The sequence below is a fragment of the Macaca nemestrina genome, chromosome 9 (genome assembly GCF_043159975.1).
Source record: "Macaca nemestrina isolate mMacNem1 chromosome 9, mMacNem.hap1, whole genome shotgun sequence".
Classification (NCBI taxonomy): Eukaryota; Metazoa; Chordata; class Mammalia; order Primates; family Cercopithecidae; genus Macaca; species Macaca nemestrina.
In genome coordinates, this window is record NC_092133.1 from 75691023 (window position 1) to 75835201 (window position 144179).

At 49.2% G+C, this 144179-nt stretch overlaps 2 protein-coding genes across 2 annotated transcripts; one reads left to right on the plus strand and one right to left on the minus strand.

The window, feature by feature from the left end:
• Window positions 1-1003: 1003 nt before the first annotated feature.
• On the plus strand, window positions 1004-8646 carry LOC105465954 (peptidylprolyl isomerase F). Its single transcript, XM_011714617.3, has 6 exons — window positions 1004-1281; window positions 2725-2755; window positions 3306-3394; window positions 5124-5220; window positions 6251-6326; window positions 7639-8646. Exons 1-6 carry the CDS (start codon window positions 1087-1089, stop codon window positions 7772-7774), a joined length of 624 nt encoding a protein of 207 aa, XP_011712919.1. The 5' UTR covers window positions 1004-1086; the 3' UTR covers window positions 7775-8646.
• A 30520-nt stretch (window positions 8647-39166) lies between these two features.
• LOC105465952 (zinc finger CCHC-type containing 24) lies at window positions 39167-103111 on the minus strand. Its single transcript, XM_011714616.2, has 4 exons — window positions 102682-103111; window positions 88943-89143; window positions 49780-49944; window positions 39167-43338 (listed from the first exon to the last, which is right to left on the minus strand). The coding sequence occupies exons 1-4, from the start codon at window positions 102925-102927 to the stop codon at window positions 43225-43227; spliced, it is 726 nt and encodes a 241-aa protein (XP_011712918.1). The 5' UTR covers window positions 102928-103111; the 3' UTR covers window positions 39167-43224.
• Window positions 103112-144179: the final 41068 nt, after the last annotated feature.

Consider the following 144179-nt stretch of genomic DNA (forward strand, 5'->3'; position numbering starts at 1 on the left):
CTGGAGCACTGGCGCAAGCTGGCAGCAGGACTCTAGGGCTCCCCAGCCCTAGCCAGTGCCTTCCTGTGTCCAGGCCTCAGCTTCCCCTGGGGACAGTACTAGTGTTGGGCCAGATGCCCTCTCAAGTCCCTGCTTGGCATCCATTTATTGCAGGCCTCCCACCACCTTGCAGTGAGGGTGGCTCTTGCTGCTGGGAAGCCCACTCTCAGCACATGGGGCTTAAATGCTCCTGCTGTGGGTCTCCCCACTAAGTCCCCTCCCGGGGTGCATGCTGATGGGAGGGGGCAGGTGGCTGCCCTGGCTGGCCGGGTACGGGGGCTGTCAGTGTGGGTCCTAGGAGGAGGGATCAGAACCAGTCCTGGGGAGGGCTGGGGGCCTGGAAGGAGCATGATGAGCCCAGGCTGCGTTTTCAGTCTTGCTGGAAGCAGGTCTGGTCCCTAGAAATAACTAGAGACAGGCCCAGGCCGGGACAAGCAGGCTAGGGGGCATCATGGGAGGTGTCTCAGCTTATCTCCTCCCTCTTGCGCCTCTGGCTCACTAATCCCGCCTCTCATCTCACCTTTCTCTAACCCTCTCGGACTGCAGGACCTAGGGCAGCAGGGAAGCTTATTTGGCCTGAGCCTTACCTATAAAGGGCCCTGAGCCTTACCTATAAAGGGCTCAAAGGTAGACTTTTGTTATTATATTCAAATTGCAACGTGTAGATGCTCATATTTTTGAGTTAATTACGTTTTAGCAGTTTTTCCTTTTTAAGAAAAGTCTGCTGGTACCTTAATAAACATGGAATCAGCATCCTTTTGCCGGGTGGTGTCTGTTCTCCGGGTCTCTGGGCCTGGAGGCGGGAGTGTTCCAAAGCATTTCACGCCCGGCGGCCCCACCGGCTGGCTGCGCTGCGCGCTGCGGCCGGCAGGGGTCGCCCACGGACAGGCCCGGAGGAGGCGGGACAAGGGCGGGGCCGCAAACCTGGCCAGGCCAATAAAGGCTGCGGCGCGCGGCTGCGCGGGACTCGGCCTTCTGGGCGCGCGCGACCTGTTTTTCAGAGTTGTGTGTTCTCCCTGCCCGTTTCCCGCCCGACCCTCGCCCGCGATGCTGGCGCTGCGCTGCGGCCCCCGGTGGCTCGGCCTGCTCTCCGTGCCGCGCTCCGTGCCGCTGCGACTCCCCGCGGCCCGCGCCTGCAGCAAGGGGGCCGGCGACCCGTCTTCTTCCTCCTCCTCCGGGAACCCGCTCGTGTACCTGGACGTGGGCGCCGACGGGCAGCCGCTCGGCCGCGTGGTGCTGGAGGTGAGACCGCTCGCAGGGCCGGCCTGGGCGCGAGACACGGGCCCGGGGAGAGCCCTGGGCCTTGGGCGGCGCGGTGCCGGGCGCGCTGGGTGACCTTGGGCCTCCCCCTGCCGGGCTCTGGGCCTCAGTTTCCCCATTTTGAGAATGGGCGTCAGAATGGCTTCTTCCGGCCTCCCTCGGAGCACTGGAGCCGGGGAGACGGGAGGGAGGGCACGTGTGGAGGAGAAAGCTCAAGGTCAGATCGCAGAGAGGGAGGGCCCAGCACCCCTGGGCCGGCCCCGGGACGAGAGAGGGGCTCCAGGAGTTTTCTGGGGCTGAGCCTAGATCCGGAGCTCTGAGATGGGTGTCGGGGGGCTTGGGGTGAGCGTTGTGGCCCGGCGGGTGCTCACGTGGCGGCCCTTGCACAACGCGGAGCGCGCCCTGGCCCCGACCCCGCCCCCGCGGTCGGGCTCACACTCGGGGTGCTGGGAAATGGAGCGAGAAGTGGTTTCCAGCAGCAGTGCGGGCCCAGTAGGCCTCGGGCCCGGCCACCTGGTGGACCCCAGAATGCCCCTCCTGCGAGTTGGGACACATTCAGAGGCAGTGTGCCCGGAACCTTGCCCTGCCACCGTCCTTGGGAGTCACACTCAGCACCTGCCCAAACTCTTTGGGTCTTTTATAAAGCAAAGTAAGAAACAGTCATCAGGGTAACTTTAGAGGGAAAGCCCTAGTGGAGCCTTCAGCCCGGCCTCACATTGACAGCAGAGGTCAGTTCGTGTTGACTGGCCCTTTTCTCAGGGAGCCCTTGGTATTTCTTTTTCAGTCTCAGTTTCTTCTGGAAAATAGGGACACCCTTCCTGCTTCCATTTGGTTCAAGGGTGGGTCTTGCAGCTTCGAGGCTAGAGGCTGGCTGGGATGGGGCTTCAGCCTTCCCTCCCCACACCCTCATGCCTCTCCCTGGGCCTCAGTTTCCCAACCCCGAATGGAGGAGCCTTAGACCCACTCTCTTGTCCCTGAATTTCTGATGCTTTGGGCCCAGCTGTAGGAGCACTGCCCCTCCCTGGGAGCATGCCTTTCCCTGGGCCTCAGTTTACCATCCCCAAATCGAAGAGCTGGTCTGGCTCCTACCTTAGACCCACTTTCTTGCCCGAGTTTCTGATGCTTTGGGCCCAGCTGTGGGAGCAGTGCCAGCTGTGTCCACAGAAGTAGGCCAAGATAGCATTGTCATCTCTTCTGACAGATTAGGAAACCAAGGCCACCTCCTCCAGCCTTGGGTTCAGGAAATGGCTCCCAGAAATGATAGAGCTGCCACCTACGCGGGTTGGCAATAATGGGAATGGAATGTCCACGTGCTTCTTCCTTAGCCTCCTTGGCCGCTGTGGGGGTGGGTGGGTGCTGAGAGACATCCACCTTCACCTGTCTCTCCAATGACCACCCACTTTTGTCCCTCTTCTCCCCCAACAGCTGAAGGCAGATGTCGTCCCAAAGACAGCTGGTAAGACAGGGCGTGGGGCCTTGTGAGATGGGAAGGGGGCCAGGCAGGGCAAGGTGGGTGGCGTAGTGAGAAGAATCGGGGCTCAGAGACCCCTGACGAATGGGAGCTCCATGTGTGGCTCAGCCACTGGGTGCCCTGGGGCAGCTCTTCCCATCCCTCTCTGGGCCTCAACGTTGGCTCTGCCCTCCTCTCTCATAGTAGCTGGGAGCCTCAGAGCCGGTGGAAGGCACACGTAAATTTCCCAGAGACTTCCCCACTCCTGGTCCCCAATGAGGCAGGGTGGTGCGCACATAGCCCTTGAGTCGCTGCCCTGCTGGTGCCAGCACAGCCATGAGCCTGTACTCTTGTCACAGTGCTCAGGTACTGAGGTCAGGGAAGGGGAGTGACTTGTCCAGTTACATAGCGAGTTGGGCAGAGCAGACCCAAGAGGTGCCAAGGTCTTTATCCCCCTGTTCACTGCTGGGGATGTAGCAGGGATTTTGGCTGGAATGGGTATGACCCGGGAATTGGGGCCTGGCCGTGTTAACCTGTGTCTCCCTTCGACCCTCAGAGAACTTCAGAGCCCTGTGCACTGGTGAGAAGGGCTTTGGCTACAAAGGCTCCACCTTCCACAGGGTGATCCCTTCCTTCATGTGCCAGGTAACGTGGTTTCCTTTTCTGTAAGGGGGGATGAGAGCAGGAGCTGCCTTGTGGGTGTGTGAAGATGCCTGGCATGAGGAAGGTGTTGAGCAGGGCAGCTGCAGTTGCTCTGTTGGTCAGGCTGCCCCCCCGCATTAGCCCTGTATCCAGGCTTCACTGCACATGGAAGTCCAGCCCCAACCCATTGCCACTCCAGGCCAGTGGCAGGCCCTGCCCAGGGGACTGGGAGGTGGAGTCTATCAAGGCAGAGCTGGGTTGGGGGATGGATGTGCTGGGGGTGGCCCTGAAGGCTTTGAAGAACCAGCATATTCCAGTGGTCTCTGACCTTGTACCCTGCATGCCCCTGAGCACTGGTGTGGGAGATAAGAGGGGGAGAGGGAGAAGCGGCGGAGGTGGAGGAGGAAGACGGGTCCAGGGCAGGAACACACATGCCAGGACTTGGAGCTTCCCTTCCCAGAGAAAGGCATTATTCTCGGTGAAATGAATGTTTTTCAGTCATGTGCCACGCTCGGTTTTCGCAAGCATTGGTATTGCTGTGTCAGAGGTTTGGGGGTAGGTGTTGCAGCAGGAGCTTCCCGGGGGTCAGGACCCAGGTGGTATTGGGGCTGGTCCTCTATTAGCACAGATCTTCAAGATCAGGGATTGGGTATCCTAGGCAGGCAGAGCCTGGAGGCAGCGACATGGCTGTCATGACCTCTTTTGAGACCTTTCTGCCTGAAATTCTCTCCCCATTCCCTCTACCCTGACCCAGTGACTGTCATCGTATCATGCTAAGGGGCAGTGGGTTGGGGCTGGACGTCTGTGTGCGGTGAGGCCTGGATATGGGGTGAACACAGGGACGGCAGGCCTGGCCCAGCCCTGAGGCTGATGGTAAAGCAGGAGCTGAGGTGGAAGTCCTGAGCCAGGCTGGGGACTCCAGAGCTGGAGGGCTCCCTGGCACAAGGCAGTGGCACTGGGAGTCCAGGCCAGGGTCCTGAGTTATCCGTTGGGAGGGATATCAATTAGCGAGCACCTAATTAACACCTGCGGATGCTTCAGCTGGTCAGTTCCCTCTCTCACCCAAGGATCCCATCTCAGGAAAACAGCAGCCAGCCATGGCCTGGGCTGGGCAGCACTAGGCATAGGGGCTGCTACCGGGCTCTTCTGGCCATGGGTGCCCCATGCAGGTTTGGCCAGGGCTGCCCGGGCCTTAGCTGAGGCCTAAGGAAGGATGCCAGCCCTGGGCAGACTCTGTCCTGGGTCTGCAAGGGTTGGGGAAGCTGCTGGGCTGGGTAAGGGGCAGTGCGGGGACAGTGAGGGGACCTGGCATGGGGAGCTGGTCTGGACCAGCTGCTGGTGCTCCCACAGACTAGACACGGGAACTGCGGGGCCTCTGGCCTCTTCCTTGTTGCCCTCCAGGAGGAGTGGGTTAAATTCTGGGTCACTAAGTATCATCTCTGAATGGCCATTAGGTCCTTTGAAGATTACCTAAAAATTTGCTCAGACAAAAAGTAAGTCATTTGGAAACAAAGGTAGTTACTGTGACAAAAGATATTTAAGTTTAGTCTTTTTTTTTCTTTTTTTGCTTATTTTTCTTATTATTAGTTCTAATTTTATTGGATGTTTATTGACCGCTTTACCTGAGGGGCACCAACTGGGTGCTTGGGTGGGCTGAGGCCGCTGCCAGTGTCGGGGCCGTGGCCCCCGTCTGCTCCATGGCAGCCACTCAGAAGGTGCTGTGTGCTCACAGGCGGGAGACTTCACCAACCACAATGGCACAGGCGGGAAATCCATCTACGGAAGCCGCTTTCCTGACGAGAACTTCACACTGAAGCACGTGGGGCCGGGTGAGTGGGGGCCGCCTCTAGGGTGAGTGTCCCCACAGCTCTGACCTGGCCTGGAAGCCCCAGCAGGCCCTGAGAGGCCACATGCGGTCACCGCCCAGTATCTGATGAGGCCCTTCCTCCCTGCGGCACTGCAGGCCGTCTCAGCATTTCTGGCTTGTTGAGTTTCCCTAGAGTTTTCTCGTCTCTCAGATTAAAAAGCAGGGTTTCCTTTGGGAACTTTGCGGAAGAACCTTTAAGCAGAATGGAGGCCTTGGCCACCTCCCTGTCTGTCCTCTTGAGTTTCGGGTTGGAAATTCTAGGACACTTAGAATTGTTGCAGAATGGTCCGGGCACGGTGGCTCACGCCTATAATCTCAGCACTTTGGGAGGCTGAGGCGGGTGGATCACGAGGTCAGGAGATCAAGACCATCCTGGCTAACATGGTGAAACTCCGTCTCTACCAAAAACACAAAAATGAGCTGGGTGTGGTGGCGGGTGCCTGTAGTCCCAGCTACTCGGGAGGCTGAGACAGGAGATTGGCGTGAATCTGGGAGGCAGAGCTTGCAGTGAGCCGAGATCACGCCACTGCACTCCAGCTTGGGCGACAGAGTGAGACTCCATCTCAAAAAAAACATTGTTGCAGAAAAAAAGAATTGTTGCAAGATTTAAAATCTTGCTTAGACAAAAAGCAAATTGTTTGGAAGCCAGGGTGATTATTGTGGCAGCATCTTGTCACCTATAAGACCCAAAGTGGTAGGTGGAGAAGTCTGGAGGTCAGGGCCTGGGGTCCTGTCCCGGGTCCCGCCCCAGCCCTACCACTGAGAGCTTCCACAAGGCCCTGTCCTCTCAGGCCACCCCACTGAGAACTAGCGGACAGCAAAGGCAGACACACCCTGGGGGGCTGGTATTGGGCCCTGGTTCTCCTCTTCTGGGTCCCAGGATCTGCAGACTCGAATGTCCCTGGTGTGGTTTGCACCGTCTGCCCTTTCTAATGTCCTCCCCGGCAGGTGCCTCCAGGGGCAGCGTGGCTCAGCTCTGCTGGTTTTTGCAGGTGTCCTGTCCATGGCTAATGCTGGTCCTAACACCAATGGCTCCCAGTTCTTCATCTGCACCATAAAGACAGACTGGTGAGTTCCCTGCCCCAGGCCCTCTGGGAATGTGGGCAGCCTTGCAGCTGGAGGAGGATTTGTGCACTTTTAGGGGCAGGCAGTTTACAGCCAGGCCATCTGCTCTGGAACAGTGGCCCTCTCCCAGGCTGTGTGTTTGTATGAGAAAGAGAAAGTTAGTGGAAGGATCAAAGGAGAATCGCAGTTGTTCCTGCAATTCTGTCATGGTTTGGGTTCCCATTGTTGCTGTCATCTGGAATTTTCTCCGTGTATTCTGCTCACACACACACACGAAAGGGTTTCTCTACCAGATACATCTGGGAAATGTTGCAAAACATTATGAGGCCTCAGGAGGGACTGAGTAGAAGCCCACTTGTGTGGTTTTAACCTGGAGTTTCCCAGGCTTGTCTTGACCATGGGCTGAACCTTGGCAATGCTGCAGCAGACATTTGGATATCAGCAGATTTCCAAATGAAGCCCCTGTATTATCATAAGCCTGCAGATAGCCACAGGCCTGTAAGGGCCCTGTTTTCAATGCCCATGGATTTTAGGGATGTCTCTTTCCTGGTACATTTTCCTCTAAGGGATAAATTTCTCTGGCCAGAGTCCCAAATGTCATAGCCCTGGGGCACCTGCTGATGAGCTGGCTGGGAGCTGACTTGGTAAAGCCCATTTCCAAGAATTTTAGGGAGACCTAGGTGGGGCGGACACTAGAAGTATCCAGCCTCCAAGCCTAAGAGATGTGGCCGGCAGGGCTGGGCAGGTCCTTGCTGGCTCAGCCTGCTCTTTGCTCCTTCATGGGACCCCAGTGGATCCTGCAGTTCTGCTCTTGGCTGAAACCATGCCAGCTTCGCCGGAGCTGAACTGAGCCGCCTTTTACATTATTGGACTCTCTTGAGTTGAGAGCTGCCCAGGACTCTGCAGTTTCACCACCCTTGTTCCTTTGGCTCTTGACTCATCATTCATGACCGTTAACGTGGTTCCATTTGTCTGGACTTCTTCTTTCTTCAGAGCATTTCATTATCCTGTTACCTCCCTGTGCAGAACAAAGAATAAATCCACTTTTAATAGATGGAGTTACCAGGATTCAGGCTACGTGACCTGAGGCAAGGTCACAACATGAGTGGCAGAATGTGTCCTGGAAGCCAGGCATTCTCTGGGGTGTATCTGGGGCGCTCAACAAGGCTTGATTGAGCTTTGGTGGTAGATCCAGGTATTACGTGGGGATTCCTTGCAGAATTGCTGTTTTCGGTAACTAATTCCATGACCGGGGCCATGGCATTGGATGACATTGCACTACACTGTTGCTCACCCGGGTCACCCGTCCTCACAGGTTGGATGGCAAGCATGTTGTGTTCGGTCACGTCAAAGAGGGCATGGATGTCGTGAAGAAAATAGAATCTTTCGGCTCTAAGAGTGGGAAGACATCCAAGAAGATTGTCATCACAGACTGTGGCCAGTTGAGCTAATCTGTGGCCATGGTGCTGGGATGGTGGCAGCTGCAAATGTCCATGCACCCAGATGGCTGCCTTGGCTCTCAGCCAAGGTGCCCAAAATGATATCTGTGCCCACTCCACCATCATGGTGTGCCTGAGGAAGGCTGCTCAGGGATGTCGGACCTCGGCCAGGACCCACCACACTGCTTCCTAATACCCACCCTTCCTCACGACCTCATTTCTAGGCATCTTTGTGGACATGATGTCACCCCTCATCAAGCATTGCCTGTGATTGCCCAACCCAGATTCATCTGTGCCTTGGACATGGTGGTGGTGATGGGTTAGCATCCAAGTGAAGGTCTTTTCCTTGACCAAGGGGGACAGTCAGTTTTGCAAAAGGACTCTAATACCTGTTTAATGTTGTCTTCCTAATTGGGATAATTTAGTTAACAAGATTGACTAGAAGTGAAGCTGCAACACTAACTTCCCCATGCTGTGGTGTGACCTGAGTTGGTGACACAGACCACAGACCCCAGAGCTTGGCTTTTGAAACACAACTCAGGGCTTTTGTGAAGGTTCCCTCGGCTGAGATCTTTCCTCCTGGTTACTGTGAAGCCCGCTGGTTTGCTGCTGTCATTTCTGAGGAGGGCCTATGGGGGTAGGAGCAGTTGAACCTGGGAACAAACCTCACTTGAGCTGTGCCTAGACAATGTGAATTCCTGTGTTGCTAACAGAAGTGGCCTGTAAGCTCCTGTGCTCTGGAGGGAAGCATTTCCTGGTAGGCTTTGATTTTTCTGTGTGTTAAAGGAATTCAATCTACTGATGATGTATTATACATAAAACATTTCTGGAACATGTATTTGTGTTCACCTTAAATGTGAAAATAAATCCTATTTTCTATGAAAGACTGGTACCTGGTTTCTGGAAGAGGGATCTGTAACTTGGAGCTGATCTTTACTGAGCTTGCCGTGGCGGGTGCCATGCTCAGGACGTTCATGTGGACGGTTTCATGTCATCATGCTGGCAACTTGTCCTCCCTGCCTTAGAAATGAGGCTCATACAAGCGACCTTAGCACCCACAGCCTGTGCCATGAGCACTGGCTTCACCCTGAATCCCAGCTCCTCCCCTTAGTGACCCCGAGTCTCAGTTTCCCTCAGCTGCATAAGGAGGCAATATAGTTTGAATAGTTGTCCCCAGCCAAATCTCATGTTGAACTGTAATCCCCGGTGCTGGAGGTGGGACATAGTGCGAGGTGTTTGGATCATGGGGACGGGTCTCTCATGGCTTGGTGCTGTTTTCTTGATAGTGAGTTATTTCAAGATCTGGTCATTTAAAGTGTGTGGCACCTCCCCCTGCCCCCCTCTTGCTCCTGCTTTCCCTATGTGACATGCCTAATCCCCCTTCACCTTGTGCCATGGTCATAAGCTTCCTGAGGCCTCCCTGGAAGCCAAGCAGGTGCCAACACCATGCTTCCTGTACATCCTGCAGAACCATAAGCCAATTAAACCTTTTCAATAATAAATTACTCAGTCTTAAGATTTCTTTATAGCAATACAAGAATCCTAACACAGGGTAACAATAAGGCCCACCTCGTAGGGTGGTGATCCACATGAAGTGCATAACACAGTGCGTGGTGCATCTTCCTAAGCAGAGTGACAAGGATGATGACCTTTCCCCTGTCAGGGTCTTAGGAAAGAGGAGGGATGCCAGAGCAAAGGAGCCTCCATCATCTGAGGTTAGGAGTGGACTTCCTAGGATAAGCCAGTTCCATTTGGAGTTGACTTCTAGGTGTTTCTGAATTCACAGGGAAGGCAGGATTGGAGGTAAGAGCTTCCCTAGGTAGACAGGGCCGTGGCGTGGTCAGGCAGTTGAGTGGTTGGTCAGGCAGGCATTCTCAGAGGAAATTTGGGCTCTTTTGGGAGCATCTAACAGAATTATTTCTCACTGGGGTTCCCTGAGTGAGGTTATGTGCAGTCTCAGGTTGATGGAGTTACTCTGAGGTCATGGTGGCTGGGTTCGGGTCATTTGGAGTCGTGGAGAGTTTCGTGAAGTCAGTTTCAGTAGGACTAGTAGTCTTCAAACAATTATCAAGAGCCTTAGGGGTCCTGAAAGCAGACAAGGAGGACACAAGGAGCATGGGCCCCTGAACCCCATTTGCAGTCATAGATGCCCTCCATTTATGTTGGGGTTCTACAAAGGATTTCATTTGAAGAATGGGATCTTGAGCCAAATCATAATTAGTAATTTCTCACCCAGTCCAATACTTTACAGATGGGTAAACTGAGACCCTAAGAGGGATTATGATTGCCCCATGTGACCCTGTGAGTCAACTGGCAAAACAGGGGCTAGAATCCAGCGTTTCTGGCAGTCTGCAGGGATTTCTGTTGGGGGCCTTCGAGAATGCACAGGTGCCTTCGGGAACATATTGCCAAAGGTCCTCAGGCCACACATTCAGAGCACAATTGATACCTGAGGTTAAAGCCCACAGCTTCACTCCCTCTGGAGTTTCCTCTTTGGGGTCTTATGTTTAGTCACTGTGTGTGTCCTTCTTGCTGAGGAGTGTGTGTTTGTGTGTATCTGTGTGTGTGTGTCTGTGTGTGTGTATCTCCACCCAGAGGAGTCTAAGGTGAGGTGAGGGTGCAGCAAACATGCAGGAATCTCCTAAAAACCAAGTTCCCTGAAAGCAGGGCCATTCCCTGTGCTTCTCATTCCCTGAGCTCCCTGCACAAAGGCCTGAGCCTAGTCATATTTCTTGCATAAAGCAAGAACATAAGTAACATACAAATAAAATACTGGCTTGTTTATGGCCAGTGAGCACTCAATACCTCATGCATAAATGAGGCAGTGAATCTTACACGTGCACTCATAGATGTAATCATAAGTGGTGCCATGTACACGATTTTTAAAAAAAATCTGAAACATCAATTTTATTTTCTGGTATGTGATAGCTTTTCAAAATGATTTCATTGAGGTATAATTTACATAGAATAAAACTTCAAGTGTACACATCAATGACTTTTGACAAAAGTATATACTAGTAATAACTATCACCAAATTAAGATACTATCACCAAATTAAGAATGTTTCCATCTTTCCAGAAAGTTCTCTCCGTGCCCCTTCCCAGGCAGCCACTGGATTTTATCCCTGTAATTTTGCCCGTTCTAGAACTTTGTAGAAATGGTATCGAGCAGGGTTCACTTTTATGTCTGGCTTCTCCAGCGTGGCACGTGTGAGAATGTGTGAGACTCCAATATGCTTCTGGGTTCTAAAGGATCTTGCTCCATGAAAAGGAATTTCTTAAAGTTTTCCTAGGTCTGGGAAGGCCTAAAGCAATGCTTCTAGGGATCACAGAGTGCCAGTAAATCATGCAGATTTCTGGCCATACCTGACACACCTTTTGAATATTTGCATCTAGGAATCTGAATTTTATTTTATTTTATTTTATTTTTTTGAGACGGAGTCTCGCTCTGTCGCCCAGGCTGGAGTGCAGTGGCGCGATCTCGGCTCACTGCAAGCTCCGCCTCCCGGGTTCACGCCATTCTCCTGCCTCAGCCTCCCGAGTAGCTGGGACTACAGGCGCCCACAACCGCGCCCGGCTAATTTTTTGTATTTTTAGTAGAGACGGGGTTTCACCGTGGTCTCGATCTCCTGACCTTGTGATCCGCCCGCCTCGGCCTCCCAAAGCGCTGGGATTACAGGCGTGAGCCACCGCGCCCGGCCAGAATCTGAATTTTAAAATAATAATTCTGAGAGGTGAAGCCAGCTGAACTTCCTGGGTCGAGTGGGGACTTGGGAAACTTTCCTGTCTTACAAGAGGATTGTAAAACACACCAATCAGCACTCTGTAAAACATACCAGTCAGTACTCCGTAAAATACACCAATCAGCGCTCTGTGAAACAGACCAATCAGCAGGATTCTAAAAGTAGCCAATCGTGGGGAGGATTGAAAAAAGGGCACTCTGATAGGACAGAAATGGAACATGGGCAGGGGCAAAAAAAGGGAATAAAAGCTGGCCGTCCCAGCCAGCAGCAGGGAAGCAGGTTGGGTCTCCTTTCACGTTGTGGAAACTTTGTCCTTTTCCTCTTCACTGTAAACCTTGCTACTGGTCACGTGTGCCGTCTTTGAGAGTTTTAACCGTCACCGCGAAGGTCCGTGGCTCCATTCTTGAAGTCAGCGAGACCATGAACCCACCGGCAGGAGCCAATTCCGGACACATTTCTACTAAAGCTTAAGAATTTGAGTGTAGCCACAGTGGCTAAGAGTGAAAGGGAAAGTCATGGCTCAACATTGGAATCATCATTTACTTCTGGAAACATTTTTTACTGGACTTTCTGGGACTCAGAAGTGACACTCTCCACTTCTAAAAGAAGCCTCAGTTAAGGAGTCTGACCGACAAGTCTCGGATGACTGGGTGGGGCACATCCTATTCTACTCAAGCTCTGTGGGGGCCAGTGGGCAGGGAGGCTCCTCGATAGCGCTGGTGAAAGTGGCCAGTCAGGCATGGTGGCTCATGCCTGTAATCCCAGCCGCTTTGGGAAGCAGAGGTGAGTTGACTGCTTGAGCCCAGGGGTTCGAGACCAGCTTGGTCAACACAGTGAGACCTCATCTCTACAGAATTTTTTTTTTTTTTAATTTAGCTGGGCTCAGTGACATGTGCCTGTGGTCCCAGCTACTCGGAAGGCTGAGGTAAGAGGATCACCTGAGCCCAGTAGGTCGAGGCTGCAGTGAGCCATGATTATGCCACTGGACTGCAGTCTGGGGGACAGAGCAACACACTGTCTCAAAAAAAGAAAAGAAAAAGTGGCTCCCCCTGCCTTGGCCTATGCAGGAGCCTATGAGGGAAGAAGCTCCTTGAGGGGTGGAGGCCCCAGCTCTTGTTTTGCCATCTAGGATGAGAGGCTGCCTTGGGTGGGCCTCAGATGGAGAGCATTTCTCAGTGAGTGGATTGTGGAGGCCAGAAGTCAGCTCTGTGTCCAAGATTCCCCAGAACATGGCAGGTAGAGAAAGTCTTGGGTCCACTCTGCCTCCCAGATCACTCAGCCTGTAGAGGCTGTCCAGAATTATGCTGATAACATTACTGCTATTGTATCATATTGTGATAGTTAATTTTATGGCAGGTTTTTTTTTTTTTTTTGAGACGGGGTCTCACTCTGTCATCCATGTTGGAGTGCAGTGGCACAATCATAGCTCGCTGTAACCTTGAACTCCTAGGCTCAAGCAATCCTCCCACCTCAGCACCCTGAGTAACTGGGAACTACAGGCACATGCCACCATGCTTGGCTATTTTTATTTTTTATTTTTTAAGATATGCAGGTCTTGCTATATATCCCAGGCCATTCTCAAACTCCTGGCCCCAAGTGGTCCTCCCACTTCGGATTCTCAAAATGTTGGGATTATAGGTGTGAGCCACCACACCCAGCCTTATGTGTCAACCTAACTGGGTCACAGAGTGCTTACACATTGGGTCAGACACTATGCTGGGTGTGTCTGTGAGGGCGTTTCTGTCTGAGATTAATATTTGCATAGCTAGACCTAGTAAAGCAGGTGGTTCTCCCTAGTGTGGGTGGACCTCATCTAGTCAACTGAAGACCTGAATAGAACAAAAGGCTAAGAGGGAACGCCTCCTGCCTGACGGCCCTGAACTGGAACATTGGTATTTTCTGCCTTTGGACTCAAACTGAAATGTTGGCTGTCTCAGGGTCTTGAGCCTGCCAGCCTTCAGACTGAAACCTACATTGGCTCTTCTGGTTCTCAGGCCTTCAGACTCGGACTGGACCTAAACCATTGACTCTCCTGGGTCTCCAGCCCGCCAACTGCAGATTGTGGGTCTTCTCAGCCCCATGACCACTTAAGCCAATTCCTTATATTTTTATATCATATATATCCTGTGTATATGGTATAAATATATACACACACGCACACACATGTGTATTCTATTGATTCTGTTTCTCTTACTTACACATATTGTCTTCTTTCTATTTATAAAACCAAAATGCACATATGAAAATTCAAATGTTACATAATTATATAGAGAATTAGCATTGCCTACAATCCTATTACAGTAATAGTTAGTATAGGTTTCTGCATTTGCGTAGCTGCAAAGACCACCACTCCTTTCCTAACAATGAGAAGAAGCTGAATAAACTACAAAATCGTAACTTTTCTTGAGCTCACCAGAAAGGCAAACAACCTGTTTCAAAGAGGAACAAAGCAACCGGTCGCGGTGGCTCACGCCTGTAATCCCAGCACTTTGGGAGGCCAAGATGGGCGGATCACCTGAGGTCAGGAGTTGGAGACTAGCCTGGCCAACGTGGTGAAACCCCGTCTCTACTAAAAATAAATTAAAAAAACAGCCGGGCATGGTGGTGCATGCCTGTAATCCCAGCTACTTGGGAGGCTGAGGCAGGAGAATCACTTGAACCCGGGAGGTGGAGGTTGCAATGAGCCAAGATTGCACCACTGCACTGCAGCCTGGGCAACAGAGTGAGACTCCATGTCAAAAAAAAAAAAAAAAAAAAAAAGGGCGGAACGAGGCCCTGCAAGGTAAGACAGGACACACAGACCGTTTCACCTGTGGCAGAGCACTGTAGTAAGATATGACCACGAAACAACTGTGTAAAATAAAATTAGGTAACCTCTTAATGAATTGCTAAAGGCCAGGAGGGGGCTAATGTGTCTGTCTGGAGTAGCTGGAGACCCCAGATACAAAGGGAGTTCAACATCTTTCTCCAGGCTCCCACCAGATGCACAGAAGACCTAAGAGGGAGCCCGACTTGGTGGTTTAGGTCTGTAGGAGGGGACCTTCAGCTGCTGGAGAAAGGCATGGAGCATTGTCCACTTCCTCAGATTCTTCTCTCCTATGAAGTAAATTTGAGAATCCACTGGGAGGTTGGGCATTACACCGTCCACCCCCAGGAACATGTAAAAGTGCACTGTGGCTGGGAGAAGTAAAACACACATCCTTATATCCCTGAGGGAGGGGCAAGAAGCCATCCAGGGCACAGGATCCTTTAGCGATACCAACCAGAAATTGACTACCTCTGGTGGGAGAGGGGGCAAGAAACAGCCAAGACATGCCTAAGACTAAGGCGGGATCAGGAGAGCAGAAAAGCCTGCTGTCTTACTATGAGCCTGGTCTACCAGTGGGGGAGGGTGGGGCATGGAGAGAGACACCTTCCGTATTGCAGAAAGCTGAGTGTGGAATCTAAACAATCCTTTGGCACCCCAGCTCCACTGTAAGCACAAGTCAACAGTAATCCACCACTTAAGGAATTTGAAGTCTATGGAGCTCTGAAAGCAAGAATAGCAACACAAACCCCAAATCCAGCTCAACCCTTGAGGCAACTAACTCAATTTCCCACAATAATGGTCTGAAATAATCAGTGGCATGCCTGTCTCCAGTGTACATACTGTATTAATCAGGGTTCTTCAGAGAGCTAGAACCAATTGGATGTGTGTATACATATAGGCAGAGGGAGAGAGAGAGAGATTGAGAGATTTTAATTAATTGGCTCATGCAGTTGTGGGACCTGGGCAAGTCCAAATTCTGCAGGGCAGGCCAGCAGCCTGGTGACCCAGGGAAGAGTTGATTTTGGAGCTTGGGTTCTAGAAGCAAAATGCCACCTTCTTTGGTGGACCTTAGTCTTTTTCTCTTAAAATCTTCAACTGATTGGATGAGGCCCACCACATTATGGGGGGGCAATATGCTTTACTCAAAGTCATTGATTTAAATGTTAATCTCATCTCAAAAATACCTTCACAGCAGCATCTAGACTGGTGTGTGACCAAACATCTGAGTACCCTGGCCTAGCCAAGTTGACACATAAAATTAACAATGATACATACTGTTCACCACTGTCTCTTCTATTGTTGAAATTCTATTGAATTTCAACAAAAAATTTAAAAACACACAAAATGCAAAGAAGAAAAACATTGTCAAGAAATAAAACAATCATACTCAGATATAACATTGTCAAATATGAATATTAAAATAACTGATTAATATATTGGAAGATCTAGTGGGAAAGGATGCATTTCAGTAGAGAAAAACTACAAGAAAGAGTCTAATGGAGATGCTAGAAGTGAAAAAACATATTAAAATGAAGAATTCCTTTGACAAGCTTATCAGTAAACTTAGCACAGCTGAGGAATATATCAGTGAACTTAAAGAGGTCAAAAGAGATTAATCCAGATGGAAACACAAAGAGAAATCAGAGTGAAAGAGACAGAACAGAGCATCAAAGAACTATGGGATAATATCAAAATGCCTAGCAGAGGTGTCATTTTAACCCCAGAATGAGAAAAGAAGTGAGTGCACAAGAATAAGTATTTAAAGAAATAAGTGGTAACATTTTTCCAGAATTATTGAGACATATCAAACCACTGATATAAGAAATTCTGAGAACCTCAAGCAGGAAAGATCACACACACACACACACCATAGTAGCTTAGCATCAAACTATGAAAACCAAAGATAAAATCTCTAAGGCAATCCCCCACAACACACACACAAACCATGAATTACTTACACAGGAACAAAGATAAAAATGATAGCAGACTTCTCATCAGAAATTATGCAAGTTAAAAACAATGAATTGACAAGTTAATTTTTATTTTTAATTTTTGTGGGTACATAGTAGGTGTATACTTTTGAGATACATAAGTTGTTTCGATACAGGCATGCCACGTGAAAGGGAAATAAACACATCATGGATTGAGACTTTAAAGTACTGGGCAGGAGAAAAAATAACCCATCTATTCACAATTCTATGGCCAGGGAAAATACCCTTCAAAAATAAAAGCAAAAAACAAAACAAAACCAAAAATCCTTTCCGACAAACAAAAGCAGAACAAATTCACTGTCAGCAGACCCATGATACAAGCAAGGTCAGAAGAAGTTCTTCAGAAAGAAGTATGATACCAAACAGAAACTTGTATCTACACAAAGAAATGAAGAATTCTGGAAATGGTAAAAAATAAAGTATATAAAAGCACTTTCTTTCATTATTTTAAATGCAATTTGACTTAAAAAGATAATCTTAAAAAATATTCCTGCTTTAATTAGGACACATGCCTAATGCAAGTGGGGCTTAAAACCTAGGTGATGGGTTGATGGGTGCAGCAAACCACCATGGCATATATATACCTATGTAACAAACCTGCAAATTCTGCACATGTATCCCAGAACTTAGAGTAAAATTTAAAAAAAAAAAATCCTGCTTTAACATTTGTTTCAAAGTCTATTTTAGTATGTGTAAAAGTAAAATGCACGCTAAAACTGCACAAGGAATGAGAGGAAGAAATCGGAAGTAAACTGTTGTAAGATTCTTACACTATAGTTGAAGTTGTATAGTATTTGAATGTAGACTGTGATAAATTAATGACATATGTTGTAAACATGAAAACAACCACTCACTTTTTAAAAGAGATCTAACTAATACATCAGTTTCCCATGGCTGCTGTCACAAATTACCATAAACATACTTGCTTAAAACAACACAAATTGGCTGGGCATGGTGACTCACTTCTGTTATCCCAGCACTTTGGGAGGCTGAGGCCGGTGGATCACGAGGTCAGGAGTTCAAGACCTGCCTGGCCAAGATGGTGAAACACCGTCTCTACTAAAAATATAAAAATTAGCCGGGAGTAGTGGTGGGTGCCTGTAATCCCAGCTGCTTGAGAAGCTGAGGCAGAGAATTGCTTGAACCCAGGAAGTGGAGGTTGCAGTGAGCTGAGATTGCACCACTGCACTCCAGCCTGGGTGACAGAGTGAGACTCCGTCTCACAAACAAACAAACAATAGCAACAAAAAACTCCCACAAATTTAAGTCTGAAATGGGTTTCACTGGGCTAAAGTCAAGATGCTGGTAGGTTGCATTGTTTTGGAGGCTCTAGGGGAGAGACCATTCCTTGCCTCTTCTAACTTCTCTAGAAGTTGCCTGTGTTCCTCGGCTTGTGGCCTCTTCCTCCATCTTCAAAGCCAACATAGCATTATCACCTGAATCTCTGCTTCCATATTATATTTTCTTCTCTGACTCTCACTCTCCTGCATTCCTCCTTCACTTTTCAGGACTCTTGTGATTACATTGGACCCATTGGGTAATCCAGATAATCTTCCCATATTAAAATCCTTAACTTAATTACATCTGCAAAGTTCCTTTTGCTATGTAAGTTAACACATTCATCGGTAGAAAGAAAGATGAAAGGAACAAAACACAAATGGATAGTATTTGGATGACAGTTTTAAATTCAAACATATTATAATAACATTACATGTAAATAGCCTAAATATTGCAATTAAAGCTTATTCTGTTAAGTTAAGACCTATATGGTAAACCCTAGAGAAACTACTAAAAAACCCTCAAAAAAAAAATGAAAAAAATCACGTTTAATTAATGAAAATTAAAATACTATATTGGAAAATATTCAGTTGATGCAAAAGACAACAATAAAGAAGAAACAGAGGAACAAAAATGACATGAGACGCATGAAAAACAAAAGGTAAGTTCGCAGATGCAAATCCAAACATGCTAATGACAACATGAAATCTAAATTGATTAAGCAATCTGATCAAAAGATTGAGCTAGACCATATTAAAAAAAAACCAGATCCAACTATATGGTGTCTATAGGAGATATGCTTTTAAATACATACATAAACAGACTGAAAGTGAAAGGATGGAAAAAGACACATTATGCTTATATAACAGCAACCACATGAAAGCTAAAGTGGCTACAATAATATCAAACAAAATATAATTTAAAACAACAAATGTTACTGGAGGCATGGTGGCTCACACTTGTAATCCCAGCACTTTGGGAGACTGAGGTGGGAGGATCACTTGAAACCAGGAGTTTAAGACCAGCCTAGACAACATAGTGAGAGCTTGTCTCTATTTAAAAACAAAACAAACAAATGTTACTGGAGATAAAGAGGGACATTTTATAATGGTGAATTCATTGGAGAGATATAACAATTATATACATATATGTACCCAATAAAAGAATGCCAAAATACCCGAAGCACAACCTGACAGAAATAAAGGGAGAAATAACAATTTAACAATAGTTAGAGACTTCAATAATGAATAGAACAACCAGACAGAAGATTAACAGGGAAAGAGGACTAAAACAAAACTGCACGTGAACCAGACCTAACAGACATCAATAGAACCCTCCGCCTAACAACAACAAAGGGTACCTTCTTCTCAAGCACACGTAGAACCTTCTCTAGGGCAGGCCATCTGGCTAGACTATAAACAAACCTCTATACATTTAAAGGATAGGAATAATGTGAAGCATGTTTTCCAAGCACAATGGAATGAAATTAAAAGTCAATTGCAGGGAAAATTTGAGGGAACTCATAAATAAGTAGACAATAACAATTAAACAACACAGACCTTCTGGGATGCAGCTAAAGCAGTGATTAGAGGAAAACTTTTAACTGTAAATGCCTACATTAATGAAGAAGAAAGGTTTCAAATGAGTAACTTAATCTTTCATCTTGAAACACTGGGAAAAAAAAGACAGAATAAACCCAGAGCAAGAAAAAGGAAGGAAATAAAGATTAAGGCAGAAATTAATAAAATAGAGATGAGAAAAGCTATAGAGAAAAATCAATGACCCAAAAGCCAGCTTTTCATAGAAAGATCAACAAAATTGACAAAGCTTTAGTCAATTTGATGAAGAAAAAAGAGAGAAGACTTAGTTGAATTATAAATTAAAGAGGGAATATTATTACCAGCCTTTCAGAAAGAAAAAGGATTAAAGAGAAATAGTATGAGCAATTGTATTGCAATAAATTAGGTAACTTACATAAAATACACTAATTCCTAGAAAGACACAGACTTCAAAAATAAAGAAATAAGCCGAATAGACCTGTAGTAAGTGAAGAGACTAAAGCAGTAATCACAATCTACCTGCAAAGAAAAGCCTAGGTCCAGATGGTCTCCGGGCTGGATTCTACCCAACACTCAAAGGAGAATTAATACCAATTTTTTACAAAATCTTCCAAAAAATAGAAGAGAAGGGAACAGTTTCCCTGTTATTCTATGAGGCCAGTATTATCTTGATGTCAAAACCAAAGACATCACAAGAGAAGAAAACTATGGACCAATATCTCTTATGAATATGGCCATAAAAATCCCCAACAAAATACTAGCAAATGAATACAGCAACATATGAAAAGAATTATACATCTTGACCAAGTGTGATTTATCCCAAGGATGTAAGGTTGGTTTAACATCTGAAAATCTATTAATATAATATATATTATAAATGCATAATATATAATAGCATATAACAAAATTTCAATAGAATAAAAACAAAAATTACACGATTATCTTAATAGATGCAGAAGAAATATTCAACAAAATCCAAAACCCTTTCATTATTTAAAAAAACCACTGAATGAGCTAGTAAGAGAAAGGATCTTTCTCAATATGTAAAGGGCATCCATGACAAACCTAGAGCTAACATCATATTTAATGGTGAGAGACTGAATGCTTTCCCCTTAAGAACAGAAATAAGACATGATATTTGCTTTTGCTTTCGGAACTTTTTTTTTTCTTTTTTTTTTTTTTTTTGGCACAAGGTCTTACTGTGTTGCTCAGGCTGGAGTGAGTGCAGTGGTGCAATCACAGCTCACTGAAACCTTAACCTTCCAGGCTTAGGTGATCATCTCACCTCAGCCTCCTGAGTAGCTGGGACCACAAACACACACCACCACGCCTGGCTAATTTTTTGTTTTTGTTTTTGGTAGAGATGGGGTTTTGCCATGTTGCCCAGGCTGGTCTGAAACTCCTGGACTCAAGTGATCTATCCCCTTGGCTTCTCAGAGTGTTGGGATTATAGGTGTGAGCCACCGCACCCAGCTTGCTTTTGGAACTTCTATTCAAAATTGACTGGAGTCTGCAGTTGGGGCAATTAGGAAAAACAAAGAGGCATCTAGTTTGTAAAGGAAGAAATAAAACTGTCTCTACTGTCAGATTACATAATATTTTATATAGAAAAGCTTAAGGAATCCACTACAAATTATTACAATTCATAAAAAAGTTTATCACAATTGCAGGATATAAGCTCAACATACAAAAAAATCAGTTGTATTTTAATACACTTGCAATGATAAATCCAAAAATGGAATTAAGATAGTTCTATCCATAATAGAATACTTAGGAATAAATTTAACAACAAAAGTGCAAAACATATTCTGAAAACTACAAAACATGGTTGAAAAAAAGAACTAGACAAATGAAAAAACATTCCATATTCATGGATTGGAAAACTTAATATAGTTGAGATGGCAATACTCCTCAAATTTATCTACAGATTCAATGCAACCCTTATCAGAGTCTCAGATGGCTTCCTTGTACAAATTGACAAGCTGATTCTAAAATTCATACAAAATTAGAGGGACCCAGACTGACTAAAACAATCCCAAAAAAACAAGAATAAAATAGGAGTACTCACACTTCCTGATTTCAAAACTTATGAAAGCAATGATAATAAAGACAGTGTGGTATTGGCAGGATATATATATAGCTCAATAGAGTAGAATTGAGATTACAGAAATAAACTCATACATCTATGGTCAACTGATTTTCAACAAAGATGCCAAGAGCATTCAGTGAGAAAAGAATAATCTTGGTGCTGGGACACTGGGTAATCACATAGAAAAGTATAAATCTCAACCCTTACTTCACGTCATAAACAAAAATTAACTCAAAATGATCAAAGAAGCCTAAACCCCCAAAACAAAGCAAGACCCCATCTCTACAAAAAAAATGTAAGCAGTTGTAGTGGCACAGCTATGGTACCAGCTACTCAGGAGACTGAGGCAGGAGGATCACTTGAGCCCAGCAATTTGAGGCTGTACTGAGCCATGATGGCACCACTGCACTCAGCTTGGGCCACAGAGGGAGACCCTGTCTAAAATAACAAAAACAACAACAAAAATGGGTGAAAGACCTAAGCATAAGGGCATAACTAGATAACTTTTTATTTTATTTATTTTTTGAGAAGGAGTCTCGCTGTATTGCCCAGGCTGGAGTGCAGTGGTGCGATCTTGGCTCACTGCAAGCTGTGCCTCCCGGGTTCACGCCATTCTCCTGCCTCAGCCTCACAAGTAGCTGGGACTACAGGCGCCCGCCACCACGCCCTGCTAATTTTTTTTGTATTTTTAGTAGAGACTTGGTTTCACCGTGTTAGGCAGGATGGTCTCGAACTCCTGACCTCGTGATCTGCCCGCCTCGGCCTCCCAAAGTGCTGGGATTACAGGCATGAGCCACCGTACCCAGCCTAGATAACTTTTTAAAGAAAATGTAGCGATAAATTTTTGTGACATGTGCAAACATCAAATCTTATTCCTGATCTTAAGAGGAAAGCATCCAGTCTTTCAGATTTGCCAGATGATTCATAGATACGACACCAAAGCATGAGCAACAAAAGGGAACAAAAATAGAAAAAGATAGATTAAGACTTTATCAAAATTTTAAACTTTTGTGGTTTTCCCACACAATGGGAGAAAATATTTGTAAATCATATATCAGATAAGGGACTTGTATTTAGAATATATGAAGAGCTCTGACAACTCAATGATAAAAAGACAAATATCCCAATTTTAAAACATGCAAAAGATTTGAACAGACATTTCTCCAAAGAAGATATATGATTGGCCAATAAGCACATGAGAAGATGCTCAACCTCATTAGTCACCAGGGAAATGCAAAAAACCCACAAAGAGATATCACTTTATACCCACTAGGGTGGTTAGATTAAGAAGTCAGATAATAACAAATGTTTGCAAAGATGTGGAGAATTTGAAACTCTCAAACATTGCTGTGGGATACAAAATGGTCCAACTGCTTTGGAAAACTGCCTGGCAGTTTCTCAGATGATTAAAGATAGAGATAGAGTTATCCTATGACCCAGCAATACCATTCCTAGGTATGTACCCAAGAGAAATGAAAACATGTCCACACAAAAACCTGTACACAAATGTTTATAGCAGCATTATTCATAAGGGTCAAAAGGTAGAAACAACCCAAATGTCCATCAATGGGCAAGTGGATAAAGAAAATGTGGCATAGCCATACAATGAAATAGTATTTGGTTATAAAAAGAAAAGAAGTACTGATACCTGCTACAACCTGGATGAACCTTGAAAACATTATACTATGTGAAAGAAGTCAGTCACAAAAGACAAAATAGTTTATGATTCCATTCATATGACATGTCCAGAATAGATAAATCCATAGAGATGGCAAATAGATTAGTGGTTGTTTAGGGCTGAAGGGAGTAGATAGGGGCAGGGTATCAGTGCGTGATGGCTGAAGTTACAAGGGTTCTTTATGGGATGATAAAAATGTTCTAAAATTGACTTTTGTGATTGTTGCGTATATCTGTGAATATACTATCAACATTTTCATGGGTAAATTGTATAGTGTGTGAACTATATCTCAGTAAATCTGTTTAAAAATATGTATAGACGGTCCCTGACTTATGATGGTTCAACTTACAGTTTTTTCAGCTTTACAATACGCATTCAGTAGAAACTGTACTTTGAGTACCCATATGACTATTCTGTTTTTACTTTCGGTAGAGTATTCCACAAATCACATGAAATATGCAGCACTTTCTTATAAGATAGGCTTTGTGTTAGATGATTTTGCCCAACGGTGGGCTAATGTAAATGTTCTGAGCACATTTAAGGTAGGCCGGGCTAAACTCTGATGTTTGGTAAGTTAGGGGTATTAAGTGCATTCTCAACTTGTGATATTTTCAGTTTACAATAGGCTTATCAGGATGTAACCCCATCACAAGTTGAGGAGCATCTATATTAGCCAAGTCTCATGATTCTTTGGGTGTGTAAGCTGTTTCCTCTGGAGTACTGCTGTTCCTCTGGAAAATGCTGAGATTCGACACCTATTATGGGGCTGGGGAGTGATCATAGCAGGTCTTGAGCATCCCCTTTCAAACCTTACGAGGTTATCACAGTGTTTTTAAGCAAAGAAGCCTCTTTTCCTCAGACACAGGAGAGCAAGCTAATTCCATTGGTAAGGAAGAAACAGAGTGGCTTGAGGGTTCAAGCTGTTGGTTTCATTTTGATCCACTCAGGTGACTCCATTCCAAATTTCAGGATCTCATTTGAGATGAGGTCTCACTCTCTTGCTCAGGCTGGAGGGTAGTGGCACAATCAAGTCAAGTCACTGCAGCCTTGACTTCCTGGGCTCAAGTGATCCTCCTGCCTCAGCCTCTCGAGTACCTGGGACTACAGGCATGCACCACCATGCCTGGCTAAATAAATTTGTTTGTTTATCATTTATAATTTTTATTATTTATTTATTTTTTAGTAGAGAAGAGGTCTCATTATGTTGTCCAGTCTGGGATCTCATTCTTTTTGTATTTTTTTGTTTGTTTGTTTGTTTTTTTAGAGGGAGTTTCATTCTTTTTGCTCAGGCTGGAGTGCAATGGTGTGATCTCAGCTCACTGCAACCTCTGCCTCCCAGCCTCAAGTAATTCTCCTGCCTCAGCCTCCTGAGTAGTTGGGATTACAGGCACACATCAGCATGCCTGACTAATTTTGTATTTATAGTAGAGACAGGAGTTTCACCATGTTGGCCAGGCTGGTGTCGAACTCCTGACCTCAGGTGATCCTCCCACCTCGGCTTCCCAAAGTGCTGGGATTACAGGTGTGAACCACCACACCCAGCCTGGGATATCATTCTTTTTCATCAATGCCCTTTCACATGAAAAACTTTGTGAAAAACTTGATGAAACTGTGAATTGAAATGATGTTGTAATTCAGCAACTTACATGGTAAAATTTTTGTTTGATTTTAAGTGCTGTTAACCTAGTGCCTACTGTTAGAGTTATCATGGAAGCTTTCTGGTTCTCAGGCTGTAATATAACCAGAAGCTTTCTGGTTCTCTGGTTTATGCCAAGAATTAAAGAACACAAGTTCTAAATTTTCTTTTGGTAAGCAATCAAGCATCCTCAAAAGAATTTTCCCCACATCCCAGTCTTTATGGTTATGATTACTACTGCAATGGTCAAGTGCTGCTGTCACCTGGTCTCCCAAGGCACGTGCTTCTCTTGTCACTTAATTACAGGTGACAGCTTAATTAATTGTGATGTCATTGCATGCCATGGATTACTAACATACCATTTCCCACTGGTAGATATGTTGGAGTCCAAAAGCACAGCAAAATACATCTCCAAATCTCATCTTGGTGGGGTTATCTTCTGGGACCACTTCTGGTATCAATTCCATATAGTCAGAGTCCAAACAGGAGACAGAAACAACACAGCAGTTTTAACAGGGAAAATGTAAAAAAATTATTAATTATAACAGGAGTTTACCAACTAAAGGAAAAAGAGAATACTGAAGACTAAAGTATTTCTCCAGTGCCTTGTACTGATAAAGCTTCATATAATTCCAGATGGCAAGGGAGAACAGTTACACTATTACAAACAGGACAATGTAGGGAGGACTTAGAACTAAGAGACAATGGACTGATAATGGTGCACTGAGCATTGCTTTCTTATCAAATCTGACAATCTCTGCCATTCAATTAAATGTTTATCATTTATATTTAATGTAATTCTCAATATGGTTAAATTTAAACCATCCATCTTGCTATTTATTTTGTTTGTCCCATCTGTCTTTTGTTCTCTTCTTGCCTTCTTTTGGATTGAGATTTTTCTCCCAAATGATTTCATTTTTATCACCATTATTGGCTATTTGTTTATATATATGTATAAAATGACAAGTGTTGATGAGGATGTGGAGAAACTGGAACCCTCATACATTGTTGGTGGAAATGTAAAATGCCACAGCTATATATACACACATATATGTATATATGTGTATGTATACATATATGTATGTATACATATACATGTATATATACATACATATCTGTGTATATAATGTATACATACATATCTGTGTATATATGTATGCATACATGCATGTATGTATATATACATGTGCATGCATACATGCATGTATGTATATATACATGTGCATGCATACATGCATGTATGTATATATACATGTGTATGCATACATGCATGTATGTATATATACATGTGTATGCATACATGCATGTATGTATATATACATGTGTATGCATACATGCATATATGTATATATACATGTGCTTATGTATATATACATGTGCATGCATACATGCATATATGTATATGTACATGTGCATGCATGCATATATGTATATGTACATGTGCATGCATGCATGCATATATGTGTATGTACATGTGCATGCATGCATGCATGCATATATGTGTATGTACATGTACATGCATGCATACATGCATATATGTGTACATGTATATGCATGCATACATGCATATATGTATACATGCATACATGTATACATGCATATGTATATGTATGCATGCATGTACATGTACGCATGCATACATGTATATGCATGCATGTACATGTACGCATGCATACATGTATATGCATGCATGTACATGTACGCATGCATACATGTATATGTAAACATGCATGTACATGTACGCATGCATACATGTATATGTATCCATGCATACATGTATATGTATGCATACATGTATATGTATCCATGCATATGTATCCATGCATACATGTATATGTATACATACATGTATATGTATACATGCATACATGTATATGTATACATACATGTATATATGTATGCATGCATACATGTATATATGTATACACGCATGTATATGTATGCATGCATACATGTATATATGTATACACGCATGTATATGTATGCATGCATACATGTATATATGTATACACGCATGTATATGTATGCATGCATACATGTATATGTACACGCATGTATATGTATGCATGCATACATGTATATGTATACACGCATGTATATGTATGCATGCATACATGTATATATGTATACACGCATGTATATGTATGCATGCATACATGTATATATGTATATATACATGTATATGTATACATGCATACATGTATATATGTATATATACATGTATATGTATACATGCATACATGTATATATGTATATATACATGTATATGTATACATGCATACATGTATATATGTATATACAGGTATATACGTATATACATACATGTATATCCCACACATATATGTATATATACATGTATACATACATGTGTATATGCATACATACATACATGTGTGTATGCGTTTATACATGCATGTGTATATGCATGCATACATACATGTGTATATACATGTATATATCATATATATGTGTGTGTGTGTGTGTGTATATATTTTTAAGAGCTGGGGTCCCACTCTGTAACCCAGGCAGTGGCACAGTCATAGTTCTCTGCTACCTTGAACTTCTAGCCTGAAGAAATCCTCTTGCCTTATCCTCTCAAATTGTTGGAATTACAAATGTCAGCCACCATTCTCAGCCTAATTATTCAGTCTATATTTTTAGTGGTTTCCCTAGGATTTACTATATATTGCTTAACTTATCACAGACTAACTGCAAATAGTATTATACCACCTTACATATTGTGTATATATTGCTGAATCAAATGATTATGTTTAACTTTTTTAGGAATTGCCAAACTGTTTTCCAAAATGACTGTGACATTTTACATTTCCACCAACAATGTATGAGGGTTCCAGTTTCTCCACATCCTCATCAACACTTGATATTATCTATCTGTTTTCATTCTAGCCATCCTAGTGAGTGTGAAGTGCTACTTCATTTATTTCTGACTTGCATTTCTCTGATGACTAATGAGGTTGAGCATCTTCTCATGTACTTATCAGTCAGTTGTATGTCCTTGGAGCTGAGTCTGTTCAGATTCTTTGACTTTTTTTTTTTTTTTTTGAGATGGAGTCTCGCTCTGTAGCCCAGGCTGGAGTGCAGTGGCCGGAACTCAGCTCACTGCAAGCTCCGCCCCCCGGGTTTACGCCATTCTCCTGTCTCGGCCTCCTGAGTAGCTGGGACTACAGGCGCCCGCCACCTCACCCGGCTAGTTTTTTGTATTTTTTAGTAGAGACGAGGTTTCACCATGTTAGCCAGGATGGTCTCGATCTCCTGACCTAGTGATCCGCCCGTCTCGGCCTCCCAAAGTGCTGGGATTACAGGCTTGAGCCACCGCGCCTGGCCTCTTTGACTTTTTAAATTGGGCTATTTGCGTTTGTACTTTTGAGTTGTCAGAGCTCTTTATATGTTCTAAATACAAGTTCCTTATCAGATACATGATTTTCATATACATTCTCTCATTATGTAGGGTGTTTCTTCACTGTCTTGATGGTGTCCCTTGAAGCACAAAAATTTTAAATTGGGATGAAGTCCAATTTATTTTTGTTTTCAAAAGCACTTCAGGCTTCCACATGCTATTTCAAAAATAAAATAAAATAAAAGTTCCTTTGTGGAGAGATTTGGATATCTTTCTCTTATGGATTGTTTCTCTTTCTGATAAGCCAGTACTCTGGGGGCTGGGCAGGGTGGTAGCCTCTGATATTCTTGGCTTTCCTCTCCTAGCATAGAACCTGTGCTCTATGAGTGAGCTGGAGCAAGACTTGGGGTCCCAAAGTTTTTGGCCTTCTGCATCTGGGGTGGAGCCACTATTCTATGGGTTAGGGCTGGGTGTAGAAAGAAACCCCCCACTTCTCAGCTGCACTCATTCGGAATTTAGCTTCTTTAACTTGGAGTTGGCAGAGATGGGCAAAATGTTATTAGTCTGCCTCTCCCACTAATATGTGAAAATACTTGATTGGGAAGTGAGGGCAGAGGGGCCTTGTCTTTTTGGCCACCCTCACCTTACAGAAGATTCCATTAAGCTGAGCTGAAGGTGAAGGAGAAGGGAATAGTTATGTGTCAAATGCCATAGACCAGCTGTTCTTACTGAGTTAGTTTTAGTGACTTCCCCACATACTCTCTTTATGGTCATGATTACTGTCATGGTCAAGTGCTGTTTTTGCTCTTGGCCGGGAGATGAGCTCAAAGGTGAGCCAGGTGGAGGAGATGCCCCAAGGCAGAGTGGGAGCCTTTCTTCATTTGCTCTATATCCTTAGGATGACTTCCAGAGACTTTAAAGGTTGATTTTTAAAAAGCAGTTTTCACCAACATTGCTTGTTTCACAGGGAAGTGGGCTCATGGAACTCTTCACACTGCCTCCAAGAAGTAGAACTCTTCACCTTTTTACTTTTAAGTTATTTGTATCTTTATGTTTCAAGATGAATCTATTAAAAGGAATAACCTTAGACAAGTTAAATTTAACAGTTTAATTGAGCAAAGAGTGATTCATGGATCAGACAGCTTTTGGAACCAGAACAGGCTCTAAGAACTCCAGCCCTGAAGTGTGGTGGGATACCCACATTCCCCTCCCAAGAGAAAGCAGCCAGGCCAGGTGTCCTCAGAGAGCACCAGAGGAGGAAGGCGGGTCTGGCCTCAGCCTTCTCAGCTTCAGTCTTCCCCGACCAGGCCCTCCCACGTCTAAGCAGGAGAATCTCAGACTTTTCCTCCCCACAATTGTGCAAGTGCTTACTGGACCTCATGCCCCAGAGAGCTGTGTGGTCCCTCATGCCCCTTTCTAGCACTGCCTAATAAATTTTATTGATGACCCCAGGGCAGCCTGTAGGCTCTATCAACTCAACATGGAATAATCGACTTGGGAGCTTGTCAGAGCGATGGATTCGAGATGGAGCCCAATGCCTGAGTTTGATACATTGGGACTGAGGCCTGGAAGATCACAAGGATGTGATCAAAGATAACAGGAATAAGAAGACAAATAGAAAAAATAGAAAGACAAATACCACATCTCACTCATTTGCGGACTTTAAAAAGCTGATGTCATAGAAGTAGAGAGTATAATAATGGTTACTATGTGCTGGAGAAGGAAGGCAGGATGGGGGAGATTGGCCAACAGGTACCAAATTGCAGTTAGATAGGAGGAATTAGTCTGGTCTTGCACAGTAGCATTACTGTAGCTAAGAACATTGTATTGTATATTTCAAAATAACCAGAAGAGAGGGTTTTCAATGTTCTCACTACAAAGAAATGATAAATGTTTGAGGTAATGAATAAGCTTGTCACCCTGATTTGATCATTACACAATGTACGCATGTATCAAAACACCATACTGTGTCCCATAAATATGTATCATCATTATGTGTCATTTAAAAATAAAAAAAATTTAAAACCCAGTGGCCTGAGATCTGAGTCAAACCGTGGTTCTCCTGACTCCAGATCTTCCCACTGTACCAAACAGAAAGGTGGTTAAGAAAAAAGATTGGCCAAGCGCAGTGGCTCATGCCTGTAATCCCAGCACTTCGGGAGGCCCAGGCAAGAGGATCACTTAATTCTAGGAGTTCAGGACTAGTCTGGGCAACACAGTGAAACCCTGCCTGTACAAACAACAACAATGACAACAAAAACAGAAATTAGCCCACAATAGTAGTGTGTGCCTGTAGTCCCAGCTATTCTGGAGGCTGAGGAGGGAGGATTGCTGGAGCTCAGGAGGTTGAGGCTGCTGTGAGCTGTGATAAAGGTTGTGCCACGTGTGCACCCCAGCCTAGGCAACAGAGTAAGACTCTGTCTCATAAAGAAGAAAAGAAAAGAAAAAAGATTGACTTGTAAAAGCAAGAATGCTTCAAACCCTTCAATAGGGAATTGATAAGTATGTTAATCATTAACCAACAAAGAAATACAGCTATTAGACAAATGAGAAAGGTCTCTATGTTAACAGGGAAAGATGATGATGATGAGTCAAAGCAAGATATGGATGTCTATCAGGTATAATCCATTAACATACGTGTGTACACACACACACACACACACGTGCGCACACGCACACACACACAGATTTCTATAAGCAAAAGACTATGGAAGGATATGGCCAAACTCTGGACAGTGCTGCTCTGGGGGAGGTTGGGCTACTGGGAACGCTCACACCCTGCTTACTGTCTTTGTTTCCATTTCACATTGTGAAGGCATTGTTTTTATAACCAAGGGCGAAAAACACGATCTTACCACTTGACAGGTGCATGAGGCCCAGGTATCCCTGTATTGGGAGGTCAGGGTTTGGGAGAAAAAAAAAATCTCTTTTTGTTCCCTGCACTGGGTCCTTGCCAGCAGAAAGTTGCAGTTTTCAGTTTTGGCCACCAGGGGGCAGCAGGGAACCAGCTGATTGCTGCAAGATCCTGGAACGCTGGAGAATTCTGAGCTGGCACATTTGTTGGGGTGGGGCAGGGAGACCCAGTTTGAAGCAGCCTCCACCATTGTGCGGGACTGTGGTCAGGTTCCCAGGGAGAGGATGACAAATTACATGCTGGGCAAGGGTCCTTTGCCTCAGCACAATGGGGAAACTGAGGCAGAAGCCCAGCTGGAACTGGACTAACAGGGTGTGGCTGCCTGGGGAGGGGAGGTGAATGTCCCACAGGCCAGAGAGAGCCAACACACCCAAGTCCCTTCCTGGGGCTTCTCTTTGCCATCCTGTCAGGGTGAAGGTTCCAGAAAGCATGGCTCAAAGGCTGACAAGTGGAGGCAGAGACAGAGGGGATCATGGGGCCCGTTTAGAGGCAGCACAGGCCGAAGTGGCCATTCCACTCCATGACCAGAGCAGTAGCTAACAATTCCTGAGCATACCCCATGTGCCAAGGGCTTAGCCACTGTATCTCAACTAATCTCAATGGTGACCTTGGGTAGGTAGAAGGGTATTAGTGTCTCCATTTTACAAGGGAGGAAACTGAGGCTCAGAGAGGCGAGGTGACTTGCTTAAGATGGTGGCTGATAAGTAGTGATGTTGTCACTCAGGGTCCAGCCCTTCTGCCCCCAGAATTCCTGCCCAGGATAAGAGTGCGGAGGGAGATGGAGTTCCAGGCAAGTGCCATGGTCCTGGACTTACAAGGCAGGATTTGGACCCCGGGTTGCCCCACAATTTGCAGGAGCCGCGTGTGGAGGGTTGTGGGCCCCCCACTAGGGACCAGGGAGAGGGTGGGGGTTGTTGAGAAGATGGTGGAGGGGAATCTCAGCTCCCAGCTTTGAGTGCTTCTGGGATGGGGCATGGAGAGGGTAACTGGCCTCAGTACAGGGCTCCAGGAGGCTGTGGGGCCAGGCATGAAAGAGAAGGAGGAGCAAGTGTCCAGGGAGAGAGTGCACAGGGGCCTGGCCTGGCTCAATCATGCTGGACACAGTGGGAACAGGAGCAGAGCTGCCCCTACCCCCAGGAGCTCCTGAGAACTTAGCAAGGAAGGAGGTGGAGGGAGGCCTGGAGGCTCCCTTGGGTTCTGGCTTCCACGTAGGCCTCTAACAACCATGGGGCCGGCCTTACATGGTTCATGACTCTGAGCTACTTCGGGGAGGTTGCAGGCCAGGTTGGGCAGTGGGGAGAGGCCCAGGACAGAAAGAGGGAGCTAAGAGAAGGCAGGTGGCTGCCTGGCTGTCTGGGAGGGCAGTATAACAGCAGGAAGCAGCAGGAGGTAGGGGTTAGACCTGGGCCTGAAATGCCCCTGGAGTTAGGGGGTGGAGGGGGAGAGGTTCTAGGAGGGGGCAGTGGGGGGCTTTGCTACTTACTACCTCTATTATCTTGGACAAGTCAGTTGACCTCTCTGAACCTCGGCTTCCCCATCTGTAAAATGGGAATCCTTGTAGTACCCACCTCCCAGGGCTGTTGCAAGGATGAAAACTGATGTGTGTGAATCACTAGCACCATGGCTGCCACACCAGCTCCTGGCTGGATGTTGGCAGCGACTCTTATGCACTCATTTACTCCACATTTAACCTGACTGAGTGCCAGGCCACAGTGAGCACTGGAGGTCGGCAATGAAGCAAGCCCAAGTAGCCCCTCTAGAGGAGGTGGTCAGGACTGTGGAGCGCACGGCACAGGGTGAGGATGTGGAGGGACCCGGCTCCCACTCTGCCTTGGGGCATCTCCTCGGCCTGGCTCACCTTTGAGCTCATCTCCTGGTCAGGAGCAAAAACAGACACAAAGCAGAGAGAGCAGTACAGCAGATCCCAGGTCCCCCTCCAGACCCTATTCCAGATTGTTTGAGAGCAAAGCCCAGACACTGCCTCATTTCACCCGTAAATTCTCCAAAATGCAACAGACGGAACATTTTTTACATGATCCCAATGCCATTATGACACTGAACAAAATGTGAATTCTCTCAACTGCGTCAACTGTGAGAATGGACTTTTGTTCACTGTGTGCAAGGCCTGGGTGTGACATCACCTGCCTACCTGGGGTCCTCAGCCCATGGGAAGGCCTCAGAGCCTGTGGGGAAGGAGATAGGCAGATTCACATGACATTTGTTACCCTGCTGGGCAGGAGGATCCCCACCCTACTGCAGTGCCCTTCCAGCTGGAGAGGGGCCCCAGGCCCGCTGCCCCCATGGGACTCCTGATGGTCTGTGGCCATGTGTGTTTGTGGGCTGTGCATGTGTGAATATGTGCAGGCTTGAGTGTGAAAATGGGTGTGTATGTGAGGGTGTGAACAGAGTGTGAGATGTGTGTGAGTGCACCTGTGAGTTGCATGAGTGCATGTGTGAGATGTGAGAATGTGCGTGTGAGATGTGTGAGTGCACATGTGAGATACGTGAATGCACTTGAGATGTGTGTGTGTGCATGCATGTGAGATGAGTGCACGTGTGAGATGTGTGAGTGCACGTGCGAGATGTGAGAGTGTGTAAAATGTGTGAGTGCACGTGTGAGACTGTGCATGTGAGATGTATCAGTGCACATGTGAGATGTGTGAGTGCACGTGTGACATGTGTGAGTGCTGGTGTGACGTGTGAGTGTATGTGTGAGATGTGTGTGTGCATGTGTGAGATGTGTGAGTGCACGTGTGAGGTGCATGTGTGTGAGATGTGTGTGCATGTGTGAGATGTGAGAGTGTGCATGTGAGATGCATGTGAGTGCACGTGTGAGATGTGTGTGTGCACGTGTGAGATGTATGAGTGCACATGTGAGATGTGTGTGTGTGAGATGTGTGTGTGCACGTGTGAAATGTGTGTGCGCGTGTGATATGTGTGAGTGCACATGTGATATGTGTGAGGGTGCATGTTTGAGATGTGTGAGTGTGCGTGTAAGATGTGTGGCTGTGCATGTGAGATGTGTGAGTGCACGTGTGAGATGGGTGTGGGTGTGCGTGTGAGATGTGTGAGTGCATGTGTGAGATGTGTGAGGGTGTGTGTGTGAGATGTGTGGGTGCATCTGTGAGATGTGTGAGGGTGTATGTTTGAGATGTGTGAGTGCACGTGTAAGATGTGTGGGTGTGTGAGATGTGTGAGTGCATGTGTGAGATGTTTGTTGGTGCACGTGTGAGATGTGTGTGGGTGTGCATGTGAGATGTGTGAGTGCATGTGTGAGATGTGTGTGGGTGTCCGTGTGAGATGTGAGTGCACGTATGAGATGTGTGTGGGTGTGCATGTGAGATGTGTGAGTGCATGTGTGAGATGTGTGTGGGTGTCTGTGTGAGATGTGAGTGCACATGTAAGATGTGTGTGGGTGTGCATGTGAGATGTGTGAGTGCATGTGTGAGATGTGTGTTGGTGCACTTGTGAGATGTATGTGGGTGCGCATGTGAGATGTGTGAGTGCGTGTGTGAGATGTGTGTGGGTGTGCGAGATGTGAGTGCACGTGTGAGATGTGTGGGTGTGCATGTGAGATGTGTGGGTGTGTGAAATTATGGGTGTGTGTGAGATGTGAGTGAGCGTGTGAGATGTGAGTGCACGTGTGAGATGTGTGGGTGTGCATGTGAGATGTGTGAGAGTGCGTGTGTGGTGTGGGTGCATGTGTGATGTGTGTGAGATGTGTGTGAATGCACGTGTGGATTTGTGAGTGTGCACATGAAGTGTGTGGGTGCGTGTGAGATATGTGTGTGTGTGAGAAATGTGTGTGGGTGCCCGTGTGTGTGAGTGTGTGAGATGTGTGAGGGTGCACGTGTGAGATGTGTGTGGGTATGCGTTTGAGATGTGGTGTGAGTGCACCTGTGATATGTGTGAGTGCACATGTGAGATGTGTGGGTGCGTGTGTGAGATGTGTGGGTGCATGTGTGAGATGAGTGTGGGTGCGTGTGAGATGTGTGTGTGTGAGATGTGAGTGCATGTGTGAGATGTGTGTGAGTGTGCATGTGAGGTGTGTGGGTGCACGTGTGAGATGTGTGAGTACATGTGTGAGATGTGTGAGTACACGTGTGAGATGTGTGAGGGTGCATGTGTGGTGTGGGTGCATGTGATGTGTGTGTGAGATGTGTGTGAATGCACGTGTGGATTTGTGTGTGCATGAAGTGTGTGGGTGCGTGAGATGTGTGTGTGTGAAATGTGTGTGGGTGCCCGTGTGTGAGATGTGTGTGAATGCACGTGTGGATTTGTGAGTGTGCATATGAAGTGTGTGGGTGCATATGAGATGTGTGTGAGTGTGCGTGTGAAATGTGTGTGGGTGCCCGTGTGAGTGTGTGAGATGTGTGAGGGTGCACGTGTGAGATGTGTGTGGGTATGCATTTGAGATGTGGTGTGAGTGCACCTGTGAGATGTGTGAGTGCGCATGTGAGATGTGTGGGTGCACATGTGAGATATGTGGGTGCATGTGTGAGATGTGTGGGTGCATGTGTGAGATGTGTGTGGGTGCGTGTGAGATGTGTGTGTGTGAGATGTGAGTGCACGTGTGAGGTGTGTGGGTGTGCATGTGAGGTGTGTGGGTGCACGTGTGAGATGTGTGAGAGTGCATGTGTGGTGTGGGTGCATGTGTGATGTGTGTGTGAGATGTGTGTGAATGCACATGTGGATGTGTGTGTGCATGAACTGTGTGGGCACGTGAGATGTGTGTGTGTGAAATGTGTGTGGGTGCCCGTGTGAGTGTGTATGTGTGTGTGAGATGTGTGAGGATGCACGTGTGAGATGTGTGTGAGTGCATGTGAAATGTGTGTGGGTGCCCATGTGTGAGTGTGCGTGTGTGTGAGATGTGTGAGTGCATGTGAAATGTGTGTGGGTGCCCATGTGTGAGTGTGCATGTGTGTGAGATGTGTGAGGGTGCACGTGTGAGATGTGTGTGAGTGCATGTGCGTGTGGGCAGGGGGAACAAGTGTCCCCAACATCTCAGTTGGGATCCAGCTCAGGACAAACGGCAGTGGAGTTGTCGAGAGAGGCCTGCTTTGCACCCAAGTGCAGCCGGTTCTTGGCTCCCACCAGTGCTCTGGGGGACTAGCAAGGACACCTGACTCTGGAGAGATGGCAAGCCCACTTCGGCCCTCATTCCCTTCATCTGGGGTATTCCCTGCCCCTTCTCCCCAATTCCAAACACGTGGGCAGGAGCCTGGCACAGGCCGCACAGGAGGCAGCCACTGGAAGGGTGGCATTCGGATGCCTAGCCCTGGGTTTACCAGGCTGTGGGGAGGAGCACCAGAGTGTCTGAGGAGGGCAGGTGGGGGCTTGAATCCCCAGCGCATTGTGGATCCCAGGCCTAGCTCAGAGCTCCCGGCCGGGCCCCAGGACACACTGACAGACAGCTGTTTGCTGAAGGACTAGACAGGCTGGTGGGAATCCACTCGGTGGCCCTGGTCAGGATCAGAAACAGTGAAGGTTGTCAGAACAGTGGAGATGGTGGAGGTTGAAGGGTGCAGCAGAGGTCCCTGCTTGTCAATCTGGGGCAGCAGGGCTTCCCCAGGCCTCAGTTTCTCCACCTGGCATACTGACATGTTGTTCCCTGTCCTGGTTCCTGCCAGGACTGTTAGGAGGATGCATGAGGCCAGAAAACCGGGAGGAATTCCAGCCTATGGCCGGAGTCCAGTGCAGAAGCCGGCTGGTGGCCTGGGCCTGGGAGCTTCAGCACCACAGTGGGGGTTGGTGGGAGAGAAGTGGCCACCCTAGAGCTGTGCGCAGGAGCTGCCCAGGTGTCCCCTACACTCAGTGTGTCCTGATTGCCCCTCACTTACAGATAAGGACCTGAGGCTCTGTGTCACACATGCCAAGAAGCAGAGCTTTGTCAGGGTCCTACCAGAGGGCCCTGGGCTCCTGACGGGCTCTGGTGCTCAGGTGGTTGAGCTCCCGCTGTCTCTCCCCAGGCCAGGTCTCCCCTCTCTGTGTCTGGAGCAGATGCCAAGGGGGCTCCTCACAACCTGGCAACCATCACCACTTGGCACCAACCTGCCCCACCTCCCTTCCTCCTGCCTGGTCTCTTGCCCTTTGAGACACCCAGCCTCGGACCCTCACTCCTGGTCTGACCTTTGCAACTCTGTCTCTGTCCCAGCTCTGCCCTGATACACTGCACTGGGAGGTGAGAACTCCAAGTTCAATCAAATCCTGGCTCTGCCACCTGCCTGCTGGGTGAGTGTGCCAGGTGAGACCTTTCCCTGTGGGGCCTCAGCTTTAGCTCAGGGCAGGGCCACCGTCTCTGGATCCCTTGCCAGCCCTTTCTTTGGTGGACTCTGCTCTCTCCTGGGTCCTCAGCAGCCAGCTGCCTCTGGACACGGGCACTGAGTCCAACCGGAAATCCTTCCTGTCCAGGGAGTTAGTGGTTTCCACGGCTCCAGGAGATGTTGAAATGCAGGCTGTGTTTGCCTTGGGTTTGTTTCCTTTCCACAGAAAACAAAACAAAACAAACACACAGGCGCATGCACACTGCCACACACTCAAAGACAAGGGCATGTCATCAAACAACAGCCCCGAAGCCCCAGCCTCAGCATGCATGGGTGCCCAGTCAATGCTTACTGGATGTGCAAAAGCACCTGGGGCCCTGGGTTCGAGGCCTGGCTCCCTGTGGAATCCCTGGTGTGATCACTGGTCGGATGCTTCTGCCTGAGCCACAGACAATGGGAACAGGAGACCCACACTCCCCGGGCCTCTCCCGGGTGCAAGCAGTGCTCTTTGTCTTGTGTTCAGTGGGTTGTCTCATCCACACAATACCCCCGGGAGAGCTGGGGCTCGGAGAGGGGCAAAGCCACCCAGTGTCACACAGCTGGGGTCGCAGGGCTGGCCTGGTGGCAGTGCTGAAGGAGACAGGAGGGCCCTGAGACAGACACCGGCTCTGTGTCCTCAGATCTGCCCAGGGAGAGCAACAGCCCCACCTGGGCTGCTGGAGGACTTGGGCTGGCAGAGGGCACAGTGTGGAGGAGGGAGTCCTTCCTTCTCCTCTCACCCTGGTGGAGGTGGGTGCCCTCTCCACTCCCTTGCTGGGCCTGGCTGGCAGCCACCTGTGTTCAGGCTGACTCTAGCCTGGCTGCCATTCGACACACTGAGGGCAGGCACCCTGCGGGGAATTCTCTAGATGCCAATCAGCAGGAAGGGGCTTTGTTCTGGGATTTGCTCTGTACCCCAAATAAGACAGGAGGTCTGGCCTTGGTGGTCTCTGTTCCTGCCTGTCCCTCCCCCCTCACATCCATGGTCCCTGACCCCGAGGACTGGCATTTTGTTTTCTTTGCTCCATCTCAGAGTCTGCAGTCAGGGGGCATGGACTGGCCTGTACAGATGTGCTTTGACTTCTACACTATTCAAAAATCCCGTTAACTCGTTGCCAAAATTTAAAACATGGACAATTCCATGTAACAACTGGGATTTCCAGTCTTTCTCCTGCTGCCCCTTCCTCCCTCCCCGGGCAACATCATTCACAGATAGCAACAGTTGGCTGGAGCTGAGGACCAGGCGCCCCTTGACAGGACTCTCTGCCCCCCGCCTCCTCCCCATCACTGTGGGCCCCACGGGAACACTAGGGACCATCTGAAGCCCAGTGCTGCTCAACTCTGGATGCACAATGGACTGAGCTGGGGGGCTTTACAAACTCAAGGACACCCTGAACCACTTCCTCGGCCTCCCTGGGGTGGGACCAATGATGTTCTTAAAGCCCCACAGGTGACTCAGGTGAGCAGCAAGGTTGAGAACAGCAAGAGCTGATGCTGGGCTTTGCAGGCGGGTGGCTGCTGACAGTCTTGCTTCGTTGTGATTCCCCATGGTCCTCAGCAGGAGCCCCACCTCATGACAGCCCAGGCCAGCCCAGGCTTTGGTCAGAAGAGGGGTCCCTGCGCCGTCTCCCCTGGACTCCTCTGTTTGCTCACTGTGTGATGCTCCGTGTCTGGGCCCAAATCCTGATCTTGGCCCAGTGTGCCAAGTGGGAGCGGCCCAGGGCTGCCGGCTCCGAGGCAGATTCACTCCTATATATGGTCACCCGGGAGTCCCCCCACTGAGTGAATGCGTGACCTCATCTGCCGACAATCTCACCCAGTCTGGGGCCAACTTGGGGAGGGCCGTCGCCCTGCAGAGTGTTCAGTTGGGGGCAGAGAGACTGGGAGGAGGCAAATCAATGGCATGGAGGCAGGACAATGACAAGATGACCCAGACCCAGGGGAGCTGAGGCCAGCCCCAAGTCTCTCTGACGCCTGCCCCGTCTCCTGCCTCTGAAAGAGTCCAGCCTCCCCACACGCTTGCGTGAACAAGGAAACCTGTGAGCCTCTTTTGCTTTTAAAAGTCCTTTTAATACAGCATGAAGAGGCTATATTTCTATAGGCGAGCCGTATACAGATTCTCCAGGAATAAGGCACACAACGGAATGCCATCCCAAGGGCTGCACTTCGGAGATGTCGGAGCCTTCTCCACGCACCCTCCGAGCTGGGCCCCCGGGTTCTGTTTTGTCTTTTTAGCTGGACTCACACGTATGGACAGACACAGACACAGATGGGGTCACCGCATGGGGGTGGAGGAGGTCCGTCGGCAAGGTTGGCAACAGAGAAGGGGATAAGCCCGCTGCCACAGCCCCCAGGGGACTGCTTGGCCATCTCGCTGAAGGCTGGAATACTCCCATTTCAGGGTTAGTCGTTGGACTGAGCTACAATGTAGTGAGGTTGGATTAAATATTCATTTAGAGTAGATTCAAGTCTATTAGATGCTGGAGGGCTGGTGTAAGGGCTCCGGTTGACATTTCCAAGTTCAAGGAGCATGGCCTGGAGGAGGCGTGGCTCAGATGGCAAAGCTCCGGAGCGGCAAGGCCAGGCTTTGCCCCACTTCTTCTTCCCTCCTGGGGCCCTGCTGATCGAGAGCCCTCCCACCAAGCCAAGACGCTGGTGGACCACAGAGGGGCTGGTTAGTCAAATAAGCTGCTTCTTCCCCTCGCCCACCCCCTGCCCCTCTACAAAATGAATAAAACCGTAATAACAAGATAAGAAGAAGGTGCCAGAGAATGGATTACAATGCTGTTTGTTATCCTCAGTGGAAGAGGCACAAAGGGGTCACCATTCCCTTTTTCACTGTGTATCAAATTATAGCTTCCCTTAAAAAAGGCAATACTTTTCAAAATACACATATGTATAAATACAGGACGAGAACATATTAATAAGCCTAAACACTTGAATAATATGCTGGCTACTTAATACTGATATTTTCATCCAGGGAAAACAACACAGAAAAACAATATGGCTTAAAGAATTGCAGAGATTTTTTTTCCTCATCAGAATTATGTACCAACTTCATATAATATTCTATGTAGACAATATTTCCTTCTGAATGTAGTTCAGTTGCATATTTTTACAGACCAAAGCAGAGTAAAAAACAAACAAAAACCAACCAAAAACCCAATAACGGGAAACAGAAAAGTTCTCACCATAAATATTTTCTTGCAGTTCAACCAGAAGGTTGGCAAAATACTTCCAGAAATCTTTGTTTGATATTCTCTTGCCCTCCTGAAAGTTCTGAAGTTTTGAAAATGCCTCTCTTTTTGTTTGTTTGTTTGTTTATTCTCAAAAATCAAACAATTATATTTTTCTTTTCTTTTTCTTTTTTTTTAAAAAAAGGCCTTCAAATATATACAGACAAAAAATCACTGTGAAGATTTTTTCGGGAAAAGCTACCAAATTCAGTGTTGTGAGAAAAACTGGTAACCATGCAGAAATTTTAACATCTATGAATATTTTTTTTTCCAAAATACACACATAGTATTTTTTTTAAAAAAGGAATTCTGTGTCAAGTATAACTCAAAATAAATACAAATTCACAAGTAGAACTATTGAATACTTCATACGGGGTAAACACCATTATCTCCCAACTAGATCGCTAGATCTACCAACTGCAAGCGATTGTCCCTTTTGAACTTACTAAAACCACACACTTTCCTGTCCCCTGGGCTCCTGGCCCTCTGAGCACTTAATTCTCACGGCACCCAGCCTACATGGCAGTGGCTTTGCTGACCACAGAGAGTTCCCCAGTTCAGCCAGAGCCCAGTCAAGGGGAGCATAGGGGGTGGGCCTCAAAGCGGGAACCTCAGCCCCCAAGGTGGCTGGCTCTGCACAGATGGCAGGGCACTGGCTACCTGCTGAACAGCTCACTGGCCAGGTCACTTTGGGGTGATATCCCAACTCCCCTTAGCCCGTGCAGGGAAGCCCTGGCCTCCAGTGGTCAGGGACCTGGGTTCTTTTTAGGGTGTGGGCTCCCCCTGGGGCCTGCAGCACAGCTGGCAGACCCCAGGCATCCTTGGGCCAAGGTCCCACATGGGGCCGGGTCCCTGGAAGGGTTGGCACAGGCACACTGCCCACCACTGTGAACATTCTCTTTAGTGATGCAGTAGGATGACTGTCAGTGGCAGCTTCTCCTTGAGGACAGAAGCCTGGGCCGGGGCCAACCCCAGCTCACCTCAACACCTTGGGCCGGGGAAGACGGCCCAAGACGGGGAACAACGCGCTTGGGGAGTCCTTAGTAGCAGTCCCCAGTGGTGACAAGAGTGTCCACAGCCTGCTGCCTGGAGCAAATGTACCTTTTTTAAGTGCTCAGAGGGTATGGCCCCTCAAATCCACCCTGCAGCTCCCTGGCTGCAAATACACTCACTCCATCTTTTCAACTCGCTCCCTGGACCCCTGGTTAACACTTCACTGTAACTCCTCAGTTGTACAAAGCATTTTCATTTGAATACAAAAGGCAACTGGACACCAGGTGGGCATCCTTGAGGCCGTGGTAAACACTGAATTTCAGGCCCATTTCGTGGTCTGATTTTTTTTTTTTTTTTTTTTCCCACAGAGGCATCATGTAGGGGCAAAATCAAGAAACCCAGTTCTGACAGCCGGGAGAAAGGAAGGGTCATGACTATGGAAACGGGGCTTCTCATCCGGGAGACAGAGGAGCGCACGATCCCGCTGCCAGTCAGGACAGTGGGCTCCCTGGCCAGGGACGTGCCACGAGGCCTCTCTGCTCCCTTGGGAGGTAGGAAATTATTGTCCCCATTTTAGAAAAGAGGGGTTCTGTGGCTTGTCTCAGGGTTCCCCACGTGAGGGGCTAGGAGACCGAGGTGAGAAGGAGGAGGCTCCTCCATGTTTGCAGGGGTTGGGGATGAAAAGCAAGGCTGGGGCCGTCGGGGCCAGCAGGGGAGGACTCAGCATCCCTCAGCCTGACTTCCTAAGACACCAAGTGAAGGGTCACGGTGCGGGGTACCTGGCACCTGGGAGGCTTCTCCCACCATTCTGGGTGAAACTCCCCAAATAAAGCTCCAGGACACAGCACCGGCCAGCATGAATCCCAGAACAACAGAGCTGAAATGGGCCCTCTGCTCTCTGGTGTTATGCTGTCATTTAACTAATGGAGAAACTGAGGCCCGGAGATGTGAACTCCTTGCCCAAGGTGACAGAATGCGTCAGCAGCAGGGCAAGGACTTGAGCCCAGGTCTCCAGAACGCCAGGCTTGCGTCCTTTTTGCTAGAACAGACACGCTGGGCTTCCACGCTGGGCCAAACTACCTTGATGTGGACCCCCAGCGTGGGTGGGAGGCACAGGGGAAGGAAGGGGAGTGGGACTGACAAAACCTAAGGCAGTCTGGTGGGGGTCGTGGGAGGGGCTGCTCACGTTCCCCAGGACAGATCCGTCCAGCGTTTCGTGCCTCCCCTGTGCCTAACCCCTCCTATCTGGGTCCATAGGGTAGGGAGGGGGGCACACCCAGGTGCAATGCCAGTGATGTCAGAGGGGGTCAGGATTTGGGGCTTAAAGTGGGCAAGGGACAGAGAGGTCCACTCCCCAGCAGCTGCTAGAACACATGTCCCCTTGCCAAGATTGCTGACTCAGGAAAGAAACAGGGATTTCCGAGAGTGGCTTTCCATACCGGGCAAACCGGAAGGTTGTGGGTGGGGGCAGGCGGCCTGGCTGGTCTGGGGGAAGTTTGGGATTCACAGTAAATTTAGTGCACCTGTGGCCAATACAAGGCTGCTCACCCCAAAGAGGCTCTCAGAGGAGAGTCTGTGGGGATACCCGGGGCTCCTGGACATGGGCTTTTGCTTGCTTTTGTCCCCTCCACAGAGACCTCAGGCCCGCCTAAAGAGCCCCAGACTCCCTGCTTTCCCTGGCCTGTGGGGGCAGCGATGTCAGTAACACTGTTTGTCAACACACACAAGACAAGGACGCTAAGAGCCCCCGGCCCAGCCCCGCAGGCCTGCGAGGACACCCCACGCACAGGGCGACACGCAGCCCCTTGGAGCAGCACAGGGAAGCAGCGTCTCCTTGGGCTGGTCGGGGGCGGCTCTGGGTGCGAGGGGGCAGCTGGTCACTGCACGCGACGGCAGTAGTAGCCCAGGACCTTGCACTTCTCGCAGAGGTGCTGCGGGTGCTCCTTGCTCTGGTCGGACACGTCCAGGCCATCGGGCTTCTCGAGGGGTCTCTGCAGAGAGAAGAAGGAAGGGGCCCAGGGGAGTGAGGGGAGAGAAAGACAGAAACACAGAAACAGACAGGGAGAGACACACGGAGACAGACAGGTGAGACAGGTACACAAGGAGGGGACCAGACAGACAGAGATGCACATCTCTACAGAGACAGAGACTGACAGACACAGAGAGGGAGAGACACACACCCGATGCGGGGTGGGGAGGGGGCACCTGTGGTCACAGGTCATTTCAACCACAGTGCTGGGGCCCTTCTGCTGAGGGAGGCTCCCTGCGATCACCCAGTGAGTGGGCTCGAATGCCGGTTCTTCTACCTAACAGCTGTCTGACCTTGGGCAGGCCACCTGCCCCCTCTGGCCTCCATGCTCCCATCTGTGAACAGGGATGCTGATAACAGCTTTTTCATGGGCTTGTTCTCACCAGACAACTCAATGGAGATAATGAATACAAAGAGCCCGGCATGCAGACGCTGTCTGTGGTTTGTCTTATCGGTGGGAGGGGGACACCAGCTGGTGCAGGGCCATCAAAATTGAGCCAAGATCTCAAGGTGAAAGGACCTAGGAAGGGTAAGTTCCCTGCTCTCCTGGACGTCCCAGGGAGACCTCCAACAGCTCCTCCATCTAGGGCTTGGGTGTCCCCAGTTTACTGCCTGGACGGTAAGAAGGCTTTCCACCTTGAGTTAGAGTCTGGGTCCCTGTCGCCTCATCCTGGAGATCCAGCCACAGACTCTGTTCGGCTCCCAAAGGACCGTCCGATCAGTATAGTTGTGAAGTGTCACCTCCAGCACCCCAAACCCAAGCTGGTTTGCAGCCCTCACCCCCTAGGCTGGCCAGGGCCTCTTCCTGCACCCAGTCTTCCAGGACAGGCCAGAAAGGCCAGACTCAGCAGGGCCCACACAGCCCTCACTCCCCATGGCTTACACGTTATGTGGCAAAGTACTGCCACCTAAGTCAGGCCACTCTGGAACACACCCTAATGTCACCACTTCCCTGTGAGTGGCACAGGGAGGAAACAGGCCACAGATGTATGAGGAAGGGAGTTTCCACAGATGAGGCAACTGAGGCTCCAAGACATTAGGGACATCCCTGGGGCCTGCAATGAGGAGGTGGTAGTGTGTGGCCTTCCAGCCACACATGCTGTTTCCACGCCCTGTGCTGCAGGGACATGCTGCCTACTGCCTGCAGTCGGCCCCACTGGCTGCACTGTACTGGGGCTCAGGGCCAGCTTATGACCGGTGCCCACCCCAGACTGCCGCACTCCCTCCCAGCCTGGCTGAGTCCCTGGCTTTCTGTCCCCAGGACAGCACCTCCTGTGTTTGGTGGAGGGAAGGCCATCTTCACCGGCACAGCGCTCTCCCCTGGGAATTCACGGGCACCTGCCAGCTGCACCCACCCTGACTGGCATCTGCCTTCTGAGTCTTTATCTCTGGGGCTGACAGAGGTTTGGCAGGCCCAGGACTGAGGGCAGCACCTCCATGGAGACTGAAGGGGTCATCGCCAGTTTGTTTTGAAGACTGTTCTGGAACACCCTGTGTCTGGTGTCTTCTGCAGTGTCTCCATATGACACGGTATTCCCAAAGTCCGACAGACAGAGCTTTGCATGCCAGCTCTGCCACCTATCAGCCAACGGCTGTTGGGAAGGAGCTTTCTCCTCCACAACCTCGACTTGTCCTTTTGGGACCTGGGTGGGAGGTTAATAACATTCATTGCCTTTTTCCTAGTTTTGTGTGTGTGTGTGTGTGAGAGATAGAGAAGTAAATAAGATGACTGTCTTCTTTTTACTTTTTATTTATTTTTATTTTTTCAGACAGAATCTTAGTCTATCACCTAGGCTGGAGTGCAGTAGTGTTATCTCGGCTCAGTGCAACCTCGGTCTCCTGGGTTCAAGCGATTCTCCTGCCTCAGCCTCCCAAGTAGCTGGGATTACAGGTGCACACAACCACCCAGCTAATTTTTGTATTTTGAGTAGAGACGGGTTTCGCTATGTTGGTCAGGCTGGTCTTGAACTCCTGACCTCAAGTGATCCACCCATCTTGGCCTCCCAAAGTGTTGGGATTACAGGTGTGAGCCACCACACCTGGCAGACTGTCTTTTTTAGAGACAAGGTTACCGTCACATAGGCTGGAGTGCAGTGAATCCTCCCACCTCAGCCTTCCAAGTAGCTGGGACCACAGGCATGCACCACTACGCCTGGCTAATTGTTTAAAAAAATCTTTATAGCGATGAGGTCTCATTATATTGACCAGGCTCGTCTTGAACTCCTGGGCTCAAGCAATCCTCTCACCTTGGCCTCCCAAAGTGCTGGGACTAACAGGTGTGAGCCACTGCGCCCAACAGAGATGACTGTCTTAAAGTATTTTATAACCATAAAAAGCTCTGGAAGACTTAGTGATCACAGTGTGACCTGTAGCAAATCACTTAGCTTCTCTGGGACTCAATTTTCTCCTCCATAAACTGGGGGCTAAGTCTGTAACTCTACATGATAGGGTTGCTGTGAAGAGTAAGTTAGTCTATGCAAAGGGATTAGAACAGTGCCTGGCACATAGAGAGCACTCAAAATGTTGGCCAGTATTGGTATCATGTGTTATATAGCGTTAGGGGCAGCATGGCGGCAGGGGAAGCCGCGAAGTCCCGGGTGAAATGCTCTGGAAACATCCTTGCCAGCGCCCTCCTGGGCTCATCTGAGCTGCGCCCCCTCCTTGGCCGTGACCCCATGGTGCAGGTTCCCTCTGTGGGCCCTGGTCTGACTGCTCAGCCCCGCTTGGCCTGCCACTGGGCGAGGAGCTTGGGGAAGCTGTCAAGACACTCTCCTCTGTGGACGGAAAACACTGCGCAGCTGGGGCTGACCGTGGTGGAGGGCCTCCCCCACTCCCTGCAGCAAGGCAAGGCCCAGTGGCGTTTTCTTTTTGGGGGGACCAGAGCCGGCAGGGGGAGCTGCAGCTGGAGGCTGACAGGAAGCAGATGTGGCGGCCAGGAGAGTGGGGAGGTGGAGGGTTCTCCGGAGACGGAGGCCACACAGGTCAGGGCTCTGCGGGGCAGGAGAAATAAACCGGCCCTCTCCACCGCGGGGCGCCATGGGGAGCACCATCGCTGGGCTCTTCAAAGGCTCTGGACAGCTGGGGGATAGAGAGGCACCACCCTCCCACCCCCACCCAGCTTGGGAGCTCAGGAGAGATCGAGCCCTGGGTGGTGGGAGACCTGGATTCCAAGGCCCCTTGATACCAGCTGACTGGTCACCCTGCTCATGTCCTGTCTCCTCTTGGGGCCTCGGTGTCCCCAGTGCACACAGTAGGTGCTAAACAGTAGCCTAACGACTGGGAGAGGGGAAGGGCCCAGACACACGCTCTTGAGGCATCCTTTAGATTGGGTCCTGGGAGAGCTGATCCTGAATGTGGAGATGGGGGACAGGTGGTCAGGGAGGCTGCGCTGGGACTGAGCTTGGCAGGATGGAGATGGCGAGGCAGGTGAGGCCGTTGCCAGCTTGGGGATGGTGACATAAGCCAGGAATGGGCCTGGCATTATGGAAGGGGCATGGTGAGGAGCCCTGCCCAGCCAGATGCTAGGGCGATATCGGGGCAGGGGCCGAGGGCTGGAGCCACTGCAGAGACTCGGTTCCTGTGGGGCTTGGGTGCATGGGCTGGGCGCTGCCTCTCCGCTTAAGTCACAGAAGGGGTCGTAAGGACCCAGCCCCCAGGACGGTCATCACAGACCCCAGCAGCTCCCATACATCTGAGGCCCTGCAGAAACTGGACTGTTCCTGACTCCTGCCCCCAGCCAGCCACCATTATCTGCCTTCCCTCCTCCCCTCCTCCCTCCCAGGCCACTTATCTGCCCTTCCAGGCTCCAAGCTATCCTCCAGGTCCCCAGTCTACTGACCTTCTACCCCATCAGAGCTCTGCCCCACATCTCTCCCTCAGGGGAGCCTTCCCCCAATAGCTCCCAGAGCTCTCTCCCCTCCTGCCTCCTCTGTCTGCTTGTCTTTTGTGGTGACTCAGCACACATGGAAGGCCCACCCCACCCCTGGCTCCTCCATCCCCCGCTACCTCATCGACAGTGACCTTTCCCTCCCACCACCCCTCAGCCACACCCTAGACTTGGGCTTCTTCAGAAACCACCCGTCTCTGCCCCCTCCTTTTCTCCTTCCATTCCACTGGCTCCCAGACTCCCCCCAGTCCACAGGCCCACCAGGCCTCCCTCTCCACCGGGCCTCTCTAGCTTCCCCTTCCTGCTGATGCCCCATGATGAAGCACGGTCGTCATGCTTTTACAAATATGCCCACCCCCCAGCCATCTGCCCTCTGGAGTGCTTGCCCAGCCAACCTCTGTCCTGTGGACCCTTTGTACACCAGGCCTGGCCTGCACCTGCCAGGCGAGCTGTGCTGGAGCAAGTCACGGAACTAGGCTGACACCTGCCACTGCATTAGGATCACGTACCTCCCCCGGGCCTGGGATGCGGCTGGGTGGTCCAGCCAGCTTTCCCTAGCAGGCTGCTTCCTCGCTCGTCCTTCCTCAAGCCCGCCCCAGCCCGCCTCACTCCTACCTGAGAACTTTGTCTTCCATTTGCTGAGAAAACAGAAGCGTTGGATGTGAGGTTCTTCTTGCATCATCCAACCCATGGACCTTCCTAATTACCCCCTCTTCTCCCTCCCTCCTGTGCCGATGGGTGAAGCATCTCCCGTTTTTCCCCTGAATCATCAGCCTTTTGCTGTCTTCTAGATCATTCTCACCAGACTGCACTGGGCTCCAGGCTCTACCATCTCCACAACACCTAGCTCCAGGGCTCCTTCCTGGTTGTGGCTACTGCTGTGATTCTCTCCACAATCAAACTCTCCTCAAGAGACTGGACAATGAGGCATTCCCTCTGCAGCCAGATCCACACCAGCCTCCCCTGACACTGCTCCATGGACACTGCCCCGACCTCCAGGCCAGCTACACATCAGCACCTCCACTCTCGCCCTCACGCCTGACTGGCCGGGCTTCTGTGCTTCTCAAACCTTGGTTGTAGTTCAAGTTCCCCAGGTAAAAGTGATACTTTTGTTTTGCTTTGTAAAACTTTGAGGACCGTCTCCTTATTGCCAAATTTCCAAGGCACTCCTCTGTGGTCTCTATACCTGACATTTGAGCACCAAGCACCAGTCAAGCCTCCAACAGCACTTCCCAAACCCCACCCCCGGCTTCCAGGACTCCACGCTCCCTGGTTCTCTTTCTCCTTACTGGGTCTTCCTCCTCTATCTGACCATCAAACACTGGGATTCAGCAACACTTGGTCTAGGGAATCCCTTCTCTACTCCGTCCACATTCTTTCTACAGGAACTCAAATCCATTCCCTACCATGTTTAGGTTGATGACACCCACTTATGTATGGGCCATCTTGACTTCTCACATGAGCTTCAGAATTACAAATCTAACTGCCTTCTTGACGTCTCTAATTGGATTACTGCGAACATCTCAAATGTAATCTGTATCAGAGGAGCCCTGCTTTCATTTCCAACACCTGTGTCCCAGCCAGGCTGCCCAGTTCAGGAACAAGCTCCTCCATCCACTCAGGTGCTCCAGCCTGCCTGGGGTGGGACTGTTCTCCGGGGCTCCTGTTCTTCCCCCACATTCCACCACCAATCTGATGATGCTTGGTGTCGCATCCAGCTCCAGAGCCTCCTCCAGAGTTCAGCCCCCTCCCAGCTTGTATGAGGGCTACGGTGTTGTCTTTCTCACTGGTCTCCCCACTCAATCTCTGCACACAACCAGAGTAACTGACTTAAAATGAATCTGAAAGCCCTGCTGCTCTTGGGTTCCTCAAGTGCCCCCAGGGCTCTGTGACCGCCCCGTCTAGCCCTCTGCCCCAAGCCTCTCACTGCCCTCTCCTGCGCCTTCACTGAACTGTGGGCCTGGAGCGCCCCAAGTCCTTATGGCCTCAGGGCATTTGTACCTGCTGTGCCCTCTTCCTAGGATGGCCAGCCCCCAACTTGTGATAGGCCTAGCTTCCCCCTGTCCTCCAGGTCCCCGAGTCAGCAGCACCTCGTCTGAGTGACTTTCCCTGTGCAGCTGCCTGAGGTAAGACCTTCCTAGGAGGAGCTGGCCCCATCCCTCCCACATGCCTGGGCCTGGTGCACACAGCCTCCCTGTTGACACTGGCCGACTGGATGGATCAAGGAAGGAAATTGGAGTTTCCTGCTGTTTCCTGCTGTCCTCACATCTCTGTCTCACAACAGCAAGCCCTGTTCACTAGTTTTATAATTTGCTGGGATTCTCTGGTCTCAAGATCTTGGTACAGTTGCCCCACCATTCTCCTTCCCTTCCCTTCCCTCCCATTTCAGATGAGACAAGGAAAGAAAGAGTCAACTTAGAGACATATCCCTCGTAGGAGGGAGTAAACTGAGGCCCGGTAAGGGAAAAGTCACCCTCCCGTGGTCCTTCCGAGAAGGCCCCAGCCCGCCCGGCTCACCTGCTTGTGCGGGTACACGTTGATGTGGCACTTGATGCACTCCTGCCCCATGTTGGCCCAGGAGTTCCCGCTCATCCATTTTCTCTTGCACTTGGGACACTTGTACTCGCCGAAGCAGCGCTTTTTGCCCTGGTATGGAGTCAGGCCCTCGCCTTTGGGGCGTGCCTACAGGGCAGGAAGCAAACACAGGGGATTGGGGTCCAAAGGCCAAGATGATGCCCCATGGGGTTCCCCTGGCCTCTGCCTCAGTCTTCATGTCCTGTGTCCATGTGTACAGGCCCCTTTTGCCCCCAGTCTAGATAATATCAGGGATGTCCCCAGAGCACAGACAGGATCCAAAGGCTGGGAGACACATGGGGAACAGAAAACAGAGGAGATGGTGAAAAAACAGAGGAGCACGTCTCTTCTAGATTTAAGGAGTAAAGTATTCAGTGGTGGCTGGAAATTACTTCCTTAACTCACACGTCATCAAGGGCAGCTGGTCTCATGGGCCTGCACACAGGCACTCTTTGGCCTACCCAGCAGTGTGCTTTAAAGGGTCATTGAAGAGGCAGTACAAGCGCGGAAACTGGTGGCAGTGCCAATGAGTCTTCCTCCTCCCTGCACCCAGTCAGCTCCTCTACTAGGAGGCAATCCAATGTCCCTCATACCACTCCAAAGGCGGGCCCTGCATTTACAGATGCATATGACATACCAATTTGTACGTACATTCTTTTCCATCATGAAAATGGAAACAGATTATCCATCTGGTTCTGCATCTTCCATTTTAAAACTTTATCTTATTTTGTTTTTTCGAGACAGGGTCTCGATATATTGGCCAGGCTGGACTCAAACTCCTGGGCTCAAGGGATCCTCCTGCCTCAGCCACCTGAGTAGTTGGGACTACAGGTGCATACAGCTGTGCCTGGCTACTGTTTTCTTACTGAATAATACATGTTAGAGTTTTCCCTACATCACTACAAATAGAGCTACTGCATTCGGTTTAACAGCTGCACACAGTATGAGTCCATGCAAGCTCCATAGTGCATGGACCAGTTACTATTTTAGAACATCAAGCTTGTTTCTGTTCTTCCATCATTACAAACAATGCTCTAATGAACAACTTCATATGTGTATCATTTTGCACATGTGTGAGTGTATTTGTGAATATAGAAGTAAAATTGTTGGGTCAATGGGTATGAGCACCACTAATTTTTAAAGAGCAAATTCCCACTGCCCCTCCCCACATACTGCAGGTATCCCAACTTAACATTCCACAACAGCATCAACAGAGTTTTCATTATCACCAATCTAAGAGGTAGAAAATCTTCTCAGAGGAGCTTTGACTTTCATGTCTTTTATTATGAGCAAGAGTGAATTTGCCATGCATTTAAGAATCACTTGTGTTTCATTTGTGAACTATTTGTTCATACTCTTTGTGATTCTTTTTTCCTGCAAGAGTAGCCTAATATTTTTCTTGTTGATTTGTAATTGCATTTTATATATGAAAGAAACAAGCTGTCTCCCACACAGTGTTATTTTAACAGCTTTACTGAGATATAATTCATGTATCTTACATTTTACCCATTTAAAGTGGACAAATCAATTGGTTTTAAGTATATTCACAGAGTTCTACAGTCATCACCACAATCTAATTTTAGAATATCTTTATTGCCCCCCAAAAGTAGCCCTATACCCAGTAATAGTCCTTCCCCATCCTACTCCCACTTCCTTACCCCACACAGCCCTAGGCAGTCACTAATGTACTTTCTGTCTGTCTGGATTTCCCCATTCTAGGTATTTAATATAAGTAGAAACATACAACATTTGTCCTTTTGTGTCTGGTTTCACTTAGCATCATGTTTTCAAGGTTTATTCATGCTACAGCATATGTCAACACTTCAGTCCTTTTTGTTGCCAAATAATATTCCATGGTATGGATATGCCATGTTTTATTAGCCCATTTATCAGATGATAGACATTGGCGCTTTCTCTAATGTTTGGCTATTATGAATAATGCTATTATGAACATTCACATGCAAGCTGCAAGTGTTTTTAAAAGTTGAATGAGTTACCCTAATATTTGCAAATGGGAGATTTCACACAAATACGACCACTCTGATCTAGAATCCCTGCCGGCTGAGGTTAAGGAGTGGCTACCCCATCAGCTTCCTCCACATCACCTCTGCTCCCACCAGCTGCAGCTGAATTTATGTTCTCTACTAGGTCTTCGCAGGCTTTGAGTTGGAGAGGCTTAAACGCAGGCTCTCCACGGTGGCTATTCAAAGTGTGGTCCCCAGACCAACAGCGACAGCGCCACCAGCTTGTTAGAAATGTAGAGTCTCAAGCTCCACCTTGGATCTGCAGAATCAGAGCTACATTTTAACAAGAGCCCCAGGGAATTAATATGCCATTACATTAAAGAAGCGCTGGGCTATGAGATGATGTTGCCATAGTAACTTTCCTTGGGGAACTGCCCATTTATGAAGTGGTGCGTAATGGTTAAGGGCACACACTCTGGATCCAGATCCTAGCTCTGGGATCTTGGGTAAGTTACTTTACAAGGATAAGGACAGTAACTACCATATAAGACTGTTCTGAGGATTAAATGAGCTGAGGATTAAATGCAAAACATTTAGAACAGTGCCTCGCACACAAGGCAAAACAGGAATATTAGTGCTATTATTATTTATTAATGTAGAACAAAAAGTGGTATATAAAATGGGTACATAGTTTCTTCCTTTAGTAATCATGCCTCTTTGTCCCAGGCGCCATTACTACCACTTGGTGATAGCCTGCTAGAATTTCAGGCAAAACACTAAGGGGGGACATGCGTGCTGAGTGCGCAAACCTAAAGTTAGAAAGTGACACCAACACCACCCTGATCTCCTGGGCCCACTGCCTAAAGTCTTTGGATCCTCAGTGGCCTTCCTGGCAGCTGTAACATTCTTGGGAGAAGTTTCAGCCTGAGTTCCAGGGCAGGGCTGCCCTCAGCACTGGTCAGATCTGAGAGAGGGGTCAGCCACACCCGAGGGAGTGCTCAGTGGGCAGCCAGGGCCCAGGGGCCAGTCAGTTTGTAATAGAGGGGTCAACGTGTGCCTCTGAAGGCACACTGAGCTCTGTTGATCTCAAGTTAGTGGGTGTCCCTCTGACCATTTCTGGTGCCCGCTTCTCCTTCACCTGGGGTCTGGAACCTGTGACTTCTAAGCCATCCCCTCTATCACAACCCCTCATCTTCCATCATCTGAAATAAAGCACTGGATGAACTCACTCCCCCATGTCTCCCCAGAAGCATCTATGTCTTCAGAAGGGATAAGGGGGCAGGCGTGGGTGCCTCCCTGATGCTGAGGTCTGAGATTCCTTGATTGAAGGTGGGAACTTGGGGACTCTCACCAGCCAGGCCCACTCTGGAGCTGGTTCTGCAGGCCTCTTAGCTTAGGGAGCTCACAGGACCAGGTGCCTGGCCTCACACAGTTGGGGCAAAGGGCAGGGGTCAAGGTACCAGAAGGAGGGGTCAAGTCATTCCAGGACACTGGGCAGAGTGAAGCATGGGGACTGAAGCCACACTGGAGGTGGACTCTGGGAATTTGTTCCCCGAGCCCCTGCTTCAGAAATGAACAGGAAGGAAACCCACACAGATAAAGGAGACACTGAGTGCGAACTGAAGGAAACAGGAAAATGAAAGAGAAGAGCGAGGGGTGAGCCAGGAAGCATGGACGCACCATGTAATTAGAAAAGCAGCCGTCTGGAGCCATCCATCAGGGCGTGTGGGCTGCTTGGCAGGCAAGGGATGGGGCCCCAGCCTCCTGCAGGACCAGACGTCCTCAGTGCACCATTCCCATGGCTGCTGTCAGGCCAGGCACTGGGAGGGCCTGGCTCCAACATGCCATTGCATGGGATGTGGCTCAAATTGTGGTCTCCAGGACCAGATGCCTGCAATGACATCTGGCTCTGCCTGTGACTATCTGGGGGGTTCCTTGTCAAGTTATTCAAACTCTCCGTGCCTTGGTTTCCTCATCTGGAAACCAGGATGATGACAAAGGACCTGCCTCCCAGGGCTGTTGGGATTTGACACATTCATGCGTGTAAAGGTCTCAGCTCAGTTGCTGGCACACTGCAAGTGCTCGGTCACCATTAGCTATTTCGGGGTGATTCTCTTCTTCCTTGCCTGCACTAGGAGAGGGAGCAGAGGTGTCTGAGGTATTGCAGAGGCTAGGGCTGAGGTCCGCAGGCATTAGTCCCAGGAGGATGGTTCCAGAGATGGGAGGGAAACCTGGGAGGGACATCTGGGTCACTCTCTATCCCTGGGTAGGAACGGATTGGCAAGCAAAAGAAGAAACAGCATTAGGCGTCTTCACTTTCTAGAATTCTCATGGAAGGACCATGCTGCAGAAGCTCTGGGGACACTGGTGGCAGAGGTTGAGGAAAGAGGAAAGAGAACTGGCATTAGTGTGGCACCGCCTGTGTGCTGGGCTTTATGCTCAGGACTCCACAGCCCACTAGGCCCCCAACGAACTCTCCTAGAATCCTGTGGGGCAGGGGACATTATCAACCCATTTAACAGATGGTGAAACTGAGGCACAGGGAATGGGTGGGACTTGCCAAAGTGCTTCCAGTGCGTGAAGGGCAGCAGGCTAGGCCCAGCAGGCTCTTCCACAAGGCCACACTTGATTCACCTCTTGTCTGCCATCCCCAAAATTGTCCCCACCATGATGGAGGCTTGTGCTGTTGGGGAGAGACCCCCTAGCAGGAATTTTATAAGAAAATTCCTAGAGCTTCCCCTCAGCCCAGTCCAGTGTCAGGCCTTGGCTGTGACCTCTGTAGAGGTGGCCTGTAGGGCAGGGGTAAAGGCAGTGGATGGAGGAGAAGACAGGACTGTGGGCAGCTCTTAGCAGCGAGGAGCCACTTCCTGGAAGGGTTCAGTCCCGACATTGTTTATGCTTACAAATGAGGGCAGGGCCAAGGGGAGAAGGAATTTCTAACAGAACAAAGGCTTCTCTACTCACCACCCCCCCACCCCCCACCATCCCCCAGCCCCGCCTCCTCCCAGAAAGGCACAGCCTCTTCTCATAAACTTCAGCATGAAACAGACGGTAACTGCTGACAGCACTGCAGGGGCCACCACCCGCCTGGTTGGGAAGGATGCCAGGCCTGACCAGGCTCTCCTGACCCAGGCCCCTGCCATGTACCCCTCTGGGGAATGACATCTGCCAGGAGGCTGGGCAAAGCTCACTGGAGCTCAGAAACCACCCCTTGTAGCACAGACAGGCCCTTTGGGGACCCGAGAGGCAAGAGGACTCACTCAAGGACACACTCAGTAAATCTGACTGAGCTCGGGGGAGGGAGGGATCCTCTGACTTCCAGACTGGGGCTTGGATCGTCACAGGAGGGCAGCCTGGGAAGTGGGAAACTGTGGCCAGAGTGGGGGTGGGAAGGAGGAGCCAAGCCAAGGAGCAAAGAAGGCAGCACTGCAGGGCGGGGAAGTGGGAGGGGCCCCCCAGGCAAGCCAGTGGCTGGGGAAGAGATGTGGAGGAGGCTCACACTGGCTGGGCACTTCTTCAGAACGGTTCAGTGTTTTCTTCCCATCCCTGCGTGAAATCTCTTGTGGTTGGCTGGGAGGTGGTGAGCTCCCTTTTACTGGGGGTATGCAAGCAGAGGCTGAGTTAACAAGTATCAGGGAGGCTGCTGAGGGGGCCTTTGCCCTGGTCAGGCAGGTGGATCTGGTGACTCTGGAGGCACTTCCACCTCTACAGTCCTTCCAACCCCCGCATCTGGTAAAGGCCAACCAGGCAGGTGTGCAGACAGGCACTCTGAGATGCTGCTGGGTGGGGACTGAACAGGTATATTTTCCTACTGTATTTCTATATGACAACTTCAAACTTCTGTAAGCCTTCAAACTTTAAACAAATGTGCATTCCTTATTCTAAGCAAATCCATCTCTGGGCGACTATCCCAAGGAAATTATCAGACATGTGGACAAAAGAGATGTTCAGAAATGTCCATTACAGCATGAGTTAGGACAATGTAAATCTGGAATGAGCAAAATATTCAAATACAATGCCTGGGTTCCCTAAATTACGTTGTACCCTTTGGATGAATGACAACAAAGCCATTAAAATAGTTATGGTGATTTTTTTTAGGGGTTTGGGAAAATACTTGTAAAGAGAGCAGGATAAGCAACCGAAGACAACCGCTGCACAAGAACAGGACTGGCAGGAAAGCAGCCACAAAGGCTGAGAGACAGGACTGTTGATGATCTTACTTCTGCAGCTTACTCTCTTTCTTAACGAATGAATTGCCTTTAATGAGTGGGTTACTGTCTTGGAAGAAGATGATAACCAGCCCACTCCCTGCCCCCCAGGGCCCTCCTGCCCCCTAGGGGGCGCACTGTGCTTTCACAAGGTGACAGAAACCCCAGAGATGGTGGCTCTGGCCACACTCCTGCCCCTGCAGGTGCGGACCCTGGGGCCTGAGCACTGGCTGGCCTCAGGCTGCTGGTTCTGTTGGATCATGCTCATGTCCATAGAGCTAGCCGCCCAACCATGGAATGCACTCCCCACCCCTGGGTCCCTTCTGCTCCTTCCATTTTAAGGGAAGTCAGACATGTCCACACACTGTCACGTAACACCAGAGCCTGACTGGTCACTCCTCTCCAGCTGCTTGAAGTCCCATCACGAGTGAGTGATCCTTTAGGGTGAAGCTTGATCTCCTCACCCCTTTGAGACAGTGAATCCCTTTTGCACAGAGGTGACATTGTGGCCTTTGGTTGTTGAGGCATAGAATCACAGGGACTGGGAGGGGAGCAGGGTGGGCACTGGGAGCCTGAGGCTGTGCCCTGCACACCATGATTCCAGGCTTCACTGTGCCCCAGGATGCATGGCCTCTGCTCTCTGGATATGGGTTCCAGCCAGGCCTCGATACCTCCCAGCCTGAGGTAAGCGCCTCACCCCCAGACCTGGCCTTGCCACTCCCATCTGCACAGGGGCGCAGGCCTGTGCCCTGCCAAGCCCTGGGATGGAGAAATCACTGTTGCTCCATCATTGGGTATTTTTGGTCAGGGCAAGGCCCTCTTTATGCCCTGACAACCACCCATGAGCTAAGTACTGTTAGTCCCAGGTTTCAGATGGGAACGCTGACGCATGAAGAGGTTACATGGCTTGCCAAAGCTACACTGTCAGGAAATGGGGCAGTCCAGATCCGAGCCCAAGCCCCTTAACGTGGGCTCACTTTCTAAACTGCTATGCAACATGCCAGGATTGCACAAAGAAGAGACCCACCAAGCCGGGATGGTGAGAAACAGGAAGGGGCCGCTGTTCTCATGGGTCCTGGCACGCTGGGGGCATCCCTTCCCATCTCTGGGCCTCAGTTTTCCCATCTCCAGAATGAGAGGTTGGACTGACTGCTGGGCAGGGTCACTGGCCTCCCAGGAGGCCCATAACTCAGCATGTGCCTGGCAGCCCACTCACGCTCCGCCCTCCCATGGAGCACAAGGCCGGCCCCACCGTGCGTCCAGCTGAGAGGTTCTGGCTGGAGCCAAGAGGAGCAGGGGGAGGAAATAAAGAACAGATGGGCTGCCCGCCGGCCCCTGTCCCGCCTGGTCTGCCCAGTCTGCGTGCTTTCCTGCAGCCCTGCCGCTGAGGTGGCCCTGGGCTCCAGTCTACCTTCCCAGAGAGGAAGATCCCCAGTCTCAGGAGTTTGAGAAAGACTTTCCACTGATGCAGAAACAGAGGTCACAGGGGTGGGGCAACTAGTCCACAGAGGGGGTGCAGGGCTGGCCATGGGCTCACGACCCCAGCCCAGGACCCTCTGTGTGGCCTTGCTGGCCCTTGCCAGAGGAGGCAGAAGGTCCCTGGTCATTCTCCCTAGTGTCTCTCTTTGAGCCTGGGGCAGTGTGGAGTAAACAGGGGATAGAGGTCAGAGGTCCAGGTTGGGCCCTGGCTCTCCCACGCCTGTCTTAGAGCCTCGGTTTTTCTTTTTCTTTCTTTCTTTTTTTTTTTTTTTTTGAGACAGAGTCTTGCTCTGTCACCCAGGCTGGAGTGCAGTGGTGTGATCTCGGCTCACTGCAAGCTCCGCCACCCAGGTTCACGCCATTCTTCTGCCTCAGCCTCCTGAGTAGCTGGGCCTACAGGCACCTGCCACCATGCCCGGCTAATTTTTTGTATTTTTAGTAGAGACGGGGTTTCACCGTGTTAGTCAGGATGGTCTCGATCTCCTGACCTCGTGATCCGGCCACCTTGGCCTCCCAAAGTGCTGGGATTACAGGCGTGAGCCACGGCGCCTGGCCAGAGCTTCGGTTTTTCTATCTTCCATGTGAGGGGGCTGTTCTGGTGGAGCTGGAGACACTAACATTCAATGAGCACCTACAATGTGCCACACGCTTTCTGACCTGACTCTCAAGAGCCCTTTCATTTGACAGGAGAGCAAACTGAGGCACAGAGAGGCCAACCAACCTGCTCAAGGCCACACAGCTGTGGAGCCGAAACTTAAACCCAATCTGCTGACTACAAAACGACACTTTCCACTGAATGCGCAGCCTCTCCGAGAGACGGTTGAGAGAAAATTAAAGAGAAAGCCTGCTCCTAGGAACACAGCCCCACCTCTGACCTCTGACCATGGCCACCACCTCAATATTCATTTGTTCACCTACTTTACATTGAGCACCCACTCTGCACCAGGCTCTGTGGAAAATTCCAGAAATATGGAAACAAGACAGATGAAGAATATTTTGTCTTCATGGAGCTCTCAGTCCAAGGCCTTCCAAAGAGGTCAGCCCGGTGACCCTTTCCCCAACCATGGCCCACACCAGTCACGAACTTCCCCAGCCACATACTCCCAGGCTCAAGCCCAAGTCGGACTGACACCTGTGAAAACATGCTTGGACTCATGCCCTCAGGCAGAGGCCACACAGACCTCCCAAGTGACAGGCATGGGACCTATGCATGGCACATGAAATTGTCTCTGATCACTGCCACGGCCTCATGAAGTCAGTACTCTTAACCCTAATGACAGATGAGGAAACTGAGGCTCAAGACAGGGGGAGCAAGTCTGCCAAGTGCTGAGCCCCTGGCTTTTCCTTCCCTTCTGTGCTCTGTGGTACTGCTTTAGGGACCAACCAAAGACCTCCACACTCACATGTCCACATGCACGGCTGGGGGAGGCAGGTGGGAGGGCTGCAGCCCTGCAGCCTGGTCTGGGCAGCTGCAGGCTCCACGGAGGCCCCGGAGGAAGCAGGCGGTCAGAGGGACAGGCGGGCTGGGCCGCGGCCTGCAGGATGCCGGGAGGGAGGAAGGACGCAGCAAGAGGCCACCCAGGGCTTCCTCTGGAGCCTCAAGGGCCTCCTTGTCTGCGCACAGCCGTCCTCACCTCCTTGCCCAGGGCCCCCTCCCCTCTTCTGGGATCCTGCTGCAGCCCAGCATGGGTCCAGAAGGCCTGGCCTCTTGTCACCCCTCCCCCCCCACCCTGTTCCCAGCCCAAAGCCACCGCAAAAATGCCATCCTGATTCCACAACACTAGGGTTTGTCAAAGTGCAGGGAACAATGGGAGCTTTCACAGGGACAGGAAAAGGCCTCAGGAAAACCCTGGGGAGGAGGGCATGGAGTGGGGGTGTGGAGAGGAGGGAAGGGAGATAGAGAGGAGAAAACAAGCGGGAGACAGAGAGATGAGGGAGAGATCCTGGAGAGACGGGGAGTGAGGACGTGATGTTGGGAATGAGGGGCAGGGAGTGAGAGAGTGCCCGTCAGAGCAGATAAGAGGAGAGGGGGGCGACAGGGTGCCCAGGAGAGGCAAGACATGATGTGGAAACAAACCAAAAGGGCTGGGAGACAGAGACATTCGGGGGGACGGGGCCCACAGAGACCAAGGAGCCCCTCCAGGACCCAGAGAGGTGCCAAGCCCCCCAACACTCCGTGCCTCCAGGCCCTGTGCCCGGCCCTGAGGCACCACTGCCCAGAAGGCAGCAGAAGCCCCCTCTCCAAATCCCACCCCAGCCAGGCGATTTGGCGTAATCTCAGGCAAAACTTTTTGGAAAGCAAAGACATTTTAATCACATGAACAGCCACTCCCTAAGTTATCTGTTTCCTGCTCTGGCTTTCCTCCCTTAGCAAACCACATGGATCAGAGTGGAGGGGCGGGAGGGGAAGAGGGGCCGGTCCAGAGGGGTGGAAAGCTTCCGAATCACAGGGATTGCAAAAGACAGAGGTTTCCTCCACCGCTGCAGAGACAGGGATTGCTGGCTGCCTTAGTGGGTGGATGGAAGATTTGCAGCCACCCTGCTGTTCGCTGATTGCTGGAGTGGACTCTTGAGTTTGAAAACCATGTGTTGTTTCCAGGTCTTGCACATCCCTCTTTGGGTCCCATTTGCTCAGCAAGTCCTTTCTTCTGACTGCACCCCTCTGTCCTGCTGCAGTCACCGGCCGAGCTGGGCCAGGCAGAGTCTCCTCGAATACTTAAATGAAGGCCCACTTCAAGTTTGGGCCTCACCGCAGAGCTGAGACAAAACACTGAAGGCATTCAGGCCCCTTCCCCCTCTGGCCCCAGCTGACCTTCCACCCACAGCGCTTACACTCCAATAAAGAACAGTCGCTCCCCGCAGGTGACAAGCTGCCCATCTGTGCCTTTTTCTTGCTGTTCCCTGTACCCAACACTTCACCAGTGAACGGCCATGTACCCTTCAAGAGCAAGCTCCAGGGGTACCCTGATCTCCCTGGCCCAGAGAGGGCTAATGCCCTGCTTGGGAGCTCACCCCACTGCCAAGTCCCAGGCTGGCTGCTGTGGAGCCAAGAACCCACCTGCTGCCTTACCCTGGAGAAGGCCCTCTCCCTGAACTTCCAGGGGACTTTGTGGTCTGCACCACACACTTAGCTCCGGGAAAGGCGAGAGACATGATCTGCCCTAGGTCATGTCCTGCCCTGACCCAGCCTCCAGCTTGCCAAACTCAGAAATTTCATCCGAAATTTAAAAGAAATTCCCCAAACTGCCATCTTGTTTTCCACAAGCCTCTCCGTGTGCTGTGGTCAGGCACGCCCTCCACACCTCTCACTTCTATGGGAGCACTAGGCTCAGGCTGGGACTCAGAATCCATCGGCGGCTGGAGGGGACACCAGGAGTGGCAGTGCCTGCAAAGGGTGAGGTGTGAGGTGGACAGCAGAGGTTAGGGCAGGGCGGAGGTCACACAGATAGGAGGTGGCAGTGCCGGGGCTGATTGTGGCGTGGGCTCTGTCCACTCCCAGGACGCCCCCTTGGGCTACGCTGAGCACCCTGGAAGGCTGTCTTGAGCTAGCAGTGCCATTTGCACAGGGCAGCTGGCCCCTGGCTCTGTGTCTGAAGGCGTCCCTGGCAAGGCCTGGCTAGACACGGCCGTGACCAGCTCAGCTGTCCCTGGCTGGAGGGAAGGTGGTGGGTCAAGAGGTAGAAAGGCCTCAGCCTGGAGTGAGGCTTTGGGTGTGAGGGCCACAGCCCTGGGAGGAGGGGACAGGGGAGCTCAGCTCAAAATAGTGATGGGGGAAGGGTGTGCAGGGTGGCCAAGTGCCAGAAAAGAAATCTGATCTGTCCTGGCCAGTGAAATGCTGAAGTCAGCAGTTTGGGGCCACTCTGGCAGAGGCCTGGGGGCTGGGGCCCCCACTGCTGCCTGGCAAGAGGCTGCGGGCCTGACTTCCAGCCTCGAAAAAACCTCACATAAATCACCTCCTCTCTCTGGGGTTCGATCTCCTCATCTGGCCAGTGATGGGTAGAAAGAGAAGCAAACTTTTCACCTCTGGGTGAGCGCTGGAGCTCACGGTGCTTAGGAGACTATGACAACCACAGACAGGGGTGGAGAGTGCTGAGTCTCCCCTGCGTGCTGGGGCTGGCCACGCACAGAACCTGTAGGTAGCTTCATTGTGATCCCATTTCCAGGTGAGGAAATAGAGGCCCAGAGAGGTTAAGTCACCTGTCCAAGGTCACACAGCAAATAAGCAGCAGGTTTCGAACCATGGCCTTTCTGGCTGTTGCCCAATTCCCTCATTGCTGAGTGAGCTATCGGAGGTCCAGAAGGCCATGGACAGGTACAAAGGACACCTGTGGCACCTGTTCTTCAGGTGGGGGTGGGGGTGCTCTGCAGAGGAAGAGCTGCTCTTACGTGACTTTTACAGGGGGTCGCAGGGAGGAAGGAAGCCTCACATTTCCCACCCCTGCTGACCCTGCTTCTTCACCAAGGGGCTGGAAAGACATTCCCAAACTGACCTTTCTGCACTGTCCCCAAAGGCAATGGTGTTCTGTGCAGGAAGTTCTAGAGGAAGCAGGATGATAGAGTGTCCCCAAATGGTCACTTCCCCTGCCTGGGCCCCAGGTCCCTGGCTCTAAAACCCTTACAGCTCCTGCTATGTGTGGGGTTACCTCCACCAGCCATTTCGTCCTCCCTTTAACCCCTACAGATGAGGAATCCAAGGCACAGAGAGGTTAAGAGATTTGCCTGAGGCCACACAGCCAGGAAACAGCAGAGCTGGGATCCAAACCCAGGCCTGACTGACTGCTGCAACACTGCATGCCTCCTACGTGGCCTTGAGCTCTGACCTTCTCATTGCCCTTGTCTGTGGACAGCCCCACAGGACAATAATCCCGCTGGTGCGCTGAAAAGGGAGGAGAAGGAGAAGGGGCTGGCTGGTGGTACTTGTTTTCATACCCACCTTTACACACCTCAATCTCACTCCCTGGCACACCCTGCCTCCCAACCAAATCCAGTGGAAGCTGCACTTCCTCCTGGAAGCCTCCTTGACTGCCCTGCCTGCAGGGACCCTTCTGGTCTGTGCCCCCTTGCCCCAGGGCTCATCTTGTCACTCTCTGTGCCACAGGGCCACCCTAGGACCCCCTCCACACCTACTGAAGGCAAGTTGGACACACGCCCTGCAACCCGTGTGCACATATGGCCTCTTTGCTAGGGTCTGAGACAGCGCCTTTAAAGTGCTGATGGGGTGGAGCACCAGCCAGGTGCAGACTTGCCCCCAGGGAGCGCCTGTCCCAGAGGAGCACTCAGTGGTGTGGGAGCCAGGCTGACCATTGCACAGTAACCGTACCACACAGAGGGCTGGGAGTGCCAGTCCACATTCCCCAGCAGGAAGCGAAGGTTCATTCTGAAGCCACACGGCTGTGCTCGTTTTTCTGATTCCAGATTCCAGATTCCTGAGCCCCTGCTTCTAGAGCACGCATTGTTCTTCGCTCATAAGAGCACGCACAGGACCATCGGGGCATTGGTACACTGCACGCTGCTGCCCCAGCCCTGGAGTCTCAGAATCAATAGGTCTGGGGAGGCCTGAGAACCAGAGTGTCTCACAAATGCCCAGGTGATGCAGCTGCTGCTGGTCTGGGGACCCACCTGGGGAGCCACCGCCCCAGGGATCCTGATCACAGTCTGTTAAAGTCCAATCAGATACTGTCACCTCGACGCTGCCCCCATATGCCCATTCTACAGCCCAGGAAACTGAGGCACAGAGACGGCAAGTGACTTGCTCAAGCCATACAGGAAGTTAGGGTCAGAGCTGGGAGTGGAGCACAGGGTTCCTAACCCCAGGAGCTGGGCTGGTTGCAGGACAGTGAGGCTGCTGTGCTTGAGCGGGGAAACAGTCTGGATTGGGGGAGAAAGGGCCATCTCTTTAAAAGCAAGACCGGTGGTGGTGTTGGTGGCGGCGGGGTACTGGGGAGGGCTGGCCTGGCTCTCCTGGCCCAGCCCCAAACCTGTGACTCCTCGGCATCTGGAAACCATCACTGGGAACAATGATCGTGGAGCAGGAGGCCGGGCTGCTCAGGGGCTCTAGCCCTGTCTGTTCAGGAAGGCAAAGGAACACAGAGCCCGCAGGCACCTCCTGCCCCCACCTCCACCACTGATGTTTGCCTTGGCACCAACACACACAGCTCCCAGTGGGCCCAGCTGTCGGGAAAAGTCAGCCCCTGAGCTACAGATGTGGAGGCTTGTGGCAAGATTGGGTGCCCAGAAGCCTGGACAGAAGCCCGTTGACGCCAGCTTAGCTCCCTGCTCTGCCTGCACAACTCCTGGCTTATGATTATAGCACTCTGGGCCTCAGTTTCCCTGCAGGGAGCTCAGGGACTACCCAGGTTAGGCTAGCTGCTTACTATATAGTGGCATGTATCTGACCAGCTTGATGCCTGGACCCCAGCTGTCCCCAGGGATCCCGCTTGTCCTCCGTAGGCCAAGCAACCAGCCAGGGAGCAGGGAAAGCTTTGGAGCACCAATCGCCACGTGCATTTACTTCCTCTCCACGTGTGCCTCGACAACTATGAATTAGGCACCCACAAGGCACTGGAGGGGGGTGGTTAACAATACAGATGCAACCCCGGCCCCCATGAACTTATAGCCAGGCATGGAGGAAAAGAAAAGTAAGTATCCCATTCAGATCATTAAAGCTGTGATGAGAGCTATGAAGAAATGGGGTGCCGTGGCAGAGAAGAATGGGGATCCCCTCTTCAGAGTGGGAAGCCACACAGAAGGTCTGTTCAGGGTAGTCAACCATTCCCGGTCTCTGATGGTTCACAGCCTAAACTGCGTAAGGTGGGTGTTTCTGATCTCCTTCCTGACCCAGCCCCTGACCCAGTCCCAACACACTGCCACCAACAAGCTCTGTGACCTGCGGTAAGCCCCTTCCCTGCCTGGGTCTCAGTGTCCCCATCTGTCCATGATGGGGGGATAAAGTAAAATCAGGAAAGGCAAATACTTCTCCCTGTGTGTCCACTCGTTACTTGCCACCAAACCACTGTGGTGTAAAGGATTCTGCAGCTACATCCAAGCTCAACAGGCAAGAATGGTGTGATTTTCGTGGTACCTGCCCTGCCATGGCCAGGGGAAGCAGGAACACATGACTTGTGTTGGCATTCCTGACCTAGATGATCCCTAAAGATCCTTCCAAAGCAAATAGTTCCACGAGTAGACGGCACACAGGCTTGAGAAGTGGACAGAGTCCAAGTCCTGGCCACTGCTTCTGCACACCTGTGGGGCTGTAACAGAGGCTAGTTTTTGCCAGGCTTGGGCCACTTGGGGGGTGTGCCTTCAAAGCACGACTCTGGCTGCGGAAGCTCTTTAGAAATGTGACTCTTCCTCCGGGAGCCTTCCCTACCAGCACTCCTAGCAGACATCTCTCCTGCCCTCCAGGGACCCCCGCACCTTGTGGATCTCTGTAGGAAGCACTTAGGATGCATCCCTCTCAGCTCTTGTGTCTATCACTTCCTTCCCTGCCCTCTCCTCAGGGACAGAGACTCTGTAGAGGTCCCCTCTGATTCCCTGGGCCCAGCGTGGGTCTGGCATAGGACAGGGGGCTCTGGGGAGCAGGTGAAGGACAAGTGACCATTTGGACATGACTATCAGCCTGAGAGAAGTAGCTGGAGGAGAAAGCCAGAGGGGTAGGGGAGGTGTGGGGATGCGGCAGGCAGCGGCTTGGCAACTTCCTGGGCAAGCACGCTGGTCACTGTTCCTGGTCCTCAGTGTGGCTATTGTCCCTGATGGTCCAGAGAACGGGCTCAATAGGGCCTCTGTCCCTCCCTGAGCAGGCTGGCCTAGCTCAGTGGTGTCCCACCCGGGCAGCTGGAAGGCGAGGGCCGACACTTCCTGTCCCCACTGCCAGTGTTTGGAGGAACAGGGGGAGGAAGGGGACTCTCAAGACAAGCACCCATCTGTGTCCCCTAGAGAAGAGCTGCCCAGCTGGGGGGAGGAGGCGGGAGAAGGGAGAGCAAGGCAGGGGATGTGTTCAACACTGTGCCTCCGCCCCTCCCCTCCCAGCCAACTCTCCCTCTGAGCTGGAGCTGTCAGGAGGCCCATTTTGGCCCTCTTGCTCTTCCTCAAACAAGCCAAGCACATCTGTGCCTCACTCAGGGCCTCTGCACTTGCTGTTCCCTCTGCCAGGAATACCCTTCCCCCAGATGCCCACACCACTTGCTCCTGCTTCATTTGTCTCTATTCAAGTTGTCATGTCCTCAGAGACACCGTTCCTGACAACTGTCTTTGAATATGATCTACCAGCATAGCATATCCATTGGTGTCAATTTCTTGACTATTTATCATCCTGCAAGACTGGGAACTGCATTCTTTCCTCATCTTTCTTGTTCACTATGAAATGTCCCATGCCTGGAGCAGTGCCTGGCACATAGTAGGTACTCAATAAATACATGATGACCAGTCAGACAAAAGTAGCATGCTTGAACACAGATCTGGCCTTCTGGATGTGCTCAGGATGAGCGGAGCCCCATGTTCTGGGAGCATCTGGCCAGAGTGGCTGGGGAGGAGTGATGTCACAGTGGAAAGGGCCCTGTGGGGCTGGAGCAGCCTGTGCAAAGGGCTGGACCACATGAAGCATGGAGGGCTTGAGGCTTACAGGCCAGGCCACTCCAGGTCTTGGACCATATCATAGAGTTGGATGTCAGCCCAGGAGTATGGGAAGCCAGGGAAGCATTGAAAATGCGAAAGTCAGCCTGGCATTGTGAGATCTCTTTGGCTGGTGAGTGGACAGAGGGGTTGGACATGAGGAGACCAGTTAGGGAGGTGCTGCCACATTGCTGGGGAGAGGCAGTGGGGGTGTGGTCTGGGGAGGGGTGGCAGAGGGGAGAAGGGTGAGAGACCCCTGAGATGGCAGGAGGTTGAGTCAGCAGCATTTGGGCTAGCCTTGGGGGAGGAGAGCGAGGGCTTGAGAGCAACTCCCAGGTGTGTGGCCTCAATCATCTGTAGGGCTGTGGGGGCTGAGGCAGGAGCTCCCCTCTTGGCCCGTGGCTGCCCTGGCTCTGACTGGGGAACAAGGCCGGGATGGGACAAGGGAAGGTGATGACGGTGTCCTGTGCCGGCAATGAAGGATGGAAGGAGGACTGGCCGTCACTGGACAGCAGGCAGCAGTGATGGATGGCAGCCTCATGATAACTGTCTGCCCTGGCTCCTGTCCTCAGGAATCACCTATAAACCTGTCACGTGAGCCTGCTCAAGGTGCCCTTGCGGGTATGGTCCACTCTAAAGTTGATGTGAAAATCACCTCGGGGCTGGTAAAAAGAGGCCTTGACCTCTGTTCTTAGCTTTACAGTCTAATGTGGCCAGGCACCCTGGCATGGTGCTGTAATTAAACACACACACTGCCCTGCAGGTGAGCAAATAGGCTCAGAGCAGGAACCACGTGAACACAGGCCGCGGTGGCAGGCCAGGGCTTTCCCCACTGTTCCAATTATTCCACTGCTGGGCCCCGAAACAATTCTTTGGAGCCATGAAGGACTCAATGGAAGGGGTGTTGAGTCTACAGCGGAAGAAAACCCAGGAGGGAGAGGATGGAACCAGAGTCTAGAGGGAAAGGCGGCCCCAGCCTCCCAGCGCTCAGTGTGTGCGGCATGTGCACAGAGCAGGACTGCCAAGGTCTCATTCCACTGCCCACGGGTGCCCCACTTTACAGAGGAGGAGGCCGAGGCCAGGGGATGCCCAGCCCACACAGCCGTGAGAGGCAAGGCCAAGCTCAGGCCTCCTGGGGTCCCAGGCCAGTGCTGGGGAGAGTCTGAAGCAACAGTGGGGATAGAAGAAGGGTCAGGAGACCTCCGGGAGGCCTCGGCCCCTCCTGGAGCTGCCATGCTCAGCCCTGGGACCCTACCATCCCACTCTGAGAAGGTTTCTTAGTCCCAAAGGCCTGCTCTGCCAGGGCAGGACCCCCAGCAAGTCCACCGTCCCAGTCCCTGGAGCACCCTACATGTGCCCCTTACGGAGCCCTGGCTGTCTCTCCTGCCCTTCCCTGGCTCCCAGAAGCCCAGAAGGCCAGAATCTTGCGAGTGGGAGGAACCACGTGGGGAGTCTCGGCGTGTAGAAGCCCTGGAGCAAGGACTTCCTGTTACTCCTCCACAGGGGGCATTGAGCCTGTGCCCTGAACTGGGTCTGGGTGGGCACAGGTCTGCAGCCGCACACGCACACATGCATGCACGCACACAGGGAGCAAGCGGAATGCACCGTGGCATGACCTGCCAACTCCGTTTTCAGTCAGCTGACAAGGAATTGAGTGGCTAAGGCGGAGCTGCCGCTCCAGAACCCCAAGGGAGGCAGCTCAGGAGCTTCCCGATAAGCTCCTGGGTCCCCTGGCCTTGGCAGCAGCCTGCAGAAGCATGAGCCTCTGTGCAAGTGTGCACAGGCTTGTCGGTGAGGGACGGACATGCCCTTGTACACCCTCGCCTGTCGGCAGCCCCATGTACATACATGGTGTGGGTGGCCGTGCAGAGCCCTGTGCGCTCCACCCATCTCCAGGCCCTGGGCAGCCACAGGCAGCTCTAGATTTCTAAAAGTGATAAAATAGCCACATGGAAAATTGGAAGAATCCCACCGAGGGAGGAGAACATGCAACCATTCGCATCTGTTCTAGAAAATGTCTTTCTATTTCCCTGGCCATGGACTGCCCGCAGCCATGTAGAGAGATGGCCACCATCCATCATGTGGCCCTGCGTCCCCTCTTTTAGCTGAGTATGAAGTGAAAGAGAGCTCTGGCTGTGCAGTCCTGGAGACCCGGGTTGGAATCCCAACTTAGCCATTACTGGCAGCAAGAGCTTGGACAAGCCTCAGTTTCCCCATGTAAGTAGGGATAATAAGACCGATCGGGCAGGCAGTCGAGAAGCTTTAAGAAGTTCATGAGTGCCAAGCACATGGCTGGAATTCAGTTAATAATAGCCACCATCACCATTATCATCACCATTTTATGGACACCTGCCTAAATCTCAGGTGTTCAAGGCCTTTGGACTCTATCTCCTCTACCTGCCAACCTTCTGAAAACCCAGGAGAGTCTGAAATCCATCATTTTACCTCTGAAGGATTATAAGGAAGTCTACCCGGCCACCTTCAACAAACACAAGCCACTCGTCCAAAATGGGTTCAGTGCTGAGGGGACCAGTGGGTGGTGGATGTGACCAGCCTCTGCCCCTCCCCTCCCAGCATGCTAGGTTTTCCCCTGGGGTCTCATTTAATCCTCACAGTAACTCCGTCAGTTACCATCCACCGGCCCACAGTATGAAGAGGCCCAGAGAGGTGGAGAGACTTTCTCAAGGTCACACAGTGAGTGAGTGGTGGAACCCCTCCCTATGCCTAACTCTTCAGCCCAGCCTCTGCCTCCTGGCCTCTGAGCCTGACGTGCGCTGGCACAAGGCAGGCACCCGTTCTGGGGGAGTGAAACGGAAGACTGTGGTCAGGCAGGCAGGAAACAGCCAGGAGATCATGCGGGGGCAGGGGGAGCCTCTCCTGGGCCTGGCGAAATCCGCCAGGCTACAGGCTTTAAATGTGTAATCCTGAGTCGCAGGACTGGTCCCTGTCCCCTTGGAGGGACCTGAAAGTCAGCTATAGAAAGCTGATGGTTCTGTGCAGAAAGCCAGACCTGGGCCCCACTAGCTGGAAAGGATCGTGCAATGACAGCTGGGAGTTCAGGGCCCTGGGTTTGGATGCCAGCTCTATCAGGCATGTCACCTCCTCCTTCTGGGCCTTAGTTTTCCCATCTGGAAAAAGGGTATATGTGCATGTGCATGTATATGTGTGTGTGTGTGTGTGTGTGTGTGTGTGTGTGTGTGTGTGTGTGTGACAGAGAGACAGTTAGTTTAGGGAGCTGCTTTGGATATGATAGCCTCTAATGTCTGAGCCAGTCTGACACAGAGAATTGACAGCTTTGCTGTGAGATGGGTGGATGCAAGCAGCAATTCGGGGATGCGGCTGCATGTCCACCTGCTGCCCTTCTTGCCACATGGCCACATGTGCCCCTCACACTTGCTCCACCTTCCAGTCCTTTACAGCCAGTGTTGGAGGAAGAGCCAAAGAAGTGAGAGCTCTGTGCGGTCTCTGGTCTCTCCACCCTTGCCCCTTCCCCCAAGACAAGTCCTCCAGGCCAAGGAGGTGAAGGGTCATGCACCCAGGCTTATACAATCACCACCTTGTCTCGAGGAGACAAAGACTGGGCCCAAGCCTTGGTGGCCAACTGCCCAGATGGAATGACAGGTCACAGAGTTGCTGAATTTAGAATTTTAAAAAACATGAGTGCCACGGTAGCTTAAGTTCTTGGAGTCTCTAGAATTTGGGATAATGTGTTGGAATTACAGACATGTAGAATCTTCATTTTAGAGAAGAATAATAACTGCACATTGGAACACAGAAACACGTGGAAGTTTCAGAAGCACGTACTTTAGGTATATAGAATGATTATAGAATCTCACACTCTTAAAGTCACAAAACCAGAACACTCAAGTGTCAGAATCCTCCGTCGTGGGAAGCTTCACTTCCCAGAATAATAAAGCTGCAGTCACATGATCTAGGGAATCTGAGATTGAACATCTGGAACCTCTGGATACTGGAACCTCTTGAATGTTCATTTGGGAGTCTCCCGGAACCTTGTAATCTTGCATTCCCCGGACCTCAGGAGGATAATTGTGGTTATGATCACCTGCAACCCCCACAGCTGCCATCTCAGACCTGGCAATGGTGCTTTTGCCCAGCTGCACATCAGAATCACCTGGGGAGCTAGGAAAATGCCCATGGCCAGGCCTACCCTGGATCTACTGAATCCAAATTTCTAGCACCAAAAACCAAACCAAAACAAAAAAACCCAGCTGGTTCTAATGCGAAGCCCCAGTTGGGAATCACTGATCTTGTCTAATAACCTCTCCTCCATTTACACATAGGGAAACAGAGACTGCAAGTACCTGGCCTAAGGATACACAGTGCTGGTCTCCAGGCTCTTCATCAGTGTCAGGCCTCCCGAGCCTCTACTTGCTTTCTCTACCTGGACTCTTTGGGTTCCAGGGTTCCTGTCCCTGACTCACCGCATCTGTCTCAGAGGACTTCTGCCCCTGGGGTATTCCTAATTATCTTGGGTACCACGAAGCCTGAGACAGAGTGAGACACACAGAGTTGCTAGGCTCACAAAGCCAGCCCCTCCCGACCTCCCACTGACATGCTCAAAACCTCCAGGTTGCTTCAAGAGATGTTGCTAAGGTCATCAAGGTCACTCCCCAGTCTCCAGGAAGGCCTGCAATGAAGAGGGGCCCCAGACACAGGGAATCAGAAGCCAGGGCTCCTTGCTGTGTGACCTTAGATGAGTCCCTCGGCCTCTTGAGGACAAAATGGTCTCAGGGCAGGATGGCGGGCAGAGGACCTCTGGGAATCCGTTCCAGCTCTGCCTCTTGACCTCACACACACTGGCCACACATTTAAGGGACGCCTTCAGTGTCCTTGGCTGGCTTGCTCCTGATCAGTTGGGACGTTGCTTCTTATTTCTAACCTGGAACATTCCAACTGCGGTTTCAACCTTTTGCCCTCCTGTGTGAAGATGGAGACTATCTGGTACAAATGCCCTTTGCTTGTTCAGAAGAAATCCCTAGCCCTCCTGAGCCCAGGCTGAGGTTACCCCCTCACTCCTCCCGCACCCTGTCCCAGGTCTGAAAGGCCTTGCTGATTCTGGTGGCAGTTGCACCCCCAACAAATGAAGTTGGTCTCATCAGAGGTTGTTGGAGTGACAGAGGCTGTTAGAGCCTCTGCCCAACTTCAGCTTAATTCTGACGCACTCATATCTCCTAAGCAGTTAAACAGGGCAGGCGTCTGGCTGGGTCATGGCATTTTCTCCAAGATGGGAATTTCCTGCCAAGAACCCCTTGTAGGCTACGGGAAGAAGGCCCAAGAGGCAGCGTCTAGGAATGGGGAACTGGGAAGCTAGAAATTCTAGACCAGTGTTTCCCATGGGCGATGGGGGAAGCTTGCGAAAATGCAGACTCTGATCCAGCAGGACTGGGGTGGGGCCTGAGGCCCCGGGCAGCGCATTTTTGATAAGCTCCAGGTACTGCCACTGCTGCCGGTCCACTGACCACACTTTTAGGCAAAGCCTTTAGATGTTCATAAATAAAAGTATTTTTATTCCTACAAAGCTCTTTTGTTCAGCTTGACTTTCATCACTTCCAGCTTTGTTAGCTCATGAGACCCACATGGCAGCCTAGAGGGACAGGATGTATATTGCTGTGTCCACTGCACAGAAGGGGAAACTGAGGTATGGCAAGGGCAATGGGCTTATTCAAGGTCACCCACTTGGCTCTGCTCCTTCCTCTAAACTCCTCACCTATGGCTGGTTTGAACCAAACATCTTGGTAATGAGTGGCCTCACTGAGTGACTCCTTGTCTTGCCTCCAACTCAACTGTGTGGTCTGAGGCTGCTGGGGGTGACTAGGCGGCCCATGATGAACTGCGCTTGCTCCCTGTAGCCTGAGCTGGTGGGATAGGGTGGGGAGAAGGGGATTAGAAATCACCCAAGGCTCAAATCCTAGCCATGCCCTTGGCTCCTCTGTGACCCTGGGCGAATCCCTTGACGTCTCTGAAGACATCAGTGATGTGCACCATGGCTGGTACGTGGAGGATGCTCAGTCAACATTAGCTTCCTGCCTTTCTTTCCTCGTCCACATCCTGAGTCTTGTTCATTTCTTCCTTTCTTCTGCACATATTTATGACAGCACAGCCTCTGAAGCAAGACTGCTGGGGAACACGTCCAAGCTGTGTGACCCTGGGCAAGTCACTCTCTGTGCCTCAGTTTCCTCCTCTGTGCAATGGGGATAAGAAGAGTGTCCAGCACAAGGGCCATGAGAAGATTAGAGGAGTCAATGGGTGAAAAGTGCTCAAAGCAGTGCCCAGAACACAGCGAGCACTCCCTGTGCGTGTAGCTGCTGTGCTGTTAATATGTTTCCCTTACGACCAGGGCCCTGCTCAGAGTGGGCACCACGGCAGACACTGTGGATGGAGCACTGAAGCCACAGCAATGCAATGGCTCATGCTTGCTGAGCACTCACTATGTGCCTGCCAGGTGCTGCGCTAAGTGATTTTCTGCCAGCCTTCCCCCTCTCTGGGATCACAGTCAAAAGAGAATACAAAATACTAAGCTGATTGTGCAGGGTGTTTTGGGAACACAGAGGCAGGACTGATGCATGGGGAGGGCCCAGAGGGCCTGTGGGAGGGAGGGACACAAGGCTCTGTTTGAGTTTCACAGTCCCCAGGAAGGAGCAGAGGAGGATGGGCCTCTGTTGGGTTTTACCCCTTGTCATCATGCCTACTGCCTTGGGGACACCCCTCCACCTCACCATCACCCCAACCTGTCAGGGAGAGACCCATGGCTCCCACACAGCCAGGGAACTTGGAGGAAGCCAGGCAGGGAGGAAGGCCTGGGTTCACAGTGCCTCCCGCAGCCTGATTTCTGCCAGGGCCAGAGCTCAGCAGGTCTACAGCGTGTCCTAGAGGACAGACCCCCATCCGTTCTTTTGGGCAGAGGGAACAGTGGGAAAGGCAGGGCCTAAGATCGGACTAACTTGGCCTGATCCTAACCAGCTGTGGGACCAGGGGTAAGTTACGTAATCTGTTACAAAAGAAAAGAGGAAGAAAGGATGAGAGAGAGAGAAGAAAGAGAGGAGTGGGCACGTGGGCTACAGATGACATCCAGGTGAGTCTGATAACCCAGCCAGCAAATGAGATGAAGGTGCTCCATGAGCGAGGCATGAGGGAGGTCTGATGTCCCTGGGCTCCTCATCCCTATTCCATGCACATTTCTTCCCTGCACCTGCTGCCCCGTTTCTCTGAGCCCTGAGCCTTGGAATGTGAGGGAGGGGGCACTGTGTGTTGAGGAGCCAGGTCTCCAAGTCAGGCCAGGTCAGTGGTGCCAAGTCCTCTAACCCCAGGCTGGGACCTGGCCGCCTTGCCCCAGCGGGGCCACTTCCCACTCCACACAAAGCCACTGGGTGCAGGAGGCACCTAACACAGGCTCCACCCTGGGCAGCCACCCCAGACATGGTGGAAAGGGAAAATGCTGCCCTCACAAATATGCCTCCAAGACCCCATGGCAGCTGAGGCAGGGGTCGGCCCACAGCAGCCATCAAGGCCTAAACACCCTCGCTCGCACACCTCTGATCATCTCAGCAAATGTGGCTGCTCGCTGGGCGGTGGAGCAAATGGTATAACTTCACAGTTCTCAAAGCGCGTTCACCTGTCTGATCATCTCTGGATCTCACAGAAGCCCTGAGAGACAGGCTTCATTGCTGATGCCACTTCATGCATGGGGGTGTGGGGGCCCAAGGGTAAAGTCGACTTGGCCAATGTTGAACAACTACTGAGAGATAGCCCTGGGATGAGAGCTCGGGCCTTCTGACCCCAAGGCCATGCTCCCTCTGCCAGCCAGGCAGACACAGACCCCACCTGGGAAGTGGCCTCAGGAAGTAGGAGACAGGCTTGTGCCAGGATCAGCCCTGGGCTAGGCACGGCTCAGCAAGGCAGGGCGGGAGCACATGGGTAGGAGCCAGCCCAGGGGGCACAGAAGGGCACAGGAGCTGCACCATGGAAGAGGATGCATTTGGGCTGAACGTGGGGGATATGAGAGAGGCACTGGCTGAGGCCATAGCACAGGTGGAGTGGGGATGAGAAGGCTCAGCAGAGGTCAAAAGGCCCAGCCTGGGCTACCTTCCAGGACTAGGGCAGGGCAGAGTGAAGCCCACCCAAAGAGGGGCATTCTCTGTCCCTTAGGGGCCAGATGGGGATTGGGGAAAAGGTGAGAAATCTGGTTGAGATTTCTTACTCTTGAGGGCCTTAAAACCAGGTTCTAGGGTAGAAGTGCTGTCCTGACAAGTTGGGGTTCAGAGAGGAGAGCCCCGAGGCCCTGGATGGTTGGGGAAGACTCCCTGAGAGAGGTGGGCTCAAGCTGGGCTCTTAAAGGGTGATAGGAGGGAAGAGATGCGAGAAAGACATTGCAGGCTCAGGGACAGTGTGAGCAAGGCCTTGAGGCTGGAGAGCCCAAGGGAGGTGTGCGTGCACGCACGCTTGCATGTGTGCACATGTGTGCCTGTGCGTGCGTGCATGTAATTAAGCAGCTGCAGGGGTGGGTCGGGGAGAAGGAGAGGGGCTCCGATGCGTGTTGCTTCCCAGGCATCCGGGCTGCTTCTCATCTCCCTCACACCAACCCTCCCATCAGGTACATGAGCCTCACTTTACAAATGAGGGCAGATCTGGCCCAGGAAGCCCCATGGCCTAACAAGTGATACCAACAGCGAGGGCTGCCACTTACTTACTGAGTGCTTGTGGGATGCCAAGCCCTGCATCAGACGCTTTCCACACACACGCTCTGCAAGGATGGTGAACCCATTTTACAGATGCCTGGGAGAAGTTGGGCAACACAGCGAAGGACACACAGCTGGGAAACAGCAAAAGTGAATTCTGAGTCTAGCTCAGTGGGACTGCGCTGCCTGGGGCTCTCCTATTCTTACTGAGGTTGAGGGACCAAGGGATGTCCCAGCCAGAACCTTTCCCGGAGTCTTCACAGCAAAGGGCACTTCAGTTACTCCAAGACAAAAGTAAGCCATGTGAGAGGGGCAGACCAAGGGCCTGGCACACTGGAGGCCCTTGGCAGGTGAGGAATAAATGAGTGAGTGAGTGAGTGAGTCTTTCCGGCATTCAGAGGAGGCCAGTCCCTCTGAGCTTGGAGGAAATGAGAAATCAGAGAGGGCTTCCCGAAGGAGGTGATACTTGGAGCTATTCAGCTTAAGGATGCACTTGCTGTGCTCCAGCATTCCATTCACAAGGCCCTGCAGGTAGTTCAAGACCAGGACTGGTCCTAGTTCCCAGGCTCTGCCAACATCTCTGTCCCTAAGGCTCAGAAGCAGAGGGCTGGGAAGGTGAGGCCACTGATACATCGAGATTTCTGGGGACTCCTAATCATCAACTGTGATTCTTCTAAAAGCAGAACTGGCAGCTGAGGATGTGAAACTGGCCCTCCTAGGCTCTTTCCTGCCAGGCAAGAGGCAGCAGGAAGGATGTAAAAGTGGCTTCCCGTGAGCCCTCACACTCCATGCCCCACCCATCCAATTTCCCACCCCTGCTCCACCCCCAGCAGCTGCTCCTATTTGTCTGTGCCAGGGCGAGCACTTAGGGAGATTCCTCTTCCCTGGGCCGTAGGGGAACTGACAGCCCACAGGTGGCATTGGGCACCTTCCATCTGTGCATCGCCCCTCCTCCCACAGCACCCATCCTGGGCACAGCAGAGTCTCCAGGACTCAGTTCCCGAAGCCAACCTGAGGGATTCAAAGTCATCTGGGCCCTCCCCTGTCCCCTCCCCAAGACCCCTGAGAAAGCAAGCCTTGTCACCCGGCCTCTCTGCGGCCCCTTCCAGAGGCAGCCCCTCTCTTAGGGGATGAGGGTGGGAAGGGAGGGCTCCAGCCACCTCTGTGGATCCCCAAAGTGCTGAAGCAGTCTCTGAGACCCCTGGGACTTCTCAAGCCAGTTTGAAACAGCAGAGTTGAGGCATAATAATAATGACGGTAGGCTGGGCACGGTGGCTCACACCTGTAATCCCAACACTTTGGGACGTTGAGGTGGGCAGATCACATGAGGCCAGGAGTTTGAGACCAGTCTGGCCAACATGGAGAAACCCTGTCTCTACTAAAAATACAAAAATTAGCCAAGTGTGGTGGTTCACTTCTGTAGTCCCAGCTACTCAGGAGGCAGGAGAATTGCTTGCAGCTCCAGGAGGCAGAGGCTGCAGTGAGCTGAGATCATGCCACTGCACTCCAGCCTGGGCAACAGAGAGAGACTCTGTCTCAAAATAATAATGATAATAATAATAATAATTTTTAAAATTGACAGTAATTAACAGAGTCCCAAGAGTTACTACTTGCAGTGCGAGCAAGGTGCCAGGCACTCTTATAAACACTTCAGATAAAATAACTCAGGCTCACAGCATCCCATGAAGTAGGATGTTTTAATATCTTCATTTTACAGAGGAAGAAACAGAGGCCTAGAAAGACTGAATGAATTTTTCCCAAAGGCACATAGCACTGCTGCTACAAGGTGGCGCCGGGGTGGAACACAGGCAGGTTGGCTTCAGGGCTGTGCTCGAAGGCACCTCACTGAAAAGAGAGGGCTTTGGCAGGGGAGGGAGGAGAGCCTCGAGGCCCAGACGCTGGGTTTGGGGCACTACCCTAACATCAGCATCTATGCCAAAGCCACCACCTGCCAAACGGCAGGCACAGCACCCCCAGTAACACCCATCCCAGCTGACATTTCCTGAGTGCTCACGACATTCCAGGTTCTGTGCCAAGTGCTGGAAGAACCTCAGCTGAGGCCCCTCGGCCAGCCAGCCCAGGCTCTAGAAGAACCCCCTGCAATGCTACCTGCAGCACCCATCCCCTGCTATGCCACCTGCCCTGGGCCCAGTCCTTCCTTGTGGGAACACAGAATGATGCTGTCTGTCCTCCCTCTTCTCCCCCTCCCTTCCCCCTTCCTTCCTTCCCTCCTTCCCTCCCTCCTTCCTTCCTTCCTTCCTTCCTTCCTTCCTTCCTTCCTTCCTTCCTTCCTTCCTTCCCTCCTTCCCTCCTTCCCTCCTTCCCTCCTTCCCTCCTTCCCTCCTTCCTTCCCTCCTTCCCTCCTTCCCTCCTTCCCTCCTTCCCTCCTTCCTTCCTTCCTTCCTTCCTTCCTTCCTTCCTTCCTTCCTTCCTTCCTTCCTTCCTTCTTTCTTTCCTCCCTCCCTCCCTCCCTCCTTTCCTTCCTTCTTTCCTCCCTCCCTCCCTCCCTTCTTTCCTGCCTTCCTTACTCCCTCCCTCCCTCCGTCCCTCCCTTCTTTCCTTCCTTCCTCCCTCCCTCCCTTCCTTCCTCCCTTCCTTCCTTCTGGATATTTGCTAATGAGTAGCGGGTGGCAGTATAACACTTCCTTTGCTAATTCCACTGTCTAACATTCAAAGGGCTTTTTGTCTGTGGTGTTATCTTTCCGCCCCTCCCTCTCTTTCTCCCTCCCTGTATGCATTTTTAATATTTATTTATCCATTTATTTTAGAGACAGAGTTTCACTCTTGTTGCCCAGGCTGGAGTGCAGTGGTGCGATCTCGGCTCACTGCAACCTCCACCTCCTGAGTTCAAGCAATTCTCCTGCCTCGGCCTCCCAAGTAACTGGGATTATAGGTGTGTGCCACCACACCTGGCTAATTTTTTTGTATTTTTAGTAGAGATGAAGTTTCACCATGTTGGCCAGGCTGGTCTCAAAACTCCCGACCTCAGGCGATCTGCCCACCTCAGCCTCCCAAGGTGCTGGGATTACAGACACGAGCCACCACACCCGGCCTTCTATAGATTTTTTTATGACAGGCAGTCCTTAGCCCCAGTGTTGTGAGAAAACCTCAGTTTCCCCACCAGTACGTTGATGGGTCTGAACTAATCAATGGTATTAAACTTTATAAGCCTGAGAGCCTTTCCTTTGCACGCTCTCTAACATGTGAGGTGGATATGTGTGAGGCTGCCCTGGTGGGAAGAAGAGGCTGGGTTCTCCAGCTGGCCCACCATACCCCTCATCCTCTATCCCTATGCCACTCAGCTCTGGGGTTCTGAGAAGCTTCTAGTCAGCCCACAATTCTGCCTAGCGTCAGTCCTTTTTGGCCTGTCCCCTCCCTGGGCTCTAGCCACTCTGGCCCCAGAGGACACCCAGACCTGCAGTGAGGTCAGGGCTGGAATGAGGGGTTGGAAACTGTAGGCAAGGGTCAGACATGGGCTGGGGGCCTCGGCCCTGCCTGCTGTCTCCCACAGCCTACTCCCCTCAAGGACCAGCCTGCTCTGGCCTGGGGAGGAATGCATGGGCTGGGGTCCGAGGGCTGCAGAGACGTGGATGAGGGAGAAGGGGGACTGGGTCAGCCCCTTCTTTCCCTTGTCTCCTGCTCTTTCCCCCAGCAAGACCCTGAAACTATTTACATCCCGTCTCTAAGATCTCAGCTGTTCTAGGATTCCATTCTCTCTCGGCTCTATTTTTCTTCTTCTTTTGCAATCTCCAAGAAACCCAAGCTGCCAGATGGGTGGGGGCGATGATTGTTTTCTGTCTGACATCTGGATTTCATTAGCAGCCCTGGGCATGCTGACTCAGGAATGGCAGTTCCCTTGGGCTCGGGCCCTCCCAGACCTCTCACAGCACCGGTTCTTAGCTGGACACAAGAGGCACAGGTGACAACACCCCTCAGACCTCCCTCAAAGGAGTAACGAGTACCGCTAACAATGTCTCAGAAGTGATGGAAAATGGGTTCTAGAAAGCTTCTGTTCCCAGGTCAGTGCCTGAAGGGTGGCTGCCAGGCTGGGCGTGCCTGGGCCTGACAGCCGTGAAAGGCAAAGAGAGAGCTTAGGAAAAGGTGCACAACCCCACCACCACCCCAGCCTCTGTTTCTACAGTGGTACTGAGTACATCATCAAGGCACCAACCTCAAATTACAGACGAGGAAAGGTGGCCAGAGAGGTGAGCAGCTTGCCCAAGGTTGCACAGCAGCTAAGTGGCAGAGTTGGAATTTGAACTCTGGTCTTTGGGTTAAAAATTCAAGGCTGTATCCTTTGACCTCAACAAGATATCACCCATGTCAACATCAGGATCGTTACTGTGGGCATGTGGACCTCACCCTGCCTGAGCTTTAGTGGAGCGGCAGTATGTGGAATTTTCATGTCCTATCATAGGAGAGACCCACAGTGGCCACCCAATCGAAAGCTGCCCCAGACACCCTTCAGGGCTTCATTATGACTTCTGTGGACCCGGGGCACTTTTGCCTTTGTGGTCCATTTTTGCATAAAACCTTACTAAAAATTTTATTTTCTGGCCGGACATGGAGGCTCATGACTGTAATCTCAGCACTTTGGGAGGCCGAGGCAGGCAGGAGTTTGAGACCAGCCTGGCCAACATGGTGAAACCCTGTCTCTACTAAAAATTCAAAAATTAGCCAAGTGTACTGGCAGGTGCCTGTAATCCCAGCTAGTCGGGAGGCTGAGGGAGGAGAATCGCTTGAACCTGGGAGGCGGAGGTTGCAGTGAGCTGAAATGGCACCACTGGACTCCAGCCTGGGTGACAGAGTGAGACTCCATCTAAAAAAACAAAAACAAAAACATATATATATATATATATATACACACACACACACACACACATATTTTCTGACTGCGTTGGTGTAAACACAAATCTCCAGGCTGAGTTCATAATTATATATTCATTATTATACTAATTTTCTCTTATGGTTATAAAATAAATACAAATAGAAACATATCTGTGGCTGGGTGCAGTTGCTCACGCCTGTAATTCCAGCATTTTGGGAGGCCAAGGCAGGCGGATCACTTGAGGTTAGGAGTTTGAAACCAGCCTGGCCAACATGGTGAAACCCCATCTCTACTAAAAATACAAAAATCAGCCGGGCATGGTGGCGGGCACCTGTAATCCCAGCTACTCGGGAGGCTGAGGCAGGAGAATCGCTTGAACCCAAAAGGTGGAGGTTGCAGTGAGCCGAGATCGCACCACTGCACTCCAGCCTGGGCGACAGAGCAAGACTCTGTCTCAAAAAAAAAAAAAAAAAAAAAAGAAAAGAAAAAGAAAAAGAAGCATATTTGTGGACCCTAAAAGTATCATGGGCCTAGGCATGCATGCTACTAACTACTAAGTCCTGCTACTCCTGGAGAAGGCAGCCCGGTGCACGCTCTGAAAGCACCCTCTGTGTTCTTCACCGGATCTGACAGCTGCCTGTGTTCCCACTGATGTGTGCTTACTGCCTGACTTCACCAGCCGAAACACAAGCTCCTGGACAGAAGGAGCCTTTCCTGTTTTGCTCATTGTGGTGTCCTCTAGTGCTTACTATGCGTCTGACACACAGTAGATATTCAATAAATAACCACAGAAGGGGTAAATGAAGGCGAGCCTACCTGTTCGTGCATGTGTACTTGTATCCCAGTTGGCAGCTCATTTGCCCAGGCAGCCACCCTAAAGATCTGGTAGCCCTCCTTGCTGCCTGCTCCCTCTCCCTCTCACTGGGCACCACAGCCTATAGATGGTGCTTTTCCATTCCAGAATCCATTCCCTTCCCTTCAGCCTCTGCTCACCACTGTCTTGTGTCCAGTCTTATCAGCCCTATCCATGCTCAGGGCCTGGCTTCCTTAGCATTCTTGCCTCCTTCAGCCCAGCCTCCAACCTGCCACTAGCAGGATCTTTCAAAATGCCAATCTGAGCATGTCACCCAAAACCCTTCTCCCTGGCCTCCAGATAAAGTCCAAGTTTGTGCAGCCTGGCACACAAGCCCTTCATCACCTGTTCCAGCCACACCCCCACTCCTCCCCCAGGAGCGCCTGCTGTGGCCAGGGCTCACAGTGCCCGGAAAGCATATTCCTGTTATTTACACGCTCGCTTGAAAGCCTTCCCCACTCCAAATCCAAGCTCCTCCTCTCTGAGGCCTCCCACGAAGCTCCAGGCTGAGCCGGGCCTGCACAGCAAAACTCACCCCAGCCCTGCTCCCCCAGAGTGGCCAACACTTTTTCTATCTGTCCCACTGAGGACAGGGGAAGGGCCTTATCTAGCACAGGCCTGGTGCACAAGAAGCTCTCAGGAATGGTTGGGCGATGGGAACATGTCCTGAGTCCTGCTCTGTCCTGGACAGACTGTATGTCCTGGGCACAAATGTGGCACTGCGCCAGACCCCCACCACAGATCCCTAGAGGCAAGTGCAGCTGGCTCAGAGCAACACATTGCTGCTCAGGCCCTCACAGTCCTGACCCGTTAGTGTGCAGAGGCCAAAACGAGATACCAGGCGACCCTGCAGGCAGGCCCAGGAGATATCATATCAACCATGCCTCCCTGCAGTCAGTGGGCTTTCTGTTGCCACCAGAGCTGGTAATCCCAACCCACTCCTGATCTGCCTGACTAAACTGGGGCAGCAGACACCCTGAGGCAGGGTGCTGAAACTACCAGGCACGCCAACTTGGCCAGACCAGGCCTAGGATGGCCTCTGCCTACATTGTCCTTGTCCCTCTCTACTTCCAGTCATCTATCTTTTTAAAGAACCCTGATTTTTCTGGGAATGATAGTGGAGATCAAAGTCTGGATGCCAAGGGTGATGCAGGATGATACTGAAAAAGCATGCGCTCTGGAATCAGGAGCACCTGAGTTCCAATTCCAGCTTTGATATTCACTAGCTGTGTGGTGTTGGGCAAGTCACTCAACTTCTCTGAGTCTCAGTTTTATCATCTGGCAATTGAAGATCACTATAGTACCTACTGAGATAAATTTTTTTTTTTTTTTTTTTTTTGAGACAGAGTCTCCCTCTGTCGCCCAGGCTGGAGTACAGTGGCCGGATCTCAGCTCACTGCAAGCTCCGCCTCCCGGGTTCACGCCATTCTCCTGCCTCAGCCTCCCGAGTAGCTGGGACTACAGGCACCCACCACCTCGCCCGGCTAGTTTTTTGTATTTTTTAGTAGAGACGGGGTTTCACTGTGTTAGCAAGGATGGTCTCGATCTCCTGACCTCCTGATCCACCTGTCTCGGCCTCCCAAAGCGCTGGGATTACAGGCTTGAGCCACCGCGCCCGGCAATTTTTGACAACATTAAATGAGCTAATACATAGAACATGCTAAACCCAGTGGTAAACTCAGTGCTTAGAGGCTACTACTATTGCATAGTGTATAATATTATTATTACCTTTGGGCTAGATGACTGGTACACTGCATAGGGACAACAGCAGCTGTTTTTTCAAGAAGCAAATGATAGACACTCTTGAGTCCTAATCCTTTTTGTTTCAGTGCTGACATTGGCTGGAGGTGGACCATGGCCTAGGCACAGCCTCACTCCACAAGGAAGGACTGCCCTTTGCTGATATTCAGAATTGGCTTCTAGCACCTTCTCCCTCTGTTTTGGGGGTTCCCAGTCTTCCTGCCAGGGCCCAATCCCCCTCCCACTGCCGTGGGGATATGTGAGAGGCCCCATCAGTCTGATGAGCTGAGCTCTGGACACCTTCGTCCTACTCTTAAGGTGAGAAAGGACCAACTAATAAGTGACCAACCCCTGGCTCCCATGGCAGTGAATGCTTTAAGCTCGCTTTCGCTGTTGCCCTCCTCAGACCCCTGGGGCTCCATGGGCAGCTTCAGGACCTAGGCAGGGTTGGCCTAGTGTTCTGCACATTTTACTCCCAGTTAGACCATTAAAGGTTTTTAAGGCATTTAGATCATTTAAAAATCATCTCACAGAAGGAGAGGAGATAAATGAGCAGAAAGAATATTTGAAGAAATCATGGCTGAAAACTTCCCAGATCTGATGAAAAAATTTAAACAATACATACAAGCACTTCAACATACTTTAAGCAGGATAAACATAAAGAGATCCACAGACACAGTATAGTAAAACTGCTGAAAGCCAAAACAAGGAGCGAATAGAGCTATATAGGAGTAACATTTCTATATCTCACAGGAATCAAGTTATAAATCTGAGGCATTCTGGTAAGACACAGGTATAAGATAATCCCTAGAGCAACCCTAAGAAAATAACTCACAAAACATAGTAAAAAAAAAATCATTTAAGAAATTAAAATGTTAGTTAGAAAATTAATGCAAAAGAAAGCAATTTATTTGGTTATTCTTTAGAAGGAATAGAGAAATTAAAAAAGACATGAGTAATTTAGAAAGCAAATGACAGTAAAATGACAGACCAAAATCTATGTCAAAAAGAGCATTAAATGTGAGTGGATCAAACAATCCAATCAAAAGGCAAGGATTTTCAGATTAGACAACAAAAAACAAGATTAACTATATGCTATCTACAGGAGATGCACTTTAAATTCAAATATATGAATAGATTGAAAATAAAAGGGTGGGAAAATATCTGTCATGTGATCTGCAACTATTAGAAAGCTAGGTATACTAGTATCAGACAAAATATACTTTAAAACAAACAAAAAAACAGTTACTAGAGATAAAAAAGGACATTTTATAAGGATAAAATGATTAATCCATCAAGAAGATACAACAACTATAAACAAAGGTGCACTAATAATAGAACACTCAAATGCATGAAGCAAAAACTGACAGAATTGAAGAAAGAAATAGACAAACAATAATTTCTGGAGACTTAAATATCCCCACTTAAAATAATAATAAAAGAACTAGGCAGAATATCGACAAAGCAGTAGAAGACATAGACATCACTATGAACCAACTAGACCTAACAGACATCTATAAAACACTCCACCAAACAACAGCAGAATACATTTCTCTCAAGTGCACACAAAACATTCTCCAGAATAACTCATAATGCTATGTTCTGAAACAATCCACAATACATTTAGGAGGGTTAATATAATATGTTCTATGACCACAATGGAATAAGGTTAGAAATCATTAAAAGATGTTTGGGAAACACACAAATATGTGGATATTAAAGAACACACTCCTAAATAACCAGTGAGTCAAAGAGGAAATCAGAAAATCAGAAGGGAAATAAAAAAAAAAAAAATGCCCTGTGATAAATGAAAATAGGACACAATATACCAAAACTTATGGGATGGGGCTCAGAGGAAAATTCATAGCTATAATCGTCTACATTAAGAAAAGAAGGGGCCAGGCACAATGGATCATGCCTGTAATCCCAGCTCTTTCAGAGGTTGAGATGGGAGGATTACTTGAGCCCAGGAGTTTGAGTCTGCAATGAGCTTTGATCACACCACTGCACTCCAGTCTCGGTGACAGAGTGGGATCCTGTCTCCATAAAAAGAGGAAGGATGGAAGGAAGGAAGGAAGGAAAGAAGGAAGGAAGGAAGGAAGGAAAAGAAAAGAAAAGAAAAGAAGGATGTAAAATCAGTAACTTAACTTTCCACCTTAAGAAACTAGAAAAAGAAGAGCAAACTAAATCTAAAGTAAGCTGACGGAAGGAAATAATAAATATTGGAGTGGAGAATTGAAGGCAAACAAAGATACTTATAAACCCTCGATCACAGCAGCAATATTTACAATAGCCAAAAGGTGGAAGCAATCCAGTTGTCCATTGATGGGTGAACTGATTTAAAAATGTGGTATATACATACAATGGAGTATTACTCCATCTTAAAAAGGAATGAAACGGGTACATGCTACAATGTGGATGAAATTTGAGGAAATTATGCTAAGTGAACTAAGCCAGTCACAAAAGGAAAAACGCCATGTGATCCCACTTACACGAGGTACTTAGAGTAGTCAAATTCATAGAGACAGAAAGTAGAATGGTGGCTGCTGGGGGCAGGGAGGGAGAATTATTATGTAATAGGCACAGTATTTCAGTTCTGCAAGATAAATTTCGAGATAAATTTCAGTTTTGCAAGATAAAAAGAGTTCTGTGGCTGGAAGGTGGTGATGGTCATACAACAATGTGAATGTATTCAATGCCACTGAACCGTAAGCTAAAAATGGTTAAGATGGTAAATTTTATGTCATATGTATTTTAAATATAATTTAAAAATAAAGATTAAAGTGCAAGTTAATGAGATAAATAATAGAAAAAAATAGAGAAAACTAAACCAAAAGTTTGTTCTTTGAAAAGTCCAAAATAATTGACAAAACTTTAGCTAGATTGAACAAGAAAAAAGAGAGGACTCAAATTCCAAGAATCGGAAATGAAAGAAAGAACATTAACGACCTTACAGAAATAAAAAGGATTATAAGGGAATACTACGGACAACTGTATGCCAACAAATTGGACAAATTAGGTAAAATGGACAAATGCCCAGGAAGATGCAAACTATAGTAACTGAGTCAAAAAAGAAATTAAAAAAAAAAAATCAGAATAGGTCTATAATGAGTAAAGAACTCACAGCAATCATCAAAAATCTACCCGCAAAAGAAGGCCGTGCTCAGATGGTATCACAGGTGAATTCTATCAAACATCTGAAAAAGAATTAGTGCTCATTCTTTACAAACTCTTTCAGAAAATACAACAGGAAGGAACGCTTCCTGACACGCTATAATGTGGATGAACCATGAAAATATTATGCTAAGTGAAAGAAGCCAGTCATAAAAGACCACACATTACGTGATTCTAGTTACATGAAATGTCCAGAATAGATAGAGTTACAGAGAGAGAAATAGATGAGTAGTTATGGATGCGAGGGGATAGATGATCAAGAGGTGATACCTGGGCCAGGCGAGGGGGCTCACGCCTGCAATCCCAGCTCTTTGGGAGGCTGAGGCAGGTGGATCACTTGAGACCAGGAGTTTGAGACCAGCCTGGCCAACATGGTGAAACCCTGTCTCCACTAAAAACAGAAAAATTAGCTGATCATGGTGGCAGGGCCTGGATTCCCAGCTACTTGGGAGGCTGAGGCACGAGAATCACTTGAGCCTAGGAGGTGGAGGTTGCAGTGAGCCGAGATGATGCCACTGCACTCCAGCCTGGGCAACAGAGCCAGACTCTGTCTCAAAAAATAAAAAAAAGAGGTGATACCTAAGGAATATGAAATTCCTTTCCGAGATGATGACAATATTCTCTGATTGAGGTGACAGCTGCACAACTCTGGGCATATACGAAAATCACTGAATTGTATACTTCAAATGGGAATTATATGGTAAGTGAATTATATCTCATAAAGCTGTTCCCAAGAAAATCATTCTACTTTTAAATATTATGGAAGTTAGGTTCTAACACACTATTTCATTTGTGACACAGGTTTCCTTCTGAGGTTTACAAAAGCCCTGTCAACCCGTTCCTCCCTTCAGGGAGCCTTTCACTGAGCACTGCTGTGTGTGAGGTTCCTTTAGCTGGCGTGGTCAGATGGTGAGGAGCACGGAGATGAATCCAGCCCAGCACCTGCCCCTGGAGCCATGGCCAGGTGAGGGGTAGACAGCATCCAATCAGGTTTCAGCCTGCCCAAATACCTAGTGCCTTGCCAGGTGGGTGCACTCTTCATAGTGACCCAAAGGAGAAGAAAATGCTAGCCAACATTTACCAAGCACTTCCTCTGTGCCAGGGACTGTGCTAAGCACCTTCCATGCATAGTTTCACTGTGTCCTCACAATACCCTGGGTGTCGGTGCTCTCCTTAGCCTCATGGGACAGGTGATAAAACTGATGCTGCGAGCTTCTATCTGTCCTCCCACCACTCATTAAGGGAGGAGGAAGGTGCCTGGGCCTTCAGGAGTGTGGAACAGAATCAAGTTTGGGATGAAGCCAGGAGAAGGCCTCAATCAGCTCCAGTGAGAAACTGAGGCCCCATCGATCATGTGGGTCTTAGCTTGGAGTGACATGGAGGTCAAGGAGGCAAAGAATATGGAGATTCTGAGACTGGGGATCTCGTTCTGCCCTCTCCACCTCCCCAAGACTGTACAATGAGGCCGCTGCTCCTCCTTTTGCCATAGAGTTAAGAGTCCGATAGGAGATGATGATCTCTATGAAGGAAGATCCCATGTTAGTGCTGTGCTGGAAGGTGCCAGGGACCCTCTGCCCCAGCACTTAGAAGAGCTCTGGCTGTCAGGAGAGAGGATGGCGCATGCATGTGTACATACACTCATACACACACACACACACACACACACACACACACACACACACACACACACAACCTCTGCCATCCCCGGGCCTCTGGCTCACATCCATTGCCTTTGGATATTGGTCACCCTGGGGGAGGCTCTGCCACCCTTCTCCAAAGCCCTTCTCCTGGAGGCATTCCCAGGCTGCCAGCCCAGAGTGAGTGTACCTCCTTGGGGCCCCAGAGCCCCTGTTGATGTCTGAGTGTCACCTGCCTGCCTGGATTAAAATCCCAGCTCTTCCACTGATAGCTCAATAATCCTGTCTGAGTCCCTTCCTCCCTCGAAGCATCTGTTTCACCATGGAAAATGAGGCAAATAGAGCACTTAACACATAGAGTAGTTTCATTAAATGAAATACTGCTTGGAGAGTACTCAGTACAGTGCTTGTCTCCTTAATAGAGCTCAGTCTGGCTCTGCCCACTTCCCAGGCTGTAGGCAGGGGATGGGGGAGGCTTGTTGTGGATGGCTGTGTGCACATGAGCTGGGGGCCGCTGTGCTGGGGCTCAGCTGGACAAAGTGCAACAGGCTATGGACTGCACAGGCCATGAGCACGGCTTAAGGACCAACCAGATCCTCAGTCGCCTGTTTGCCCCTCATTCTATCCAGAGAACCTCAGGGGGACAGAGGGTGCTCACTCTCTGCTGGGAGCCACTCGTGCCAATGGCCTCCTGCTTACTATGTATATTGAGGGGGAGGACAGGACCCACTGGGGATGTGGGGTCTGCAGGAAAGTCGTCAGTGGGTCAGCTCCCACTATGTATGCGGAGTCTGTGATGGGGGCACATGGATCACCTGGGGACCCTGCTAAGATGCTGCTTTGGGTGGGCCTGAGAGCCTGCATTTGTAATAGCTCCCTGAAGGCACTGATGCATGTCTGCCAGGGCTGTACTTTAAGCGGCAAGGACCTGAAGTGTGGTGTGGCCGTTTCTGAGCAGAGTTTGGGAATGTAATGAATGACAAGCACATCTTGGCCTCCCACTGGTCCTGCAGGGACCCAGCCCCACCCAACCACACATCGGTTTCCAACATCTGGAGGGGAACACTACATGCATTTCCAGAGTTTCCAGGATTCCATTTCCATTACAAATGTAAAGTAAAAGTAATGCCACATTATTAACAAAAGTTGGAAAATAGGAAAAACTAATAGGAAAAAAAAATCACTGATAATCTCATGCTGTATTTAAAATGACTGCTACCCTCTCTTCCCAGGATCCCTAAACCATGTCTATCAGGGTCAGGGACCATCCTGTGGGTGGGCTGGCACGGTAGGCCCACTCTGTCACACTGAAGCATCGGGTCAGGTGGGGGCCTGGATCTGCCCACCCCTTCTCACTCCAAGAAAGAGATGCTCCGCCCTGCAGTGCCTGAAGCCTTCGCCCAGACCTATCCTGGGAGCACAGAGCGCGGGGCAGGGTCCCTCCCCTCTTCCCTCACAGGCTGAGGAGGCAGAGGTGGGGTCCGGGGGAGGGGGTGCACATCTGGATTCCTGGCCCAGAGCCTGCATTCCTTCCCCGTGAATGTGATGAGATGGGGCCTCCAGGGAGCTGTGAGGAGGCTGCCCCCTTAGAACAGGCCCTACCTAGCAAAAACGACTGGTGGAGACCTGAAGGCACAGAACCTCCTTTGGGGGCCCAGTTTGGGTCCAAAAATCCCCCACCCTGATTGCTGACCAACCAGCGTGGGCCGAAGATGGGCCTCTGTCCTGACCACAGCAGCCAGCCTTGCCTCAGAAATCCCAGTGGGGACAAAAGGGTACAGGCCAGAGGACCACGGGGCCCCTCATTGGTGGAAGGGGCCCTGGGGACACCGCTTTGCCTGCCCCACCCACAGGAGCCTGTCCGCAGGTCAGTAGGGGAGCCCAAGAGCATCCCCTGGGCCAGGGCTGCCTTACCTGGGGGCAGTCCTTGATGTAGTGTCCTTTGTTGAAGCACAGGTGGCACAGGTAGTTGGGTGGGGGCCGCTTGCTGGGCTTGCGGGCCTCGGAGGTGAGGGTCAGGTCTGAGAAGTGCTCGGTGAGGGAGCTGAGGCCATCGGCAATGTTGTTGAGGGAGCCGTAGGGCGACGCGCCCTTGTACACACTGTTGCTCAGTGCCTGTGGGAGACAGAGGCATACACGCTGCAGCCATGGCCCTGGGACACAGGCACACACGCTGCAGCCACGGCCCTGGGACAGAGGCACGCACGCTGCAGCCACGGCCCTGGGACAGAGGCACGCACGCTGCAGCCGCGGCCCTGGGACACAGGCACGCACGCTGCAGCCGCGGCCCTGGGACACAGGCACGCACGCTGCAGCCGCGGCCCTGGGACACAGGCACGCACGCTGCAGCTGCGGCCCTGGGAGAAGTTCCATAACCCCCAGCCCAAACACACGCATGGATTCACACTGAATCTTCAGCTTGAGGGCTCTGGGCTCCAGAAGCCTGAGTTCAGATCCTAACTAGTGTGTCTCCATGGACAAGCCAGTTAACTACTCTGGGCCTCGGTGACCCTGTCTGTAAAATGGGCCTAGTAACAACTCCTCCTAGGGTTTCTATGAAACTAAAACGAGATCACTAATGGAAAGTGGATTATCTCATGCCTGGCACTTCAGAACCACTCAGTAAATGGCGATGATGATGATGGCTATTATTATTATTACCATTAGTTATTAACATACTGCCACAAGGTAAGAACATAGAGTAGAAAGCAACCTGTCAGATTTGGGGCTCTGGGGTGACTTTAGGAAAGTCACTGCTGCCTCAGTTTCCCCACCTGGTAAGGAAGGGGAAACGTCAGCTTGCAGCATTGCTCCCGCTTCACACTAGAGAAGGCTGAAGCCCAGCCCTTTGCCAGGTTTCCTGCAGCCCGAGGCTTGTATAGTCTGTGTGTGGGGAGCCCTCAGCCCGGCCAAGCCACCTCTCTGGAAGCCCAAGGAGGGAAGTGGTCCATCTCTCTCACCTCCAGATGACAGGAACCAGACATCTTGCTTAGCTTCACAGCAGACGTGGCCCAGGCCCCCTCCTGGTATATACAGCCTCTATTTATAGGAGTCCCGGGCTCCGGGCTGCCTCGTGCACTGGAATTTAGCGAAGGTGGGGCTGACAGGGAGCAACCAGTGGTCCCCCTTTCCTGGAGCAAGGCCAAGGCTGAAAGAGGCGGCCTCCTCAGGAGGGTCAACCACAAATCTGGGCTTGGGGCTTGGGTATCTCCTGGCCCCAGCACAGGTGCTCAAGAACTGCAGGAATAAGCTACGGACCTTGGGGGGCCTAGTGTCTGATGGGGAGACAAGGATTTATTTTCGGGAGTTCCAGGCTGAAGGAGAAGCAGGGCCACTGAAAGGAAGGGCCTCAGGCTCCCTTACAAAGATGGGGCAGACAGGAGCCCAGGCTGGGGACAGTCCTTTCCATGTTCCCTTAGCATAGGAAGGGAGGCAAGTTGCGGGCTGGCCCCAGGGCACAGGGCACAGCCTTGTCTCCCCCAGTTGAAGTAGATCCTACTTTGCACAAGTATGTGTCCCAGCCACCCGACTGTTTCCATCTGCAGGCATCTGCCACTCCCCTTCTAGCGACATGGTCCTCATCATCTGGGTGTCACTAATATTCTTGGTGCCTCAGGGCACATGGCTGTGCGACCACAGCCCTTTCCTTCTGGGCCTCTGTTCCCTCTCGTGTGCATCTGGAGCAGAGCCTGGGATGTGGAAGGAAAGACACAGACACCACATCCGGCACAGGCTAGCCCAGCACACAGTCATCTATAGAGATTGGGAAGGATCTCAATGGGTCCTACTGACTGTAACTTCTCTATCACTGCCTGGCCCGACCACCAAATCCAGAGTGGAAGATTCCACATCGACCTGCGTTCAGCCTGAGGGGGACTGCAGCTCTCAGATAAGCCCAAGATGGAGCAGTCCACCCTGAGAAGCAGAGGGTCCCCCATCCCTGGAGCTGTGGGAGCCAATGGGGGTCGACCTTCCAGGGCGCCGGGGAGAGTTCTGATAAAAACCAGATCAGAGGATAATAGTGACACAGACCAAGCTCTTACTGTGACCCCAGCACTGGAAATTTTGCACGTATTGAGATAGTTGATTCTCCCCACAACTCTATGAGTCACTATCCCATTTTACAGATTACATGAGTGTGCCCAAGCCTGCATTGAATGACCTGGGAAGCTTATGACAAATAGTTTTCTGGGCCTCACCTCAGACCTACCAAAGCAGCCACCTGGAATCGAGGGCCTGAAATCTGTATTTTTAGGTGTGTGGCAAAATATACACAACAAAATTGACCATTTTAATGATTTTTAAGTGTACAGTTGAGTGGCATTAAGAGCATTCATGCTGCTGGGCAGCCATCGCCACCGTCCAGCTCCAGAACTTTTTCATCTTCCCAGACTGAAACTCCATCCCCATGAAGCAACAACACCCCCGCCTACTGCAGCCCAATCTGTATTTTTCAAGCTCCCCTAGGCAATTAAGGTACAACCAGCACTGTCCCACCCAGCCTTGGAGCACCTGGACTTCCCAACCATCAGGGTCTCCCCTTATCTTGACTCTAAGACTTTCCCCACACCAGAAGGCCCCCTCCCCCTCCAAATCCGCCCCAGCCTCCCAGAGAAAAGTTCATCCAAACAAGAAACTTGAAGCCCCAAATGGTGTGACTCACCCTCATGGCTGGGAAACACAATTTCACAAATAACAACCCACTTATTATTTTTTTCTTTTTCTTCCTTTCTTTCTTTCCTTCTGGTTTGTTTTTTTTTTCCCCCCGCTGGATAAGATTTAAGCAAGTCCACAGGAATCAGGCTGTTTGGCAGCAAATTGTCAAGAGGAAGGGGAAGTTTGGTGGGTGCCAGAAAGTGCACTAATTACACCCTGAAAAACCTCTCCCCCATCTTGCAGCCACAGTCCCCTGCCCACGGACGGCCCCGCAGGCATCCCTGGGCAGTCAGAGGCCTCTAAGCGGGTGCCCTCTCCTTGGCAGCTCGACACCCCACCCTCTGGAGGGCCACAGCCTTGCTGCTGCCCCAGGCAGCTCCACAGTGAGAGAAGCGAGGTCAGAGCTTCCCCTCCTCATGGCCTTTCCACCTCTAGTGCCCTCCAGCCTGGCTGCAGGGAATTAGGGCCCTTCCCCAAGCCCTAATTCCAGATGAACACTACCTTAGAGCCAAAAGGGCAGAGACCATCAGCTGATCCCACCTCATTCCCACATGACAGATGGGGAAACTGAGGCCCACAGGGGCACAGGGACGCAGACCAGGGCACCCAGACAGGCCCCAGGGCCAGAAGTCCTGCTTGGCTGGCTGGTGTGAAGGGTGGGTGGGGCAGTGAGCTGCTTCCTCTCCGAAGCCCCGTTTGAGCTCGGGCCAGGGAGGTGAAAGGCAAATCAGCCTCCTGGTTGTTTCCACAGCCTGTGGGGACTGGATGGAACAGAGGCCAGGACACAGAGCTCTATCCTCTCCTGCTCGGAGCTGGGGCTTGGCCTCCTGGGTTTCCCACCTCTACAGTGTAAAATGGAGCGGGGAAGAAGGGCAACCTTGCCGATCCCTGCGGTCCTGCTTTCCTAGGGTCCAGACACCAGGGTCCTGAGAGACGCCCCTGGAGCCTGGCATGCAGAGGCCAACACAGGCACCCTCTGTTCTGTGGCCTTCCTTCTGTGGCTGGAGCGCACGGCAGCCCTAGAAATGTTCATCTATAGGCCCTAACCCTACTCCTCCCCGCATGCCCACCGCGCAGTTCTGCCTTTCTCCCTCCAGCCCGCACTTGCTGCCTCACCCTGGGAATGCTCTTCTCTGTGTCCATCCAGAACCCCTCCAGGGCCTGGCTCCAGATCGGGCTCTAACTCCAGGGTTTTGGCCTTGACCCCATCCCTTCCCCTTACTCAGGCCTCAGGATCCAAGGAAAAGCATGAAAAGCACAGATTCAGGTGCTCCTGAAGTTCCCCCTGGCCATAGAGGGGGGACCCCCACCAGAGGCCTCGCTGATCCCTCCGACCCCAGTGTAGCCCAGTCCAGCACTGTGGTTGGCAGGAGGGGGGGCAGGGATCATGGCACAGCCCCTCCTGAGTGACAGGTGGAACTCTGAAGTTGGTCTCTAATCTCTCCCCACGGGTGAGGCCTCCTCACCTCTCCCACAAGGCTGGACATCCCTGAAGACAAAAGTTCTGCAAGCCTCCGTTGCCCCACAGCCTGCCCTGGGTGCAGATGGTCACCAGCAGGGAAGGGCCTGCCCACTTGACAGACAGGGTGACAGATGCCCTAGCGGTCTTCTCATTTCCATGGGCCGAGTGGAGGGGCACTCCCACCTTAGATTAGGCTGCACTGGGCACTAATGCAGGGCACACCCACTTATGCGGTAAGTGGAAGCCCTTGGGCCATCTAGGCCCAAATCACCAGCCTTAGGGAAGAGGCCACCTCTCTTTCCTCCCTAGGTCAGTGACCCCAGCAGCTAGCAGGAAGCATGTGACCCTCACAATACATCTGGGGGACCGTGCATCACACTCCTGCCCAGTGCTGGAATTTCTCCAGGGTTTTTGCTTGGCTGTTGGGGAAAGGTAGGTGGGAAGACATTATAGTTTACTTTTTTTTTTTTTTTGAGACAGGGTCTCACTGTTCTTACTCTGTCACCCAGGCTGGGTGCAGTGGCACAATCACAGCTCACTGCAGCCTACTGTTCCTGGGCTCAGGTGATTCTCCCACCTCAGCCTCTCAAGTAGGTAAGACAACAGGTGCATAGCACCATGGCTGGCTGATTTTTTGGTATTTATTATTTGTAGAGATGAGGTTTCACCATGTTGCACAGGCAGGTCTCAAACTCCTGGGCTCAAGTGATCTGCCTGCCTCGGCCTCCCAAAATGCTGGGATTATAGGCATGAGTCACTGTGCTCAGCCTGTGGTTTACTCTGATCATGTGGTGTGTCATATATTTGACTAAATCCTTTACCTTTCTTAGTCCCTTCATAACTGGCAAGAATACTATTCAAATGGGCATTATTGGCCCCATATTATAGAGCTAGAAACTGAGGTGCAGAGAGGCTGAGCGATTTGTTCAAGGTAACACAGCCAGCACGTGTTGCCCTGTTATATTTCAGCCTCTACATGGTCTCCAAGGCTTGACCTCCCCTATAGGAAGGGGAATCAGAGGAAAATGCCAGGTGCAGACCACTCTCCTTGGCACGGAGGCCCTGTGCCATCATATGCTAAGCCCCTCAGCCCTTGCAGGATGAGGGACCAGTGTCTCTGGGCTGCATGAGGGATGCAGGCCCTGGGGATGGTGGTTCTGCTGCAGAATACAGGGTACAGAGGCAGAGATTTCCAAGGCTGACTCCAGTTCTCCCCAGAGCCTGACCAGCAGGACTTCTTCTCTTTTCTTCCCTCCCTGCAGGACAGTAAGTAGGCACAGTGGGTGAGGGATAGCAGGAGTTAGGGCAGGGGGGTAGAAGCTGCAGAGGGCAGCCCAGAGGGAGAAGAGAGGGCACAGAGACAGGACAAGAGACAGACAGGAGAGGCAGTGACAGCAGGCAGGATGGGGAGCAGCATGTGCTGGGAAGGATATGGCCACAGTGAGACCATGGAGAAGGCAGCGTCTGGGCCAGGCTGCCAGGCAAGGCAGAAGCAAGTGCTGAGTCCTGCTCCCCAGGCCTGAGAAGGCCCCGGAGGAGGAACTCTGATTTGAGTCCCCAGCTCTGTAGGGGTTCCTTTCATCAGCTGAACAACCGCTTTCTTATCCCAAAGCCACCCCTACTCCACCCCACAGACACGCGCACACACACACGCACCCACACTCCTCTGTTTGGGACAAGAGACCATTCATCTCACAAATGAATCCACCCCTGTCCCAAGGGGATCTGTACTTCCTCCACCTCAGGCATCTATCTGGGGCTGGTCAAACACATACATGTCCGATATACACAGAGGTGGACACCAGCCCATCTCAGGGAGACAAGGAGACAGCCCGTGGGCAAGGTGGGAAGTGAGCCAAAGGGAAAACATGGCCACACCTTGACTGAGGGTTTTCAGCTGTGCTCAGCCCCTGACTCTGTTTGTTTCCCAGGTCTAAAGCTGACCCATGGGCCAGGACAGTGCTGGACTGGCCACGACAGGCACAGCAACCCTTCACCCAGGACCCCAGAGGGCACCGCTACCTCCTGGAGGCCCATTCACCCGGCAAATGTAAAACACAGTTCCCTGGACACAGTCAGTGCTTAGCAAAAGATTCTTATTTAAATCACAAGTCCAGGTTATTTTTGGTGGGGGAGTGGGCAGAGAGAAATAGGGAAAGGACCCAGGAAAGGGAGAACAGACAGTGGCAGCAGGACAAAGCAGAGGAGACCTGAGGAGATCCCTTTCCTCCTTGGTTCTAACAGCTCCAGCCCAGGGTCACCACTCACCTGACAGGTGCTCGCGTTTCACAGCTATACGCCCTCTGCCCAGCTAGTGTGTAAGCACTGGGGACCGGGCTGCCTCTTACTGCTAGAGCATATTCGTTGAATGAAAGCAGAGAGCAAGAATATGAGAATCCCAGGACTGGAAAGTCTAGCATATTTAGCTAGACTGTACTCGGTCTGGAGTACCAATGAGGCTTGCAGTCTCCATTGTAGGGGTCCTTGATCTGTGATCCACTGTGGGCATGAAGGTGTGCACGGTCCCCCTGAAATCACATGCACACATGTGTATATGCATGTGCACGAATGCTTCTGTTCTGTGCATTGTGCTGGCAGCAGAAACTCTAGTTGTCTTCAGAGTCTCAAAGAGGTCCCTAACCAAAAAAGGTCAAGGACCATTCATCAGCATACCCAGGCCTCTGCTGAAACACTTGTAGGGGACAAGATTTCACTATCTCCCAAGTCAGCTCATTCCAATTAATCAAGAAATCAATAAATAGTTTTTTTCTGTGAGACAGAACAAAAGGCAAAGTAGCCCAGGAGAGTACTTACATGCTCACAAGTCTGGAGGTGGAAGGGAGGAGGGGAGGTTACAATTCAAGACACCCACCCATGTAGAAAACATTAACTGAGCAGCTAGCATGTCCTCCGCACTAAGAACCGGATGCCAGGATTACTAAGTAGAAAAGACAAGATTCCTACTCTCAGGGAGCTGACAGTCTAACTACTGAGACAGACACACACATTGCTATTACAGGACAAGACCAATCGTTCAGACATGCTTTACAAAAAATTAGCCAGGAGTGGTGGTGGGTGCCTGTAATCCCAGCTACTAGGGAGGCTGAGGCAGGAGAATCTCTTGAGCCTGGGGGGAAGTGGAGGTTGCAGTGAGCAGAGATCGTGCCACTGCACTCCAGCCTAGGTGACAGAGCCAGATTCAATAAAAAATAAAAATAAATAAAAATAAAATAAAATAAAATAAAAAGACATGCTTTACCAGAGCACCTACAACTCATTTTTCACAGGCTCACAGCAGCTGGAGAGAGATCTGCTCCTGGTGGCAGCCAAGTAAAACCCCTCAGAGAAAGGACATCCATTTGTGTCATAAAGAAGCCAGTTGGAATGTGTCCATGTACAAGGGCAGGGAATGGCATTTTAGGTAGCAGCAATAGCAAGTGAAGGAGCTTAGAGGAGGGAGAGTGCTTGATGTTTTCAGAAACCCCAAGTAGACCCGTATGGCCAGAGGAGGGCTGAATAAAGAATCACATGCCATCACTACCACCACGACACACACACACACACACACACACACACACAGACACACACACAGACAGACAGACACACAGACACACACACACACACAGACACACACACACACAGACACACACACACACACACAGACAGACACACACACACAGACAGACACACACACACAGACACAGACACACACACACAGACACAGACACACACACACACAGACACACACACAGACACACAGACACACACACACACACAGACACACACACACAGACACACACACACACACACAGACACACACACACAGACACACACACACACAGACAGACACACACACAGACACACAGACACACACACACACACAGACACACACACACAGACACAGACACACACACAGACACACACACACACACACAGACACACACAGACACAGACACACACACAGACACACACACACACAGACACACACACACACAGACACACACACACAGACACAGACACACACACACAGACACACACACACACAGACAGACACACACACAGACACACAGACACACACACACACACAGACACACACACACAGACACAGACACACACACAGACACACACACACACAGACACACACACACACACACAGACACACACACACAGACACAGACACACACACACAGACACAGACACACACAGACACACACACACACAGACACACACACACACACACAGACACACACACAGACACACACACAGACACACACACACACAGACACACACACACAGACACACACACACACACAGACACACACACAGACACACACACACACAGACACACACACACAGACACACACACACACACACACAGACACACACACACACACAGACACACACACACAGACACACACACACACAGACACACACACACACACACACACACACACACACACACACACACACACAACAGATCGAGGACTTGAGACCTAGGCTGGAGTCCTGGTTCTGCTACTGATTCCCCGAATGCATCATCTTTCTGTAGAAGAGTCTTGGTTTCCCTATCCAAACAATGGGGATGCTGCACACAGGCTAGGATACTGGTGCAGAAGCAGTAGGCAGTACTCAGTGCCCATCTTCTCTGCTTCTCCTAAAGCAGGCCAGCCCTGGACTCATGCCCCCATGCTGGGTTGATGGAGAGTGGCTGGAACAGGGACATGGTAGGAAATCCAGTACCCATGACCAGTATTCAGCAATTCCAGAAAGTTTGGGGATCAGAGACAAAATGTCGGAGGCATTGAGGCTTGATAGGATGCCCCTGTCCAGATGGATTGCTGCCTGCCCTCACTGGGACGCGGAGGCTGATCAAGGGGAGGGCAAACCTGGGGACCAATTGCAGGACGGGTTGCAGGGCAACCCATAGCTGGAACACAGAATTCTAGATCGAGCTCTCCCACTGACTGGCTAGGTGACTTGCCAGGCCTCTGTGTCCTCTTTTGCAAAAAATGGGAGCTATGAGGAAAGAGAGGCCATGAATAGAGCACCACCCAAGAGCAGGGGACTGTTCCACACGGGCCATCTCCTCCCCAAGCCCTCCTCTGGGTACTGATGGCATCTGGCTCCCTGCCACTACTACTTACTGATTACTAATGCCGTCTGCTTTCCTCCCTCCCACCTGACTCAGAAGGTCCACGAGGTGTGGTCTTTCCTCTGAGCCCATGCCTGTCCAGTCAACGTAATCTGACAGAGGGAGGGTCAGGTTGCCTCAGCCAACAGCTTCTCAAATGACGGTCCTCCTTGCCTGAGTCACACTTCAGCTTCCTAAGGGTGGCCAAGAGAGCTGGGAGCATCCTCCCAAACTCTGGACTGGAATAGAATGGCCATTGCTCCCAGGCCCTGGGGCTGTCCCCTAAACACACACAGACCACAAAGGCTGCTGGGAACCCACCGGAGATCCTTAAGCCCATTCTCAAACATGGGCACCTCATATCCTCAGGCAGAAATGTGGCTTTGTTCCACACATCCACACTGGTCAGGCAGCCCGTGGGCTTATCTCCACCTGTTGAGGGCACAGGTGACACATCCAAACCCTTGGGAAACTGTCAAGACTGGGGCCTTTTAAAGCAGGACACTATAGCTACTCCTCTAAGGGTTTTAATGGCCATGTCTGTACAGAAGGGCTGGGCCCAGGGAAAGGCCATCTGTTAAGCCTTGTGACACCTTGCTACTGTTCTCAAACCACCAATGGGTAGACCTGAGCAGCAAAGAGGAGGTTCATTGCTACAGAGGCTAATGCTCTAGGAAGAGCTTCCTAAAGGTTGGAACTATCGGAACTATCCAACAATGGAGAGGTCTCCCAGGAATAAGCATCCCTGGGCCTGGAGATATTTGAAAGAACACTGGCAGGTGTCCTAAGCCAAAAATGTTCTCTGCTCAAATAGGTGTGGGAACTGTCACACTGAAGAAAGGTTAACAGGTTTTGCACTGCAGGACTTCTCAGAGCCTTTACTATGCTAGTGGGCATTGTGTGTTTCCAAGGGAAAGGAAGGACACTGTGTCTTCTAAATGTATTTGACCACAAAGTCCTTCCCCCAACATTCACAAAGTAGGGGTCTCTTGACAGTAGGGCCACACCTTCCAGCTACCTCTGTCCCTGGAGAAACGGGGAAAGGGAACAGCTGCCCTAAGAATTCTACCTGAATGGAGTGAGACAGCCACATCTCCCTGGAGGCTGGGGGGTACAGGGACTACCTGGCAGGGGCTCTGGGCAGTCCTCCAAGGGGCCCAAGAGGTCATCTTCACAAGGAGGTAACTCAGCTTTTCCAGAAATGACTCCCATAGTCCCTTTACAACTGTGAATTTAAATTCCAAACAAGCAGGGAAGACCCCATGCAGCCCAGCCCCCACTCTGTCTAAGAACTGCCTTCCTTGGGTACCTGGAAAGAGAGAAGGGGCTCAGCCAAGGGACTTAAGAATCCCTTTCTAAAAGTGTATTGTCGTTGCCATAGATCAGGTTTTCGAAACTGGGTTTCACGGGGCCTAGTTTGTAGACCCAGAAGCCTTTTAAGAAACTGTGCAAGGTGCTTGTGTCCGCTTCAGCCTGGCACCCTCACCACAAGCTGGGAAGTCCCCACAAGAATCCAAGTCACCTCCTGGTGCTTGCTCCTGCACCAGGAACTCTGGTGTGAACTCTGCCATCTCTCTCTCTGCTCTCAGGGCCAGTGTGCCACTCAGAACCGTTGGCTTATCTTCAGCTTCCAGAGCCGAGGTTCCAGGGGCACAATGGGCTTCTGTGCCCCCATGTCCTCACCCCCTCCAAATCCCAGCTGCATTCATGGTGTTTTGCTATTGTGGTGAGAGCAGCCTGGGGGTGGTGCAGGAGGGGGTGGGCTCTTGGCACAGGGGCTGGCGCAGACAGGCCGTGGTCAGTGGTCAGCATGCAAGTCACATCCACAGGCACTACCACCGGGCCTGCCAGGCCTCGCACAGAATGGTGATGCTCCTGGACCCCCTGGGTCCCTCCGTAGAGTCCCCTCCGGCCCACACACGACTTGCTTCCTCTCCGACCAGCCCCTTGGTGGCATTGAGGTGGGGGGTATTTTTTCTTGCCTTCTCAGCCAGTTGCTATTTTGGAGCCATATTAGGTCACCAGCTAAGCCCTGGGCGCAGGAAAGGCCTGTCCCCAGGAACACAGCTGAGGCTTTGAGAGGGTTTAGGAGGCAAAGTGGGTGGGTGGGGGGGCGGTGAGGATGAGTGAGCCTGTAGCCAAGAGGGCCTTCCGGAAGTCAGCAGGCACAGCCCTTCATCACCTCCGAGGAAGCCACTGGCCTGTGAGCATCGGAGAAGTCCCTCTTGCCTCCCCAAGCCCTCTCTTGTTTGAACAGGTCTCAAATACTATAGATATACCATCCTGGGGTGTAGCAGAGACTACATTTAACAGATAGGTAAGCTAAGGCTCACAGGGAGACGGGGTTCCCTGAAGTCGGGTCATGAAAGACTTTTCCACACCACTGCACTATACAGTATAACCTTTTCCTGCTCCTTTCACAGTGTGTGCCTTTATGGGGAAACTGAGGTACGCAGCAATGAAGTGACAGAGGGCAGGTCTCACTGAGCTCCAGTTGGGATCCTGGATACCAGAAATTTTCAAAAAGCAGCACAACATCCTATTCTCATAGGGTACTCTTGATGGCCCCAAACTCCCAGGTCCTTTCAGGGGAGACCCACTGGTGGGGAACAATGCCACCATGGTAGGGAGAGCAGAGGGAGGCTAGAAGAGGTTGACTAGGGGTCCACACTTGATCTGTGGGTCAAGTTCAGCCTTCTCCCAGGGTGAGAAACTCCCTTGGGGCTCCCACAAGCGCCCCCATCAAATCACCCACCATTCATACCCTATGTCTGTTTACTCATCCGTGGCCCCCACTAGCCTGTGGTTGTGAATCCCCAGGGCCTGCCCAGAGCTCAACAAATGTTTGGTAAGAGAACAAACAACTAAAAACACCATGGACCGAAGAAACACCCCACAAACGGTCCTCCAAAGTCACTGGTCACCTGAAGCCAGTTCCCCGAAGAGGCAGAAAAGTCTCTTACAAGAAAGAAAGATCTCCAGCCAAGAACCATTCCTCACTCAGAGGGAATGCTTTACAGTTTACAAAGAGCTTTGGCATACAAATGCTTTTGCCTGGCACCAAAGGGTGCACTTCCAGACTCATCTTCCTCCTCTTCACCCAGCCCCCTCCCACACCTGTTCTACCCACACAGGTCAACACGTCAGCCTGGGTAGTATTGGCCTTAGGCCAGCATTTTATATGTCCATGTCTCCCCTAGTAAATAATGGCAGAGTCGAACTCAAGGGCGACCCTCTGCATCCCTCTCTTATCCCCAGCACACCCTTGCATACATAGGCTTTCCTCCCAACCCATTCAGGACTCTGAGTCTCCTAAAATTCACCGATGTGCCCAGGTCTGGAAGGAAAGTGACCCCCATGTGTGTCCTCCCCCCAACACACCTCTTGCATCTTTGCAGAGAAAGCCCCCACAAGGGGAGGAAGTGAAGGCCACAGATGGGTGTCTGAAATTCCCAAATGAGGCAGAAGTAAATGGAGGGAGAGGAGGAGTCCAGCCCAGGGAAAGGAGTGGTATCTGGGCAGGCCCTGGAGACTCTTCAAAAAGGGCTGGGAGGTGGTGGCGATCTGTGTATTTATCTTGCTGGCAAAGAGGCGCTGCCCAGTCAACTTTGTAACTGAATCTACCAAACAGGCAGACTTTGCAACACAGCCGGCCCAGGTTTCTGCAGAAGGCGCTGGGCAGCTGGAACCTCTCTCCCTTTCTAGCCCCCCTCCCAAGAGCTCAAGAGGATTTCCCTTTCATTTCCTTCCAGGCTGGGAGGGCTAGGGACAGCGCAGTCTGTGGGGTCAAGCCCTCAGAAACCACTTCCTATGTGGCTGGGGGAGGGCGAGCAGCTGGAGGACTTATCCGGGGTCCCCGAGTGAGAACAACAGGAGAAGCCCTCTGGGCAGTCACTGCTCTCCAGGGTGCCTTTCGGGTCGGGAACAGCAGAGGTCGGAGCAAAGATTTTAGGCCCTTCCAGAGGAGCCCTGAGCAGAATCTGCACTCTCGGTCCCAGCCCGCGGTGGCCAGGACAAGGATAGGGTTGGGCGTGAGAAGGACACTTGGAAGGGGCTCCCCGCCCAGGCCGCACCCCAGCTGTCTGGAGAAAATCCGGAGACAACCCCTCCTCAACTCCCTCCCCCAACCCCTTTGGAGTAGGGCTGCCCTGGCAGGGAGAGGGGGCGGGAGAGCCCCGCCCCGGCCTGCGTTGCTCCAGCCCAGGCTCAGCCGGGAGGTGACGCGCTCCCGGCACCCCGGGGACTTCGGGCAGCGAGTTTGGCAGAGTTGAACGAAGCCAAGCCAAGCCGGGCTGGGCAATGCGGAGCCAGGCCGCGCCAGGCCAGGAAGAGCGGGTCAGACAGGGAACGGCCCGCCACAGTGGGGCGGTGGGGCGGTGGGCGGGGGCGCGCGGGGGCACCCACCTCTCCGCGCTGCAGCTGGAAGAAGCTGTTGAGATAGCTGGAGTGCAGGGGCGAGCCCAGCTGCTCCGGGCGGCCCTTGCCGAAGGCCAGCTCCGGGGGCGCGGCGCCCGCGGTCGGTTCGGGCCGGAAGGCATCGAAGGCGCTAGCCTGGTGCGTGTCCTGCAGCGACAGGTAGACCCAGTTGAGCAGCTGGGCAGGCTGGTACACCGAGGCGGCGCTCGTGTCGATGGCCGACAGCAGGCTCATTTTGCGGCGGCAGTGCCGGCCCCTCCCCGGCCGCCCGCTCGCGGCCCCCCTCCGCAGCGGAGGGGCGGGCACCGGGGAGCCTGCGCCCACTGCCCGCCTCCCTAACCCCGACGGCGATCGCCCCGCGCCCTGCGCCCCGCGCGCTGCCCGCAGCCGCTGCAGCCACCGCCACCTCCCCCCGACTGCAGCCCCGGCGCGCGCGGGCGGTGGAAGGAGGCTGCGAAAGTTGGGCAGGAAACTTTTGGCCCCGCCCCCTCCGCCCCGCCCACTGCGTCCCGCCCGGCCCGGCGATCCGCTATCTGCCTTGCTGCTAACCCCTCCAGCGGCGGCTCCAGGGGTGGGGTCCACGATGCCCCGCCCACTCCCAGCCCCTCCTGGCACCGTCCTCTCCTTGCATTGGCTGTCTCGTTGAATATGAACCGTCAGGGGCGGGGGGAGAGGGGAATGAGGCTCATCTGCATATGCAGCACCGACCGAGCCCGCCCATGCGAGGCCCCGCCCAAGCCCCACCTCGCCCCAGCCCGGCCAACCCAGCTCCCAGAGCTGCCGGGAGCTCGGTGCAGCCCTGGCCTAATCAATCTCATCTCATTCTGTCGTCAGCTCTCTTGTTTCGTTCTTTCCAAATCCTCCGCAATTGTTTAATTTTGACTCACTTTTCCTTTCCTATTTTCCCTCCTTTCTTATACTCCCTCTTTCTCTCTTCGATTAGTGTCTCCCGTGTCCGTCGTCTATGTGGCGCGCTCCGTGTGTGTGTGTGTGTGTGTGTGTGTGTGTGTGTGTGTGTGTGTGTGTGGTGTATGTTCTTCTCTTTCACTCTTTCTTGTCTCCTCTCTTCTATTTCCGTCTGGTCTGATGTTTCTCCCTGTCTCTCCCGCTCCTCTCTCAGACGCGCGTACACAGATACACACACTTCTAACTCCCTCCTCTCGCTATCACCATCGGACCCTCCCCCTCCGACTTAATTCCTTCCATCTGCAGAATCACTTTGCGGGCCGGCTGCGCCAAGGGGGGCCAGGGTTCCTGCCCCAGGAAAGACTCCCCGCCCCCTCCCCCTCTCCCTTCTCCTATTTCTGCTCTGGGCCCGCCTCGCTTCTCGCCCCTCTCCTCCGCCCCGGCTCCAGCCCCAGCCCCAGCCCGTCCCGGTGCCTTGGCGAGTCGCCAGGACCCCAGCCTGGGCCGGGGGAGCTCGGGAAAGCGGCTGTCACCCATCTTCCTGGGACAACTCAGCTAGTCCAAGACTGCCTGAAGGGAGCCCTGTCCCCGCCTCCGCCGGACGCCCCAAGAAGTCCCAGGGCCTTCACCGTCTCTTTCTCCGGGTGGTCTTTGCTGCGCCAGCACCTGGGACCTAGCCCAGAGGAACTCACCGCCTGGCTGGGACCGAGTCATCTCTCTCACCTTCAGTCTGGCTCTGGAGCCATTCCGCCCAGCGTTGGAGTGCCAGCTCGGCCACCGCCCAGCGGAATGACCTCTGCGTGACGCCTAACCTCTGCGAGCAAGCCTGTTTTCTCCTCTGTAAAATGGGAGCAGTCATCCTCCCGCCGCCGGGGACGTTTGTGTGCTTCCCAGCTTGGGCTTGGTAAGCGGAAGATATTTCGTAAAGGACAGCTCTTCCCTGCCACCCACTCCACGAGTTACTCCCATCACCTGCAGGTGTACCTAACCACATCTATGGACGCTTGCACCAGAAAGGCCTTCAGGGATGACCAAATGCCGCCCGTTTTCACCAACCAAGAGGCCCTTGGATCTCAGATCTCCATCTTGTCTATTAATTTGCAGTTATTAATACAAACGACAGCACATATATCAATTATATCTTAATATTTTCATTCATCAAGAACACATCTATACAGTACCCTTTATATTTTTAAGCAGTATTTAACCTATTTGTTTAAAGAGTAGGTACACGGTTGTTGCAAATAAATGTGATAACCACTTATTCTTAGAACTATTTGGGGCTGGGCATGGTGGCTCACCTGTAATCCCAGCACTTTGGGAGGCCAAAGCAGACAGACTGCTTGAACCCAGGAGTTCCAGACCAGCCCTGGCAACATGGCAAAACCTCATCTCTACAAAAAAATGCAAAAATTAACTGGGCGTGGTGGTGCATGCCTGTGGTTCCAGTTATTCAGGAGGCTGAGGTGGGAGGATCACTTGAGCCCAGGAGGTCAAAGCTGCAGTGAGTCGAGACCATGCCACTGCACTCCAGCCTGGGCAAGAGAGTGAAACTTTGTCCCCGCCACCACACCAAAAGAAATAGTTGGGATTATCTCTGGAACTCTGCTGCTGTCTTTGAGATTCCAAGGGTGGAGGCAGGATTTCAAACCACTGATGAAGACCTTCCCTAGATTTTATAAAGAAAACTGCTGTTCAGGTAGGGGACATAACTAGGAATCTGACACCTGCTTAGAGAAACCTCTGGTCCTTCCCTGTGTCCTTCAGAGTGATTTGATGCCAAGAAGGTGTTTATCATACCTGGTGACCACACTGATGGCCTCTGCCTCTTTCTCCCCAACATAGTTTCTACCCAGAGCCTGGAGCATAGATAGTAAATAATCAGGAAATAGTTGCTGGGTTGATGATTGGATGAATAGGTGGAGAGACGGATGGATGGATGGATGGATGGATGGATGGATGGATGGATGGATGGATGGACGGATGTCCAGATTTTGCTCCTCTTTGAAGCCTGAGTGGCTTCTTTGGTTTTGTCCTTTTCTCCCTCTCCTTGACCACAGGACATCTGCTCAACATGTGGGCTCTGTACCCAGTAGGTGATTAATAAATATGAGCATCCTATAGGCAGCTTGCCTGGATGGCAACTGATTGACCTAAGGTCAGCCCTCAGCCAGCTGCTGGGAATGCATGCTCCAGGATCCCCTGTGACAACGTGTACTGTGGGAGAGGGTAATAGGTGAGAGTGACCAGATGAGTATCAGAGGACTAGGTACCAGGCCAGAAGACCGGGCTATGCCCAAACTCCGCACCTTCTTGCCCTATCATGTGCACACTAAGGAACTCTGCGTTTAAAATGTCAGAGGTTCCAAGCCCTCAATTTACAGAGGAGGAGGTACCATGGCCCAGAGAAGGAAAAGAACCATCCCAGGGTCACTCAGTAAACCTGATAACTACACTACCAGCTCCTAACCCACTACTACCTCCCAGCTCTCTCTTCGTTGATCCCAGTGTGGCAGCATTCAGATGTGACAGCTCTGGCCCCATATACCGTCCTCAGACTGGAAGGCAGGAGGGAGCACCCAGGTAAGGCTCGCATCCCTGTCCCCTTCCCTGTCCAGAGGCTCCAGCCATCCCACAGTCTCCAGAATGGGTCAGTGGAATGAACACAGGATTTGGAGGAAAGAAACCTGGCCCAGTGACCTTGGGTAGGCCCGCCCTCTCTGTTAACTTCAGTTTTTCCAGGTATCAAATGGGAATGTTGATCCCATCCTTACCAACTTCTACAGTGACTGATGGGATCCAAAGAGGATACAAACAGGAAGGAGCTTTGCTGTTCCCTGAGTGAGTAGGCAGTCATGCGTGAGGGGAGGGTGACATTGATACTTTCAATAACAGTAATATTCATTTTATCTGGAGAAATGCGGGCAGGAGGGGACAAGTAGGAAAAAGTATGCTCCTAAAGTTGCCCAGGTAACAGGTCTGATAAGTGTTTGGTGGAGTGTCAAACCAAGACCTTTGAGCTCAGAGAAGCAGGAGAAACCTGGGCAAGAAGAGGAAGCAGTTGGCCTTTATGATGGAGTCAGCCTTCAAATTGGGCCCAGGAGGCAAGCAGAGATGGGCAGGGGAAGAAGATGGGGCTTCACAATCCTGTGCAAATTGATGCTTCTTATTTCTGTAAAAAATACCCCATGATGATTTATCATGCAAACGAACCCCTAACCCTCTTCAACCCACCCACACTCCATGTGCCAGGAATAAAGAGCAAAGCACAGACTGACAAAGCTAAGATTTGCTTCTCCTCTAGGCCAGGGCTGGGCATTGGGTTCCTTTGGACTGTGTGTTGACACAGAAGGTGTCAGTTTACAGCAGAGATGGCAAAATGGCAAATACTGTCCTTACAGGCACCACTGCCCCATCCCCCACCCAGGACAGACCTCACTGAGTGCAGATCCCCTTCCCAGGCAAGACATCAGGTTCCTACTCAATACGGCACCCCACGTCGCCTCTAATGAGACACTGGAATTGGCCCTGAAGACGCAAATTATTTGCCATATTGACTTTATATCCACTCTCCCAGGCCAGTGTCTAACCCCTATGGTGACTGTGCAGAATTACTAGGCTGGTGCAAAAGTAATTGCTCTTTTTACCATAGAACCAACCCAGTGGGCTGAAATCCAGGTTTCAAGGCACCTTTACACACACACACACACACACACACACTCTCTCTCTCTCTCTCTCTCTAAGGCACCTTTACATACACACACACACATACACACACACACACACACAGAGTGCCTCCTCCTTCCATGGATGCAGCCCTGCTGTTTGCACTAACCAGATTTCAGCCCCCACTAGCCCCCGACCTCTTTGTGCAGTGCACAGATGACAAAACCATAAGGGCAACTTGACCACTCCAGGCCCCACCCACAGGCTCTTTAGTAGCCTTTAAGATTATTTTGAGCAGCAAAGGGTGGGTAGGTCCTTGAACCTTAAACTCAGCCTACCACTCCTTGCAGGTTTCGAGTTGTGGAAAGTGCCTGGAGCTTTGGAGACTGTCACTTCCTGGGCTATGTGACACTGACAAGTTGAGTCTCCTCCCCGGACCATTTCCTTGTGTATAAAATCTTCCCACTGCTGCTGGAATCCCAGATGACACGGGGAGGCAGGAGACACTTTGAGGGCCCTGGCCTCTGGAAGCCCTGAGAGAGTGCTTGCTTGGTTTCATGGCGGACAGTATGACATGGGCCTGAGGGGTCCCAGCCTGGGTGTCAGGGGCCTAGGGTTTGTGTGTGGTCTGGGAAAACTGGCAGAACATCCCGGACCTCTGGTTCCTAGAAGTTCGGAGCAGGCCTAGTGGGCTTCCTGCTCCCTAAGGAACCATCCTCTGAAAAGTGGTGTCTAGTGTCACATAGGAGCTATGGGCAGCAATCACACACTAGTCACCTGTTATTCATGGAGAATACATTCCAAGACTCCCAGTGGATGCGTGAAATCGCAGGTAGTTCTGAAACACACACACACGTGCGTGCGCACGCATGCACACAATGTTTTGTCCTATATGTACATATATACATACCCATGATAAAATTGAAATTATAAATTGGTACATTAAGAAATTAACAGGTCGGGTGTGGTGGCTCATGCCTGTAATCCCAGCACTTTGGAAGGCCAGGAAGATCACTTGAGGCCTGTAGTTCAACACCAGCCTGGTAACATGGTGAAACCACCGTCTCTACAAAAAATACAAAAAAGTAGCCAGGCATTGTGTTGTGCACCTATAGTCCCAGCTACTCGGAAGGCTGAGGTGGGAGGATCTCTTGAGCCTGGGAGGAGGAGGTTGCGGCGAGTTGAGATTGCCCCACTGTGCTCTGGCCTGGGTGGCAGAATGAGACTCCATCTAAAAAAAAGTCGGGGCAGAGATTAACAATAATAAACTGAACAATTATAATAATATACTGTAATAAAAGTTACATGAACGTGTTCTGTCTTTCTCTAAAGGTTTTATTGTACTCTATCACCCTTCTTGTGATGATGTGAGATGTTAAAGTGCCTGCTTGATGAGGTGAAGTGAGGTGAGTGACATGGTCATTATGTCGTTGCATTAGGCCGCTCTTGACCTTCTGATTACATGTCAGAATGAGGCTCATCTGCTTCTGGTGATCTTGGACCACTAAGCCCTGTCAAGGTCAATGGCTGGATGTCAGGAGCAGACGATATCTATAAGCAGGCAGCGTCCACAGCATGGATCACTGGACAAAGGGATGATTCATGTCCAGGGTGGAACAGTACAAAATTGTATCACATACTCAGAATGGCATGTAATTTCAAACTCTTGAATTGTATATTTCTGGAATTTTCCATTTAACATTTTTGGACCGTAGTTGACTGCAGGGAACTGAAACCATGGAAAGCAAAACTACAGATAAGGGGGAACTACTGTACATTTTATTGGTGGCGTCTTAGCAATGCTCAACCTGCGGAGAGAACACAGGCCTCCAGGGCGGACTGGTCACTCCACATAATGCCTAGTGGGTCGCAGCCAGTGATCAAAATGTGAGCTTGTCCTCTTGTGGGCGACAAGGAGAATGGCTCTGGAATTTCTATGTATTTAGTTAGTGAGACATCTGTTTGGGAGATGGGGAATAAGGCACTCGCGGTAAAGTTGAGTGTGCAGAGTTCTTTACCTTATTCTGAGAAAAACTTTGTTTACATCAAAGAATAGAAGGAAAGTTGGCTAACGGAGACTTTGGGAAGGCTGAAACTGCCACTCCAGTCACCCCTTGGCCTTCCTTGCCTATTTGGAACCTTTCCATGGTGGCCCACTGGATAAAATCCAAACGCCTACTGGGCACAACATTCATGGCCTTTCAGCATCTAACTCCTCATCACCCTTCTATCCTAATAGCAGGTACAACCTACCCCCATAACCCTTACACCACGTGTACCCCACCTTCAGCAAAATGAAATAACTGGCCTTTAATGCATGCAAGGCTTTCCTTGCCTTCATGCCTTTGCACATACTGTTCCCCTACTGGGAAGAGCCCCCTCTTTTAGTCTTCCTAGCAGTCTCCTCTCACATTTAGAGACCCAGCTGAAAAACTGACTTTCTGAAAGAAGCCTTTTGTGATCACAACCTCCTCCCCTATCACACCCATTAGATATTCTCTCTTTTATCTTTGACTATGGGGCGTTCACACAACATGATGACATTTGAAAAACGGTCAGTCCTCTCTTACCCTCCATTCCCACCAGGACTCACCCCCGAACTATGAGCTTTTTAAGGAGTGATAAGCTCCTTGGCCTAACCCAGCGCTGGATCAGAGCAGGCCCTCTGTTTACTTAAGGAATGAATGAATAAACTCAGAAAGCCTTTGTGGTTTGTAGACTCAGAAACAGGAGATTGTCGAATCTGGGCTGGAACATCCCGGAGACTCTGAGGATTACAGACACGCAGGGAGCTCAGACAGGGAGGGTCAGTGTTCCCTGAGCAGGCACGTCCTCCTTCCTTCTCACTCAGCATCCCTTGCAGTGGGGTGGGGGTTGTGCGTTCTCAGCAGGAAGGTGAGTAGGAACTGCGTGTCTCTTGGGAGTCAACAAGAGTAGATGTGGGTTCTCCACATTTTCTCTCTCCCCTCCATGGGGTGAAAGACTCTAAGACAGAAGAGGCCAGATCTCTAAATCAGTGTTGTAGGTGAGCTGACCAGGGTGGCCTCCCAGACTGCGATGTGTACAGCCCCTGAGATGGAGAGGCTTGTCTGTTACTGCAGCAGGGCCTACTCTAGCTCAGCTAATAGAGGAACTCAAAGATGACCTGATCCCCAAACCTAATTTTACTGATGTGAAAACTGAGGCCTGGAAGGGGAAAGCACATGACTTCTGGTTCTGTGATTTTCAGTTGTCCCCCTGAAAACCGGATAGTGGCACCAGCCAAGTCTGATTCTCAGTGCTAGCCTTCTTCCTCCCCCCAGCCCAGGGGCACAGAAGGGAGTTAACCATAATCCTTGCTTCATAATATTATGTTTTATTTAATTGTTTGCTTATAGTCCCTGTACAAACCAGCCACCATAAAAATGAGAACCCTGACAATAACTTATGTCTACATATGAGATCTATCCCTAGCCCATCTCCTAGGTTCCCCCAAACTGACATAATCACCATCTGGAATCACTCCCTTGCTTTCATATTTATTTAATTGTATCTAATCTGTATGCATTCTAAAAACAGATATTTTTGATTTGTTGTTTACCTTTCTTAAAAAAGTATCATGCTGTATAAAATCTTTATGATTGACTTATTTCACTTAATATCGTACTGCTATTCTATTTTTTTTTTTTTTTTGAGACAGAGTCTCGCTCTGTTGCCCAGGCTGGAGTGCAGTGGCCAGATCTCGGCTCACTGCAAGCTCCGCCTCCCAGGTTTACGCCATTCTCCTGCCTCAGCCTCCCGAGTAGCTGGGACTACAGGCGCCTACCACCTTGCCCGGCTAGTTTTTTTGTATTTTTTAGTAGAGACAGGGTTTCACTGTGTGAGCCAGGATGGTCTCAATCTCCTGACCTCATGATCCGCCCGTCTCGGCCTCCCAAAGTGCTGGAATTACAGGCTTGAGCCACTGCGCCTGGCCTTTTTTTTTTTTTTTAAGTAGAGACAGCATCTTGCCCAGGCTGGAGTGCAGGGGCTATTCACAAGTGCAATAATAGTGCACTATAGTCTTGGACTCCTGGCCTCAAGCAATCCTACCTGTTTCCTAAGTAGCTGGGACTATAGGTATGTACTCCCATGCCTGGCCATACTATTACATTTTAGTCATATTGAGGTATGCCACTGTAATTCATTCATTCGTTCATTTAGATTTAGATTCCTATATTTCATCCATTGTGTGACTCAGCCACAGTTTATTCAACTATTCTCCTGTTGATGGTTCTTGCAACTGTGAACACTGCTGCTCTGACTCTTCCTGACCTACATTTGCAACAATATCTGTTCAGTGTATGTGCCACATTGTAGAATATATGCATATTCACCTTTCCAAGCTACTACTAATGTTCTCTAGTAATGCATAAGAAATCCTATAGGTTCACACCCTCTGCAACACTTGATCTCCCACTTTTTAAATTTATGAAATGTGTGTGCAGTTGGTTCTTTTGCCATTTTAACAGGCTCCATGACCTCCCTGGACCTCAGTTTCCAAATCTGCTGATGGAGGATGATGTTTTCAGTGCCTACACAGCTCCCAGAGTGAAGATGATATGGAAACTGGGTGGTGTCCAGGCCGGTCACACAGAGCCAAGAAGGAGGAATGCTTGCCCTGCTTCTGCCATGGTCTTCATAGTGAGAGACAGGCAGCTATGCCCCTGAATTCTCCAGGACCTGCCAAGTTGGGCCATTTCAGAGAGGAGAAACTGAGACTCAGAGCTATGTAATCAGCATGCTGGAGCACAGAAAGCAGAGACAGGCAGAAGGCAAGAGTTCAGAGCTGGGAAAGGAATCCTGGCCCACCCAGATTGGCAAAGCCATTGCAAACCCATGGTTCTGGGTTTTTCCTGTTGGCTTACGAAGTGATATCAAGGCAGGGGCATTGTTTTCCCTGGTCTCTGCCATTGATAAGACAGAGAAAAACAGCTCCCACGATAACATTGATGCTGCCAGCCCTTCCTGCCACTGGTTTTCCTGGTTGGAGTCCTCTCCTATGCTTCTTCCTCTCTCTCCTTCCGGACTGAGATTCAAGCCGAGATGCCTTGTGGGGCCAAGGAGCCAGCGGTGAGGTTCCCTCCTTCAGTTGCTTCAGCAGGCACATAGCTCTTTCTGATCTTGGACAAAGCCCAAAAGGCTCTGAGGCAGTGGTGTGCTGGGGCAGGCTCATACTGACTCACTAGAGCCAATTGCTAAATTTCGGGGAATCTTGTAAGCCAATTGTTAAACACAGTCATTATTAAAAATTAGATGATGGCCGGGCGCGGTGGCTCAAGCCTGTAATCCCAGAACTTTGGGAGGCCGAGACGGGTGGATCATGAGGTCAGGAGATCAAGACCATCCCGGCTAAGACGGTGAAACCCCGTCTCTACTAAAAAATACAAAAAACTAGCCTGGCGAGGTGGCGGGCGCCTGTAGTCCCAGCTACTCGGGAGGCTGAGGCAGGAGAATGGCATGAACCTGGGAGCCGGAGCTTGCAGTGAGCCGAGATCTGGCCACTGCACTCCAGCCTGGGCGACAGACCAAGACTTCATCTCAAAAAAAAAAAAAAAAGAAAAAAAAATTAGATGATATGAGATTGCAAATAAACAATTTACATTTTTTAAAAAGTAATAAACACTCGTAACTCATCATGCCCTATTTACTTTATTGCATTTTACTGTTAACTATCTTCTGGAGGTAATTTACATATTGTATTTACATGGTGGAAATACCATATACTTGTGTACTATTGTTCATCTTTTCTCAATTTGCATTTGAAACTGGTAGTTTTTATGCCACAGAAATCAGTGAACACTGCAAATCAAGGGTGTTTTATTTTTTAGAGAGCTGGTGGTTACGGATTTACCAAGACACTACTGCTGCAGGTACTTTCCTTGAGATCCCCCTCTGAGGACCCTGTGGTCCCAAGGCCACACAGAGATTTGCAGATAGGGAGTACCAGGATGACAGCCCACATCTTCAGAGGCCTCCACCACAATGCACACTTGTCCTTTGAGGCACTTTGCTGCCATGAATCTGTGTTACAGACAGGCTGGATATGCCGAACACTGTTTCCATTTCTTTCTCTATTTTAAAATATATTATTTAACAATGACTGTATATGATCACTGACAAACATTTAAACCACCTGTATCCCATCAGTGAGAACCTGTGTTAATTTTGTAATATACATAATCTTGTCTTTTATCAATGCATAGACACATTTTTAACTTTTACTGTAAAAACAGATCAGAAGCTGCTGTTTCTGATTTGAATCCTGCTTTTGTGTTTCAACTCTGCAATATAATGTGAACATCTTTCCAAGTCAAAATTCATTTAAAAAAAAAAAAAAGATTCATCCTACTCCAAGAGATTGAGTACCTCTTTCCCTGATAGGGCAATGTCATTTTGTCATCAGGCAGACTTGGTTCACATCTCAGCTCATATAGTTGCTGTGCGACTGAAGACAAGGAAAGTAACCTTTCTGTGCTTCTTCTGTAAAACATAGACAACGATAGCACCTATTTCATAGCATTAGCCTGAGAATTAAATGTACATGTGTAGTGCTTTTAACACTGCCTGGTACAGGGTAAGCCCTGAGTAGATGTTAACTAAGTTTTCCGTTTTCCTTAACATTTTCACTGTGGGGTCTTTCTCTACCTCCTATGTACTTCTCTCCAGCTGACTCTAAGACTAGAGCAGGAACAGTGAAAATGGGTGAGATTGCATTGAAATGGACACAGCCCAAACAGAACTCTCAATTACCTGCAAATCTGCTCCTTTCCCCAGGCAAATCCATGTCAGTAATCAACACTGCTGTTCCCCCCAGCGACCCAAACCAAAAATGAAGTCATCACTAATTCCTCCTTCTTGCTCATCTAATTCATTAATAAGTCCTGTACATTCTGCTTCTAAAATACAGAGTGCCCACTGGCCTCTGCCCCCGACACCAACATCCTGCTCCAATCCGCTATCTGCTTGTGCCTGAGTTTGTGCAATATCCTCCTCATTGAGCTTCCTGCCTCTTCTCTTGCCTGCCCCCACGACCCCCACAATGTATTTTATACCCAACAGTGAGAATAGTATCTGTAAAGCAGTGCAATCTATAGGTTATGACCGATTAATGGGTTGTGAAATCAATTTAATGGGTCATGATCAGATTTTTATTTGAATGAAATGGAAGAATTGAATCTATCAGAATACATGGTACAAAGTATTGTTTTGTGATACTTTTGTGTCATTTAAAAAAAGACATTCATTTGTATACATATTTAATATGCCTAATCATGATATACGATATATTTCTTAAGCCAGAGGCCCCAGCCCACAGGCCACAGACCAGTACCAATCCGTGGCCTGTTAGGAACCCGGCCGCACAGCAAGAGGTGAGTGGCAGGAAAGAAGCAAAACTTCATCTGTATTTATAGCAGCTCCCCATTGCTCTCATTACTGCTGAGCTCTGCCTCCTGTCAGACCAGTGGCAGCATTAGATTCTTACAGCAGGACAAACTCTCTTGTGAACTGCGCATGCGAGGGATGTAGGTTGCAGGCTTCTTATGAGAATCTAATGCTTGATGATCTGTCACTGTCTCCTATTACCCCCATGTTAGGAATATATGAATTAAAAAATAAAAGATTGATCAGATTATTTGAAGAAAAACCTCATCATATTCCACACCCAGATGGGACTGTCTAGTAGCAAAAAAAATAAAAAATTAAAAATTAAAAAAATAAAAAAAGCAAGCTCAGAGCTCCCGCCGATTCTACATTATGGTGAGTTGTATAATTATTTCACTATATGTTATAATGTAATAGTAATAGAAATAAAGTACACAATAAGTGTAATAATGTGCTTGAATTATCCCAAAACCATCCCCATCACCCGTGCTGTCCCTGGAAAAACTGTCTTCCATGAAATCGGTCCTTGGTGCCAAAAAGGTTGGGGACTGCTTTTGTTTTGTTGTTTTATTTTACTTCGTTGTATTTTATTTTTGCTGTTTTTTTTTAATTTAAATTTTTTCCTAGATGCAGTCACGCTCTGTCACCCAGGCTGTAGTGCAGTGGTGTGATCTCGGCTCACTGCAACCTCCACCTCCCGGGTTCAAGCGATTCTCCTTCCTCAGCCTCCTGAGTAGCTGGGACTACAGGTGCTTGCCACCATGCCCGGCTAATTTCTGTATTTTTAGTAGAGATGGGATTTTACCATGTTGGTCAGGCTGCTCTTGAACTCCTGACCTCAAGTGATCTGCCCGCCTCGGCCTCCCAAAGTGCTGGGATTACAGGTGTGACCACCACGCCCGGCCTATTTTTGCTGTTTTTTATTTCATTTAATTATCCTATAACAATGATCTACCAAGCTTCTGTGTTCTGGTGAAGGCTAATGATTTACTAGCTGACCTGAGCTTTGGTCATTTCTCTTCTCCCTGTCTCTCCCACCTTCCACAGTGATGACTCCCCTCTCCTTGCACCCTGCCTACCGCTTTATTAGGGAGAAGGCCAATCTTGCTGATCCCGTGCCAGGGTACAGTCTTGGCACCATGCTCCATGGGGTCTGCTGGGTGGGCTCCAGGGTTTGCACCTTCACCCATCATGTATGAACATGTGTCCTTCCCTAAGGCCCCTTCCTTGGTGGGCTCTGACTCTAGAAGCTCAGCAAATCTCTCCTGGAACCTTTGAGTAAAGGGGTCTATGCTGTGCCTACTTCCCAGGGCTAGATGAGGATCTAATTAAAATAGGGGATGTGGACTTTCGTTGTTGGCTCTGAGGCTCTATCTGCTCACTTGCAAGTGACATGGCCATGAGCAGAAAGCCATTCTAGGAGGAATGGAGAGGGTTAATTGGTACAAAAATATAGTTAGAATGAATAAAATCTGGTATTTGAAAGAACAACAGAGTGACGACAGTCAACAATCATTTATTGTACATTTAAAAATAACTAAAAGAGCATAATTGGAAGGTTTGTAACATGAGGAAATGATAAATGCTTGAGGGGATAGATACCCTTTTTACCCTGATGTGATAATTATGCATTGTATGCCTGTATCAAAATATCTCATGTACCCGACAAATATAAACTCCAACTATGAACTCATAAAAATAAAACATAAAAAAATAATAAAATAAAGCCATTCAAGTCTTCTCTCAGCTACGCCTGAACATAGCTGAGAGCGCCTGAGCCTGGCCCTGCCCTCCCAGCCTCCGAGGCTACTAAGAAAGCTCTCTGATTTATTCAGCCACTCTGGCCTGCCCCCTTTCTTTTTGGATTGCCAGATTTAGCAAAACAACAACAACAAATCAAAAAGCAAAAAACAAGGGTGCCAAGCTAAATTTTTTTTTTTTTTTTTTTTTTTTTGAGACGGAGTCTCGCTCTGTCGCCCAGGCTGGAGTGCTGTGGCCGGATCTCAGCTCACTGCAAGCTCCGCCTCCCGGGTTCCCGCCATTCTCCTGCCTCAGTCTCCCGAGTAGCTGGGACTACAGGCGCCCGCCACCTCGCCAGGCTAGTTTTTTGTATTTTTTAGTAGAGACGGGGTTTCACCATGTTAGCCAGGATGGTCTCGATCTCCTGACCTCGTGGTCCACCCGTCTTGGCCTCCCAAAGTTCTGGGATTACAGGCTTGGGCCACCGCGCCCGGCCACCAAGCTAAATTTGACTTTCAGATAAACAATGGATAACTTTTTTGGTAGAAGTGTGTCCCATGCAATATTTGGGAGATTCTTATACAAAAAATGTTATTTGTTGTTTATCTGAAATTACATTTTAACTGAGTGTCCTGTATTTTGTCTGGCAGCCCTACTTCTGGAGTTTCCTCAGTTTGCCTTGGGTCATCACCTAAACCATCCTCCACCTTGGTTTCAGTTTCTGAAAATGGGAAGCACAGTAGGTAACGCTCAAGAAAGTCAGGAGGCTGGGAAAAAAAAGTGCTTGGGAAAGTAGGAAAACATGTGATACATGCATGAGGTTGAGCAATTCTCATTCTACAGATTAACAGCCCCCAAGAAATGTGGAGATGGGACCTATGTCCTCCACCCGCCCCAGCAAAGCTTCCCACCTAAGCTCCTCCACCCTCTTGTAGAACCCCTGCTTGGCCAACCTCTTGCCATTGGCCACGCCACTTCCCATACTCTGCGCTCAACTGCCTGCAAGCCCCGTCAGTCCCTTATAGTTTTGCATGAGGGCACTGTCATTTTCTCCACCTTGAGGCTTGCAATCAGCCCGAATGGCTAAGCATTAGGATTACCATATGTCTTGGTTTGCTCAGTACAGTCCAGACTCATGCCTGTTATTCTGGGATGAATGACAAATTAATAATGCTTCCTTTCACTTTCAAAAGTGGACAATAAATTATATGATGACTTGTCACCACCTTGCCCTCTTAGTTCCTTAACTACCTCATCTCTAAGGACTGTTACTTCCACTGTACTCCAGTCCTCAAACTACCCTGGCCACCTGCAGAACTGCCCCACCTCTGACACTGAAAAATGCAAACATCTCTCTTTGATCATAACTCCACTCCATCCAACTCCTCTTATTTCTATTTAAAAATATTTTTTTCTCATTTACCTTACATGTCTTGGTACATTTTGTCAATTACTTTTGTCAGCATCCCATTAGTCCCATTGGCCTGGCCTAGAGGAGCCACCCCGCTTGCCTGGAAAATGTCCAGTGTAGATTCATCCATTCTCTGCCTTCTCCGCACTGGCCTTGGCTGTCAAGGGCTGCTGGAGAACCTTGCACAGTCACACAGGCTGGGGCCATTACATTCTTGGTCTCCAGTTTCTACTGGCTCTCAACAGAGTTCAGCAAGCCTCCAGATCTCTCTTCATGCTTCTCAAAGGCTATTTCAAACCTTTTTCGCAGTTTTTTGTTTTTGTGTTTTTTTACAATTTTGTATCGCACTATCTTTTCATCCATCTGGGCAGGTGACTTTGTCTTTCGTATCAGAGACTAAACAGAAGCCATTGAATGGATGGTTTCTCAACATTCTGCCACAAACCTTTCTACTTACCTGTGTTGGGATCCATTTTGGGGACCTCCTCATGTGTTTGGGAATGCTTTCTTCCCTGTCAATCATCCCATATCTTCAACCCTCCCCTCTTTCCTATCCCCTCATAAGCAATGGAGCATCCCTGGATCTCTACCAGCTAAGGAAAATCCTTCCACTTCTCTAGCTACTCTTTCTGTCACTTCACAACCAAACTTGTATGAGTTTTCTACACTTGCTGTTTTCCCATCTCAGCCACTCACTCATCCCCATATCTTTTGGACCTCACTCCTACTCCCACCACTCCACTGAAAACGCTTTGAGGAAAGTCAAGATTGCCCCCTCTGATGTTAAATTTCCCAGTTCACTGGCCACACCAGCTCTGACCTGAGCAGTATTTGACACTGCCGTTCACTCAGCCTGGAACTGCCTTGGCCTCTGATACAGTTTGAATGTTTGTCCCTCCAAACTGCATGTTGAAATATAATCCTTGATGTTGGAGGCAGGACCTGGTGGAAGGTGTTTGGATCATGGGAGCGAATCCCTCATGAATGGCTGCGTCCCATCCTTGTATTATTGAGTGAGTTCTCATTACGTGAGATCTTGTGTTTTAAAAGAGCCTAGCACCTTCCCTGCTCCTTGCTGCCTCTCGTTCTCTCTCTTGCTCTGTGACACACTGGCTCCCATTTGCTTTCCGCCACAATTATGAGCTTCCTGAGGCTCCACCAGAAGCAGATACTGGCCCTATGCTTCATGTACAGCCTGTAGAACTGTGAGTCAAATAAACCTCATTTCTTTACAAATTACCCAGTCCCTAGTGTGACTTTATAGCAATGCAAACAGACTAACATAGTTTCCTCCTCTCTGACCACTGCCTGGCAATATCCTTTGCAGGCCCTGTTCTTCCAAGCCTTAAATGTTGGTTCTTCAGGATACTGAAATCTCTCAGAGGTACCTTATCCACTTTCATTGTTCCAATGACCTTTGTGTTGGTGAATCTTGTATTGGTTTTCTGTAGCTGCTATAACAAACAGAAATCAAAGTGTCGGCAGGGCTGCCCAGCAGAAGCTCCAGAGGAGAATCCATTCCTTGTCCCTTCTAGCTTCTTGGTGGCTGTTGACATTCCTTGACATGCAAGCTTGTGACCTCATCAGTCTGCCTCTGTGGCCATGTCACCTCTTCCTCTGTATGTCTGTTCTCCTTTGAGTATCTTTTAAAAGGACATTTGTCATTGGGTTTAGGGCCCACCCAGATAATCCAGGATGATCTCACCTTAAGAGCCTTAATTATATGTGCAAAGAAGCTTTCCAGGGATTTGAGGACAGACAGAGAGGTTCCAGGGATTTGATGTGGCTATCTTTTGAAGGGGCCTACTATAACTCCCCTGTCAATTATAAATTATAAATTTCTCGGATATGCTCCATTTGCATATCAGAGAAAACCTCAAACTAATTATATCTTAAATGATATAGAAGTTTTTTTCTAATATAGAAGCAACCTGGAAATAGGCCTCTAGTGCCAGTGTGAAAGTTCCATGTGTCATCAGGGCCCAATTTCCAAGCTTTGCTTCTCTTCTCTTCTCTTCTTTCTCTTCCCTTCCCTTCCCTTCTTTTCTTACTCCCCTCCCTCCCTCCCTCCCTCCCTCCCTCCCTCCCTCCCTCCCTCCCTCCCTCCCTCCCTCCCTCCCTTCCTTCCTTCCTTCCTTCCTTCCTTCCTTCCTTCCTTCCTTCCTTCCTTCCTTCCTTCCTTCCTTCCTCTCTTTCTCTCTTTCTCACTCTATAACCCAGGCTGAAGTGTAGTGGCACAGTCGCGGCTCACTGCAGCCTGGACTTCCTGGGCTCACGTGATTCTCCTGCCTCAGCCTCCCGAGTAGCTGGGACAACAGGCATGTGTCTGACTAATGTGTCTGACAGCTATGTCTGACTAATTTTTTGGTATTATTGATAGAAATGGGTTTTGCCATGTTGCTCAGGCTGGTCTGAAACTCCTGGTTCAAGTGATTCACCTGCCTCAGCCACCTAAAGTGCTGGGATCACAGGTGTGATCCACCATGCCCGGCCCTAAGTTCCAAGCTTTCTGCTCCATATCCTATGCACTAGTTTTGTCCTTAAAGTCATCTCATGGCCCAAGATGGCTTTTGGAGCTCCAGCCATTATGTCTGGGATAACTTGGAGGCCAGAACATAGTCACATGGCCATACCTAATTGTAAGGGAATATGGGAGATGTAGACTTTTGTTCCAGGTCAAATGTATCCATTTAACAACCAGGGTTCTTATTCTAATAGGAAAAGAAGAACGATGTTGAGATAGATAATGCACATTTCTATAATTAACAGCTTCTGAGTTCAAAATATGTGCTGTTAAGTGTGATCTGTGGGAGAGTAGAAGGTGACAAGATTTAGAGAGGAAATAGGATCACATGTAGAGCCTTGTGGGTCGCTGTGAAGATCACGGCTCTTATTGAGAGGGAGAGGGAGAGGATTCAGTGTAGAGTGACAGGATCTGACTTACACTAGAAGCAAGCGCATGTGGAAGTATGGATACTTTTGGAAGCTACTGTGGTAGTCCAGGCAAGAGATGATGGTGGCTAAAAACAGCTAGATAGCCGGTGAGGTGGTGAGAAATGGTTGGATTCGGGATATGTCCTAGAAGTAGAGCTGACAGGATTTCCTGACAGATTTCTCATAGAGCATGAGAGATAACACCAATGTTTTTTTAAAGCTGAGTATCTGGAAGAATAGACTTGTCATTAACTGAAGTGGGGGAAGATGGACTGCCAGAGAGCAAGTCTGCAGGGAAGATTAGGAGCTCAGTCTCGGATATGGCTCCTTTGAGATACTGTTAGACATCCTAACTGAGATAAAAAGTAGGCAATTAGATACAGTTTGGACTAGAGTTAGGAGTCATTAACATATAGATGGTCTTTAAATCCCTGGGACAGGACGAGATCACTCGTGGAGTGAGCAAGGTAGAAAATACATGTTAAGAACTGAGTAGTAGGGAACACCAACATTTAGGACTTAGAGAGATGAAGGTGAACCAGCAAAAGAACCTGAGAAGAAACAGCTTGAGGACTACGAGAGAGACTGGGCAAAGGAAGTGTCCAGAGACTAAGGGATGAAGGTATCTCAGGAGGAGGGAGCCATCCACTGTGACAAATGCTGTTGAAGGGTTAGGAAAGATGAGGACCAAGAATAGACTCTTGGATTCAGCATCATGGATGTCACAAGGGACCTTGAAGAAAGCAGTGTGGGGGGAGTGAGGGAGGCAAAACCCTGACTGGAGTTGGCACAAGAGATACAAGGAGATCTGATGGGGGCCTGTGCTGTGGATGAGCCATAGGAGCAGAGAGGGGAGGGCAGAATCAGGAGATGTTAAAGAGGGTCTGATGATTGAATGGATATGGGGAATTCGGGAGAGCAAAGCTCTAGGATGACATCCAGCTTTCTGGCTTGGGTCACTGGCTGGATGGTGGGGCTGTACTGAGACTGCAAACATGGAAAGACAAGCAAGTTTTCATGGGGAAATGAGGAGTTCAGTATCGGTGTGCTGAGTTTGGGATGTCTTGAGACTTCTGGTTCATGTGTATAGGACCAATTGGGTAGTCAAATCTTCAGGAGAAAGATCTGGGCTGACAGATGCTAATTTAGGAGATTAAAGAAGAGATTCAGAAAGACATCAGGTAAAGGAAGGTCAGAACGGAAAACTGGTTCTGTGGTTAATGATGACAATATTTTCCATTCATCAGCCCATTTTGTCAGTTCTGCATTACATTAGACCCTTATACATTGTGATGGTTAATTTTAGGCATCAAGTTGGCTGGGTTAAGGGATGCCCAGATAGCTGGTAAAACATTATTTCCGTATGTCCTTGGAGGTGTTTCTGGAAGAGATTAGCACTGGAATCAGTAGACTAAGTTAGGAAGATCGTCCACACCCGTGTGAACATCATCTAATCCACTGAGGGCCCAATCGAACAAAAAGGTGGAGTAAAGGGGAATTCACTCTCTCTTCTGCAGCTGGGACATCCATCTTCCACTTCCCTCAGACATTAGAGCTCCAGGTTCTCGGGCCTTCAGACTCAGGACTTAAACCAGCACCTCCCGCAGATTCACAGGCTTCTAGATTCGGACTGAAAGTTGTATTGTCAGCTTCCCTGGTTCTCTAGCTTGCAGTGGCACAGCATGGGGCTTCTTGGCTTTCATAATCACGTGAGCCAATTCTCATCACAAATCCCCTCTTATATATCTGCATCAGTATATTTTATTGGCACCATTTCTCTGACTAATGCATATCCCTTACCTCATTTGTTCTCACAGCCACCTTATGACACCAGACACCTCATTTTGCCAGATGGGGGAGAGACATTCACAGGTGTTAAGTGACTTGCACCAAATCACACCTGGATTAAATGGTAATCCAGCATGCAAAGCCCACACTCTTTCCATGGCCTAGGAGGTTAGCAGGGACGTTGGACTGTGGAGTTACCAACCCAGACACCCAGAGTGTGCCAGACCTGGTGCTGAGGCCCAGGGCAGAGGGCGCTGTGGAGCCGGGCACAGGCTCACAGCAGGAGCTCTCACAGCTATGATCCGTCTGAATGTGCTTGTGGGTTCAGCCAAAGCCCATGGGTGTGGGCAGCTTGGAATCTGAAGCTGGTCAGCTGTGGTCCCTGTCTCCTGGCAGAAGATGTGCTTGGTTCGGGGTTGGCTTGCCCTGGTTTGGCCTGGGAAGATCTCCAGAGACAAGCTTCCCACAGTGGTCAGCTCCAAGTCGGCTGACCAGAAAGCACTACAGCCCGCAGAGTGTCCCTGGAGATCAGGAGCAGAGCAGGCGCCTTCCCTAGTTCTCTGTTTTCTGCCTGCCCTGCCTGTGTTACTATCTTAGCCTGACCTGATAGTGACAGGGACTTGATCCTGCCCAGGGACTGTACATTTTCTCCCTTGGAGTGAGAGAGGCAGTGCCAGCTCCCAGCCACCACCATTGCCCTAGCACAAAGTGCCGACCTTGCTTGGTGGGAAGCCAGGCTTAGTGCACTGTCCTGCTACTGGTGGTCTTGCTCCAAGCAGGGCAGCCACTCTTGACTCCCTCCATTGTGCTAGGGTCTTACCATCCTCTGGGGCCTTCACATCAAAGTTCACCTCAGAACCTGTGAAGAGAGAATGGATGTATTCTGCAATATGAGGTTACACCCAAGGGAGGACTTACTGACCACTAGGTCATTACTGTGTTCATCATTAAAAGTTCTGATTAATTGCACAGTGTGGGCTTGGTTTTTTTTTTTTTTTTTTTTCCAGAGTTGATCATTGTCCCTGGGGAAATTTGTGATCTGAGACAGATAGACTTGTTCAAAATGTAAGTGGTAGAAAAGACATTTGCAAACATCAGGCAGAATCCAGAACTCAACAGATGGAAAGAATCTGAACTTAAGGAAAAAGACATATATCTTAGATATGACACCAAAAACGCAAGCAACAACAACAAAGTAGATAAATTGAATAACTAAAATATTTTGTGCTTCAAAGGATACTATAAAAGAGGTGAAAGGGCAACCCACAGAATGGGAGAAAATATTTGCGAATCATATATCTGATAAGGGACTTGTAGCCACAATACATAAAAAAAACTATTACAACTCATTGATAAAAAAAAAACAAAAACATAGGCTGGATGTCGTGGCTCATGTCTGTAATCCCAGTACTTTTGGGAGGCCAAGGCTAGAGGATTGTTTGAGCCCAGGGGTTCTAGACGAGCCTGGATAACATAGGGAGACCCTTTCTCTACAGAAAAAAATTTAAAAATAAGTATCTGGACACTGTGATGGATACCTGTGGTCTCAGTTACTTGGGAGGCTGAGGTGGGAGGATCACTTAAGCCTGGGAGGTCAAGGCAGCAGTGAGCCATGATCGGGCTACTGGATTCTACCCTGGGTGACAGAGTGAAACCCTCTGTCAAAAACAAAGAAAGCCAGGCACAGTGGCTCATGCCTGTAATCCCAGCACTTTGGGAGGCCAAGGCTTGAGCCCAGGAGTTTGAGACTAGCCTGGGCAACATGGTGAAACCCCATCTCTACCAAAAATGCAAAAATTAGCCAATCTCATAACTTGGTCTCAAAATAAATAAATAAATAAATAAATAAATAATTAAAAAGTAAATTTAAAAATTAAACAAAAACAAATCAAATAACTCAATTTTTAAAATGGGAAAAGGATCTGAATAGACATTTCTTTAAGGAAGACATACAAATGACCAATGGGTGCATGAGAAAATGCTCAATATCGTTAGTCGTTTGGGTAATGCAAATCAAAACCTCAATGAGATACCACTTCGCACCTACTAGGATGGGCAAAGATGTGGAGAAATTGGAACCCTCAAACATTGATGGTAGAAATGTAAAATAGTGCAGTCACTGTAGAAAACAGTTTGGGGCTGGGCGCAGTGACTCACGCCTGTAATCCCAGCACTTTGGGAGGCCAAGGAAGGCAGATTGCTTGAGGTCAGGAATTCGAGACCAGCCTGGCCAACATGGTGAAATCCCATTTCCACTAAAAAGTACAAAAAATAGCCGGACGTGGTGGCAGGTGCCTGTAATCCCAGCTACTCAGGAGGCTGAGGCAAGAGAATCACTTGAACCCTGGAGGTAGAGGCTACAGTGAGCCGAGATTGTGCCACTGCACTTCACCCTGGGCGACATAGTGAGACTCTTTCTCAAAAAAAAAAATTAAGATTAAAATTAAAATTAAAAAAAATTAAAAAGAAAACAGTTTGGTGGCTCCTCAACAAGTTAAACATAGAATTACCACATGATTCAGCAATTCCACTTCTGAGTCTATACCCCAAAGGATTGAAAACAAACAGGTACTTAAATAGTTGTACACAAATGCTCACAGAAGCACGACTCGCAATAGACAAAAAGTGGAAACAACCCAGATGTCCATCAATGGAGGAATGGACACACAAAATGTGAACATTCTTCAGCCATTACAAAAAGTAAAGTGCTGATGCATGCTACAATGTAAATAAACCTTGAAGACGTTGTGGTAAGTGAAAACACCATGCTTAAAAGGTCAAATTTTGTATGATTCTATTTATATGAATGTCCAGAGTAGGCAAATCCTTAGACACAGAAAGCAGTCTGTTGAATGCCGGGGCCTGGGGAGGGTGGAAGGAGAATGGCAAGTGACCACTAGTGAGTATGGGGTTTCATTTTGGGGTGATGAAAGCATCCTGGAATGTGATAGTGGTAATGGTTGCACAACTAACTCTATGAACACACTAGAAAACGCTAAATGATGTATTTTAAAAAGGTGAGTGATACGTTACGTGAATCATATCTCAGTTGAATAAAAGAAGGCTGCAGGCCAGGTATGGTGGCTCACGCCTGTAATCCAAGCACTTTGGGAGGCCGAGGCAGGCTGATCACCTGAGGTCAGGAGTTTAAGACCAGTCTGGCCAACATGGTGAAACCCCATCTCTACTAAAAGATACAAAAATTAGCCCCATGTGGTGTGCACCTGTAATCCCAGCTACTCAGGAGGTTGAGGCAGGAGAATCGCTTGAACTGGCAGGCGGAGGTTGCAGCCACTGCACTCCAGTCCAGTGGACAGAGCAAGACTCTGTCTCTAAAACAAAAACAACAAAAAGGAAGGCTGTAAACTCCCTGGTCAATTGTGGGAACTTGTTCTCCAGCGCCCCCTATGGGGGATCACAGACTTTCTGTTGCCTCCATGTTGAAGGACAGGATAGCCAGGGACAAGGAACAGGAGACCTGGCAAAGTAGCTTGAGCAAAAGGGAAGATTTGCCAGATAGATGCAGAAATATCTGATGGTACCTGAGGGCAGCCAGGGCATGACTTTCAAGGCAGTGAAGACACAAAGGAGGAAGTCAGTAGAAGCCCAGGCAGCCCCTCTCCCAGCCTCCCTCCTGTCTCTGCCCTGACCTCAGGCTCCAGGGACTTCAGTTTTTCTCTGCTATGTAAGAATCCTTATGACTGGTCTGAAGGCTCTGTCTGCTTACCTCACCAGTGCAGCCCTGGAAACACCCGACCCTGGCACTCTGTTCCAGCTCTAGGAGGTAGTGGACCTGCCTGGCTTCTGGATTAATTCTCCCTGGGCAAACGTCTACCCAAAGTCCGATCAGCTGGACCTCAGAAGAGGCTGGAAATGGGCTGCTCCTCTTGGATCCTAAGGATGGTTTGTGTCACTAAGCAGGAGACAGACAGGGCTGAAGAACACAGAAACCAGGAACTCAAATATGCTGCATCTCTTGTCTCTGTTTCTCTCCCTGTCAGCTCTGTCCCCGCACTGCACACTGGCAGCAGCTCCAGGCCTGCACACCCTGGAGAAGGAAGGACTGGGATTCTTTCACTTCCAATCCAACGAATCTGAGGGGAGAACTCTGCCTAATCCAGCTTGGGTCCTGAGGTCAACGGAGCCCCAGGGGAAGGGTGACAATACTGCAAGGGCCCCCTCTATAGACGTGTGCATGGGGTGGGACAGTTCCCAAGAAGGGGAGGGGAAGGCACAACTACAGTCATCTTCTACAAAGTCTATGAAAGCTGGGGAGAAAGATGAGGAGAGCATGGGACCACCAGCCTGTCTGATCAGCATATGAGGCCTTCTTGAAGGAAGGCAGGATTTCAGGAGTGTTTCCACGGTAGGTACATTACTATTTGCCATCAAATTGCAGGATTGCTGGAACACGGGCTTTGAAAGTCCCTCAACGGATTCTGAAAATCAGAGAAGGTGAAGGGAAGACCTCATCAATAAGACACAGTAATACACATGCCTGTTAGGAAGCTACCATGTGCTCGGTACTTCCCACTCCCTGAGCATCTCCTCAAATGAGTTCTTTTCCCTGTTTTTCAGATAAGGGAAACTGAGGCTGTGAAAGGCATACTTATCTGAGCAGAGCAGGATCCCTGGAGGCCTCAGACTTCAGCCCAGACCCCTTCCATCATGGGGTACTGCCCCACCCTTTGCAGACCTCTTAGGAGGTGGGGGATCAGGCCTGGGACTAGGTGAGGGGATTGGATGTGTGTGGCCAGATGGGAGCAGTCTAGACCTCAGGAACTAAAGCTGCAGGGCACGTGGCCTTCCCTAGGCACTGCAGAGCTCCTGTGGGAACTGACGACGGGGGAGGAGGCAGTGTTTGTATGTGTGGGAGATCATATCCTTCCAACAAACACATGCGTGAGGAGCCTGGGGCTCCTCCCTGTGACTGAGGCCATTTGTTTCTAAGCAGTAAACTGTGACTGACCTGGAGACCGACCAATGCTTCCAGGGAAGATGCTCGTCAGATGCCCACCAGCTTCAAGATGCCTTCCCCAAGGGCCTCCCCAGCTCCCCACTCCAGACGTTGGGGCCCTTCTGTGCCCACCGTCTTTGAGGTGACAGGCCTGGGAGTGGTCAGTTTGTTCCAGAGAAGTCTTTGGGAAATGCAATCACTGTTTACACATTCCTGTAGGACCGATGAAGCAGATGTATCCTGGATATCCCAGAGGGGAGGGCTGGGCCCATGGGAGAAGACACAGGAAGGAATGTTCCAACTCAATATGAAGAGAGACTTCCAACGGTTATGGACGTCTCCAGAACGAATGTGGGTTACTCTGGAGGAGTGTGCTCCCTTTGGTCTGAGGTATACAAGCTGAGATTGAATACCTTGGAGGACAGATAAGGAAGGAATCACAGCAACACAAGTGAATTAAACTATGAGACGTTCAAAGTCCTCTCCCAGGCAAGGCCCAGCGGCTCACACCTATAATCCCAGCACTTTGGGAGGCAAAGGCTAGAGGATTGGTTGAGCTCAGGAGTTTGATACCAGCTGGGCAGTATAGAAAATTTTAAATTTTTTACAAAAAAATTAAAAATTAGCCAGGTGTGGTGGTGCATGTCTGTAGTCCCAGCTATTCAGGAGGCTGAGGTAGGAGGACCGCTTGAGAGACAGTTGAGACTGCTGAGAGCTGTGATCACGTCATTGCACACCAGCTTGGGCAACAGAGCAAGATCCTATCTCTAAAAAATAAAATAAAAAGAAAACAAAGTCCTCTTCTAGCGCTGAGTTTTCAGGTTTCTACACTCTTCCTCTTGCAAGCTTTATTCCCACTCCACTATCACCTTTTGGTTTAGGGAAACAAGTTATGTGATGAACATGGCTTCTGGCTTCTCAGCATCCTTCCTACCCTCCCAATGTTCAGGAACAGCTGCCATGCAGTTGGGGGTGGGGAAGGGTGGGGGGCTGGTCCTGCTCCCAGCAGTAGAGGAGGCCCTGGTTTGCCTCAACCAAGCAGCACAGCCACATCTCTTGCCACAGTGGCTGCTGGGTGGGCAATACCTAAAGACCAAAGCAGTCCGGACAGAGTATTCGCTGGGACACAGGTTTTGGCTCCAGTGTAGGCATGGAGCTCAGCAGGGCAAAGCAGAGCGAGGCCCAGGACTTGTGTGTGATGGTGGTGGGAGGGAGTGTCCCCTGTCCTTGGCCTGACTGAGGAAGCACACGCCCTGGTGCGACAGATGCGCTCGTGGCCTTGCTCATATTCTCCTATCTCGCATTGCCAGCTTTTGCTTTTTTTTTCTTTTTTGAGACAGGGTCTCCCTCTGTCACCCAGGCTGGAGTGCAGTGGTGTGATCATGGCTCACTGCAGCCTCGATCTCCCAGGTTCAGGTCATCCTTTCACCTCAGCCTCCTGAGTAGCTGACTGCAGGTGTGCACCACCATGCCTGGCTAATTTTTGTATTTGTGTGTGTGTGTGTGTGGAGAAGGGGTTTTGCCATGTTGCCCAAGCTGATCTCGAAATCCTGAGCTCAAGTGACCCTCCCACCTCAGCCTTCCAAAGTACTGGGGCTACAGGTATGAGCGATGGCACCTGGCCTGGCTTTTGCTCTTCTTTTTTCCCCCCGGCTGCTGGAGTCCACTCCACCTGCTCCAAGGCAGGCCCAGAGTACCATGCACACTTAGTGGGACAGCTCTGCCACATGGTTTTATGTTTGTCCCTGAAATTCCTCAGTAAGACTGTACTCTAGTTTTCCAGAGGTAATTTTCCAGTTAGCCCTTTATGGGCTGTTTTCCTTCCCTGTCTCAGTTTCCCATGTTCCTACTGGTGTTTCTGAGATCACTTTCCAAACAAACTCCTTATCCTCATATCCTTGTCTCAGGATATGGGGAGACTCTAATGTGAGACATATGGACTGGTACTGACAGCTGCCCTAAGCTGCAACGGGAGCCAGCCTTAGGAGGGGTCAGGACCACGGAAGAAAGACAGAGCTGAAAGAACATGAAAAGTGGCTCCTTGGGACATTGAGAAACCCTTGGGTCCACCCTTCCTTGAAGTCTGCCTATGCTCTAGCTATTTCATTATTGTGAACAATTAATTCCCTTTCTAGTTATGCCAGCTTGAGTTGCGCTGAGTTTTCTATTACTTGGAAACAAAAGCATTGTAAGTGATATAATTCGTAATACGGAGTGGCCTAAGCATAGCCTTGCAGCCTGGCAGAGTGAACAGTAAATGTTTGATGATAAGACAAGGAGAGACCAGGCACGGTGGCTCACACCTATAATCCCAGCACTTTGGGAGGCCGGGATGGGAGGATTGCTTGAGCCCAAGTGTTTGAGACCAGCCTGGGCAACATGGCAAAACCCCATGTCTACAAAACATGCAAAAATTAGCTGGGCATGGTGGTGTATGCCCGTAGTCCTAGCTACTAGGGAGGCTGAGGTGGGAGGAGCAATTGAGCCCAGAAGGTTAAGGCTGCAACAGCCGTGATTGCACCATTGCACTCCAGCCTGGGCAACAGAGTGAGACACTATCTCAAGGAAAAAAAAAAAAAAAAGGGAGCGACAGCTGGCTGAGGAAGGCAGAGTCAGGCAGGAGGAACACAGTTCAACTCTCAGTTCTGCCACTTAGCACTTAAGTGACTTGACACATTATTTCTGTCTCATTTATGAAACAGGAGCAAGGTTTCCAGCCTTTCAGGGTTATTGTGAAGATTTTGAAAATCACTTTTGAAAAGTAGCTAGCATGTAGCAAGTGTTCAATAAATGGTAGTTCTTCTTCGTAATAGAAAAAGGAAAAGAAGGAGGAAAGAGGGAAAGGAGCAGTAACAGGAAGATTTTATCTCTGCCCTTGATGATCTTTTTTTTTAGACAGAGTCTCGCTCTCTCACCCAGGCTGGAGTGCAGTGGCGGGATCTCGGCTCACTGCAACCTCCGCCTCCCGGGTTCAAGTGATTCTCCTGCCTCAGCCTCCTGAGTAGCTGGGATTACAGGCACACACGACCACACCAGGCTAATTTTTGTATTTTTAGTAGAGATGAGATTTCACCATGTTGGTCAGACTGGTTTCCAACTCCTGACCTTGTGATCCACCCATCTCGGCCTCTCAAAGTGCTGGGATTACAGGTGTGAGCCGCTGCACCTGGCCCCGTGACAATCTACTTAGGCTAACAGAAGTTTTAGAGTTAGAGAGGGGAGTGGTCAGGTGTGACTGGAAGGAGAGTCTGTCTTGGGCTGTGAGGGAGGTAGGGTTAGTGGCTAACATCTACTGACCACTTTTCAAGCACCAGGCACTGTTCTGTTCTGAGACTTTTTCACTTGTAATTCTTTTAGTCTTCCTAAAGACTCTTTGAGGCACATACTACTATTACCCATCACTTATCCCTTTACAGAGAAGGAAACTGCGGCACAGAGAGATTAAGTAACTTGCCCAAGGTCTCACAGAAGGTATACGGCAGAGTCAGATGAGAACCCAGGTGGTCCGGCTGCAGATCCCACACTCCTGACACCTGCTGACTCTTTGGAGCCCGAGACAAGGTTAATTTCACAGATGTTGGATGACGTGAATTATAGGACAAGACATTTGGGTTCTGTCCTGTAGGTGGTAAAAGTTTACTGGTGCAGGTCTGGGGACAGTGAGAACATTGCATAATTCCCGAGTAGTTGGTTACATAACCATGGAGTCATCCTTGGAACCAGGCTGTTAACCCCCTTGTTCCCATGGGAACAGATCCTCCAGTGTATTTTTCAAAGAGGAAACCAGAGAGTTGGGAGGCTGCTGTTGACCCCTGGGAGAGATGAGCCAACAATGTAGGAGGAAGATCGAAGGTTGAAATAAACACTAAGAGAAACTTCCAAGGGGCTGTAAGACCCTAAACTGTGCTCTGGTGAGGCACCGGGAATCAACCTTCCCCAAATAGGGGATTTTCACTCACCTGAAGGTGGTTTAGGGGCTGACAAAATACCATGAGGCCCTTCAAAAATGAACTGCAGGAAAGGAGAAGAAACCACAGCTCTTCCAATTTCAAGTCATACAGCCTTCTTGTCTACACCCCAAAACCTAAAAAATTGCAGCAAAGATATTTATTTTTTATTTTTTCCAGTCTCTTGAATTATTCATAGGGGAGATATACAGAGACAGACTTTTACAATATAAGGAAGCAAGTATTACAACAGACACCACCACTGGGTCCTGCTGCTATGAGAGCTCACAGGAAGGATGTCAAGGTCTCAGCAGGCTGTCACGGTCAGGCAAAGCCTTGCAGAGAGACACCCAACTATCTGTGGGGGTGAACCAAGCAAAGAAGAGAGGCAGGATGTTCCAGACTAAAGCATGGAACAACTAGGGAATTACAATCAGTGCCACCAGACCAGGGCAGGGAATGCAGCAGAAGCCAACTCCAAGGTCCAGATCATGAAGTAGTTTTAAGAGACTAAGTGGTTAGGCCGGGTGCAGTGGCTCATGCCTGACATTCCAGCACTCTGGGAGGCTGAGGCAGGTGGGTCACTTGAGACCAGGAGTTCAAGACCAGCCTGGCCAACATGGTGAAACCCTGTCTCTACTAAAAAATAAAAAAATAGCCGGGTGTGGTGGCGCTTGCCTGTAATCTCAGCTACTTAGGAGACTGAGGCATGAGAATTGCTTAAACCCAGGAGGCAGAGGTTGCAGTGAGCCAAGATTGCAGCACTGCACTTCAACCTGGGCAACAGAGTGAGACTCTTTAAAAAAAATAAAGAGAGAGAGAGAGAGAGAGGGACTAAGGGGTTGGAAGTCATTTTGAAGACAATAATTAAAGGACTTTAAATAGAAAAAAAAATCCAGCTAGTAGAAGGTATTGGGCATGTCTTTTTTAAAGAAGAAGTCATAAATGAATAAATTTAATTCAATCCTAAATTTAAAAGGGGGAAAAAAGAAGACATTAATGAGAGTTCTGGGGCCAGGCGTGGTGGCTCAGCCCTGTAATCCCAGTACCCTGGGGGAGTCAAGGTGGGAGGATCACTGTTAATTCGGAGTTTGAGACCAACCTGGGCAACATAGTGAGAACCCATCTCTAAAAAAACTTTAAAAATTAGCCGTCTGTGGTGGTGCATTCCTGTAGTCCCAGCTATTTGGGAGGCTGAGGCAGGTGGGTTACTTGAGCCTAGGAGGTTGAGCCTATAGTGAGCTATGATTATACCACTGCATTCCAGCCTGGGCAACAGAGTGAGATTCAATTTTTAAAAAATAATAAGCAGATTAATTAATTAATTAGAGTTCTGTTTATAAAAAAGAAATAACTCTTTTCTTGGCAATTTTAAATTATACTGTAGGATCATAAAAGTATGAATTTTCAAGTCTGAACTTAATTCCTTCATACATCTCATAAACTAAATATCTTAGTACATTTTCAAAAACAAATCTACCTTTGAGATTCCCTTTATAATAATCTTGATTTTATTTTGACGCTAGCTCCTGATGTGCTTAACAACCAAATAAAGAGATCACAAAGCATTATCACTTTTACTGCTGTCACCATAGCAATGAGACACGGAGGCTCAATCTTCATAGCATGGCCTTCGATGCCATAGCAGATACTGAAAAGCTGCCATATAAATACATACCAGTTCTCAGAAATAAAAAGATCTATAAGTAAACCAGAAATTTGAGGACTTTTTCAGAAGCCCCAAACAGAAGGGGTGTGATCTGAAGAGGGAAGGAGTGTCCAGGAGGCATGTGGTACAGCCAGGGTAAGCCACCTCTACTCAGCTAAAGTTCAGGCAGGGCACTGGGCTGCCGGTAGCACCTGGAGTGTCCTTAGGATTCAGGCTGTAAGCGAGGGCGCTGAGTGGATGAAACCACCCGGGGAGAAGGTGCCTAGGAGAATGAATAGAGAGAAAAGTTAAAGGTCGAGGTTGTGAGGGGTGGGCAGAGGGAGAGGATTCCATTTAACGATGAGTCATTTCTTTATGGACTCTATCTAACCCTAACCTTTATCACCTCTGTTGTTTCCTCCAGAAGGTTTGCTGCGAGGCACTATTGGTTAGGGAAATGAGAGTGGAGGTGATAAACAGGGACTGGAGAAGTATTTACTTTCAAGTGTATTCTTGGGGTTCCTGCCAACTTTGCCCCTTTTCCCTGTCCCTCCATCAGTGTCTTTTCTCCAGGCTGAGCCATATCCAGACACCACCATACTCTGGGGCCTCCATTTCAGAATGTTGAGCCAATTCCTCTCCCTTCTCAATTGGTTAGGGCCTTCAAAGCCCTAAGGGCAGAGGGTTGGAACCTAGCTCTTACTGGGACAGGTGTAGGGAGAGAGATTTGGAGCCACAGCTGCTGTGACTTTACTGATGCTTGTTCTGCCAACCTCAACCTGAGGGAGCTCAAGTCTGAACCTCTAAGAAAGGAAAGGGGGATACCCCCAGTTGAAATTGGTGGATTGAGCACTGGCATTAGCTTTTACTCCATCCCACTAAAATGACAGAAAAAGGGACAAGAAAAGGTATAAACCCACACAATAGTGAGACTAGAAAAGGGAGTTATGCAACATAATTGTTCAGCCTGGAACCATGACAGAAGAGTGTAACTGACTCAGTAGACCAAAGAAAGCTGAATCCATAACTGGGCAGGTGAAAAGCCATGGAGCAAGTTCATTTATGTTGCAGAACCTCCAAAAAGCTCGGGAATAGGCAGTATCCCTTTCTTCTGGAAGTGGGCGAGAAGATGGTGGATCCAAAAAAAAATAAAATCATTGGTCAAAAGTCTGTTTTATTACCCAACAGATTTGCAAACATATGCCCTCACGAAAACCTGTATGCAAATGTTTACAGCTGCTTTATTCCTAATCACTCCAAACTAGAAGCATCCAAGATGTCCTTGAATAGGTAAATGGATAAACTGTGGCATACTCATACAATCAAATATTATTCATTGTCAAAAACAAATGAGCTATCAAGTTTGAAAATGCATGAGTGAATCTTAAATGTATATTGCTAAGTGAAAGAACCAATTTTGAAAAGATTGTACACTATTTGATTCCAAATATAGGATATTCTAGAAAAGATGAAACTATAGAGAAAGCAAAAAGATCAGTGATTGTCAGTGAGTGGGGAAGGGTTGAGTAAAGCACAGGGTATTTTTAGGGCTGTGAAACTATTTTGTACAATACTGTAATGGTTCAATTGTCAAAATCTGTAGAACTTTACAGCACAAAGAATGAACCTTAATGTATGCAAAATTAAAAAAATATTATTTAGGAAGTCAGCAGATCCCAGAGTGGAATGAAGAATGTGACAAAACAATTTAACTGTGTTACAAATGCAGTAACCAAGCTGAACTGAGGGTGATGAGGGGAAAAGGTGCTGACCCAAGTAACTTTGGAAATGAGTGGAATCTGTACACTGAAGGAAAATACTGAACATAATTACTGTGCTGTAGTTATACTCTAGTTATTTCCCATGGAGCACAGGATAACAATTTTGATACTGCTCTACATGTATACCAGAACTTAACAATTAGGTAAGTGGCTGGAGCCTGGTTTCTCACTGTTGGAGTGGGAAGTTACAGATCTGTAAGGGGAAGAGGCTAGAATGATCCATTTATTAATAGTCTAGAGTGGGAGTGAACCATATGAACGCATGCTTAGCTTAATACAGATACCATATCAATGGTTATATATAGAAACATTTATAGTTTTATGTTTTGTGTTTCAAGGGTTACTACACACACATATATTTCTTGCTCTATTCAATGGGCAAGCCTAGAAGCAATGACATCTCAATATCAATGAGCACCTCTATCACCCAGATCTTGGTTTCTAATATCACTTTCCAATAAAAGGAATCAAAGGTCCTTGGAGAAATGGTCGATTGTAGAAGTGGGACCAGAAATATGCAAGATAAGCCTGGAGCATCTTGTAGTATCAGAAAGTAAATAAGTGCTCAAACAACAACAACAATAGCGCACACACACACACACACAGAGTTCACCCACAATAATGGGTATGTGTCAAACTTCCATACTGAAGGAACTCCTAATAGCCAAAGCTGGAACAATTTGAGCAACTAAATAAAGTAATATTGGATTATAACCCAAAGTACAAAATAAATATCTGTGAGTTCATACTGATATAAATAATGATTTAACAAATAAACAGAGGAGAATAGTCAAATCTCCTGTTCAGAAAATCCCAAATAATTTGTGGAGATACTCTTCCCTCAAGGATGTAGAACACAGCTCCCCAGTCCTTAAATGTGAGCTGTGCATAGTGACCTCTTATGATGAATACATTGTGGAAAGTGGTGGACTGGGGGGTAGAAAGAATGACTTTACAATGGATAAACATGACAAACATGATCTCGGCCAGGTGAGCAAAGTTACACATCAGTGATAAGTCATGTTGATAGTATGTACGCTTGATATAATGCATCTCTATGATCTTTCTCTCAAGAACACACAAGCCTGGTCTAACCACAAGAAAACATCAGACAAATCCCAATTGAAGGACATTCTACGAAATACCTAACCAACACTCCTTAAAATAGTCAAAGTCATCCAAAGCAAGGAAAGTGTGGGAAACTGTCACAGACAAGAGGAGGCTAAGGAGACATGACTACTAAATAAAAAGTTTATTTTCAAAAAATCCATCGAAACAACAAATGCTAAATAATGCTAGCTAAAACCCAGAATGCCCTGAACAATCTACTCCACTAAAATATATAGAAGTATTTTCTGGGCCAGGTGCAGTGGCTCATGCCTGTAATCCCAGCACTTTGGGAGGCCGAGGCAGGTGGATCATGAAGTCAGGAGTTCAAGACCAGCCTGGCCAACATGGTGAAACCCCGTCTTCACTAAAAATACAAAAATTAGCTGAACGTGGTGGCGGGTGCCTGTAGTCCCAGCTACTCGGGAGGCTGAGACAGGAGAATCACTTGAACCCAGAAGGCAGAGGTTGCAGTGAGCCAAGATCGTGCCACTGCACTGCAGCCTGGGCAACAGAACAAGATTCCATCTCAAAAAAAAAAAAAATTCTGATAGGAGTGTTGTGCTCAAATTTATTCCTTGTAAGTACAGATTGAGGGTAGTAAAGCTCGATCTCTGGATGAATAGATGACCAGAAAGAATAAATTTTAGTAAAACTTATCTTAGGATAACATAAAATAATTCCATTATATTTTTTGAAAATAGATTATTAAAAATTAGTGTAAAATACATATGTGTATAGTATCCCTATTTCTAATTTTAAAACTTAAGTCCACAAATAAACTGAAAAGACGTTAGATATCATTCTTGTAGAAAACTAAAACACCACGGGAAGGTGAAAATTCCCCCTTGGAATAAACTTAATATATTATGTCCCCAAAAGTCTAAAAAGTCTAAGAAGCAGTTGAGCCCCAGATCCATTCACCTCACCACACAGATGAGGAACAATCTGTAGTCCACCTCAGCCAAATCCTGAAGTCTCCTTATCTAGAAAGGATAACATTGGAGTGCACAGACAGAAAGATACCAAGCAATGAGGGGTATGGAGTATTAAAAATAGGTATTAAGAAGAAGTTTACGGCCAGGCGAGGTGACTCATGCCTGTAATCCCAGTACTTTGGGAGGCAGAGACGGGCGGATCACCTGAGGTCAGGAGTTTAAGGCCAATCTGGCCAACATGATGAAACCCCATCTCTACTAAAAACACAAAAAAGTTAGCCAGGCGTGGTGGCAGGTGCCTGCAATCCCAGCTACTCTGGAGGCTAAGGCACGAGAATCTCTTGAACCCGGGAGACGGAGGTTGCAGTGAACCAAGATCGTGCCACTGAACTCCAGCCTGGGCAACAAAAGCTAAACTCCATCTCGAAAAAAAAAATAAATAAAATAAGTTTACTTACTACTACAGCCATTATGGGAAACAGTTATGGAGATTCCTCAGAAAATTACAAGTAGAGCTACCATGGGATCCAGCAATCTCATTTCCCGGGATATATCCAAAAGAAATGAAATCATATGTCAAAGAGATTTCTGAACTCCCATGTTCACTGCAGCACTATTTACAATAGCAAAGATATGGAAGCAATCTAAGCATCCATCAACAATGAGTGGATTAAAAAATGTGGTACATATACACAATGGAGTACTATTCAACCATAAAAAAGAAGGAAATCCTGCTATTTGCAACAACATGAATGGACCTGGAGGGCATTGCGTTAGGTGATGTAAGCCCAGCACAGACACATAAATACCGCATAATCTCACTTGCATGTGGAATCTAAAAGAGTAGAACTCATAAAAGCAGGGTAGGATGGTGGTTACCAAGGCCTGGGGGTTGGCAGGATTAAGTTATTGGTCATAGAATACAAAATTTGAGTTAGGAAGAGTATGTTCAAGAGATCTATTGTATAACATGATGACTATGGTTAATAACAATGTGTTGTATACTTGAAAATTTTTAAGGTAGTAGATTTCAAATGTTCTCACCACAAAAAAATGATAAGTATGGGAGGTAATATCTCTGTTAATTAGCTTGTTTTAGCCATTTCACAATGTATACATAATCAAAACATCATGTCATATGCCATAAATATATACAATTTTATCAATTAAAAAGTAATAAAAATTTTAAAAATAATGGAGGCAGGTACAGTGGCTCATGCCTGCCCAGTATTTGGGGAGACTAAGGTGGAAGGATTGCTTGAGGCCAGGAGTTTTTGACCGTCCTAGACAGCTTAACGAGACCCTGTCTCTACAGGAAAAATAAAATAAAAATAAATTAGCTGGGCATGGCAGCATGCACCTGTAGTCTCAGCTACTCAGAAGGCTGATGCAGGAGGATTGCTTGTGTCCAGGAGTTTGGAGGCTGAAGTGAGCTGTGATCACGCTACTGCACTCCAGCTTAGTCAAAAGAGCAAGACCTGGTCTCTAAAAAAAGTTTTTAAATAAAAATAAATAGATGTTTACTTACTAGATGTTGAGACCTCCAGTCTTGTTTCCCCACTCAAATCCCAAACTATGAGCAGTCAGGCTTATAAGGTCCAGGCAAGGACTGTACAGGCAGCCTCCCTAACAAAATGCTCAGCCTGATTACCCTAGAGAGAAGCCCTCAGTCACCAAGCACCCCCAACCCCAAAACACACGTGCACACATGCACACACACACAATCCAGTAAGATTTTTTGGTGTCTTCTTCAGATAAGAAGACAGTCAAGAATCACCTGTCATTTGAGGAAAGCTCCTGTTAAGAAAGAAAAGCAACTTGGAAGAAATAGAGCCTGTTCAGGGAGAATAAAACTTCAGGAAAAACTGTCATTAATATCCTCAGAGAGACGAGAGGAATTGTTGCATACCTGAAACAAAAAGAAATGTAAAAATGAATATTCAGCAAACAAAAATAGACTTAGAAATTAAACACACAATAAGAATAAAAACTCACTAGATTAAGAGAATAAAAAGACATACCAAAGACTGGGAGAAAATATTTGCAAACATATAGCCTATAAAGAACTTATATTCAAAATATTAAAAAAACTCTTCCAACTCAATAATAAGAAAACAAATAATCCGAATTAAAAATGGGTAAAATACCTGAAGAGTCACCTCTTCAAAGAAGATACACAGATGGGAAATAAGCAAGTGAAAAAATACTCAGCATCATATGTCATTAGGAAAGTTCAAATTAAAATAGCAATGAGATATCACTTCCCACCTATTAGAATGGCTAAAATCCAAACACCACAACCTGAAATGCTGGTGAGGACTGAGGCAACAGGAACTCTCATTCATTGCTGGTGGGAAAGGAGAATGGCATAGCCATTTTGGAGAACAGTCTGGAAGCTTACAAAGCTAAACATATGCTTACCATATGATCCAGCTCCTTGGTATTTACCCAAATGAGTTGAAAACTGATGTCCACACAAAAATCTTTATACAAATGTTTATAGCAACTTTATTCATAATTCCAAAAACCGGAAGTAACTGAGATGTCCTTCAATAGGTGAATTGATAAACAATGTGTGGTATATCCATATTCATAATTCCAAAAACTGGAAGTAACTGAGATGCCCTTCAATAGGTGAATTGATAAACAATGTGTGGTATATCCATATAATGGAATATTATTCAGCGATAAAAAGAAATGATTATCAAGCCATGGAAAAAACATGAAGGAGCCATAAATATATATTACTAAGTGAAAGAGGCCAATGTGAACAGGCTACATACAATATCATTCCAAAATATGGCATTCTGGAAAATACAAAACTATAGAGAAGCTAATAATTACAACTGCCTGCAGTTTGGGGGTCAGAGGAAGGAAGGGATGTGTAGGAAGAACACATTTTTTTCAGGGCAGTGAAAATATAATAATTCTGCATGAAGTATGTAATGGTTGATACATGACATATATTTGTCACAACCTATTGAATGCACAATACAAAGAGTGAGCCCTTATGTAAACTAGAGGCTCTAATTAATTATAATATAGCAATACTGGCTCATCAGGTGTGACAAACATACCACACTAACGCAATATGTTAACTGGGGAAGTTGTGTGTGGAGGAAGAGGCGCTGTGTGGGAGCTGTAGATTTTCTGTTCAATTTGTCTGGAAATTTGAAATTGCTCTGGAAATAGGATCTGTTGGCCAGGCGCGGTGGCTCATGCCTGTAATCCCAGCATTTTGGGAGGCTGAGGCAGGCAGATCAGGAAGGAGGTCAAGAGATCAAGACCATCCCGGCCAACGTGGTGAAGCCCCATCTCTACTAAAAATACAAAAATTAACCGGACTTGGTGGCACGCGCCTGTAGTCCCAGCTACTCGGGAGGCTGAGGCGGGAGAATAACTTCAACCCGGGACGCGGAGGTTGCAGTGAGCCAGGATCGTGCTACTGCACTCCAGCCTGGGTGACAGAGCAGGACTCCGTCTCAAAAAAAAAAAAAAATCTGTTAAATTTTTCAAACAAGGATGTGTAATTTTAAGAAAGAAAAAGATTCATTAGAAAGGGAAATGAAATTGAGAAACTGTCAGAAAGTAGAGAAGAAAATACAGACATTGAAATCAAGAAAAGATGAGAAAATCAAAAGACAAGCTCAAGGTACAGCATCTGACCAATAGAAGCACCAGAAACAGAGCAGAGAGAATGCTGGGGAGGAAAATCATCAAAAAATGACTCAGGAAATGTTCCTAGAACTGAAAGACATCCATTCCCAGATCAAAAAGACTCAGCAAGTGTCCTGCACAATGGATGAAAATAGATCCCCAACAAGAAGACAAGATGATGAAATGTTGGAACACTTGGAGGAAGGAGAAGATGCTTAAAGATGACAGAGACACAAACAGGTTACGTACAAACCATCAGCCATTGTGGAGGGCATTAGACTTGGCCAGGCACACAGTAGCTAGAAGGCAGTGTAGGAATGCCTTCAAAATTTTGAGGGCAGATTATTTTCAAACTTGAATTCTATGTCCAGCAAAATTATCAATCAAGTGTGAGGGTAGAATAAGAATATTTTAAGGTATTTGCCTCAACAGCCCCCTACCCCCTGCCTTGCAGGAGCTACTAGAAGTGCCCAACCCAAAATGAGGGTGTAAACCAAGGAAGAGAAAGACTTGGCATCCAGAAAACAGATGTAACACAAGAGAAAGAACAAAGGCGAAAGAAGATCCCTGTGGCCAACTGTGCAGTGAGCCCAAAGACAGGCAGCCAAAGAGGGGTCAGAGGGGCCCAGAAGGAATTTTTCTAAAAAGACAGAAATGCTAGATTCTCAATTAGGGCTGAACAAACTGACAGGAGATTTACACAACTGAATTAGTGTGTTGGCAGATAAAATGAAGTCTACAAAACATTAAAAAAATAGAACAAAATGATAATGATTAGTTCCAGAGGAGAAAATACTGTTTGGAAGAGAAAAAGTAACTGTGATATAATTTATGTCTCAGCTGTGGATAGTGTTTACACTGTAATAACTGTGAATCCTGAAAATGGCTCTAACCAAAATTACAGTAAAATCAGAATGGGAAGATGGGGGGCAGCACAGGGAGAGAGAGAGAGAGAGAGAGAGAGAGATGGGATGGCAATGAGGATGGGAGAGGTGTATGTCAAAGAGACCAGACCTTTAGTTTTCATAGCAGAAAGTCCATTGGTAAGTCTTGAAATGGAAAATACAAAAAGTATCAACACAGACAAGTTATTTCGAAATATGAAAGTAAATACCAAAATAATTACTGTAAAGAGAGTTGAGAGTGATTGCCTCTGGGAAAAAAGAAACAGTGGAAACAGGGTAGGAAACTGGTTCTTGTCGTAACAAAAGAATAATTTGTCTTTTAAACTACATCCATAGATAATTATGATAAAAGTAAAAACAAAAATAGAGAAAAAGAACAAGAGAAGAAAGAAGGCTCACACGTAGACTGTGCACCCACTCTCAGGTAGCACTATTCCCAACACCTTCTCAAGCTTTGGCTCATTTAATCCCCATGTGGCACAGTTGCTATTATCCAGGTGAGAAAAAAGAGGCCTAGAGACTCTGAAAACCTGCATGGGGCACACATTTAGCAAGAGATTTGCTCAATTCATCCATCTCCCGGCTCCCCCAACTTTGGGCAACTCTTACCAACACATTATTTTTCTTCTGAGTTAGTTCCTGTAAGGAGGAAAGGTCTGGTCTTTTCCCAAAGCCTTCCTGGAGCTCCTGCTGACTTGGGGACATAACTCTGTCAGTGACTTAATTCATTCCAGATGGAAGGCTCCACTTGGCTCTTAAAACATGCCTCTGGGAGTGCTGAGATTTGCAGATAAGCCTTGGGATGAGGGAGGAAGAAAAGGAAGCCAGAGGGTGGCAGAATATGAAGGCTGGGGGTGGGAGAGTCATTTAGGGATGAGTTTGAACCTGATGGAACAGCCTCCTCCACAGCTGTCAGGCCTGCAGCCAGGGTTTGGGGCCTCAGGCCACCAGCCCAGAATCTTAGGGTCAGAGACACATGCACTCCACCCATTCACAAATTCCCCAGACACCTCTGAATGCCCAGTGGCAGACACTGCAGTGGGAATTGTGATGCAGGGTTGAATAAAATACAAACTGCTGCCTTGAGAGATTCACAGTCTAGCAAATGAGACAGCAAAATGGACAAGTGGACAGCCAAATATTTATGATCCTGCGAGATCAAAAATATCTGGGGCAGAGTACAGAGGGAGGACAAAAGAGAGTCACAGTCATGGAGGAATGGACAGTGGGCTGGGTCATGAAAAATCAACGGGCAAATTCCAGGGAACAAAGTTGGGAGGGATACACCAGGCAGAGAAAAGGGCAGGGGCAAAGACATGGTGGCCTGCTGGATGGCAAATCATGAAGGCTGGGTGAGAAGGAGCTCTTGGGGTTCCTTGGAGCTGCCCTACGCAGCTCAGGGGAGCTGGTATGAGCAGATAGGGTGTCCACTCCTGGTCCCTCCTCTTCGGAGCGTTGTGACCTCGACGAAGGCACTTCACTTTTCTGAGCATCAGCTTTTTAAATCTATTTATGGAGAAGGTGGTTTTTAAATTAAAAATCAACATGAAAATAATACATCACATTGTATTGGGAAGGAGTTGTTTTTGTTTTTGTTTCTTTAGACACAGGGTCTTGCTCTGTCACCCAGGCTGGTGTGCAGTAGTGCAAACATAGCTCACTACAGCTCACTCTCCTGGGCAGTCCTCCTACCTCAGCCTCCAGAGTAGCTGGGACTACAGACATGCACCACCACACCTAGCCTATATTTTTTTTAAACCAAGAATGTTGCATACGTGTTTGTGATGAAGAACAAGCTTTTTGGTCCAACCCTCTCTACCCCTGATTCACTTCCTCAAGGCAATGTCTTTTAGCTATTTCTATTTTTATTTATTTAAATGGTTAGCCTCTGTAACTCTACATTAAATGCTTATGGATCTGTTTCCTAATTTACCAACGTTAGATAATGAAAAGTAATCATTTAGTTCACACAAATTCCTTTTTCACTTCTTCTTTATTTGATTCATCTATCTATCTATCTACCTACCTACCTACCTACCTACCTACCTACCTACCTACCTACGTATCTATCTTCTAATCTATTTTCTACTGGCTATATTTGAACATTTAAACAATTACTTATATTTCTATTTCTTTTTTAAAATTAATTCTATTCACTATCTTGACAACCCTGTATGATGATAGAACTATTAACTCCTCCCTTTTCTTACATTTTTCCCCCCATTGGTGGAACATTCCATTGGCTACACATTTATTTTTCTACTGTCAAGATCGTTGGCAGGGCGCAGTGGCTCCTGTAATATAGAAAATAATGGCAACAATATCTCCCTTTCATTTAAAATGCCAGGTCTTTGTATTAAATGAAATGTATATGAAAGCCTAGAACTGACTCCCTGCCTTGGTATGGCAATCACAATACAGTCTCCAGCTCGGACCTACACTTGGAGTAGGTGCACAAGTCTGCTTGCTTCCCAGACCCTGGCTCAAGGACATGAACTGCTTTGTAGTGAGGTTTTTATTTGTTTATAAAAAATAGAAAAGTTGAGGACAATATAGTGAATGTTCCATGATATTAAATTGATTAATTTAGGGGATTTTTATTTATTCTACCAGTCTGTTCCTTTTACTTATTTTGGTATTAAAATAAAAATGTTATTAACATTTATATTGAGGGGCCAGCATGGTAGCTCATGCCTG

Coding starts and splice junctions, on each gene's coding strand:
- LOC105465954 (XM_011714617.3), top strand. CDS start 1,087: ATGCTGGCGCTGCGCTGCGGCCCCCGGTGGCTCGGCCTGCTCTCCGTG. Junction 3,395..5,123: donor TCCCTTCCTTCATGTGCCAG/GTAACGTGGTTT, acceptor GTGTGCTCACAG/GCGGGAGACTTCACCAACCA. Junction 6,327..7,638: donor TGCACCATAAAGACAGACTG/GTGAGTTCCCTG, acceptor CCGTCCTCACAG/GTTGGATGGCAAGCATGTTG.
- LOC105465952 (XM_011714616.2), bottom strand. CDS start 102,927: ATGAGCCTGCTGTCGGCCATCGACACGAGCGCCGCCTCGGTGTACCAG. Junction 89,144..102,681: donor TCCAGCTGCAGCGCGGAGAG/GTGGGTGCCCCC, acceptor TGTCTCCCACAG/GCACTGAGCAACAGTGTGTA. Junction 43,339..49,779: donor ACGTGTACCCGCACAAGCAG/GTGAGCCGGGCG, acceptor TTCTCTCTGCAG/AGACCCCTCGAGAAGCCCGA.